Genomic DNA, 144,179 nt, shown 5'->3' on the forward strand with positions numbered 1-144,179 from the left:
AAGTTGTTATTCAACATGAGGCACGATCCAATTGACATTTTGAATCATTTTAGGTACAGTCCAAAAAACTCAATTTTCTCCCGAAAAACGATGACCGCGGAGCTGTCGAACGTTCCCAAAATGGTCAATTTCGATGAAATTTTAACATTGAATCTTTTGGCTGTGAATTAATGTTGGATGTGAATTATTACTTTTTCAACTAAAATAAATGTGTTTAAAGTCATTTCTGTGCCTGAAATTGGTCTAAATTGAAGCTTCTGAGTAAGCAAAACTCTGTAAAAATAGCAATTTTGGTCATTGTGAGAGTTTAAAAAGTGGTTATTCAACATGAGGCACGATCCAATTGACATTTTGAATCATTTCAGGTACAGTCCAAAAAATCAATTTTCTGCCGAAAAACGATGACCGCGGAGCTGTCGAACGTTTCCAAAATGGTCAATTTCTATGAAATTTTAACATTGAATCTTTTGGCTGTGAATTAATGTTGGATGTGAATTATTACTTTTTCAACTAAAATAAATGTGTTTAAAGTCATTTCTGTGCCTGAAATTGGTCTAAATTGAAGCTTCTGAGTAAGCAAAACTCTGTAAAAATAGCAATTTTGGTCATTGTGAGGGTTTAAAAAGTGGTTATTCAACATGAGGCACGATCCAATTGACATTTTGAATCATTTTAAGTACAGTCCAAAAAATCAATTTTCTGCCGAAAATCAATGACCACGGAGATGTCGAACGTTCCCAAAAGGGTCAATTTCGATGAAATTTTAACATTGAATCTTTTGGATGTAAATTAATGTTGGATGAGAATTATTACTTTTTCAACTAAAATAAATGTGTTTAAAGTCATTTCTGTGCCTGAAATTGGTCTAAATTGAAGCTTCTGAGTAAGCAAAACTCTGTAAAAATAGCAATTTTGGTCATTGTGAGAGTTTAAAAAGTGGTTATTCAACATGAGGCACGATCCAATTGACATTTTGAATCATTTCAGGTACAGTCCAAAAAATCAATTTTCTGCCGAAAAACGATGACCGCGGAGCTGTCGAACGTTTCCAAAATGGTCAATTTCTATGAAATTTTAACATTGAATCTTTTGGCTGTGAATTAATGTTGGATGTGAATTATTACTTTTTCAACTAAAATAAATGTGTTTAAAGTCATTTCTGTGCCTGAAATTGGTCAAAATTGAAGCTTCTGAGCAAGCAAAACTCTGTAAAAAATGGCAATTTTGGTCCCTGTGAGGGTTTAAAAAGTGGTTATTCAACATGAGGCGCGATCCAATTGACATTTTGAATAATTTTAGGTACAGTCCAAAAAACTCAATTTTCTGCCGAAAACGATTACCGCGGAGCTGTTGAACGTTCCCAAAATGGTCAATTTCGATGAAATTTTAACATTGAATCTTTTGGCTGTAAATTAATGTTGGATGTGAATTATTACTTTTTCAACTAAAATAAATGTGTTTAAAGTCATTTCTGTGCCTGAAATTGGTCAAAATTGAACCTTCTGAGTAAGCAAAACTCTGTAAAAATGGCAATTTTGGTCCCTGTGAGGGTTTAAAAAGTGGTTATTCAACATGAGGCACGATCCAATTGACATTTTGAATCATTTCAGGCACAGTCCAAAAAATCAATTTTCTGCCGAAAAACGATGACCGCGGAGCTGTCGAACGTTCCCAAAATGGTCAATTTCTGTGAAATTTTAACATTGAATCTTTTGGCTGTAAATTAATGTTGGATGTGAATTATTACTTTTTCAACTAAAATAAATGTTTTTAAAGTCATTTCTGTGCCTGAAATTGGTCAAAATTGAAGCTTCTGAGTAAGCAAAACTCTTCAAAAATGGCAATTTTGGTCCATGTGAGGGTTTAAAAAGTGGTTATTCAACATGAGGCATGATCCAATTGACATTTTGAATCATTTTAGGTACATTCCAAAAAATCAAATTTCTGCCGAAAAACGATGACCGCGGAGCTGTCGAACGTTCCCAAAATGGTCAATTTCGATGAAATTTTAACATTGAATCTTTTGGCTGTAAATTGATGTTGGATGTGAATTATTACTTTTTCAACTAAAATAAATGTATTTGAAGTAATGTCTGTGCGTGAAATTGGTCAAAATTAAAGCTTCTGAGTAAGCAAAACTCTGTAAAAATGGCAATTTTGGTCACTGTGAGGGTTTAAAAAGTGGTTATTCAACATGAGGCACAATCCAATTGACATTTTGAATCATTTTAGGTACAATCCAAAAAACTCAATTTTCTCCCGAAAAACGATGACCGCGGAGCTGTCGAACGTTCCCAAAATGGTAAATTTCGATGAAATTTTAACATTGAATCTTTTGGATGTAAATTAATATTGGATGTGAATTATTACTTTTTCAACTAAAATAAATGTGTTTAAAGTCATTTCTGTGCCTGAAATTGGTCAAAATTGAAGCTTCTGAGTAAGCAAAACTCTGTAAAAATGGCAATTTTGGTCCCTGTGAGGGTTTAAAAAGTGGTTATTCAACATGAGGCACGATCCAATTGACATTTTGAATCATTTCAGGCACAGTCCAAAAAATCAATTTTCTGCCGAAAAACGATGACCGCGGAGCTGTCGAACATTCCCAAAATGGTCAATTTCTATGAAATTTTAACATTGAATCTTTTGGCTGTAAATTAATGTTGGATGTGAATTATTACTTTTTCAACTAAAATAAATGTTTTTAAAGTCATTTCTGTGCCTGAAATTGGTCAAAATTGAAGCTTCTGAGTAAGCAAAACTCTGTAAAAATGGCAATTTTGGTCCAAGCGAGGGTTTAAAAAGTGGTTATTCAACATGATTCACGATCCAATTGACATTTTGAATCATTGTAGGTACAGCCCAAAAAATCAATTTCCTGCCGAAAAACGATGACCGCGGAGCTGTCGGACGTTCCCAAAATGGTCAATTTCGATGAAATTTTAACATTTAATCTTTTGGCTGTAAATTGCGGTTGGGTGTGAATTATCACTTTTTCAACTAAAATAAATGTGTTTAAAGTCATTTCTGTGCCTGAAATTGGTCAAAATTGAAGCTTCTGAGTAAGCAAAACTCTTCAAAAATGGCAATGTTGGTCCCTGTGAGGGTTTAAAAAGTGAATATTCAACATGAGGCACGATCCAATTGACATTTTGAATCATTTTAGGTACATTCCAAAAAATTAATTTTCTGCCGAAAAACGATGACCGCGGAGCTGTCGAACGTCCCAAAATGGTCAATTTCGATGAAATTTTAACATTGAATCTTTTGGCTGTAAATTAATGTTGGATGTGAATTATTACTTTTTCAACTAAAATAAATGTGTTTAAAGTCATTTCTGTGCCTGAAATTGGTCAAAATTGAACCTTCTGAGTAAGCAAAACTCTGTAAAAATGGCAATTTTGGTCACGTGAGAGTTTAAAAAGTGGTTATTCAACATGAGGCACGATCCAATCGACATTTTGAATCATTTTAGGTACAGTCCAAAAGATCAATTTTCTGCCGAAAAACGATTACCGCGGAGCTGTTGAACGTTCCCAAAATGGTCAATTTCGATGACATTTTAACATTTAATCTTTTGGCTGTAAATTAATGTTGGATGTGAATTATTACTTTTTTAACTACAATAAATGTGTTTAAAGTCATTTCTGTGCCTGAAATTGGTCAAAATTGAAGCCTCTGAGTAAGCAAAACTCTAAAAATGGCAATTTTGGTCACTGTGAGAGTTTAAAAAGTGGTTATTCAACATAAGGCACAATCCAATTGACATTTTGAATCATTTTAGGTACAGTCCAAAAAATCAATTTTCTGCCGAAAAACGATTACCGTGGAGCTGTTGAACGTTCCCAAAATGGTCAATTTCGATGAAATTTTAACATTGAATCTTTTGGCTGTAAATTAATGTTGGATGTGAATTATTACTTTTTCAACTAAAATAAATGTATTTGAAGTAATGTCTGTGCGTGAAATTGGTCAAAATTAAAGCTTCTGAGTAAGCAAAACTCTGTAAAAATGGCAATTTTGGTCACTGTGAGGGTTTAAAAAGTGATTATTCAACATGAGGCACAATCCAATTGACATTTTGAATCATTTTAGGTACAGTCCAAAAAATCAATTTTCTCCCGAAAAACGATAACCGCGGAGCTGTCGAACGTTCCCAAAATGGTCAATTTCAATGAAATTTTAACATTGAATCTTTTGGCTGTAAATTAATGTTGGATGTGAATTATTACTTTTTCAACTAAAATAAATGTTTTTAAAGTCATTTCTGTGCCTGAAATTGGTCAAAATTGAAGCTTCTGAGTAAGCAAAACTCTGTAAAAATGGCAATTTTGGTCCAAGCGAGGGTTTAAAAAGTTGTTATTCAACATGAGGCATGATCCAATTGACATTTTGAATCATTTTAGGTACAGTCCAAAAAACTCAATTTTCTCCCGAAAAACGATGACCGCGGAGCTGTCGAACGTTCCCAAAATGGTCAATTTCGATGAAATTTTAACATTGAATCTTTTGGATGTAAATTAATATTGGATGTGAATTATTACTTTTTCAACTAAAATAAATGTGTTTAAAGTCATTTCTGTGCCTGAAATTGGTCAAAATTGAAGCTTCTGAGTAAGCAAAACTCTGTAAAAATGGCAATTTGGGTCCCTGTGAGGGTTTAAAAAGTGGTTATTCAACATGAGGCATTTGACATTTTGAATCATTTCAGGCACAGTCCAAAAAATCAATTTTCTGCCGAAAAACGATGACCGCGGAGCTGTCGAACGTTCCCAAAATGGTCAATTTCTATGAAATTTTAACATTGAATCTTTTGGCTGTAAATTAATGTTGGATGTGAATTATTACTTTTTCAACTAAAATAAATGTTTTTAAAGTCATTTCTGTGCCTGAAATTGGTCAAAATTGAAGCTTCTGAGTAAGCAAAACTCTTCAAAAATGGCAATTTTGGTCCCTGTGAGGGTTTAAAAAGTGGTTATTCAACATGAGGCATGATCCAATTGACATTTTGAATCATTTTAGGTACATTCCAAAAAATCAAATTTCTGCCGAAAAACGATGACCGCGGAGCTGTCGAACGTTCCCAAAATGGTCAATCTCGATGAAATTTTAACATTGAATCTTTTGGATGTAAATTAATGTTGGATGTGAATTATTACTTTTTCAACTAAAATAAATGTGTTTAAAGTCATTTCTGTGCCTGAAATTGGTCAAAATTGAAGCTTCTGAGTAAGCAAAACTCTGTAAAAATGGCAATTTTGGTCACTGTGAGGGTTTAAAAAGTGGTTATTCAACATGAGGCACAATCCAATTGACATTTTGAATCATTTTAGGTACAATCCAAAAAACTCAATTTTCTCCCGAAAAACGATGACCGCGGAGCTGTCGAACGTTCCCAAAATGGTCAATTTCGATGAAATTTTAACATTGAATCTTTTGGATGTAAATTAATATTGGATGTGAATTATTACTTTTTCAACTAAAATAAATGTGTTTAAAGTCATTTCTGTGCCTGAAATTGGTCAAAATTGAAGCTTCTGAGTAAGCAAAACTCTGTAAAAATGGCAATTTTGGTCCAAGCGAGGGTTTAAAAAGTGGTTATTCAACATGATTCACGATCCAATTGACATTTTGAATCATTGTAGGTACAGCCCAAAAAATCAATTTCCTGCCGAAAAACGATGACCGCGGAGCTGTCGAACGTTCCCAAAATGGTCAATTTCGATGAAATTTTAACATTTAATCTTTTGGCTGTAAATTGCGGTTGGGTGTGAATTATCACTTTTTCAACTAAAATAAATGTGTTTAAAGTCATTTCTGTGCCTGAAATTGGTCAAAATTGAAGCTTCTGAGTAAGCAAAACTCTTCAAAAATGGCAATGTTGGTCCCTGTGAGGGTTTAAAAAGTGAATATTCAACATGAGGCACGATCCAATTGACATTTTGAATCATTTTAGGTACATTCCAAAAAATTAATTTTCTGCCGAAAAACGATGACCGCGGAGCTGTCGAACGTCCCAAAATGGTCAATTTCGATGAAATTTTAACATTGAATCTTTTGGCTGTAAATTAATGTTGGATGTGAATTATTACTTTTTCAACTAAAATAAATGTGTTTAAAGTCATTTCTGTGCCTGAAATTGGTCAAAATTGAACCTTCTGAGTAAGCAAAACTCTGTAAAAATGGCAATTTTGGTCACGTGAGAGTTTAAAAAGTGGTTATTCAACATGAGGCACGATCCAATCGACATTTTGAATCATTTTAGGTACAGTCCAAAAGATCAATTTTCTGCCGAAAAACGATTACCGCGGAGCTGTTGAACGTTCCCAAAATGGTCAATTTCGATGAAATTTTAACATTTAATCTTTTGGCTGTAAATTAATGTTGGATGTGAATTATTACTTTTTCAACTACAATAAATGTGTTTAAAGTCATTTCTGTGCCTGAAATTGGTCAAAATTGAAGCCTCTGAGTAAGCAAAACTCTAAAAATGGCAATTTTGGTCACTGTGAGAGTTTAAAATGTGGTTATTCAACATAAGGCACGATCCAAGTGACATTTTGAATCATTTTAGGTACAGTCCAAAAAATCAATTTTCTGCCGAAAAACGATTACCGTGGAGCTGTTGAACGTTCCCAAAATGGTCAATTTCGATGAAATCACTTAGCATAGTACACAGCGGATCGCCTACAACCCCACGGGCCGGCCGCTATATCGTGTAAGTTAGACATGATTCAAATTTGCAATGTAGAAAAGAAAGCAACATTGTTGTCAAGTGTCCAGTAGAACATATTACACATTAAAAGTGCATTCGATACAGCTTTATCAACGTTAGAAGTGGTTTTGGTGGCATTTTGTCTTTTTATGAAAAACAACAAACTACAAACCGAAAACAGTAGGAATGATAGTGCGGTCTGACTTAGGTCAATGCAATTTCTCTCGGGAGATGTATATTCCCTCCCCCAGTTTCAGTGTGCTAATGCCCCAGTTCTCCCCCCAGTTCCGTCCACCCTCCTCCCCATTCAGCACGTCGAAAGAGGGGATGCATGCAATAGCCCCGTTCGCTCTCCTGCCCATCCACTGCAACCCAGGTCATCCCCCCTCTTCCTCATCTCCAGAGTCCTCTGGTTCGTCCTCATCTAAAGGATCACAAATGTCCCCCCTGTAACCATTCCATTTCAGCCACACTTTGTTCCATTTCCTCGGGCAGGCTCGACTGGAGTATACCGCCCTCTCAGTCACCATCACCGCATCCATGTGTAGACACCATTGGGATTTGGACGGGAGGTCCGCCACCCCCCATCGCTGTGCTATGTCTCGCTTTGCCATCATCAATCCCACCGTGACCCAGATTTGTTCATACCTAGACAGGTCCGTGGGTTCCCAAATGTTAAGTAAGCACCTCCGCGGGTCGGGCAGCAGGGACCGATTCAGAGTTTGGGAGATCGTACGTAGTATTTGTTTCCAGTATTCCTGTATCCTGGGACATTCCCATATAGTGTGGAAAAAGGTGCCCTCCTCCCCACACCCACGGAGGCAGTATTGATGTGGCGCCCTATGTATGCGGTGTAGCATGTACCTCGTGTAGTATACTCTGTGCAGCACCTTGAATTGTACCAGGCGCATACGCGCTGAGATGCCCACCTCTTTGGGGGAGCCCAGTGCTGCATTCCACTCATGTTCATCCATGTCCCCTACGTCCTCTTCCCATTTACCTTTGAGTTGGAGTGTTGGATCCGGGGAGTTATTAAGCAATTTACGGTACGTGAGCGACGTCGCCCTCTCCAACATGTATTCAGTGAGGAGGCGATCCTCCAGAGGCGAGGAGTCGGGCAGAGATGCGTCGGGGGGTAGGGCCGCGAGCAACGCATGTCGTATTTGAATGTATCTATAAAGCTCCCTGTCACCCAAGCCATACAAGTCTTTTAAGCGGGTGAAGGGTATCACAGCATTCCTCTCCCATAAGTCACCCACCGTGGAGATGCCTATCGCGTCCCAGTGTTCAAAGCCCTTAGTGTTCCTCATATTACCTAGTGCCCGCGATTCCCATAGCGGAGTCAACCTGGTGAGCCTCCCCTTCCAACCCAATGCCGCCGTCGCCGTGTGCCACAATTGAACGGTTAATTTAGTGGGGCCCACTAAAGCCCGTACCTTACGACGGTCGTATAACGGACCCAGCATGGTATCTATGCCCAACTGATCCCTATCCAACTGGAAGGCAGGTTCGGTATGCGGGGCGTGAATCCATTGGTTTATTGGTTTCAGGTGTACAGCCCAATAGTACAACTTGAGATTTGGCAGCGCAATACCTCCATCATACCAATCCCTATGTAGCTTTGATTGTGCCACGCGTGCAGGGAGGTTACCCCACAGAAGGGTCGATACTAGAGCAGCGACTTTCTGGAAGAATCGCGGTGCCACGGGATAGGGTGTATTTTCGAGGACGTACAAGAAACGCGGCAGTGCCATCATCTTATAGAGCGCTGCCCTGCCCAAGAGTGTCAGTGGCAGGTCAGACCAGAATCTGACATCTCGTTTCAGCCTATCCAGGTGGGGTTTCAAGTTTTTATCGACAAATTCAACCGGATCCCTGGTGACGTGGATCCCTAGGTATTTAAAGGAAGAACCCGCCCGCTTCAGCGGGCACGTGTCGGACAGAATCGGGGCCGGGCCTCGCAGAACGTACAGCTCCGATTTGGTCCAATTCAGCGCATAGCCAGAAACGCTGCCATACGCATCGCAGATATTTAGCAACGCCGGCACCCCATCCACAGGGTCTGTCAGGTAAAGCAACATATCATCTGCGTACAGTGACAGACGGTCTTCCCAACCCCCCCTCCACCTTATGCCCTTGAGAAGCGGTGTGGTTCTCAGAAGGGTCGCAAGAGGTTCCAAAGAGATTGCAAACAGCAGGGGCGAAAGAGGGCACCCCTGTCGTGTGCCCCTTCCCAACGGAAATGTACGTGATAGATGGCCGTTAGCCACCACCTGCGCCACTGGGTCGGTGTACAGTAGTTTGACCCATGCAATGAAGCGAGGGCCGAACCCCAGACGGCTCAATGTTTCAAACAGGTATTCCCACTCCACCAGATCAAAAGCCATTTTGGCGTCCAGGGCCAAAATCACTGCTGGAGTGTCGATATCGTCCGCCCTAGCCAAGATCCCGTGTAACCGCCGTAGATTTAAAGAGGTGTTTCTATGTGGCATAAACCCGGACTGGTCCGGATGTATAATGGACGACAGATGGGGCAGGAGCCTTTGTGCCAGGAGTTTAGCCAAAATCTTCGCTTCGGCGTTAAGTAAGGAAATAGGCCGATAGGAGGAACATTCATCCGGCGGTTTGCCGGGTTTGGGGATGGCCACGATGGTCGCCGTCCGTTGGTCCGGCGGGAGGAGACCCCCTTCCAGACAATCCGCATACATCCCCAACAGATGCACACTGAGGGCCTCAGGCATTGCTTGGTACCATTCAATGGGTATGCCATTTGGGCCCATTGCCTTTCCCGGATGTAGAGCCTTAATTGCCATCTGGACTTCATCGACAGTAATGTCTGCCTCCAGCTCAACTGAGGCCTCCTGTGACAACGTCTGGACCTCTATCGGAGCCAAGAGGGCCCTGGCCCTTTCAGCGGTAACCATACATTCCGGGGTGTATACTCGCTCAAAATGGGTCGCCAGCAACTCTGTAATTTGTCGCGGATCTGTGTGTATCACATCTTTCAGACTTTGGATTCTCCTAAAGCTGCCCTCTCGCCTATCAAGCCACGCCAGCATTTTTCCAGCTTTGTCTCCTACCTCATAAATTCTATTACGAGTGTCGGCTAAGTGACCCTTCACCAGCTGACGCAAGTGATCAGCATATAATTGTTGCTGGAGGGTGAGGGCGTGAAGGCCGGCGGGAGAGGGGTTAGTCTCATGGGCTTCGGTTTGGGCCAGCAGCGCCACCTCCAGCTCATCCAGTTCCCGCGACAGCTGCCTTCTATGCCCCGTGATGGAGTTGATTGCTTGCCCCCTTAGAACCGTTTTGTAGGCTTCCCAGAGTACTGCCGGGGAGCGCACCGAATGTATGTTTTCAAGGAAATACTGCTTCGTCGTATTTGTAAGAGCCTTACGGACCTGTGGGACCTTGAGGTATGTAGCACTAATGGGGTAAATGCGTTTTCGTGCACTAGCCTGCGAGGAGAGTGACAACGTGAGTGGTGAGTGGTCGGAAATCCCCCTCGGGTGAATCCCCACTGCATCAACATAGCGGAGGCCCTCCCCCAGTGATAGGAAGTAGTCAATGCGCGACAGACTGCCATGCACCGTAGAGTGGAAAGTGTATTGTTGCGCGCTGGGGTGTAAGCGCCTCCAGATGTCAGTCAAGCCCATGGACGCCGCGAAGCGTCGGAAGTAGGATTCCCCCCCCTGTGATGCAGGCGCGGGGTGTTTGTCCAATTGTGCGTCCATGACAGCATTAAAATCTCCCCCTAGAATGATCTCACCTTCAGGGAGGGTCAACAGGAATTCCCCCAGTTTCGGGAGGTGGACCGACTGCAAAGCTGGTGGAATATATACAGACACCACATTGAAGAGCCTCCCCTCCCATTGCCCATGCAAGGCTGCGAAGCACCCCTGGTCATCGGTCTTAGTCGACAAGGGAAGGAATCGGGAGTTCTTTCGTACCAATATACCAGAACCCCTGGATCCCGACGTAAATTCAGAGTGAACCCACATTTTATAGCCACGCCTATCCAGGGCTTTCGCTGCCCCCCCTACCAAATGTGTTTCTTGCAGCAGGGCCAAGGTTGGTCGCTGGCGCTTAATTGCAGTCAGAACCAACCCCCGTTTAACCTTGTCACCCAAGCCTCTCACATTCCAGGACAATAAACATAAGGGAGGGCAGTGCGAGTCAGTGGACCCCACGTCCATTACCGGGCCAGTACCATCAGCCATCAGTGCTTAGAGTGGTCGGGGTGTACCGTTTGAACGGCTGAGTCGCAAACATGGCCGTGCCCCTGCACAGCAAAGAGGAAGGGAACATTACGGGGGCATAGTATCGCTGTCATTTCCCAGCAACATACACTGGCGCACACAAGGGTTAAAGGAGTGACCCCGACCGCTCACACACATTCCTAACAGAAACAAGAACAGTTCTGAACAATCCCCCCTCCCTGCCCCCCTGCCAAACGGACTTCGAACTGCCCGCCACCCCAACCAAGCAGAGTGCTTTACCCTTCCCATAACTAGAGTACTTGCGTGTAGGGGGGAGAGTGTCTCCCCGGGCTGGCGGCCTCCCTGTATGCCGTCGGGGCGGCCATGCCAGAGTCTACGTGCAGCAGTCCAAACAGCAATTCACAACGGGAGCCAGTAATCTCTAGCGATGCAGAGTTCGGGGTAGGAGTCATTCGGTCCCACCTCCTCCTTCAAAGCCATGGGACGGAGACCGCTCCAGTCTCTCTCCTCGACCAGATGTCTGGGAGCCTGTTCTACTGCCACCCCTACGATCGTGATCCGGCCTATGCGTCTTGCGTTGTCTCCCAACAGTGTGCCAGCCCTCCAGCCAGTCCCGGGCCGTTTCAGGGTTATCAAAAAACCACACCTTTTTGTCCGCTACCACTCGAAGTTTAGCCGGGAATAACATGGAGTACGGCAGTTCCTTTTCTCTCAGGGTCTTTTTCACTTCTAGGAACGTTCTCCTCCGCCTGGCCACTTCTGCCGTGTAATCCGGAAAGAAAGCAATCTTTGAGTTTTGTACTTGTATGGCTGGCGCAATCCTTGCGGCCTGCAGAATGGCGTCCCGGTCGCGGAAATTGAACAACCTGGCCAGTATTGGACGCGGCGTGCCTCCCGTCTTGGGTTTTCCTCCCGGAACACGATGGGCCCTTTCAACCGAAAAGAAGTTCGAGAGCCCCTTAGGTTGCAGCCGGGTCTTGATTAAGTCCTCCACATAGAGGTCTAGTGTCCCCGTGTCTTCCGATTCCGGCACTCCTAAAATACGGACATTGTTACGTCTGGAACGGCCTTCCTGGTCATCCAACTTGTCTTTAAGCAGCTTGTTGTCCGTCTGCAGTCGTTCCACCGCCGTCTGTAATTCGGACACATCCTCGACCAGCGACTTGGTGACCACTTCAACCTGTTTGACCCTTTCGTTCATCTTTTGGAGATCTGCCCGTATCAGGGTGACTTCAGTCGCCGTGGCACCCACCGTCGCTTGCACCTGGGCCAGCGCCGCCAGGACGTCATCAAGCGTGGCTTTCTTCGCCCCCTCCGCCTCCGCCACTTTACCAGCCGATATTCGTTGCTCCTGGGGTGGTGATTGTCTGTTGTACGCAAACTTGTCCAGTTTGGCTTGGGCGGAGGCATTTTTTGGGCCCCTGTGCGACATGACTTAGATTGGTCCCGCCAAAGAAGGGGTGGGGGAGGGGTGCCTTCGGTCGCACCGGTCCGCGCAGGTGGACCCACAAGGAAGTCGAGGAGTGCCCCTCGCAAGTACACACCAGGGGGGGGGGAATGCCGCCCCTGCCAACGCCACTCCTCGGCTATTTGCCGGTTGCGCCCTGAATCTGCCCCCCAGCTGCACTCCGGATCATGGCCTCATGGTAGGCCTCGTGGATCGCCCCTTCTCAGTGTCACTGCTGTGCAGTAGTGTCCAATCTCCCGCCTCGTCAATAGAACCGGCAGCAGGGGCCCCACCGGCGCCCTCGGTGAAGTGGCTGTATCTGACACACTTGGGCCCCTCACTGCCGGCTCCGTGAAGATTAACTGGCCGGCCCCCGGCCCTGTCGCAACTTGTTGGGGGCAGCGGGAGAGCGAGTGCTCCGAGGCGCTGTCTTCTCCTCCGGTTGAAGCGTGTGAGACGGGGGCTACATTCGAGCGTCCCCAGGGCCCGACGGTACTGGATAGGGCTCCGTGGGTGTGTAGATCGACTCACCCGGCGCACCGGCACTTCCGGCCTCCCCTCCTCCGGCTCCAGGCCACTTCCGGTCGGCAGCCTGCGTTCTGTGGCTCCGCGGCTGCAGCGCTGCAGGCAGGCCCGGCTCCTCCTCTACGAGCAGTCGGCGATTCCGCTCCCGGCGAAGCCTCTGTCGCTCCCAAAATTTCAGCAGCGGTAGCCGCACGGTCTCTGGGTCCGGTCCGCCCCACCCAGCTGGTGAGGGAAGGATATGAGATACGGATTGATGCGGGAAGCCGCTTCTTCCCGGGAGCCTCCCTAAGCAGCGGCCGCCATCATCGGCTGCTAGCCACGCCCCTTCATTTCGATGAAATTTTAACATTGAATCTTTTGGCTGTAAATTAATGTTGGATGTGAATTATTACTTTTTCAACTAAAATAAATGTATTTGAAGTAATGTCTGTGCGTGAAATTGGTCAAAATTAAAGCTTCTGAGTAAGCAAAACTCTGTAAAAATGGCAATTTTGGTCACTGTGAGGGTTTAAAAAGTGGTTATTCAACATAAGGCACAATCCAATTGACATTTTGAATCATTTTAGGTACAGTCCAAAAAATCAATTTTCTCCCGAAAAACGATAACCGCGGAGCTGTCGAACGTTCCCAAAATGGTCAATTTCGATGAAATTTTAACATTGAATCTTTTGGCTGTAAATTAATGTTGGATGTGAATTATTACTTTTTCAACTAAAATAAATGTGTTTAAAGTAATTTCTGTGCCTGGGATGGGTCAAAATTAAAGCTTCTGAGTAAGCAAAACTCTGTAAAAATGGCAATTTTGGTCCCTGTGAGGGTTTAAAAAGTGGTTATTCAACATGAGGCACGATCCAATTGACATTTTGAATCATTTCAGGCACAGTCCAAAAAATCAATTTTCTGCCGAAAAACGATGACCGCGGAGCTGTCGAACATTCCCAAAATGGTCAATTTCTATGAAATTTTAACATTGAATCTTTTGGCTGTAAATTAATGTTGGATGTGAATTATTACTTTTTCAACTAAAATAAATGTTTTTAAAGTCATTTCTGTGCCTGAAATTGGTCAAAATTGAAGCTTCTGAGTAAGCAAAACTCTGTAAAAATGGCAATTTTGGTCCAAGCGAGGGTTTAAAAAGTTGTTATTCAACATGAGGCATGATCAATTGACATTTTGAATCATTTTAGGTACAGTCCAAAAAATTCAATTTTCTCCCGAAAAACGATAACCGCGGAGCTGTCGAACGTTCCCAAAATGGTCAATTTCGATGAAATTTTAACATTGAATCTTTTGGCTGTAAATTAATGTTGGATGTGAATTATTACTTTTTCAACTAAAATAAATGTGTTTAAAGTAATTTCTGTGCCTGGGATGGGTCAAAATTAAAGCTTCTGAGAAAGCAAAACTCTGTAAAAATGGCAATTTTGGTCCCTGTTAGGGTTTAAAAAGTGGTTATTCAACATGAGGCATGATCCAATTGACATTTTGAATCATTTTAGGTACATTCCAAAAAATCAAATTTCTGCCGAAAAACGATGACCGCGGAGCTGTCGAACGTTCCCAAAATGGTCAATCTCGATGAAATTTTAACATTGAATCTTTTGGATGTAAATTAATGTTGGATGTGAATTATTACTTTTTCAACTAAAATAAATGTGTTTAAAGTCATTTCTGTGCCTGAAATTGGTCAAAATTGAAGCTTCTGAGTAAGCAAAACTCTGTAAAAATGGCAATTTTGGTCACTGTGAGGGTTTAAAAAGTGGTTATTCAACATGAGGCACAATCCAATTGACATTTTGAATCATTTTAGGTACAATCCAAAAAACTCAATTTTCTCCCGAAAAACGATGACCGCGGAGCTGTCGAACGTTCCCAAAATGGTCAATTTCGATGAAATTTTAACATTGAATCTTTTGGATGTAAATTAATATTGGATGTGAATTATTACTTTTTCAACTAAAATAAATGTGTTTAAAGTCATTTCTGTGCCTGAAATTGGTCAAAATTGAAGCTTCTGAGTAAGCAAAACTCTGTAAAAATGGCAATTTTGGTCCAAGCGAGGGTTTAAAAAGTGGTTATTCAACATGATTCACGATCCAATTGACATTTTGAATCATTGTAGGTACAGCCCAAAAAATCAATTTCCTGCCGAAAAACGATGACCGCGGAGCTGTCGAACGTTCCCAAAATGGTCAATTTCGATGAAATTTTAACATTTAATCTTTTGGCTGTAAATTGCGGTTGGGTGTGAATTATCACTTTTTCAACTAAAATAAATGTGTTTAAAGTCATTTCTGTGCCTGAAATTGGTCAAAATTGAAGCTTCTGAGTAAGCAAAACTCTTCAAAAATGGCAATGTTGGTCCCTGTGAGGGTTTAAAAAGTGAATATTCAACATGAGGCACGATCCAATTGACATTTTGAATCATTTTAGGTACATTCCAAAAAATTAATTTTCTGCCGAAAAACGATGACCGCGGAGCTGTCGAACGTCCCAAAATGGTCAATTTCGATGAAATTTTAACATTGAATCTTTTGGCTGTAAATTAATGTTGGATGTGAATTATTACTTTTTCAACTAAAATAAATGTGTTTAAAGTCATTTCTGTGCCTGAAATTGGTCAAAATTGAACCTTCTGAGTAAGCAAAACTCTGTAAAAATGGCAATTTTGGTCACGTGAGAGTTTAAAAAGTGGTTATTCAACATGAGGCACGATCCAATCGACATTTTGAATCATTTTAGGTACAGTCCAAAAGATCAATTTTCTGCCGAAAAACGATTACCGCGGAGCTGTTGAACGTTCCCAAAATGGTCAATTTCGATGAAATTTTAACATTTAATCTTTTGGCTGTAAATTAATGTTGGATGTGAATTATTACTTTTTCAACTACAATAAATGTGTTTAAAGTCATTTCTGTGCCTGAAATTGGTCAAAATTGAAGCCTCTGAGTAAGCAAAACTCTAAAAATGGCAATTTTGGTCACTGTGAGAGTTTAAAATGTGGTTATTCAACATAAGGCACGATCCAAGTGACATTTTGAATCATTTTAGGTACAGTCCAAAAAATCAATTTTCTGCCGAAAAACGATTACCGTGGAGCTGTTGAACGTTCCCAAAATGGTCAATTTCGATGACATTTTTTTTTTTTTTTTTTTTTTTTTTTTTTCCAAAACCTTTATTGCACTTAGCATAGTACACAGCGGATCGCCTACAACCCCACGGGCCGGCCGCTATATCGTGTAAGTTAGACATGATTCAAATTTGCAATGTAGAAAAGAAAGCAACATTGTTGTCAAGTGTCCAGTAGAACATATTACACATTAAAAGTGCATTCGATACAGCTTTATCAACGTTAGAAGTGGTTTTGGTGGCATTTTGTCTTTTTATGAAAAACAACAAACTACAAACCGAAAACAGTAGGAATGATAGTGCGGTCTGACTTAGGTCAATGCAATTTCTCTCGGGAGATGTATATTCCCTCCCCCAGTTTCAGTGTGCTAATGCCCCAGTTCTCCCCCCAGTTCCGTCCACCCTCCTCCCCATTCAGCATGTCGAAAGAGGGGATGCATGCAATAGCCCCGTTCGCTCTCCTGCCCATCCACTGCAACCCAGGTCATCCCCCCTCTTCCTCATCTCCAGAGTCCTCTGGTTCGTCCTCATCTAAAGGATCACAAATGTCCCCCCTGTAACCATTCCATTTCAGCCACACTTTGTTCCATTTCCTCGGGCAGGCTCGACTGGAGTATACCGCCCTCTCAGTCACCATCACCGCATCCATGTGTAGACACCATTGGGATTTGGACGGGAGGTCCGCCACCCCCCATCGCTGTGCTATGTCTCGCTTTGCCATCATCAATCCCACCGTGACCCAGATTTGTTCATACCTAGACAGGTCCGTGGGTTCCCAAATGTTAAGTAAGCACCTCCGCGGGTCGGGCAGCAGGGACCGATTCAGAGTTTGGGAGATCGTACGTAGTATTTGTTTCCAGTATTCCTGTATCCTGGGACATTCCCATATAGTGTGGAAAAAGGTGCCCTCCTCCCCACACCCACGGAGGCAGTATTGATGTGGCGCCCTATGTATGCGGTGTAGCATGTACCTCATGTAGTATACTCTGTGCAGCACCTTGAATTGTACCAGGCGCATACGCGCTGAGATGCCCACCTCTTTGGGGGAGCCCAGTGCTGCATTCCACTCATGTTCATCCATGTCCCCTACGTCCTCTTCCCATTTACCTTTGAGTTGGAGTGTTGGATCCGGGGAGTTATTAAGCAATTTACGGTACGTGAGCGACGTCGCCCTCTCCAACATGTATTCAGTGAGGAGGCGATCCTCCAGAGGCGAGGAGTCGGGCAGAGATGCGTCGGGGGGTAGGGCCGCGAGCAACGCATGTCGTATTTGAATGTATCTATAAAGCTCCCTGTCACCCAAGCCATACAAGTCTTTTAAGCGGGTGAAGGGTATCACAGCATTCCTCTCCCATAAGTCACCCACCGTGGAGATGCCTATCGCGTCCCAGTGTTCAAAGCCCTTAGTGTTCCTCATATTACCTAGTGCCCGCGATTCCCATAGCGGAGTCAACCTGGTGAGCCTCCCCTTCCAACCCAATGCCGCCGTCGCCGTGTGCCACAATTGAACGGTTAATTTAGTGGGGCCCACTAAAGCCCGTACCTTACGACGGTCGTATAACGGACCCAGCATGGTATCTATGCCCAACTGATCCCTATCCAACTGGAAGGCAGGTTCGGTATGCGGGGCGTGAATCCATTGGTTTATTGGTTTCAGGTGTACAGCCCAATAGTACAACTTGAGATTTGGCAGCGCAATACCTCCATCATACCAATCCCTATGTAGCTTTGATTGTGCCACGCGTGCAGGGAGGTTACCCCACAGAAGGGTCGATACTAGAGCAGCGACTTTCTGGAAGAATCGCGGTGCCACGGGATAGGGTGTATTTTCGAGGACGTACAAGAAACGCGGCAGTGCCATCATCTTATAGAGCGCTGCCCTGCCCAAGAGTGTCAGTGGCAGGTCAGACCAGAATCTGACATCTCGTTTCAGCCTATCCAGGTGGGGTTTCAAGTTTTTATCGACAAATTCAACCGGATCCCTGGTGACGTGGATCCCTAGGTATTTAAAGGAAGAACCCGCCCGCTTCAGCGGGCACGTGTCGGACAGAATCGGGGCCGGGCCTCGCAGAACGTACAGCTCCGATTTGGTCCAATTCAGCGCATAGCCAGAAACGCTGCCATACGCATCGCAGATATTTAGCAACGCCGGCACCCCATCCACAGGGTCTGTCAGGTAAAGCAACATATCATCTGCGTACAGTGACAGACGGTCTTCCCAACCCCCCCTCCACCTTATGCCCTTGAGAAGCGGTGTGGTTCTCAGAAGGGTCGCAAGAGGTTCCAAAGAGATTGCAAACAGCAGGGGCGAAAGAGGGCACCCCTGTCGTGTGCCCCTTCCCAACGGAAATGTACGTGATAGATGGCCGTTAGCCACCACCTGCGCCACTGGGTCGGTGTACAGTAGTTTGACCCATGCAATGAAGCGAGGGCCGAACCCCAGACGGCTCAATGTTTCAAACAGGTATTCCCACTCCACCAGATCAAAAGCCATTTTGGCGTCCAGGGCCAAAATCACTGCTGGAGTGTCGATATCGTCCGCCCTAGCCAAGATCCCGTGTAACCGCCGTAGATTTAAAGAGGTGTTTCTATGTGGCATAAACCCGGACTGGTCCGGATGTATAATGGACGACAGATGGGGCAGGAGCCTTTGTGCCAGGAGTTTAGCCAAAATCTTCGCTTCGGCGTTAAGTAAGGAAATAGGCCGATAGGAGGAACATTCATCCGGCGGTTTGCCGGGTTTGGGGATGGCCACGATGGTCGCCGTCCGTTGGTCCGGCGGGAGGAGACCCCCTTCCAGACAATCCGCATACATCCCCAACAGATGCACACTGAGGGCCTCAGGCATTGCTTGGTACCATTCAATGGGTATGCCATTTGGGCCCATTGCCTTTCCCGGATGTAGAGCCTTAATTGCCATCTGGACTTCATCGACAGTAATGTCTGCCTCCAGCTCAACTGAGGCCTCCTGTGACAACGTCTGGACCTCTATCGGAGCCAAGAGGGCCCTGGCCCTTTCAGCGGTAACCATACATTCCGGGGTGTATACTCGCTCAAAATGGGTCGCCAGCAACTCTGTAATTTGTCGCGGATCTGTGTGTATCACCCCTCTCACATCTTTCAGACTTTGGATTCCCCTAAAGCTGCCCTCTCGCCTATCAAGCCACGCCAGCATTTTTCCAGCTTTGTCTCCTACCTCATAAATTCTATTACGAGTGTCGGCTAAGTGACCCTTCACCAGCTGACGCAAGTGATCAGCATATAATTGTTGCTGGAGGGTGAGGGCGTGAAGGCCGGCGGGAGAGGGGTTAGTCTCATGGGCTTCGGTTTGGGCCAGCAGCGCCACCTCCAGCTCATCCAGTTCCCGCGACAGCTGCCTTCTATGCCCCGTGATGGAGTTGATTGCTTGCCCCCTTAGAACCGTTTTGTAGGCTTCCCAGAGTACTGCCGGGGAGCGCACCGAATGTATGTTTTCAAGGAAATACTGCTTCGTCGTATTTGTAAGAGCCTTACGGACCTGTGGGACCTTGAGGTATGTAGCACTAATGGGGTAAATGCGTTTTCGTGCACTAGCCTGCGAGGAGAGTGACAACGTGAGTGGTGAGTGGTCGGAAATCCCCCTCGGGTGAATCCCCACTGCATCAACATAGCGGAGGCCCTCCCCCAGTGATAGGAAGTAGTCAATGCGCGACAGACTGCCATGCACCGTAGAGTGGAAAGTGTATTGTTGCGCGCTGGGGTGTAAGCGCCTCCAGATGTCAGTCAAGCCCATGGACGCCGCGAAGCGTCGGAAGTAGGATTCCCCCCCCTGTGATGCAGGCGCGGGGTGTTTGTCCAATTGTGCGTCCATGACAGCATTAAAATCTCCCCCTAGAATGATCTCACCTTCAGGGAGGGTCAACAGGAATTCCCCCAGTTTCGGGAGGTGGACCGACTGCAAAGCTGGTGGAATATATACAGACACCACATTGAAGAGCCTCCCCTCCCATTGCCCATGCAAGGCTGCGAAGCACCCCTGGTCATCGGTCTTAGTCGACAAGGGAAGGAATCGGGAGTTCTTTCGTACCAATATACCAGAACCCCTGGATCCCGACGTAAATTCAGAGTGAACCCACATTTTATAGCCACGCCTATCCAGGGCTTTCGCTGCCCCCCCTACCAAATGTGTTTCTTGCAGCAGGGCCAAGGTTGGTCGCTGGCGCTTAATTGCAGTCAGAACCAACCCCCGTTTAACCTTGTCACCCAAGCCTCTCACATTCCAGGACAATAAACATAAGGGAGGGCAGTGCGAGTCAGTGGACCCCACGTCCATTACCGGGCCAGTACCATCAGCCATCAGTGCTTAGAGTGGTCGGGGTGTACCGTTTGAACGGCTGAGTCGCAAACATGGCCGTGCCCCTGCACAGCAAAGAGGAAGGGAACATTACGGGGGCATAGTATCGCTGTCATTTCCCAGCAACATACACTGGCGCACACAAGGGTTAAAGGAGTGACCCCGACCGCTCACACACATTCCTAACAGAAACAAGAACAGTTCTGAACAATCCCCCCTCCCTGCCCCCCTGCCAAACGGACTTCGAACTGCCCGCCACCCCAACCAAGCAGAGTGCTTTACCCTTCCCATAACTAGAGTACTTGCGTGTAGGGGGGAGAGTGTCTCCCCGGGCTGGCGGCCTCCCTGTATGCCGTCGGGGCGGCCATGCCAGAGTCTACGTGCAGCAGTCCAAACAGCAATTCACAACGGGAGCCAGTAATCTCTAGCGATGCAGAGTTCGGGGTAGGAGTCATTCGGTCCCACCTCCTCCTTCAAAGCCATGGGACGGAGACCGCTCCAGTCTCTCTCCTCGACCAGATGTCTGGGAGCCTGTTCTACTGCCACCCCTACGATCGTGATCCGGCCTATGCGTCTTGCGTTGTCTCCCAACAGTGTGCCAGCCCTCCAGCCAGTCCCGGGCCGTTTCAGGGTTATCAAAAAACCACACCTTTTTGTCCGCTACCACTCGAAGTTTAGCCGGGAATAACATGGAGTACGGCAGTTCCTTTTCTCTCAGGGTCTTTTTCACTTCTAGGAACGTTCTCCTCCGCCTGGCCACTTCTGCCGTGTAATCCGGAAAGAAAGCAATCTTTGAGTTTTGTACTTGTATGGCTGGCGCAATCCTTGCGGCCTGCAGAATGGCGTCCCGGTCGCGGAAATTGAACAACCTGGCCAGTATTGGACGCGGCGTGCCTCCCGTCTTGGGTTTTCCTCCCGGAACACGATGGGCCCTTTCAACCGAAAAGAAGTTCGAGAGCCCCTTAGGTTGCAGCCGGGTCTTGATTAAGTCCTCCACATAGAGGTCTAGTGTCCCCGTGTCTTCCGATTCCGGCACTCCTAAAATACGGACATTGTTACGTCTGGAACGGCCTTCCTGGTCATCCAACTTGTCTTTAAGCAGCTTGTTGTCCGTCTGCAGTCGTTCCACCGCCGTCTGTAATTCGGACACATCCTCGACCAGCGACTTGGTGACCACTTCAACCTGTTTGACCCTTTCGTTCATCTTTTGGAGATCTGCCCGTATCAGGGTGACTTCAGTCGCCGTGGCACCCACCGTCGCTTGCACCTGGGCCAGCGCCGCCAGGACGTCATCAAGCGTGGCTTTCTTCGCCCCCTCCGCCTCCGCCACTTTACCAGCCGATATTCGTTGCTCCTGGGGTGGTGATTGTCTGTTGTACGCAAACTTGTCCAGTTTGGCTTGGGCGGAGGCATTTTTTGGGCCCCTGTGCGACATGACTTAGATTGGTCCCGCCAAAGAAGGGGTGGGGGAGGGGTGCCTTCGGTCGCACCGGTCCGCGCAGGTGGACCCACAAGGAAGTCGAGGATGGCCCCTCGCAAGTACACACCAGGGGGGGGGGAATGCCGCCCCTGCCAACGCCACTCCTCGGCTATTTGCCGGTTGCGCCCTGAATCTGCCCCCCAGCTGCACTCCGGATCATGGCCTCATGGTAGGCCTCGTGGATCGCCCCTTCTCAGTGTCACTGCTGTGCAGTAGTGTCCAATCTCCCGCCTCGTCAATAGAACCGGCAGCAGGGGCCCCACCGGCGCCCTCGGTGAAGTGGCTGTATCTGACACACTTGGGCCCCTCACTGCCGGCTCCGTGAAGATTAACTGGCCGGCCCCCGGCCCTGTCGCAACTTGTTGGGGGCAGCGGGAGAGCGAGTGCTCCGAGGCGCTGTCTGCTCCTCCGGTTGAAGCGTGTGAGACGGGGGCTACATTCGAGCGTCCCCAGGGCCCGACGGTACTGGATAGGGCTCCGTGGGTGTGTAGATCGACTCACCCGGCGCACCGGCACTTCCGGCCTCCCCTCCTCCGGCTCCAGGCCACTTCCGGTCGGCAGCCTGCGTTCTGTGGCTCCGCGGCTGCAGCGCTGCAGGCAGGCCCGGCTCCTCCTCTACGAGCAGTCGGCGATTCCGCTCCCGGCGAAGCCTCTGTCGCTCCCAAAATTTCAGCAGCGGTAGCCGCACGGTCTCTGGGTCCGGTCCGCCCCACCCAGCTGGTGAGGGAAGGATATGAGATACGGATTGATGCGGGAAGCCGCTTCTTCCCGGGAGCCTCCCTAAGCAGCGGCCGCCATCATCGGCTGCTAGCCACGCCCCTTCATTTCGATGAAATTTTAACATTGAATCTTTTGGCTGTAAATTAATGTTGGATGTGAATTATTACTTTTTCAACTAAAATAAATGTATTTGAAGTAATGTCTGTGCGTGAAATTGGTCAAAATTAAAGCTTCTGAGTAAGCAAAACTCTGTAAAAATGGCAATTTTGGTCACTGTGAGGGTTTAAAAAGTGGTTATTCAACATAAGGCACAATCCAATTGACATTTTGAATCATTTTAGGTACAGTCCAAAAAATCAATTTTCTCCCGAAAAACGATAACCGCGGAGCTGTCGAACGTTCCCAAAATGGTCAATTTTGATGAAATTTTAACATTGAATCTTTTGGCTGTAAATTAATGTTGGATGTGAATTATTACTTTTTCAACTAAAATAAATGTGTTTAAAGTAATTTCTGTGCCTGGGATGGGTCAAAATTAAAGCTTCTGAGTAAGCAAAACTCTGTAAAAATGGCAATTTTGGTCCCTGTGAGGGTTTAAAAAGTGGTTATTCAACATGAGGCACGATCCAATTGACATTTTGAATCATTTCAGGCACAGTCCAAAAAATCAATTTTCTGCCGAAAAACGATGACCGCGGAGCTGTCGAACATTCCCAAAATGGTCAATTTCTATGAAATTTTAACATTGAATCTTTTGGCTGTAATTTAATGTTGGATGTGAATTATTACTTTTTCAACTAAAATAAATGTTTTTAAAGTCATTTCTGTGCCTGAAATTGGTCAAAATTGAAGCTTCTGAGTAAGCAAAACTCTGTAAAAATGGCAATTTTGGTCCAAGCGAGGGTTTAAAAAGTTGTTATTCAACATGAGGCATGATCAATTGACATTTTGAATCATTTTAGGTACAGTCCAAAAAATTCAATTTTCTCCCGAAAAACGATAACCGCGGAGCTGTCGAACGTTCCCAAAATGGTCAATTTCGATGAAATTTTAACATTGAATCTTTTGGCTGTAAATTAATGTTGGATGTGAATTATTACTTTTTCAACTAAAATAAATGTGTTTAAAGTAATTTCTGTGCCTGGGATGGGTCAAAATTAAAGCTTCTGAGAAAGCAAAACTCTGTAAAAATGGCAATTTTGGTCCCTGTTAGGGTTTAAAAAGTGGTTATTCAACATGAGGCATGATCCAATTGACATTTTGAATCATTTTAGGTACATTCCAAAAAATCAAATTTCTGCCGAAAAACGATGACCGCGGAGCTGTCGAACGTTCCCAAAATGGTCAATCTCGATGAAATTTTAACATTGAATCTTTTGGATGTAAATTAATGTTGGATGTGAATTATTACTTTTTCAACTAAAATAAATGTGTTTAAAGTCATTTCTGTGCCTGAAATTGGTCAAAATTGAAGCTTCTGAGTAAGCAAAACTCTGTAAAAATGGCAATTTTGGTCACTGTGAGGGTTTAAAAAGTGGTTATTCAACATGAGGCACAATCCAATTGACATTTTGAATCATTTTAGGTACAATCCAAAAAACTCAATTTTCTCCCGAAAAACGATGACCGCGGAGCTGTCGAACGTTCCCAAAATGGTCAATTTCGATGAAATTTTAACATTGAATCTTTTGGATGTAAATTAATATTGGATGTGAATTATTACTTTTTCAACTAAAATAAATGTGTTTAAAGTCATTTCTGTGCCTGAAATTGGTCAAAATTGAAGCTTCTGAGTAAGCAAAACTCTGTAAAAATGGCAATTTTGGTCCAAGCGAGGGTTTAAAAAGTGGTTATTCAACATGATTCACGATCCAATTGACATTTTGAATCATTGTAGGTACAGCCCAAAAAATCAATTTCCTGCCGAAAAACGATGACCGCGGAGCTGTCGAACGTTCCCAAAATGGTCAATTTCGATGAAATTTTAACATTTAATCTTTTGGCTGTAAATTGCGGTTGGGTGTGAATTATCACTTTTTCAACTAAAATAAATGTGTTTAAAGTCATTTCTGTGCCTGAAATTGGTCAAAATTGAAGCTTCTGAGTAAGCAAAACTCTTAAAAAATGGCAATGTTGGTCCCTGTGAGGGTTTAAAAAGTGAATATTCAACATGAGGCACGATCCAATTGACATTTTGAATCATTTTAGGTACATTCCAAAAAATTAATTTTCTGCCGAAAAACGATGACCGCGGAGCTGTCGAACGTCCCAAAATGGTCAATTTCGATGAAATTTTAACATTGAATCTTTTGGCTGTAAATTAATGTTGGATGTGAATTATTACTTTTTCAACTAAAATAAATGTGTTTAAAGTCATTTCTGTGCCTGAAATTGGTCAAAATTGAACCTTCTGAGTAAGCAAAACTCTGTAAAAATGGCAATTTTGGTCACGTGAGAGTTTAAAAAGTGGTTATTCAACATGAGGCACGATCCAATCGACATTTTGAATCATTTTAGGTACAGTCCAAAAGATCAATTTTCTGCCGAAAAACGATTACCGCGGAGCTGTTGAACGTTCCCAAAATGGTCAATTTCGATGAAATTTTAACATTGAATCTTTTGGCTGTAAATTAATGTTGGATGTGAATTATTACTTTTTCAACTAAAATAAATGTATTTGAAGTAATGTCTGTGCGTGAAATTGGTCAAAATTAAAGCTTCTGAGTAAGCAAAACTCTGTAAAAATGGCAATTTTGGTCACTGTGAGGGTTTAAAAAGTGGTTATTCAACATAAGGCACAATCCAATTGACATTTTGAATCATTTTAGGTACAGTCCAAAAAATCAATTTTCTCCCGAAAAACGATAACCGCGGAGCTGTCGAACGTTCCCAAAATGGTCAATTTCGATGAAATTTTAACATTGAATCTTTTGGCTGTAAATTAATGTTGGATGTGAATTATTACTTTTTCAACTAAAATAAATGTGTTTAAAGTAATTTCTGTGCCTGGGATGGGTCAAAATTAAAGCTTCTGAGTAAGCAAAACTCTGTAAAAATGGCAATTTTGGTCCCTGTGAGGGTTTAAAAAGTGGTTATTCAACATGAGGCACGATCCAATTGACATTTTGAATCATTTCAGGCACAGTCCAAAAAATCAATTTTCTGCCGAAAAACGATGACCGCGGAGCTGTCGAACATTCCCAAAATGGTCATATTCTATGAAATTTTAACATTGAATCTTTTGGCTGTAAATTAATGTTGGATGTGAATTATTACTTTTTCAACTAAAATAAATGTTTTTAAAGTCATTTCTGTGCCTGAAATTGGTCAAAATTGAAGCTTCTGAGTAAGCAAAACTCTGTAAAAATGGCAATTTTGGTCCAAGCGAGGGTTTAAAAAGTTGTTATTCAACATGAGGCATGATCAATTGACATTTTGAATCATTTTAGGTACAGTCCAAAAAATTCAATTTTCTCCCGAAAAACGATAACCGCGGAGCTGTCGAACGTTCCCAAAATGGTCAATTTCGATGAAATTTTAACATTGAATCTTTTGGCTGTAAATTAATGTTGGATGTGAATTATTACTTTTTCAACTAAAATAAATGTGTTTAAAGTAATTTCTGTGCCTGGGATGGGTCAAAATTAAAGCTTCTGAGAAAGCAAAACTCTGTAAAAATGGCAATTTTGGTCCCTGTTAGGGTTTAAAAAGTGGTTATTCAACATGAGGCACGATCCAATTGACATGTTGAATCATTTTAGGTACAGTCCAAAAAAATCAATTTTCTGTAGAAAAACGATGACCGCGGAGCTGTCGAACGTTCCCAAAATGGTCAATTTCGATGAAATTTTAACATTGAATCTTTTGGCTGTAAATTAATGTTGGATGTGAATTATTACTTTTTTAACTAAAATAAATGTGTTTAAAGTCATTTCTGTGCCTGAAATTGGTCAAAATTGAAGCTTCTGAGTAAGCAAAACTCTTCAAAAATGGCAATTTTGGTCCCAGTGAGGGTTTAAAAAGTGGTTATTCAACATGAGGCATGATCCAATTGACATTTTGAATCATTTTAGGTACATTCCAAAAAATCAATTTTCTGCCGAAAAACGATGACCGCGGAGCTGTCGAACGTTCCCAAAATGGTCAATTTCGATGAAATTTTAACATTGAATCTTTTGGCTGTAAATTAATGTTGGATGTGAATTATTACTTTTTCAACTAAAATAAATGTGTTTAAAGTAATTTCTGTGCCTGGGATGGGTCAAAATTAAAGCTTCTGAGTAGCAAAACTCTGTAAAAATGGCAATTTTGGTCCCTGTGAGGGTTTAAAAAGTGGTTATTCAACATGAGGCACGATCCAATTGACATTTTGAATCATTTTAGGTACCATCCAAAAAACTCAATTTTCTCCCGAAAAACGATGACCGCGGAGCTGTCAACGTTCCCAAAATGGTCAATTTCGATGAAATTTTAACATTGAATCTTTTGGATGTAAATTAATGTTGGATGTGAATTATTACTTTTTCAACTAAAATAAATGTGTTTAAAGTCATTTCTGTGCCTGAAATTGGTCAAAATTGAAGCTTCTGAGTAAGCAAAACTCTGTAAAAATGGCAATTTTGGTCCCTGTGAGGTTTTAAAAAGTGGTTATTCAACATGAGGCACGATCCAATTGACATTTTGAATCATTTTAAGTACAGTCCAAAAAATCAATTTTCTCCCGAAAAACGATAACCGCGGAGCTGTCGAACGTTCCCAAAATGGTCAATTTCGATGAAATTTTAACATTGAATCTTTTGGCTGTAAATTAATGTTGGATGTGAATTATTACTTTTTCAACGAAAATAAATGTGTTTAAAGTCCTTTCTGTGCCTGAAATTGGTCAAAATTGAAGCTTCTGAGTAAGCAAAACTCTGTAAAAATGGCAATTTTGGTCACTGTGAGAGTTTAAAAAGTGGTTATTCAACATGAGGCACGATCCAATTGACATTTTGAATAATTTTAGGTACAGTCCAAAAAATCAATTTTCTGCCGAAAAACCATTACCGCGGAGCTGTTGAACGTTCCCAAAATGGTCAATTTCGATGAAATTTTAACATTGAATCTTTTGGCTGTAAATTAATGTTGGATGAGAATTATTACTTTTTCAACTAAAATAAATGTGTTTAAAGTCATTTCTGTGCCTGAAATTGGTCAAAATTGAAGCTTCTGAGTAAGCAAAACTCTGTAAAAATAGCAATTTTGGTCACTGAGAGAGTTTAAAAAGTGGTTATTCAACATGAGGCACGATCCAATTGACATTTTGAATCATTTCAGGTACAGTCAAAAAAATCCATTTTCTGCCGAAAAACGATGACCGCGGCGCTGTCGAAGGTTCCCAAAATGGTCAATTGCTATGAAATTTTAACATTGAATCTTTTGGCTGCAAATTAATGTTGGATGTGAATTATTACTTTTTCAACTAAAATAAATGTATTTGAAGTCATTTCTGTGCCTGAAATTGGTCAAAATTGAAGCTTCTGAGTAAGCAAAACTCTGTAAAAATGGCAATTTTGGTCACTGTGACAGTTTAAAAAGTGGTTATTCAACATAAGGCACGATCCAATTGACATTTTGAATCATTTTAGGTACAGTCCAAAAAATCAATTTTCTGCCGAAAAACGATTACCGCGGAGCTGTTGAACGTTCCCAAAATGGTCAATTTCGATGAAATTTTAACATTGAATCTTTTGGCTGTAAATTAATGTTGGATGTGAATTATTACTTTTTCAACTAAAATAAATGTGTTTAAAGTCATTTCTGTACCTGAAATTGGTCAAAATTGAAGCTTCTGAGTAAGCAAAACTCTGTAAAAATGGCAATTTTGGTCCCTGTGAGGGTTTAAAAAGTTGTTATTCAACATGAGGCACGATCCAATTGACATTTTGAATCATTTTAGGTACAGTCCAAAAAACTCAATTTTCTCCCGAAAAACGATGACCGCGGAGCTGTCGAACGTTCCCAAAATGGTCAATTTCGATGAAATTTTAACATTGAATCTTTTGGCTGTGAATTAATGTTGGATGTGAATTATTACTTTTTCAACTAAAATAAATGTGTTTAAAGTCATTTCTGTGCCTGAAATTGGTCTAAATTGAAGCTTCTGAGTAAGCAAAACTCTGTAAAAATAGCAATTTTGGTCATTGTGAGAGTTTAAAAAGTGGTTATTCAACATGAGGCACGATCCAATTGACATTTTGAATCATTTCAGGTACAGTCCAAAAAATCAATTTTCTGCCGAAAAACGATGACCGCGGAGCTGTCGAACGTTTCCAAAATGGTCAATTTCTATGAAATTTTAACATTGAATCTTTTGGCTGTGAATTAATGTTGGATGTGAATTATTACTTTTTCAACTAAAATAAATGTGTTTAAAGTCATTTCTGTGCCTGAAATTGGTCAAAATTGAAGCTTCTGAGCAAGCAAAACTCTGTAAAAAATGGCAATTTTCGTCCCTGTGAGGGTTTAAAAAGTGGTTATTCAACATGAGGCGCGATCCAATTGACATTTTGAATAATTTTAGGTACAGTCCAAAAAACTCAATTTTCTGCCGAAAACGATTACCGCGGAGCTGTCGAACGTTCCCAAAATGGTCAATCTCGATGAAATTTTAACATTGAATCTTTTGGATGTAAATTAATGTTGGATGTGAATTATTACTTTTTCAACTAAAATAAATGTGTTTAAAGTCATTTCTGTGCCTGAAATTGGTCAAAATTGAAGCTTCTGAGTAAGCAAAACTCTGTAAAAATGGCAATTTTGGTCCCTGTGAGGTTTTAAAAAGTGGTTATTCAACATGAGGCACGATCCAATTGACATTTTGAATAATTTTAAGTACAGTCCAAAAAATCAATTTTCTCCCGAAAAACGATAACCGCGGAGCTGTCGAACGTTCCCAAAATGGTCAATTTCGATGAAATTTTAACATTGAATCTTTTGGCTGTAAATTAATGTTGGATGTGAATTATTACTTTTTCAACTAAAATAAATGTGTTTAAAGTCATTTCTGTGCCTGAAATTGGTCAAAATTGAACCTTCTGAGTAAGCAAAACTCTGTAAAAATGGCAATTTTGGTCACGTGAGAGTTTAAAAAGTGGTTATTCAACATGAGGCACGATCCAATCGACATTTTGAATCATTTTAGGTACAGTCCAAAAGATCAATTTTCTGCCGAAAAACGATTACCGCGGAGCTGTTGAACGTTCCCAAAATGGTCAATTTCGATGAAATTTTAACATTGAATCTTTTGGCTGTAAATTAATGTTGGATGTGAATTATTACTTTTTCAACTAAAATAAATGTATTTGAAGTAATGTCTGTGCGTGAAATTGGTCAAAATTAAAGCTTCTGAGTAAGCAAAACTCTGTAAAAATGGCAATTTTGGTCACTGTGAGGGTTTAAAAAGTGGTTATTCAACATAAGGCACAATCCAATTGACATTTTGAATCATTTCAGGCACAGTCCAAAAAATCAATTTTCTGCCGAAAAACGATGACCGCGGAGCTGTCGAACATTCCCAAAATGGTCATATTCTATGAAATTTTAACATTGAATCTTTTGGCTGTAAATTAATGTTGGATGTGAATTATTACTTTTTCAACTAAAATAAATGTTTTTAAAGTCATTTCTGTGCCTGAAATTGGTCAAAATTGAAGCTTCTGAGTAAGCAAAACTCTGTAAAAATGGCAATTTTGGTCCAAGCGAGGGTTTAAAAAGTTGTTATTCAACATGAGGCATGATCAATTGACATTTTGAATCATTTTAGGTACAGTCCAAAAAATTCAATTTTCTCCCGAAAAACGATAACCGCGGAGCTGTCGAACGTTCCCAAAATGGTCAATTTCGATGAAATTTTAACATTGAATCTTTTGGCTGTAAATTAATGTTGGATGTGAATTATTACTTTTTCAACTAAAATAAATGTGTTTAAAGTAATTTCTGTGCCTGGGATGGGTCAAAATTAAAGCTTCTGAGAAAGCAAAACTCTGTAAAAATGGCAATTTTGGTCCCTGTTAGGGTTTAAAAAGTGGTTATTCAACATGAGGCACGATCCAATTGACATGTTGAATCATTTTAGGTACAGTCCAAAAAAATCAATTTTCTGTAGAAAAACGATGACCGCGGAGCTGTCGAACGTTCCCAAAATGGTCAATTTCGATGAAATTTTAACATTGAATCTTTTGGCTGTAAATTAATGTTGGATGTGAATTATTACTTTTTTAACTAAAATAAATGTGTTTAAAGTCATTTCTGTGCCTGAAATTGGTCAAAATTGAAGCTTCTGAGTAAGCAAAACTCTTCAAAAATGGCAATTTTGGTCCCAGTGAGGGTTTAAAAAGTGGTTATTCAACATGAGGCATGATCCAATTGACATTTTGAATCATTTTAGGTACATTCCAAAAAATCAATTTTCTGCCGAAAAACGATGACCGCGGAGCTGTCGAACGTTCCCAAAATGGTCAATTTCGATGAAATTTTAACATTGAATCTTTTGGCTGTAAATTAATGTTGGATGTGAATTATTACTTTTTCAACTAAAATAAATGTGTTTAAAGTAATTTCTGTGCCTGGGATGGGTCAAAATTAAAGCTTCTGAGTAGCAAAACTCTGTAAAAATGGCAATTTTGGTCCCTGTGAGGGTTTAAAAAGTGGTTATTCAACATGAGGCACGATCCAATTGACATTTTGAATCATTTTAGGTACCATCCAAAAAACTCAATTTTCTCCCGAAAAACGATGACCGCGGAGCTGTCAACGTTCCCAAAATGGTCAATTTCGATGAAATTTTAACATTGAATCTTTTGGATGTAAATTAATGTTGGATGTGAATTATTACTTTTTCAACTAAAATAAATGTGTTTAAAGTCATTTCTGTGCCTGAAATTGGTCAAAATTGAAGCTTCTGAGTAAGCAAAACTCTGTAAAAATGGCAATTTTGGTCCCTGTGAGGTTTTAAAAAGTGGTTATTCAACATGAGGCACGATCCAATTGACATTTTGAATCATTTTAAGTACAGTCCAAAAAATCAATTTTCTCCCGAAAAACGATAACCGCGGAGCTGTCGAACGTTCCCAAAATGGTCAATTTCGATGAAATTTTAACATTGAATCTTTTGGCTGTAAATTAATGTTGGATGTGAATTATTACTTTTTCAACGAAAATAAATGTGTTTAAAGTCCTTTCTGTGCCTGAAATTGGTCAAAATTGAAGCTTCTGAGTAAGCAAAACTCTGTAAAAATGGCAATTTTGGTCACTGTGAGAGTTTAAAAAGTGGTTATTCAACATGAGGCACGATCCAATTGACATTTTGAATAATTTTAGGTACAGTCCAAAAAATCAATTTTCTGCCGAAAAACCATTACCGCGGAGCTGTTGAACGTTCCCAAAATGGTCAATTTCGATGAAATTTTAACATTGAATCTTTTGGCTGTAAATTAATGTTGGATGAGAATTATTACTTTTTCAACTAAAATAAATGTGTTTAAAGTCATTTCTGTGCCTGAAATTGGTCAAAATTGAAGCTTCTGAGTAAGCAAAACTCTGTAAAAATAGCAATTTTGGTCACTGAGAGAGTTTAAAAAGTGGTTATTCAACATGAGGCACGATCCAATTGACATTTTGAATCATTTTAGGTACAGTCCAAAAAACTCAATTTTCTCCCGAAAAACGATGACCGCGGAGCTGTCGAACGTTCCCAAAATGGTCAATTTCGATGAAATTTTAACATTGAATCTTTTGGCTGTGAATTAATGTTGGATGTGAATTATTACTTTTTCAACTAAAATAAATGTGTTTAAAGTCATTTCTGTGCCTGAAATTGGTCTAAATTGAAGCTTCTGAGTAAGCAAAACTCTGTAAAAATAGCAATTTTGGTCATTGTGAGAGTTTAAAAAGTGGTTATTCAACATGAGGCACGAACCAATTGACATTTTGAATCATTTCAGGTACAGTCCAAAAAATCAATTTTCTGCCGAAAAACGATGACCGCGGAGCTGTCGAACGTTTCCAAAATGGTCAATTTCTATGAAATTTTAACATTGAATCTTTTGGCTGTGAATTAATGTTGGATGTGAATTATTACTTTTTCAACTAAAATAAATGTGTTTAAAGTCATTTCTGTGCCTGAAATTGGTCTAAATTGAAGCTTCTGAGTAAGCAAAACTCTGTAAAAATAGCAATTTTGGTCATTGTGAGAGTTTAAAAAGTGGTTATTCAACATGAGGCACGATCCAATTGACATTTTGAATCATTTCAGGTACAGTCCAAAAAATCAATTTTCTGCCGAAAAACGATGACCGCGGAGCTGTCGAACGTTTCCAAAATGGTCAATTTCTATGAAATTTTAACATTGAATCTTTTGGCTGTGAATTAATGTTGGATGTGAATTATTACTTTTTCAACTAAAATAAATGTGTTTAAAGTCATTTCTGTGCCTGAAATTGGTCAAAATTGAAGCTTCTGAGCAGGCAAAACTCTGTAAAAAATGGCAATTTTCGTCCCTGTGAGGGTTTAAAAAGTGGTTATTCAACATGAGGCGCGATCCAATTGACATTTTGAATAATTTTAGGTACAGTCCAAAAAACTCAATTTTCTGCCGAAAACGATTACCGCGGAGCTGTCGAACGTTCCCAAAATGGTCAATCTCGATGAAATTTTAACATTGAATCTTTTGGATGTAAATTAATGTTGGATGTGAATTATTACTTTTTCAACTAAAATAAATGTGTTTAAAGTCATTTCTGTGCCTGAAATTGGTCAAAATTGAAGCTTCTGAGTAAGCAAAACTCTGTAAAAATGGCAATTTTGGTCCCTGTGAGGTTTTAAAAAGTGGTTATTCAACATGAGGCACGATCCAATTGACATTTTGAATAATTTTAAGTACAGTCCAAAAAATCAATTTTCTCCCGAAAAACGATAACCGCGGAGCTGTCGAACGTTCCCAAAATGGTCAATTTCGATGAAATTTTAACATTGAATCTTTTGGCTGTAAATTAATGTTGGATGTGAATTATTACTTTTTCAACGAAAATAAATGTGTTTAAAGTCCTTTCTGTGCCTGAAATTGGTCAAAATTGAAGCTTCTGAGTAAGCAAAACTCTGTAAAAATGGCAATTTTGGTCACTGTGAGAGTTTAAAAAGTGGTTATTCAACATGAGGCACGATCCAATTGACATTTTGAATAATTTTAGGTACAGTCCAAAAAATCAATTTTCTGCCGAAAAACCATTACCGCGGAGCTGTTGAACGTTCCCAAAATGGTCAATTTCGATGAAATTTTAACATTGAATCTTTTGGCTGTAAATTAATGTTGGATGTGAATTATTACTTTTTCAACTAAAATAAATGTGTTTAAAGTCATTTCTGTACCTGAAATTGGTCAAAATTGAAGCTTCTGAGTAAGCAAAACTCTGTAAAAATGGCAATTTTGGTCCCTGTGAGGGTTTAAAAAGTTGTTATTCAACATGAGGCACGATCCAATTGACATTTTGAATCATTTTAGGTACAGTCCAAAAAACTCAATTTTCTCCCGAAAAACGATGACCGCGGAGCTGTCGAACGTTCCCAAAATGGTCAATTTCGATGAAATTTTAACATTGAATCTTTTGGCTGTGAATTAATGTTGGATGTGAATTATTACTTTTTCAACTAAAATAAATGTGTTTAAAGTCATTTCTGTGCCTGAAATTGGTCTAAATTGAAGCTTCTGAGTAAGCAAAACTCTGTAAAAATAGCAATTTTGGTCATTGTGAGAGTTTAAAAAGTGGTTATTCAACATGAGGCACGATCCAATTGACATTTTGAATCATTTCAGGTACAGTCCAAAAAATCAATTTTCTGCCGAAAAACGATGACCGCGGAGCTGTCGAACGTTTCCAAAATGGTCAATTTCTATGAAATTTTAACATTGAATCTTTTGGCTGTGAATTAATGTTGGATGTGAATTATTACTTTTTCAACTAAAATAAATGTGTTTAAAGTCATTTCTGTGCCTGAAATTGGTCAAAATTGAAGCTTCTGAGCAAGCAAAACTCTGTAAAAAATGGCAATTTTGGTCCCTGTGAGGGTTTAAAAAGTGGTTATTCAACATGAGGCACGATCCAATTGACATTTTGAATCATTTTAAGTACAGTCCAAAAAATCAATTTTCTGCCGAAAATCAATGACCACGGAGATGTCGAACGTTCCCAAAAGGGTCAATTTCGATGAAATTTTAACATTGAATCTTTTGGATGTAAATTAATGTTGGATGAGAATTATTACTTTTTCAACTAAAATAAATGTGTTTAAGGTCATTTCTGTGCCTGAAATTGGTCAAAATTGAACCTTCTGAGTAAGCAAAACTCTGTAAAAATGGCAATTTTGGTCCCTGTGAGGGTTTAAAAAGTGGTTATTCAACATGAGGCACGATCCAATCGACATTTTGAATCATTTTAGGTACAGTCCAAAAGATCAATTTTCTGCCGAAAAACGATTACCGCGGAGCTGTTGAACGTTCCCAAAATGGTCAATTTCGATGAAATTTTAACATTGAATCTTTTGGCTGTAAATTAATGTTGGATGTGAATTATTACTTTTTCAACTAAAATAAATGTGTTTAAAGTAATTTCTGTGCCTGGGATGGGTCAAAATTAAAGCTTCTGAGTAAGCAAAACTCTGTAAAAATGGCAATTTTGGTCCCTGTTAGGGTTTAAAAAGTGGTTATTCAACATGAGACACGATCCAATTGACATGTTGAATCATTTTAGGTACAGTCCAAAAAAATCAATTTTCTGTAGAAAAACGATGACCGCGGAGCTGTCGAACGTTCCCAAAATGGTCAATTTCGATGAAATTTTAACATTGAATCTTTTGGCTGTAAATTAATGTTGGATGTGAATTATTACTTTTTCAACTAAAATAAATGTGTTTAAAGTCATTTCTGTACCTGAAATTGGTCAAAATTGAAGCTTCTGAGTAAGCAAAACTCTGTAAAAAATGGCAATTTTGGTCCCTGTGAGGGTTTAAAAAGTGGTTATTCAACATGAGGCACGATCCAATTGACATTTTGAATCATTTTAGGTACAGTCCAAAAAATCAATTTTCTGCCGAAAACGATTACCGCGGAGCTGTTGAACGTTCCCAAAATGGTCAATTTCGATGAAATTTTGACATTGAATCTTTTGGCTGTAAATTAATGTTGGATGTGAATTATTACTTTTTCAACTAAAATAAATGTATTTGAAGTAATTTCTGTGCGTGAAATTGGTCAAAATTAAAGCTTCTGAGTAAGCAAAACTCTGTAAAAATGGCAATTTTGGTCCCTGTTAGGGTTTAAAAAGTGGTTATTCAACATGAGGCACGATCCAATTGACATGTTGAATCATTTTAGGTACAGTCCAAAAAAATCAATTTTCTGTAGAAAAACGATGACCGCGGAGCTGTCGAACGTTCCCAAAATGGTCAATTTCGATGAAATTTTAACATTGAATCTTTTGGCTGTAAATTAATGTTGGATGTGAATTATTACTTTTTTAACTAAAATAAATGTGTTTAAAGTCATTTCTGTGCCTGAAATTGGTCAAAATTGAAGCTTCTGAGTAAGCAAAACTCTTCAAAAATGGCAATTTTGGTCCCTGTGAGGATTTAAAAAGTGGTTATTCAACATGAGGCACGATCCAATTGACATTTTGAATCATTTTAGGTACAGTCCAAAAAACTCAATTTTCTCCCTAAAAACGATGACCGCGGAGCTGTCGAACGTTCCCAAAATGGTCAATCTCGATGAAATTTTAACATTGAATCTTTTGGATGTAAATTAATGTTGGATGTGAATTATTACTTTTTCAACTAAAATAAATGTGTTTAAAGTCATTTCTGTGCCTGAAATTGGTCAAAATTGAAGCTTCTGAGTAAGCAAAACTCTGTAAAAATGGCAATTTTGGTCCCTGTGAGGTTTTAAAAAGTGGTTATTCAACATGAGGCACGATCCAATTGACATTTTGAATCATTTCAGGCACAGTCCAAAAAATCAATTTTCTGCCGAAAAACGATGACCGCGGAGCTGTCGAACGTTCCCAAAATGGTCAATTTCGATGAAATTTTAACATTTAATCTTTTGGCTGTAAATTGCGGTTGGGTGTGAATTATCACTTTTTCAACTAAAATAAATGTGTTTAAAGTCATTTCTGTGCCTGAAATTGGTCAAAATTGAAGCTTCTGAGTAAGCAAAACTCTTCAAAAATGGCAATGTTGGTCCCTGTGAGGGTTTAAAAAGTGAATATTCAACATGAGGCACGATCCAATTGACATTTTGAATCATTTTAGGTACATTCCAAAAAATTAATTTTCTGCCGAAAAACGATGACCGCGGAGCTGTCGAACGTTCCCAAAATGGTCAATTTCGATGAAATTTTAACATTTAATCTTTTGGCTGTAAATTAATGTTGGATGTGAATTATTACTTTTTCAACTACAATAAATGTGTTTAAAGTCATTTCTGTGCCTGAAATTGGTCAAAATTGAAGCTTCTGAGGAAGCAAAAAAAAATGGCAATTTTGGTCACTGTGAGGGTTTAAAAAGTGGTTATTCAACATGAGGCACAATCCAATTGACATTTTGAATCATTTTAGGTACAGTCCAAAAAATCAATTTTCTCCCGAAAAACGATAACCGCGGAGCTGTCGAACGTTCCCAAAATGGTCAATTTCGATGAAATTTTAACATTGAATCTTTTGGCTGTGAATTAATGTTGGATGTGAATTATTACTTTTTCAACTAAAATAAATGTGTTTAAAGTCATTTCTGTGCCTGAAATTGGTCTAAATTGAAGCTTCTGAGTAAGCAAAACTCTGTAAAAATAGCAATTTTGGTCATTGTGAGAGTTTAAAAAGTGGTTATTCAACATGAGGCACGAACCAATTGACATTTTGAATCATTTCAGGTACAGTCCAAAAAATCAATTTTCTGCCGAAAAACGATGACCGCGGAGCTGTCGAACGTTTCCAAAATGGTCAATTTCTATGAAATTTTAACATTGAATCTTTTGGCTGTGAATTAATGTTGGATGTGAATTATTACTTTTTCAACTAAAATAAATGTGTTTAAAGTCATTTCTGTGCCTGAAATTGGTCTAAATTGAAGCTTCTGAGTAAGCAAAACTCTGTAAAAATAGCAATTTTGGTCATTGTGAGAGTTTAAAAAGTGGTTATTCAACATGAGGCACGATCCAATTGACATTTTGAATCATTTCAGGTACAGTCCAAAAAATCAATTTTCTGCCGAAAAACGATGACCGCGGAGCTGTCGAACGTTTCCAAAATGGTCAATTTCTATGAAATTTTAACATTGAATCTTTTGGCTGTGAATTAATGTTGGATGTGAATTATTACTTTTTCAACTAAAATAAATGTGTTTAAAGTCATTTCTGTGCCTGAAATTGGTCAAAATTGAAGCTTCTGAGCAGGCAAAACTCTGTAAAAAATGGCAATTTTCGTCCCTGTGAGGGTTTAAAAAGTGGTTATTCAACATGAGGCGCGATCCAATTGACATTTTGAATAATTTTAGGTACAGTCCAAAAAACTCAATTTTCTGCCGAAAACGATTACCGCGGAGCTGTCGAACGTTCCCAAAATGGTCAATCTCGATGAAATTTTAACATTGAATCTTTTGGATGTAAATTAATGTTGGATGTGAATTATTACTTTTTCAACTAAAATAAATGTGTTTAAAGTCATTTCTGTGCCTGAAATTGGTCAAAATTGAAGCTTCTGAGTAAGCAAAACTCTGTAAAAATGGCAATTTTGGTCCCTGTGAGGTTTTAAAAAGTGGTTATTCAACATGAGGCACGATCCAATTGACATTTTGAATAATTTTAAGTACAGTCCAAAAAATCAATTTTCTCCCGAAAAACGATAACCGCGGAGCTGTCGAACGTTCCCAAAATGGTCAATTTCGATGAAATTTTAACATTGAATCTTTTGGCTGTAAATTAATGTTGGATGTGAATTATTACTTTTTCAACGAAAATAAATGTGTTTAAAGTCCTTTCTGTGCCTGAAATTGGTCAAAATTGAAGCTTCTGAGTAAGCAAAACTCTGTAAAAATGGCAATTTTGGTCACTGTGAGAGTTTAAAAAGTGGTTATTCAACATGAGGCACGATCCAATTGACATTTTGAATAATTTTAGGTACAGTCCAAAAAATCAATTTTCTGCCGAAAAACCATTACCGCGGAGCTGTTGAACGTTCCCAAAATGGTCAATTTCGATGAAATTTTAACATTGAATCTTTTGGCTGTAAATTAATGTTGGATGTGAATTATTACTTTTTCAACTAAAATAAATGTGTTTAAAGTCATTTCTGTACCTGAAATTGGTCAAAATTGAAGCTTCTGAGTAAGCAAAACTCTGTAAAAATGGCAATTTTGGTCCCTGTGAGGGTTTAAAAAGTTGTTATTCAACATGAGGCACGATCCAATTGACATTTTGAATCATTTTAGGTACAGTCCAAAAAACTCAATTTTCTCCCGAAAAACGATGACCGCGGAGCTGTCGAACGTTCCCAAAATGGTCAATTTCGATGAAATTTTAACATTGAATCTTTTGGCTGTGAATTAATGTTGGATGTGAATTATTACTTTTTCAACTAAAATAAATGTGTTTAAAGTCATTTCTGTGCCTGAAATTGGTCTAAATTGAAGCTTCTGAGTAAGCAAAACTCTGTAAAAATAGCAATTTTGGTCATTGTGAGAGTTTAAAAAGTGGTTATTCAACATGAGGCACGATCCAATTGACATTTTGAATCATTTCAGGTACAGTCCAAAAAATCAATTTTCTGCCGAAAAACGATGACCGCGGAGCTGTCGAACGTTTCCAAAATGGTCAATTTCTATGAAATTTTAACATTGAATCTTTTGGCTGTGAATTAATGTTGGATGTGAATTATTACTTTTTCAACTAAAATAAATGTGTTTAAAGTCATTTCTGTGCCTGAAATTGGTCAAAATTGAAGCTTCTGAGCAAGCAAAACTCTGTAAAAAATGGCAATTTTGGTCCCTGTGAGGGTTTAAAAAGTGGTTATTCAACATGAGGCACGATCCAATTGACATTTTGAATCATTTTAAGTACAGTCCAAAAAATCAATTTTCTGCCGAAAATCAATGACCACGGAGATGTCGAACGTTCCCAAAAGGGTCAATTTCGATGAAATTTTAACATTGAATCTTTTGGATGTAAATTAATGTTGGATGAGAATTATTACTTTTTCAACTAAAATAAATGTGTTTAAGGTCATTTCTGTGCCTGAAATTGGTCAAAATTGAACCTTCTGAGTAAGCAAAACTCTGTAAAAATGGCAATTTTGGTCCCTGTGAGGGTTTAAAAAGTGGTTATTCAACATGAGGCACGATCCAATCGACATTTTGAATCATTTTAGGTACAGTCCAAAAGATCAATTTTCTGCCGAAAAACGATTACCGCGGAGCTGTTGAACGTTCCCAAAATGGTCAATTTCGATGAAATTTTAACATTGAATCTTTTGGCTGTAAATTAATGTTGGATGTGAATTATTACTTTTTCAACTAAAATAAATGTGTTTAAAGTAATTTCTGTGCCTGGGATGGGTCAAAATTAAAGCTTCTGAGTAAGCAAAACTCTGTAAAAATGGCAATTTTGGTCCCTGTTAGGGTTTAAAAAGTGGTTATTCAACATGAGACACGATCCAATTGACATGTTGAATCATTTTAGGTACAGTCCAAAAAAATCAATTTTCTGTAGAAAAACGATGACCGCGGAGCTGTCGAACGTTCCCAAAATGGTCAATTTCGATGAAATTTTAACATTGAATCTTTTGGCTGTAAATTAATGTTGGATGTGAATTATTACTTTTTCAACTAAAATAAATGTGTTTAAAGTCATTTCTGTACCTGAAATTGGTCAAAATTGAAGCTTCTGAGTAAGCAAAACTCTGTAAAAAATGGCAATTTTGGTCCCTGTGAGGGTTTAAAAAGTGGTTATTCAACATGAGGCACGATCCAATTGACATTTTGAATCATTTTAGGTACAGTCCAAAAAATCAATTTTCTGCCGAAAACGATTACCGCGGAGCTGTTGAACGTTCCCAAAATGGTCAATTTCGATGAAATTTTGACATTGAATCTTTTGGCTGTAAATTAATGTTGGATGTGAATTATTACTTTTTCAACTAAAATAAATGTATTTGAAGTAATTTCTGTGCGTGAAATTGGTCAAAATTAAAGCTTCTGAGTAAGCAAAACTCTGTAAAAATGGCAATTTTGGTCCCTGTTAGGGTTTAAAAAGTGGTTATTCAACATGAGGCACGATCCAATTGACATGTTGAATCATTTTAGGTACAGTCCAAAAAAATCAATTTTCTGTAGAAAAACGATGACCGCGGAGCTGTCGAACGTTCCCAAAATGGTCAATTTCGATGAAATTTTAACATTGAATCTTTTGGCTGTAAATTAATGTTGGATGTGAATTATTACTTTTTTAACTAAAATAAATGTGTTTAAAGTCATTTCTGTGCCTGAAATTGGTCAAAATTGAAGCTTCTGAGTAAGCAAAACTCTTCAAAAATGGCAATTTTGGTCCCTGTGAGGATTTAAAAAGTGGTTATTCAACATGAGGCACGATCCAATTGACATTTTGAATCATTTTAGGTACAGTCCAAAAAACTCAATTTTCTCCCTAAAAACGATGACCGCGGAGCTGTCGAACGTTCCCAAAATGGTCAATCTCGATGAAATTTTAACATTGAATCTTTTGGATGTAAATTAATGTTGGATGTGAATTATTACTTTTTCAACTAAAATAAATGTGTTTAAAGTCATTTCTGTGCCTGAAATTGGTCAAAATTGAAGCTTCTGAGTAAGCAAAACTCTGTAAAAATGGCAATTTTGGTCCCTGTGAGGTTTTAAAAAGTGGTTATTCAACATGAGGCACGATCCAATTGACATTTTGAATCATTTCAGGCACAGTCCAAAAAATCAATTTTCTGCCGAAAAACGATGACCGCGGAGCTGTCGAACGTTCCCAAAATGGTCAATTTCGATGAAATTTTAACATTTAATCTTTTGGCTGTAAATTGCGGTTGGGTGTGAATTATCACTTTTTCAACTAAAATAAATGTGTTTAAAGTCATTTCTGTGCCTGAAATTGGTCAAAATTGAAGCTTCTGAGTAAGCAAAACTCTTCAAAAATGGCAATGTTGGTCCCTGTGAGGGTTTAAAAAGTGAATATTCAACATGAGGCACGATCCAATTGACATTTTGAATCATTTTAGGTACATTCCAAAAAATTAATTTTCTGCCGAAAAACGATGACCGCGGAGCTGTCGAACGTTCCCAAAATGGTCAATTTCGATGAAATTTTAACATTTAATCTTTTGGCTGTAAATTAATGTTGGATGTGAATTATTACTTTTTCAACTACAATAAATGTGTTTAAAGTCATTTCTGTGCCTGAAATTGGTCAAAATTGAAGCTTCTGAGGAAGCAAAAAAAAATGGCAATTTTGGTCACTGTGAGGGTTTAAAAAGTGGTTATTCAACATGAGGCACAATCCAATTGACATTTTGAATCATTTTAGGTACAGTCCAAAAAATCAATTTTCTCCCGAAAAACGATAACCGCGGAGCTGTCGAACGTTCCCAAAATGGTCAATTTCGATGAAATTTTAACATTGAATCTTTTGGCTGTAAATTAATGTTGGATGTGAATTATTACTTTTTCAACTAAAATAAATGTGTTTAAAGTCATTTCTGTACCTGAAATTGGTCAAAATTGAAGCTTCTGAGTAAGCAAAACTCTGTAAAAATGGCAATTTTGGTCCCTGTGAGGGTTTAAAAAGTTGTTATTCAACATGAGGCACGATCCAATTGACATTTTGAATCATTTTAGGTACAGTCCAAAAAACTCAATTTTCTCCCGAAAAACGATGACCGCGGAGCTGTCGAACGTTCCCAAAATTGTCAATTTCGATGAAATTTTAACATTGAATCTTTTGGATGTAAATTAATGTTGGATGTGAATTATTACTTTTTCAACTAAAATAAATGTGTTTAAAGTAATTTCTGTGCCTGGGATGGGTCAAAATTAAAGCTTCTGAGTAAGCAAAACTCTGTAAAAATGGCAATTTTGGTCCCTGTTAGGGTTTAAAAAGTGGTTATTCAACATGAGGCACGATCCAATTGACATGTTGAATCATTTTAGGTACAGTCCAAAAAATCAATTTTCTGTAGAAAAACGATGACCGCGGAGCTGTCGAACGTTCCCAAAATGGTCAATTTCGATGAAATTTTAACATTGAATCTTTTGGCTGTAAATTAATGTTGGATGTGAATTATTACTTTTTCAACTAAAATAAATGTGTTTAAAGTCATTTCTGTGCCTGAAATTGGTCAAAATTGAAGCTTCTGAGTAAGCAAAACTCTGTAAAAATGGCAATTTTGGTCCCTGTGAGGGTTTAAAAAGTTGTTATTCAACATGAGGCATGATCCAATTGACATTTTGAATCATTTTAGGTACAGTCCAAAAAACTCAATTTTCTCCCGAAAAACGATGACCGCGGAGCTGTCGAACGTTCCCAAAATGGTCAATTTCGATGAAATTTTAACATTTAATCTTTTGGCTGTAAATTAATGTTGGATGTGAATTATTACTTTTTCAACTAAAATAAATGTATTTAAAGTCATTTCTGTGCCTGAAATTGGTCAAAATTGAAGCTTCTGAGTAAGCAAAACTCTTCAAAAATGGCAATTTAGGTCCCTGTGAGGTTTTAAAAAGTGGTTATTCAACATGAGGCACGATCCAATTGACATTTTGAATCATTTTAAGTACAGTCCAAAAAATCAATTTTCTGTAGAAAAACGATGACCGCGGAGCTGTCGAACGTTCCCAAAATGGTCAATTTCGATGAAATTTTAACATTGAATCTTTTGGCTGTAAATTAATGTTGGATGTGAATTATTACTTTTTCAACTAAAATAAATGTGTTTAAAGTCATTTCTGTACCTGAAATTGGTCAAAATTGAAGCTTCTGAGTAAGCAAAACTCTGTAAAAATGGCAATTTTGGTCCCTGTGAGGGTTTAAAAAGTTGTTATTCAACATGAGGCACGATCCAATTGACATTTTGAATCATTTTAGGTACAGTCCAAAAAACTCAATTTTCTCCCGAAAAACGATGACCGCGGAGCTGTCGAACGTTCCCAAAATTGTCAATTTCGATGAAATTTTAACATTGAATCTTTTGGATGTAAATTAATGTTGGATGTGAATTATTACTTTTTCAACTAAAATAAATGTGTTTAAAGTAATTTCTGTGCCTGGGATGGGTCAAAATTAAAGCTTCTGAGTAAGCAAAACTCTGTAAAAATGGCAATTTTGGTCCCTGTTAGGGTTTAAAGTGGTTATTCAACATGAGGCACGATCCAATTGACATGTTGAATCATTTTAGGTACAGTCCAAAAAATCAATTTTCTGTAGAAAAACGATGACCGCGGAGCTGTCGAACGTTCCCAAAATGGTCAATTTCGATGAAATTTTAACATTGAATCTTTTGGCTGTAAATTAATGTTGGATGTGAATTATTACTTTTTCAACTAAAATAAATGTGTTTAAAGTCATTTCTGTGCCTGAAATTGGTCAAAATTGAAGCTTCTGAGTAAGCAAAACTCTGTAAAAATGGCAATTTTGGTCCCTGTGAGGGTTTAAAAAGTTGTTATTCAACATGAGGCATGATCCAATTGACATTTTGAATCATTTTAGGTACAGTCCAAAAAACTCAGTTTTCTCCCGAAAAACGATGACCGCGGAGCTGTCGAACGTTCCCAAAATGGTCAATTTCGATGAAATTTTAACATTTAATCTTTTGGCTGTAAATTAATGTTGGATGTGAATTATTACTTTTTCAACTACAATAAATGTGTTTAAAGTCATTTCTGTGCCTGAAATTGGTCAAAATTGAAGCTTCTGAGTAAGCAAAACTCTGTAAAAATTGCAATTTTGGTCCCTGTGAGGGTTTAAAAAGTGGTTATTCAACATGAGGCACGATCCAATGCACATTTTGAATCATTTCAGGCACAGTCCAAAAAATCAATTTTCTGCCGAAAAACGATGACCGCGGAGCTGTCGAACGTTCCCAAAATGGTCAATTTCTATGAAATTTTAACATTGAATCTTTTGGCTGTAAATTAATGTTGGATGTGAATTATTACTTTTTCAACTAAAATAAATGTTTTTAAAGTCATTTCTGTGCCTGAAATTGGTCAAAATTGAAGCTTCTGAGTAAGCAAAACTCTGTAAAAATGGCAATTTTGGTCCAAGCGAGGGTTTAAAAAGTGGTTATTCAACATGATTCACGATCCAATTGACATTTTGAATCATTGTAGGTACAGACCAAAAAATCAATTTCCTGCCGAAAAACGATGACCGCGGAGCTGTCGAACGTTCCCAAAATGGTCAATTTCGATGAAATTTTAACATTTAATCTTTTGGCTGTAAATTGCGGTTGGGTGTGAATTATCACTTTTTCAACTAAAATAAATGTATTTAAAGTCATTTCTGTGCCTGAAATTGGTCAAAATTGAAGCTTCTGAGTAAGCAAAACTCTTCAAACATGGCAATGTTGGTCCCTGTGAGGGTTTAAAAAGTGAATATTCAACATGAGGCACGATCCAATTGACATTTTGAATCATTTTAGGTACATTCCAAAAAATTAATTTTCTGCCGAAAAACGATGACCGCGGAGCTGTCGAACGTTCCCAAAATGGTCAATTTCGATGAAATTTTAACATTGAATCTTTTGGCTGTAAATTAATGTTGGATGTGAATTATTACTTTTTCAACTAAAATAAATGTGTTTAAAGTCATTTCTGTGCCTGAAATTGGTCAAAATTGAACCTTCTGAGTAAGCAAAACTCTGTAAAAATGGCAATTTTGGTCACGTGAGAGTTTAAAAAGTGGTTATTCAACATGAGGCACGATCCAATCGACATTTTGAATCTAGGTACAGTCCAAAAGATCAATTTTCTGCCTAAAAACGATTACCGCGGAGCTGTTGAACGTTCCCAAAATGGTCAATTTCGATGAAATTTTAACATTTAATCTTTTGGCTGTAAATTAATGTTGGATGGTAATTATTACTTTTTCAACTACAATAAATGTGTTTAAAGTCATTTCTGTGCCTGAAATTGGTCAAAATTGAAGCTTCTGAGTAAGCAAAACTCTGTAAAAATGGCAATTTTGGTCACTGTGAGAGTTTAAAAAGTGGTTATTCAACATAAGGCACGATCCAATTGACATTTTGAATCATTTTAGGTACAGTCCAAAAAATCAATTTTCTGCCGAAAAACGATTACCGCGGAGCTGTTGAACGTTCCCAAAATGGTCAATTTCGATGAAATTTTAACATTGAATCTTTTGGCTGTAAATTAATGTTGGATGTGAATTATTACTTTTTCAACTAAAATAAATGTATTTGAAGTAATGTCTGTGCGTGAAATTGGTCAAAATTAAAGCTTCTGAGTAAGCAAAACTCTGTAAAAATGGCAATTTTGGTCACTGTGAGGGTTTAAAAAGTGGTTATTCAACATGAGGCACAATCCAATTGACATTTTGAATCATTTTAGGTACAGTCCAAAAAATCAATTTTCTCCCGAAAAACGATAACCGCGGAGCTGTCGAACGTTCCCAAAATGGTCAATTTCGATGAAATTTTAACATTGAATCTTTTGGCTGTAAATTAATGTTGGATGTGAATTATTACTTTTTCAACTAAAATAAATGTGTTTAAAGTAATTTCTGTGCCCGGGATGGGTCAAAATTAAAGCTTCTGAGTAAGCAAAACTCTGTAAAAATGGCAATTTTGGTCCCTGTTAGGGTTTAAAAAGTGGTTATTCAACATGAGGCACGATCCAATTGACATGTTGAATCATTTTAGGTGCAGTCCAAAAAATCAATTTTCTGTAGAAAAACGATGACCGCGGAGCTGTCGAACGTTCCCAAAATGGTCAATTTCGATGAAATTTTAACATTGAATCTTTTGGCTGTAAATTAATGTTGGATGTGAATTATTACTTTTTCAACTAAAATAAATGTGTTTAAAGTCATTTCTGTGCCTGAAATTGGTCAAAATTGAAGCTTCTGAGTAAGCAAAACTCTTCAAAAATGGCAATTTTGGTCCCTGTGAGGGTTTAAAAAGTGGTTATTCAACATGAGGCATGATCCAATTGACATTTTGAATCATTTTAGGTACATTCCAAAAAATCAAATTTCTGCCGAAAAACGATGACCGCGGAGCTGTCGAACGTTCCCAAAATGGTCAATTTCGATGAAATTTTAACATTGAATCTTTTGGCTGTAAATTAATGTTGGATGTGAATTATTACTTTTTCAACTAAAATAAATGTGTTTAAAGTCATTTCTGTACCTGAAATTGGTCAAAATTGAAGCTTCTGAGTAAGCAAAACTCTGTAAAAATGGCAATTTTGGTCCCTGTGAGGGTTTAAAAAGTTGTTATTCAACATGAGGCACGATCCAATTGACATTTTGAATCATTTTAGGTACAGTCCAAAAAATCAATTTTCTGCTGAAAAACGATGACCGCGGAGCTGTCGAACGTTCCCAAAATGGTCAATTTCGATGAAATTTTAACATTGAATCTTTTGGATGTAAATTAATGTTGGATGTGAATTATTACTTTTTCAACTAAAATAAATGTGTTAAAGTCCTTTCTGTGCCTGAAATTGGTCAAAATTGAAGCTTCTGAGTAAGCAAAACTCTGTAAAAATGGCAATTTTGGTCACTGTGAGAGTTTAAAAAGTGGTTATTCAACATGAGGCACGATCCAATTGACATTTTGAATCATTTCAGGCACAGTCCAAAAAATCAATTTTCTGCCGAAAAACGATGACCGCGGAGCTGTCGAACGTTCCCAAAATGGTCAATTTCTATGAAATTTTAACATTGAATCTTTTGGCTGTAAATTAATGTTGGATGTGAATTATTACTTTTTCAACTAAAATAAATGTTTTTAAAGTCATTTCTGTGCCTGAAATTGGTCAAAATTGAAGCTTCTGAGTAAGCAAAACTCTGTAAAAATGGCAATTTTGGTCACGTGAGAGTTTAAAAAGTGGTTATTCAACATGAGGCACGATCCAATCGACATTTTGAATCATTTTAGGTACAGTCCAAAAGATCAATTTTCTGCCAAAAAACGATTACCGCGGAGCTGTTGAACGTTCCCAAAATGGTCAATTTCGATGAAATTTTAACATTTAATCTTTTGGCTGTAAATTAATGTTGGATGTGAATTATTACTTTTTCAACTACAATAAATGTGTTTAAAGTCATTTCTGTGCCTGAAATTGGTCAAAATTGAAGCTTCTGAGTAAGCAAAACTCTGTAAAAATGGCAATTTTGGTCACTGTGAGGGTTTAAAAAGTGGTTATTCAACATGAGGCACAATCCAATTGACATTTTGAATCATTTTAGGTACAGTCCAAAAAATCAATTTTCTCCCGAAAAACGATAACCGCGGAGCTGTCGAACGTTCCCAAAATGGTCAATTTTGATGAAATTTTAACATTGAATCTTTTGGCTGTAAATTAATGTTGGATGTGAATTATTACTTTTTCAACTAAAATAAATGTGTTTAAAGTAATTTCTGTGCCCGGGATGGGTCAAAATTAAAGCTCCTGAGTAAGCAAAACTCTGTAAAAATGGCAATTTTGGTCCCTGTTAGGGTTTAAAAAGTGGTTATTCAACATGAGGCACGATCCAATTGACATGTTGAATCATTTTAGGTGCAGTCCAAAAAATCAATTTTCTGTAGAAAAACGATGACCGCGGAGCTGTCGAACGTTCCCAAAATGGTCAATTTCGATGAAATTTTAACATTGAATCTTTTGGCTGTAAATTAATGTTGGATGTGAATTATTACTTTTTCAACTAAAATAAATGTGTTTAAAGTCATTTCTGTACCTGAAATTGGTCAAAATTGAAGCTTCTGAGTAAGCAAAACTCTGTAAAAATGGCAATTTTGGTCCCTGTGAGGGTTTAAAAAGTTGTTATTCAACATGAGGCACGATCTAATTGACATTTTGAATCATTTTAGGTACAGTCCAAAAAACTCAATTTTCTCCCGAAAAACGATGACCGCGGAGCTGTCGAACGTTCCCAAAATTGTCAATTTCGATGAAATTTTAACATTGAATCTTTTGGATGTAAATTAATGTTGGATGAGAATTATTACTTTTTCAACTAAAATAAATGTGCTTAAATTCATTTCTGTGCCTGAAATTGGTCAAAATTGAAGCTTCTGAGTAAGCAAAACTCAGTAAAAATGGCAATTTTGGTCACTGTGAGGGTTTAAAAAGTGGTTATTCAACATGAGGCACGATCCAATTGACATTTTGAATCATTTTAGGTACAGTCCAAAAAATCAATTTTCTGCTGAAAAACGATGACCGCGGAGCTGTCGAACGTTCCCAAAATGGTCAATTTCGATGAAATTTTAACATTGAATCTTTTGGATGTAAATTAATGTTGGATGTGAATTATTACTTTTTCAACTAAAATAAATGTGTTTAAAGTCATACCTGTGCCTGAAATTGGTCAAAATTGAAGCTTCTGAGTAAGCAAAACTCTGTAAAAATGGCAATTTTGGTCCCTGTGAGGTTTTAAAAAGTGGTTATTCAACATGAGGCACGATCCAATTGACATTTTGAATCATTTTAAGTACAGTCCAAAAAATCAATTTTCTACCGAAAATCAATGACCACGGAGATGTCGAACGTTCCCAAAATGGTCAATTTCGATGAAATTTTAACATTGAATCTTTTGGCTGTAAATTAATGTTGGATGTGAATTATTACCCTTTCAACTAAAATAAATGTGTTTAAAGTCCTTTCTGTGCCTGAAATTGGTCAAAATTGAAGCTTCTGAGTAAGCAAAACTCTGTAAAAATGGCAATTTTGGTCACTGTGAGAGTTTAAAAAGTGGTTATTCAACATGAGGCACGATCCAATTGACATTTTGAATCATTTCAGGCACAGTCCAAAAAATCAATTTTCTGCCGAAAAACGATGACCGCGGAGCTGTCGAACGTTCCCAAAATGGTCAATTTCTATGAAATTTTAACATTGAATCTTTTGGCTGTAAATTAATGTTGGATGTGAATTATTACTTTTTCAACTAAAATAAATGTTTTTAAAGTCATTTCTGTGCCTGAAATTGGTCAAAATTGAAGCTTCTGAGTAAGCAAAACTCTGTAAAAATGGCAATTTTGGTCACGTGAGAGTTTAAAAAGTGGTTATTCAACATGAGGCACGATCCAATTGACATTTTGAATCATTGTAGGTACAGACCAAAAAATCAATTTCCTGCCGAAAAACGATGACCGCGGAGCTGTCGAACGTTCCCAAAATGGTCAATTTCGATGAAATTTTAACATTTAATCTTTTGGCTGTAAATTGCGGTTGGGTGTGAATTATCACTTTTTCAACTAAAATAAATGTATTTAAAGTCATTTCTGTGCCTGAAATTGGTCAAAATTGAAGCTTCTGAGTAAGCAAAACTCTTCAAAAATGGCAATGTTGGTCCCTGTGAGGGTTTAAAAAGTGAATATTCAACATGAGGCACGATCCAATTGACATTTTGAATCATTTTAGGTACAGTCCAAAAGATCAATTTTCTGCCTAAAAACGATTACCGCGGAGCTGTTGAACGTTCCCAAAATGGTCAATTTCGATGAAATTTTAACATTTAATCTTTTGGCTGTAAATTAATGTTGGATGTGAATTATTACTTTTTCAACTACAATAAATGTGTTTAAAGTCATTTCTGTGCCTGAAATTGGTCAAAATTGAAGCTTCTGAGTAAGCAAAACTCTGTAAAAATGGCAATTTTGGTCACTGTGAGAGTTTAAAAAGTGGTTATTCAACATAAGGCATGATCCAATTGACATTTTGAATTATTTTAGGTACAGTCCAAAAAATCAATTTTCTGCCGAAAAACGATTACCGCGGAGCTGTTGAACGTTCCCAAAATGGTCAATTTCGATGAAATTTTAACATTGAATCTTTTGGCTGTAAATTAATGTTGGATGTGAATTATTACTTTTTCAACTAAAATAAATGTATTTGAAGTAATGTCTGTGCGTGAAATTGGTCAAAATTAAAGCTTCTGAGTAAGCAAAACTCTGTAAAAATGGCAATTTTGGTCACTGTGAGGGTTTAAAAAGTGGTTATTCAACATGAGGCACAATCCAATTGACATTTTGAATCATTTTAGGTACAGTCCAAAAAATCAATTTTCTCCCGAAAAACGATAACCGCGGAGCTGTCGAACGTTCCCAAAATGGTCAATTTCGATGAAATTTTAACATTGAATCTTTTGGCTGTAAATTAATGTTGGATGTGAAATATTACTTTTTCAACTAAAATAAATGTGTTTAAAGTAATTTCTGTGCCCGGGATGGGTCAAAATTAAAGCTTCTGAGTAAGCAAAACTCTGTAAAAATGGCAATTTTGGTCCCTGTTAGGGTTTAAAAAGTGGTTATTCAACATGAGGCACGATCCAATTGACATGTTGAATCATTTTAGGTGCAGTCCAAAAAATCAATTTTCTGTAGAGAAACGATGACCGCGGAGCTGTCGAACGTTCCCAAAATGGTCAATTTCGATGAAATTTTAACATTGAATCTTTTGGCTGTAAATTAATGTTGGATGTGAATTATTACTTTTTCAACTAAAATAAATGTGTTTAAAGTCATTTCTGTGCCTGAAATTGGTCAAAATTGAAGCTTCTGAGTAAGCAAAACTCTGTAAAAATGGCAATTTTGGTCACGTGAGAGTTTAAAAAGTGGTTATTCAACATGAGGCACGATCCAATCGACATTTTGAATCATTTTAGGTACAGTCCAAAAGATCAATTTTCTGCCTAAAAACGATTACCGCGGAGCTGTTGAACGTTCCCAAAATGGTCAATTTCGATGAAATTTTAACATTTAATCTTTTGGCTGTAAATTAATGTTGGATGTGAATTATTACTTTTTCAACTACAATAAATGTGTTTAAAGTCATTTCTGTGCCTGAAATTGGTCAAAATTGAAGCTTCTGAGTAAGCAAAACTCTGTAAAAATGGCAATTTTGGTCACTGTGAGAGTTTAAAAAGTGGTTATTCAACATAAGGCACGATCCAATTGACATTTTGAATCATTTTAGGTACAGTCCAAAAAATCCATTTTCTGCCGAAAAACGATTACCGCGGAGCTGTTGAACGTCCCAAAATGGTCAATTTCGATGAAATTTTAACATTGAATCTTTTGGCTGTAAATTAATGTTGGATGTGAATTATTACTTTTTCAACTAAAATAAATGTATTTGAAGTAATGTCTGTGCGTGAAATTGGTCAAAATTAAAGCTTCTGAGTAAGCAAAACTCTGTAAAAATGGCAATTTTGGTCACTGTGAGGGTTTAAAAAGTGGTTATTCAACATGAGGCACAATCCAATTGACATTTTGAATCATTTTAGGTACAGTCCAAAAAAATCAATTTTCTCCCGAAAAACGATAACCGCGGAGCTGTCGAACGTTCCCAAAATGGTCAATTTCGATGAAATTTTAACATTGAATCTTTTGGCTGTAAATTAATGTTGGATGTGAATTATTACTTTTTCAACTAAAATAAATGTGTTTAAAGTAATTTCTGTGCCCGGGATGGGTCAAAATTAAAGCTTCTGAGTAAGCAAAACTCTGTAAAAATGGCAATTTTGGTCCCTGTTAGGGTTTAAAAAGTGGTTATTCAACATGAGGCACGATCCAATTGACATGTTGAATCATTTTAGGTGCAGTCCAAAAAATCAATTTTCTGTAGAAAAACGATGACCGCGGAGCTGTCGAACGTTCCCAAAATGGTCAATTTCGATGAAATTTTAACATTGAATCTTTTGGCTGTAAATTAATGTTGGATGTGAATTATTACTTTTTCAACTAAAATAAATGTGTTTAAAGTCATTTCTGTACCTGAAATTGGTCAAAATTGAAGCTTCTGAGTAAGCAAAACTCTGTAAAAATGGCAATTTTGGTCCCTGTGAGGGTTTAAAAAGTTGTTATTCAATATGAGGCACGATCCAATTGACATTTTGAATCATTTTAGGTACAGTCCAAAAAACTCAATTTTCTCCCGAAAAACGATGACCGCGGAGCTTTCGAACGTTCCCATAATGGTCAATTTCGATGAAATTTTAACATTGAATCTTTTGGCTGTAAATTAATGTTGGATGTGAATTATTACTTTTTCAACTAAAATAAATGTGTTTAAAGTCATTTCTGTGCCTGAAATTGGTCAAAATTGAACCTTCTGAGTAAGCAAAACTCTGTAAAAATGGCAATTTTGGTCACGTGAGAGTTTAAAAAGTGGTTATTCAACATGAGGCACGATCCAATCGACATTTTGAATCATTTTAGGTACAGTCCAAAAGATCAATTTTCTGCCTAAAAACGATTACCGCGGAGCTGTTGAACGTTCCCAAAATGGTCAATTTCGATGAAATTTTAACATTGAATCTTTTGGCTGTAAATTAATGTTGGATGTGAATTATTACTTTTTCAACTAAAATAAATGTATTTGAAGTAATGTCTGTGCGTGAAATTGGTCAAAATTAAAGCTTCTGAGTAAGCAAAACTCTTCAAAAATGGCAATTTAGGTCCCTGTGAGGTTTTAAAAAGTGGTTATTCAACATGAGGCACGATCCAATTGACATTTTGAATCATTTTAAGTACAGTCCAAAAAATCAATTTTCTACCGAAAATCAATGACCACGGAGATATCGAACGTTCCCAAAATGGTCAATTTCGATGAAATTTTAACATTGAATCTTTTGGCTGTAAATTAATGTTGGATGTGAATTATTACCCTTTCAACTAAAATAAATGTGTTTAAAGTCCTTTCTGTGCCTGAAATTGGTCAAAATTGAAGCTTCTGAGTAAGCAAAACTCTGTAAAAATGGCAATTTTGGTCACTGTGAGAGTTTAAAAAGTGGTTATTCAACATGAGGCACGATCCAATTGACATTTTGAATCATTTCAGGTACAGTCCAAAAGATCAATTTTCTGCCGAAAAACGATTACCGCGGAGCTGTTGAACGTTCCCAAAATGGTCAATTTCGATGAAATTTTAACATTTAATCTTTTGGCTGTAAATTAATGTTGGATGTGAATTATTACTTTTTCAACTACAATAAATGTGTTTAAAGTCATTTCTGTGCCTGAAATTGGTCAAAATTGAAGCTTCTGAGTAAGCAAAACTCTGTAAAAATGGCAATTTTGGTCACTGTGAGAGTTTAAAAAGTGGTTATTCAACATAAGGCACGATCCAATTGACATTTTGAATCATTTTAGGTACAGTCCAAAAAATCAATTTTCTGCCGAAAAACGATTACCGTGGAGCTGTTGAACGTTCCCAAAATGGTCAATTTCGATGAAATTTTTTTTTTTTTTTTTTTTTTTTTTTTTTTCCAAAACCTTTATTGCACTTAGCATAGTACACAGCGGATCGCCTACAACCCCACGGGCCGGCCGCTATATCGTGTAAGTTAGACATGATTCAAATTTGCAATGTAGAAAAGAAAGCAACATTGTTGTCAAGTGTCCAGTAGAACATATTACACATTAAAAGTGCATTCGATACAGCTTTATCAACGTTAGAAGTGGTTTTGGTGGCATTTTGTCTTTTTATGAAAAACAACAAACTACAAACCGAAAACAGTAGGAATGATAGTGCGGTCTGACTTAGGTCAATGCAATTTCTCTCGGGAGATGTATATTCCCTCCCCCAGTTTCAGTGTGCTAATGCCCCAGTTCTCCCCCCAGTTCCGTCCACCCTCCTCCCCATTCAGCATGTCGAAAGAGGGGATGCATGCAATAGCCCCGTTCGCTCTCCTGCCCATCCACTGCAACCCAGGTCATCCCCCCTCTTCCTCATCTCCAGAGTCCTCTGGTTCGTCCTCATCTAAAGGATCACAAATGTCCCCCCTGTAACCATTCCATTTCAGCCACACTTTGTTCCATTTCCTCGGGCAGGCTCGACTGGAGTATACCGCCCTCTCAGTCACCATCACCGCATCCATGTGTAGACACCATTGGGATTTGGACGGGAGGTCCGCCACCCCCCATCGCTGTGCTATGTCTCGCTTTGCCATCATCAATCCCACCGTGACCCAGATTTGTTCATACCTAGACAGGTCCGTGGGTTCCCAAATGTTAAGTAAGCACCTCCGCGGGTCGGGCAGCAGGGACCGATTCAGAGTTTGGGAGATCGTACGTAGTATTTGTTTCCAGTATTCCTGTATCCTGGGACATTCCCATATAGTGTGGAAAAAGGTGCCCTCCTCCCCACACCCACGGAGGCAGTATTGATGTGGCGCCCTATGTATGCGGTGTAGCATGTACCTCATGTAGTATACTCTGTGCAGCACCTTGAATTGTACCAGGCGCATACGCGCTGAGATGCCCACCTCTTTGGGGGAGCCCAGTGCTGCATTCCACTCATGTTCATCCATGTCCCCTACGTCCTCTTCCCATTTACCTTTGAGTTGGAGTGTTGGATCCGGGGAGTTATTAAGCAATTTACGGTACGTGAGCGACGTCGCCCTCTCCAACATGTATTCAGTGAGGAGGCGATCCTCCAGAGGCGAGGAGTCGGGCAGAGATGCGTCGGGGGGTAGGGCCGCGAGCAACGCATGTCGTATTTGAATGTATCTATAAAGCTCCCTGTCACCCAAGCCATACAAGTCTTTTAAGCGGGTGAAGGGTATCACAGCATTCCTCTCCCATAAGTCACCCACCGTGGAGATGCCTATCGCGTCCCAGTGTTCAAAGCCCTTAGTGTTCCTCATATTACCTAGTGCCCGCGATTCCCATAGCGGAGTCAACCTGGTGAGCCTCCCCTTCCAACCCAATGCCGCCGTCGCCGTGTGCCACAATTGAACGGTTAATTTAGTGGGGCCCACTAAAGCCCGTACCTTACGACGGTCGTATAACGGACCCAGCATGGTATCTATGCCCAACTGATCCCTATCCAACTGGAAGGCAGGTTCGGTATGCGGGGCGTGAATCCATTGGTTTATTGGTTTCAGGTGTACAGCCCAATAGTACAACTTGAGATTTGGCAGCGCAATACCTCCATCATACCAATCCCTATGTAGCTTTGATTGTGCCACGCGTGCAGGGAGGTTACCCCACAGAAGGGTCGATACTAGAGCAGCGACTTTCTGGAAGAATCGCGGTGCCACGGGATAGGGTGTATTTTCGAGGACGTACAAGAAACGCGGCAGTGCCATCATCTTATAGAGCGCTGCCCTGCCCAAGAGTGTCAGTGGCAGGTCAGACCAGAATCTGACATCTCGTTTCAGCCTATCCAGGTGGGGTTTCAAGTTTTTATCGACAAATTCAACCGGATCCCTGGTGACGTGGATCCCTAGGTATTTAAAGGAAGAACCCGCCCGCTTCAGCGGGCACGTGTCGGACAGAATCGGGGCCGGGCCTCGCAGAACGTACAGCTCCGATTTGGTCCAATTCAGCGCATAGCCAGAAACGCTGCCATACGCATCGCAGATATTTAGCAACGCCGGCACCCCATCCACAGGGTCTGTCAGGTAAAGCAACATATCATCTGCGTACAGTGACAGACGGTCTTCCCAACCCCCCCTCCACCTTATGCCCTTGAGAAGCGGTGTGGTTCTCAGAAGGGTCGCAAGAGGTTCCAAAGAGATTGCAAACAGCAGGGGCGAAAGAGGGCACCCCTGTCGTGTGCCCCTTCCCAACGGAAATGTACGTGATAGATGGCCGTTAGCCACCACCTGCGCCACTGGGTCGGTGTACAGTAGTTTGACCCATGCAATGAAGCGAGGGCCGAACCCCAGACGGCTCAATGTTTCAAACAGGTATTCCCACTCCACCAGATCAAAAGCCATTTTGGCGTCCAGGGCCAAAATCACTGCTGGAGTGTCGATATCGTCCGCCCTAGCCAAGATCCCGTGTAACCGCCGTAGATTTAAAGAGGTGTTTCTATGTGGCATAAACCCGGACTGGTCCGGATGTATAATGGACGACAGATGGGGCAGGAGCCTTTGTGCCAGGAGTTTAGCCAAAATCTTCGCTTCGGCGTTAAGTAAGGAAATAGGCCGATAGGAGGAACATTCATCCGGCGGTTTGCCGGGTTTGGGGATGGCCACGATGGTCGCCGTCCGTTGGTCCGGCGGGAGGAGACCCCCTTCCAGACAATCCGCATACATCCCCAACAGATGCACACTGAGGGCCTCAGGCATTGCTTGGTACCATTCAATGGGTATGCCATTTGGGCCCATTGCCTTTCCCGGATGTAGAGCCTTAATTGCCATCTGGACTTCATCGACAGTAATGTCTGCCTCCAGCTCAACTGAGGCCTCCTGTGACAACGTCTGGACCTCTATCGGAGCCAAGAGGGCCCTGGCCCTTTCAGCGGTAACCATACATTCCGGGGTGTATACTCGCTCAAAATGGGTCGCCAGCAACTCTGTAATTTGTCGCGGATCTGTGTGTATCACCCCTCTCACATCTTTCAGACTTTGGATTCCCCTAAAGCTGCCCTCTCGCCTATCAAGCCACGCCAGCATTTTTCCAGCTTTGTCTCCTACCTCATAAATTCTATTACGAGTGTCGGCTAAGTGACCCTTCACCAGCTGACGCAAGTGATCAGCATATAATTGTTGCTGGAGGGTGAGGGCGTGAAGGCCGGCGGGAGAGGGGTTAGTCTCATGGGCTTCGGTTTGGGCCAGCAGCGCCACCTCCAGCTCATCCAGTTCCCGCGACAGCTGCCTTCTATGCCCCGTGATGGAGTTGATTGCTTGCCCCCTTAGAACCGTTTTGTAGGCTTCCCAGAGTACTGCCGGGGAGCGCACCGAATGTATGTTTTCAAGGAAATACTGCTTCGTCGTATTTGTAAGAGCCTTACGGACCTGTGGGACCTTGAGGTATGTAGCACTAATGGGGTAAATGCGTTTTCGTGCACTAGCCTGCGAGGAGAGTGACAACGTGAGTGGTGAGTGGTCGGAAATCCCCCTCGGGTGAATCCCCACTGCATCAACATAGCGGAGGCCCTCCCCCAGTGATAGGAAGTAGTCAATGCGCGACAGACTGCCATGCACCGTAGAGTGGAAAGTGTATTGTTGCGCGCTGGGGTGTAAGCGCCTCCAGATGTCAGTCAAGCCCATGGACGCCGCGAAGCGTCGGAAGTAGGATTCCCCCCCCTGTGATGCAGGCGCGGGGTGTTTGTCCAATTGTGCGTCCATGACAGCATTAAAATCTCCCCCTAGAATGATCTCACCTTCAGGGAGGGTCAACAGGAATTCCCCCAGTTTCGGGAGGTGGACCGACTGCAAAGCTGGTGGAATATATACAGACACCACATTGAAGAGCCTCCCCTCCCATTGCCCATGCAAGGCTGCGAAGCACCCCTGGTCATCGGTCTTAGTCGACAAGGGAAGGAATCGGGAGTTCTTTCGTACCAATATACCAGAACCCCTGGATCCCGACGTAAATTCAGAGTGAACCCACATTTTATAGCCACGCCTATCCAGGGCTTTCGCTGCCCCCCTACCAAATGTGTTTCTTGCAGCAGGGCCAAGGTTGGTCGCTGGCGCTTAATTGCAGTCAGAACCAACCCCCGTTTAACCTTGTCACCCAAGCCTCTCACATTCCAGGACAATAAACATAAGGGAGGGCAGTGCGAGTCAGTGGACCCCACGTCCATTACCGGGCCAGTACCATCAGCCATCAGTGCTTAGAGTGGTCGGGGTGTACCGTTTGAACGGCTGAGTCGCAAACATGGCCGTGCCCCTGCACAGCAAAGAGGAAGGGAACATTACGGGGGCATAGTATCGCTGTCATTTCCCAGCAACATACACTGGCGCACACAAGGGTTAAAGGAGTGACCCCGACCGCTCACACACATTCCTAACAGAAACAAGAACAGTTCTGAACAATCCCCCCTCCCTGCCCCCCTGCCAAACGGACTTCGAACTGCCCGCCACCCCAACCAAGCAGAGTGCTTTACCCTTCCCATAACTAGAGTACTTGCGTGTAGGGGGGAGAGTGTCTCCCCGGGCTGGCGGCCTCCCTGTATGCCGTCGGGGCGGCCATGCCAGAGTCTACGTGCAGCAGTCCAAACAGCAATTCACAACGGGAGCCAGTAATCTCTAGCGATGCAGAGTTCGGGGTAGGAGTCATTCGGTCCCACCTCCTCCTTCAAAGCCATGGGACGGAGACCGCTCCAGTCTCTCTCCTCGACCAGATGTCTGGGAGCCTGTTCTACTGCCACCCCTACGATCGTGATCCGGCCTATGCGTCTTGCGTTGTCTCCCAACAGTGTGCCAGCCCTCCAGCCAGTCCCGGGCCGTTTCAGGGTTATCAAAAAACCACACCTTTTTGTCCGCTACCACTCGAAGTTTAGCCGGGAATAACATGGAGTACGGCAGTTCCTTTTCTCTCAGGGTCTTTTTCACTTCTAGGAACGTTCTCCTCCGCCTGGCCACTTCTGCCGTGTAATCCGGAAAGAAAGCAATCTTTGAGTTTTGTACTTGTATGGCTGGCGCAATCCTTGCGGCCTGCAGAATGGCGTCCCGGTCGCGGAAATTGAACAACCTGGCCAGTATTGGACGCGGCGTGCCTCCCGTCTTGGGTTTTCCTCCCGGAACACGATGGGCCCTTTCAACCGAAAAGAAGTTCGAGAGCCCCTTAGGTTGCAGCCGGGTCTTGATTAAGTCCTCCACATAGAGGTCTAGTGTCCCCGTGTCTTCCGATTCCGGCACTCCTAAAATACGGACATTGTTACGTCTGGAACGGCCTTCCTGGTCATCCAACTTGTCTTTAAGCAGCTTGTTGTCCGTCTGCAGTCGTTCCACCGCCGTCTGTAATTCGGACACATCCTCGACCAGCGACTTGGTGACCACTTCAACCTGTTTGACCCTTTCGTTCATCTTTTGGAGATCTGCCCGTATCAGGGTGACTTCAGTCGCCGTGGCACCCACCGTCGCTTGCACCTGGGCCAGCGCCGCCAGGACGTCATCAAGCGTGGCTTTCTTCGCCCCCTCCGCCTCCGCCACTTTACCAGCCGATATTCGTTGCTCCTGGGGTGGTGATTGTCTGTTGTACGCAAACTTGTCCAGTTTGGCTTGGGCGGAGGCATTTTTTGGGCCCCTGTGCGACATGACTTAGATTGGTCCCGCCAAAGAAGGGGTGGGGGAGGGGTGCCTTCGGTCGCACCGGTCCGCGCAGGTGGACCCACAAGGAAGTCGAGGATGGCCCCTCGCAAGTACACACCAGGGGGGGGGGGAATGCCGCCCCTGCCAACGCCACTCCTCGGCTATTTGCCGGTTGCGCCCTGAATCTGCCCCCCAGCTGCACTCCGGATCATGGCCTCATGGTAGGCCTCGTGGATCGCCCCTTCTCAGTGTCACTGCTGTGCAGTAGTGTCCAATCTCCCGCCTCGTCAATAGAACCGGCAGCAGGGGCCCCACCGGCGCCCTCGGTGAAGTGGCTGTATCTGACACACTTGGGCCCCTCACTGCCGGCTCCGTGAAGATTAACTGGCCGGCCCCCGGCCCTGTCGCAACTTGTTGGGGGCAGCGGGAGAGCGAGTGCTCCGAGGCGCTGTCTGCTCCTCCGGTTGAAGCGTGTGAGACGGGGGCTACATTCGAGCGTCCCCAGGGCCCGACGGTACTGGATAGGGCTCCGTGGGTGTGTAGATCGACTCACCCGGCGCACCGGCACTTCCGGCCTCCCCTCCTCCGGCTCCAGGCCACTTCCGGTCGGCAGCCTGCGTTCTGTGGCTCCGCGGCTGCAGCGCTGCAGGCAGGCCCGGCTCCTCCTCTACGAGCAGTCGGCGATTCCGCTCCCGGCGAAGCCTCTGTCGCTCCCAAAATTTCAGCAGCGGTAGCCGCACGGTCTCTGGGTCCGGTCCGCCCCACCCAGCTGGTGAGGGAAGGATATGAGATACGGATTGATGCGGGAAGCCGCTTCTTCCCGGGAGCCTCCCTAAGCAGCGGCCGCCATCATCGGCTGCTAGCCACGCCCCTTCATTTCGATGAAATTTTAACATTGAATCTTTTGGCTGTAAATTAATGTTGGATGTGAATTATTACTTTTTCAACTAAAATAAATGTATTTGAAGTAATGTCTGTGCGTGAAATTGGTCAAAATTAAAGCTTCTGAGTAAGCAAAACTCTGTAAAAATGGCAATTTTGGTCACTGTGAGGGTTTAAAAAGTGGTTATTCAACATAAGGCACAATCCAATTGACATTTTGAATCATTTTAGGTACAGTCCAAAAAATCAATTTTCTCCCGAAAAACGATAACCGCGGAGCTGTCGAACGTTCCCAAAATGGTCAATTTTGATGAAATTTTAACATTGAATCTTTTGGCTGTAAATTAATGTTGGATGTGAATTATTACTTTTTCAACTAAAATAAATGTGTTTAAAGTAATTTCTGTGCCTGGGATGGGTCAAAATTAAAGCTTCTGAGTAAGCAAAACTCTGTAAAAATGGCAATTTTGGTCCCTGTGAGGGTTTAAAAAGTGGTTATTCAACATGAGGCACGATCCAATTGACATTTTGAATCATTTCAGGCACAGTCCAAAAAATCAATTTTCTGCCGAAAAACGATGACCGCGGAGCTGTCGAACATTCCCAAAATGGTCAATTTCTATGAAATTTTAACATTGAATCTTTTGGCTGTAAATTAATGTTGGATGTGAATTATTACTTTTTCAACTAAAATAAATGTTTTTAAAGTCATTTCTGTGCCTGAAATTGGTCAAAATTGAAGCTTCTGAGTAAGCAAAACTCTGTAAAAATGGCAATTTTGGTCCAAGCGAGGGTTTAAAAAGTTGTTATTCAACATGAGGCATGATCAATTGACATTTTGAATCATTTTAGGTACAGTCCAAAAAATTCAATTTTCTCCCGAAAAACGATAACCGCGGAGCTGTCGAACGTTCCCAAAATGGTCAATTTCGATGAAATTTTAACATTGAATCTTTTGGCTGTAAATTAATGTTGGATGTGAATTATTACTTTTTCAACTAAAATAAATGTGTTTAAAGTAATTTCTGTGCCTGGGATGGGTCAAAATTAAAGCTTCTGAGAAAGCAAAACTCTGTAAAAATGGCAATTTTGGTCCCTGTTAGGGTTTAAAAAGTGGTTATTCAACATGAGGCATGATCCAATTGACATTTTGAATCATTTTAGGTACATTCCAAAAAATCAAATTTCTGCCGAAAAACGATGACCGCGGAGCTGTCGAACGTTCCCAAAATGGTCAATCTCGATGAAATTTTAACATTGAATCTTTTGGATGTAAATTAATGTTGGATGTGAATTATTACTTTTTCAACTAAAATAAATGTGTTTAAAGTCATTTCTGTGCCTGAAATTGGTCAAAATTGAAGCTTCTGAGTAAGCAAAACTCTGTAAAAATGGCAATTTTGGTCACTGTGAGGGTTTAAAAAGTGGTTATTCAACATGAGGCACAATCCAATTGACATTTTGAATCATTTTAGGTACAATCCAAAAAACTCAATTTTCTCCCGAAAAACGATGACCGCGGAGCTGTCGAACGTTCCCAAAATGGTCAATTTCGATGAAATTTTAACATTGAATCTTTTGGATGTAAATTAATATTGGATGTGAATTATTACTTTTTCAACTAAAATAAATGTGTTTAAAGTCATTTCTGTGCCTGAAATTGGTCAAAATTGAAGCTTCTGAGTAAGCAAAACTCTGTAAAAATGGCAATTTTGGTCCAAGCGAGGGTTTAAAAAGTGGTTATTCAACATGATTCACGATCCAATTGACATTTTGAATCATTGTAGGTACAGCCCAAAAAATCAATTTCCTGCCGAAAAACGATGACCGCGGAGCTGTCGAACGTTCCCAAAATGGTCAATTTCGATGAAATTTTAACATTTAATCTTTTGGCTGTAAATTGCGGTTGGGTGTGAATTATCACTTTTTCAACTAAAATAAATGTGTTTAAAGTCATTTCTGTGCCTGAAATTGGTCAAAATTGAAGCTTCTGAGTAAGCAAAACTCTTAAAAAATGGCAATGTTGGTCCCTGTGAGGGTTTAAAAAGTGAATATTCAACATGAGGCACGATCCAATTGACATTTTGAATCATTTTAGGTACATTCCAAAAAATTAATTTTCTGCCGAAAAACGATGACCGCGGAGCTGTCGAACGTCCCAAAATGGTCAATTTCGATGAAATTTTAACATTGAATCTTTTGGCTGTAAATTAATGTTGGATGTGAATTATTACTTTTTCAACTAAAATAAATGTGTTTAAAGTCATTTCTGTGCCTGAAATTGGTCAAAATTGAACCTTCTGAGTAAGCAAAACTCTGTAAAAATGGCAATTTTGGTCACGTGAGAGTTTAAAAAGTGGTTATTCAACATGAGGCACGATCCAATCGACATTTTGAATCATTTTAGGTACAGTCCAAAAGATCAATTTTCTGCCGAAAAACGATTACCGCGGAGCTGTTGAACGTTCCCAAAATGGTCAATTTCGATGAAATTTTAACATTGAATCTTTTGGCTGTAAATTAATGTTGGATGTGAATTATTACTTTTTCAACTAAAATAAATGTATTTGAAGTAATGTCTGTGCGTGAAATTGGTCAAAATTAAAGCTTCTGAGTAAGCAAAACTCTGTAAAAATGGCAATTTTGGTCACTGTGAGGGTTTAAAAAGTGGTTATTCAACATAAGGCACAATCCAATTGACATTTTGAATCATTTTAGGTACAGTCCAAAAAATCAATTTTCTCCCGAAAAACGATAACCGCGGAGCTGTCGAACGTTCCCAAAATGGTCAATTTCGATGAAATTTTAACATTGAATCTTTTGGCTGTAAATTAATGTTGGATGTGAATTATTACTTTTTCAACTAAAATAAATGTGTTTAAAGTAATTTCTGTGCCTGGGATGGGTCAAAATTAAAGCTTCTGAGTAAGCAAAACTCTGTAAAAATGGCAATTTTGGTCCCTGTGAGGGTTTAAAAAGTGGTTATTCAACATGAGGCACGATCCAATTGACATTTTGAATCATTTCAGGCACAGTCCAAAAAATCAATTTTCTGCCGAAAAACGATGACCGCGGAGCTGTCGAACATTCCCAAAATGGTCATATTCTATGAAATTTTAACATTGAATCTTTTGGCTGTAAATTAATGTTGGATGTGAATTATTACTTTTTCAACTAAAATAAATGTTTTTAAAGTCATTTCTGTGCCTGAAATTGGTCAAAATTGAAGCTTCTGAGTAAGCAAAACTCTGTAAAAATGGCAATTTTGGTCCAAGCGAGGGTTTAAAAAGTTGTTATTCAACATGAGGCATGATCAATTGACATTTTGAATCATTTTAGGTACAGTCCAAAAAATTCAATTTTCTCCCGAAAAACGATAACCGCGGAGCTGTCGAACGTTCCCAAAATGGTCAATTTCGATGAAATTTTAACATTGAATCTTTTGGCTGTAAATTAATGTTGGATGTGAATTATTACTTTTTCAACTAAAATAAATGTGTTTAAAGTAATTTCTGTGCCTGGGATGGGTCAAAATTAAAGCTTCTGAGAAAGCAAAACTCTGTAAAAATGGCAATTTTGGTCCCTGTTAGGGTTTAAAAAGTGGTTATTCAACATGAGGCACGATCCAATTGACATGTTGAATCATTTTAGGTACAGTCCAAAAAAATCAATTTTCTGTAGAAAAACGATGACCGCGGAGCTGTCGAACGTTCCCAAAATGGTCAATTTCGATGAAATTTTAACATTGAATCTTTTGGCTGTAAATTAATGTTGGATGTGAATTATTACTTTTTTAACTAAAATAAATGTGTTTAAAGTCATTTCTGTGCCTGAAATTGGTCAAAATTGAAGCTTCTGAGTAAGCAAAACTCTTCAAAAATGGCAATTTTGGTCCCAGTGAGGGTTTAAAAAGTGGTTATTCAACATGAGGCATGATCCAATTGACATTTTGAATCATTTTAGGTACATTCCAAAAAATCAATTTTCTGCCGAAAAACGATGACCGCGGAGCTGTCGAACGTTCCCAAAATGGTCAATTTCGATGAAATTTTAACATTGAATCTTTTGGCTGTAAATTAATGTTGGATGTGAATTATTACTTTTTCAACTAAAATAAATGTGTTTAAAGTAATTTCTGTGCCTGGGATGGGTCAAAATTAAAGCTTCTGAGTAGCAAAACTCTGTAAAAATGGCAATTTTGGTCCCTGTGAGGGTTTAAAAAGTGGTTATTCAACATGAGGCACGATCCAATTGACATTTTGAATCATTTTAGGTACCATCCAAAAAACTCAATTTTCTCCCGAAAAACGATGACCGCGGAGCTGTCAACGTTCCCAAAATGGTCAATTTCGATGAAATTTTAACATTGAATCTTTTGGATGTAAATTAATGTTGGATGTGAATTATTACTTTTTCAACTAAAATAAATGTGTTTAAAGTCATTTCTGTGCCTGAAATTGGTCAAAATTGAAGCTTCTGAGTAAGCAAAACTCTGTAAAAATGGCAATTTTGGTCCCTGTGAGGTTTTAAAAAGTGGTTATTCAACATGAGGCACGATCCAATTGACATTTTGAATCATTTTAAGTACAGTCCAAAAAATCAATTTTCTCCCGAAAAACGATAACCGCGGAGCTGTCGAACGTTCCCAAAATGGTCAATTTCGATGAAATTTTAACATTGAATCTTTTGGCTGTAAATTAATGTTGGATGTGAATTATTACTTTTTCAACGAAAATAAATGTGTTTAAAGTCCTTTCTGTGCCTGAAATTGGTCAAAATTGAAGCTTCTGAGTAAGCAAAACTCTGTAAAAATGGCAATTTTGGTCACTGTGAGAGTTTAAAAAGTGGTTTTTCAACATGAGGCACGATCCAATTGACATTTTGAATAATTTTAGGTACAGTCCAAAAAATCAATTTTCTGCCGAAAAACCATTACCGCGGAGCTGTTGAACGTTCCCAAAATGGTCAATTTCGATGAAATTTTAACATTGAATCTTTTGGCTGTAAATTAATGTTGGATGAGAATTATTACTTTTTCAACTAAAATAAATGTGTTTAAAGTCATTTCTGTGCCTGAAATTGGTCAAAATTGAAGCTTCTGAGTAAGCAAAACTCTGTAAAAATAGCAATTTTGGTCACTGAGAGAGTTTAAAAAGTGGTTATTCAACATGAGGCACGATCCAATTGACATTTTGAATCATTTCAGGTACAGTCAAAAAAATCCATTTTCTGCCGAAAAACGATGACCGCGGCGCTGTCGAAGGTTCCCAAAATGGTCAATTGCTATGAAATTTTAACATTGAATCTTTTGGCTGCAAATTAATGTTGGATGTGAATTATTACTTTTTCAACTAAAATAAATGTATTTGAAGTCATTTCTGTGCCTGAAATTGGTCAAAATTGAAGCTTCTGAGTAAGCAAAACTCTGTAAAAATGGCAATTTTGGTCACTGTGACAGTTTAAAAAGTGGTTATTCAACATAAGGCACGATCCAATTGACATTTTGAATCATTTTAGGTACAGTCCAAAAAATCAATTTTCTGCCGAAAAACGATTACCGCGGAGCTGTTGAACGTTCCCAAAATGGTCAATTTCGATGAAATTTTAACATTGAATCTTTTGGCTGTAAATTAATGTTGGATGTGAATTATTACTTTTTCAACTAAAATAAATGTGTTTAAAGTCATTTCTGTACCTGAAATTGGTCAAAATTGAAGCTTCTGAGTAAGCAAAACTCTGTAAAAATGGCAATTTTGGTCCCTGTGAGGGTTTAAAAAGTTGTTATTCAACATGAGGCACGATCCAATTGACATTTTGAATCATTTTAGGTACAGTCCAAAAAACTCAATTTTCTCCCGAAAAACGATGACCGCGGAGCTGTCGAACGTTCCCAAAATGGTCAATTTCGATGAAATTTTAACATTGAATCTTTTGGCTGTGAATTAATGTTGGATGTGAATTATTACTTTTTCAACTAAAATAAATGTGTTTAAAGTCATTTCTGTGCCTGAAATTGGTCTAAATTGAAGCTTCTGAGTAAGCAAAACTCTGTAAAAATAGCAATTTTGGTCATTGTGAGAGTTTAAAAAGTGGTTATTCAACATGAGGCACGATCCAATTGACATTTTGAATCATTTCAGGTACAGTCCAAAAAATCAATTTTCTGCCGAAAAACGATGACCGCGGAGCTGTCGAACGTTTCCAAAATGGTCAATTTCTATGAAATTTTAACATTGAATCTTTTGGCTGTGAATTAATGTTGGATGTGAATTATTACTTTTTCAACTAAAATAAATGTGTTTAAAGTCATTTCTGTGCCTGAAATTGGTCAAAATTGAAGCTTCTGAGCAAGCAAAACTCTGTAAAAAATGGCAATTTTCGTCCCTGTGAGGGTTTAAAAAGTGGTTATTCAACATGAGGCGCGATCCAATTGACATTTTGAATAATTTTAGGTACAGTCCAAAAAACTCAATTTTCTGCCGAAAACGATTACCGCGGAGCTGTCGAACGTTCCCAAAATGGTCAATCTCGATGAAATTTTAACATTGAATCTTTTGGATGTAAATTAATGTTGGATGTGAATTATTACTTTTTCAACTAAAATAAATGTGTTTAAAGTCATTTCTGTGCCTGAAATTGGTCAAAATTGAAGCTTCTGAGTAAGCAAAACTCTGTAAAAATGGCAATTTTGGTCCCTGTGAGGTTTTAAAAAGTGGTTATTCAACATGAGGCACGATCCAATTGACATTTTGAATAATTTTAAGTACAGTCCAAAAAATCAATTTTCTCCCGAAAAACGATAACCGCGGAGCTGTCGAACGTTCCCAAAATGGTCAATTTCGATGAAATTTTAACATTGAATCTTTTGGCTGTAAATTAATGTTGGATGTGAATTATTACTTTTTCAACTAAAATAAATGTGTTTAAAGTCATTTCTGTGCCTGAAATTGGTCAAAATTGAACCTTCTGAGTAAGCAAAACTCTGTAAAAATGGCAATTTTGGTCACGTGAGAGTTTAAAAAGTGGTTATTCAACATGAGGCACGATCCAATCGACATTTTGAATCATTTTAGGTACAGTCCAAAAGATCAATTTTCTGCCGAAAAACGATTACCGCGGAGCTGTTGAACGTTCCCAAAATGGTCAATTTCGATGAAATTTTAACATTGAATCTTTTGGCTGTAAATTAATGTTGGATGTGAATTATTACTTTTTCAACTAAAATAAATGTATTTGAAGTAATGTCTGTGCGTGAAATTGGTCAAAATTAAAGCTTCTGAGTAAGCAAAACTCTGTAAAAATGGCAATTTTGGTCACTGTGAGGGTTTAAAAAGTGGTTATTCAACATAAGGCACAATCCAATTGACATTTTGAATCATTTCAGGCACAGTCCAAAAAATCAATTTTCTGCCGAAAAACGATGACCGCGGAGCTGTCGAACATTCCCAAAATGGTCATATTCTATGAAATTTTAACATTGAATCTTTTGGCTGTAAATTAATGTTGGATGTGAATTATTACTTTTTCAACTAAAATAAATGTTTTTAAAGTCATTTCTGTGCCTGAAATTGGTCAAAATTGAAGCTTCTGAGTAAGCAAAACTCTGTAAAAATGGCAATTTTGGTCCAAGCGAGGGTTTAAAAAGTTGTTATTCAACATGAGGCATGATCAATTGACATTTTGAATCATTTTAGGTACAGTCCAAAAAATTCAATTTTCTCCCGAAAAACGATAACCGCGGAGCTGTCGAACGTTCCCAAAATGGTCAATTTCGATGAAATTTTAACATTGAATCTTTTGGCTGTAAATTAATGTTGGATGTGAATTATTACTTTTTCAACTAAAATAAATGTGTTTAAAGTAATTTCTGTGCCTGGGATGGGTCAAAATTAAAGCTTCTGAGAAAGCAAAACTCTGTAAAAATGGCAATTTTGGTCCCTGTTAGGGTTTAAAAAGTGGTTATTCAACATGAGGCACGATCCAATTGACATGTTGAATCATTTTAGGTACAGTCCAAAAAAATCAATTTTCTGTAGAAAAACGATGACCGCGGAGCTGTCGAACGTTCCCAAAATGGTCAATTTCGATGAAATTTTAACATTGAATCTTTTGGCTGTAAATTAATGTTGGATGTGAATTATTACTTTTTTAACTAAAATAAATGTGTTTAAAGTCATTTCTGTGCCTGAAATTGGTCAAAATTGAAGCTTCTGAGTAAGCAAAACTCTTCAAAAATGGCAATTTTGGTCCCAGTGAGGGTTTAAAAAGTGGTTATTCAACATGAGGCATGATCCAATTGACATTTTGAATCATTTTAGGTACATTCCAAAAAATCAATTTTCTGCCGAAAAACGATGACCGCGGAGCTGTCGAACGTTCCCAAAATGGTCAATTTCGATGAAATTTTAACATTGAATCTTTTGGCTGTAAATTAATGTTGGATGTGAATTATTACTTTTTCAACTAAAATAAATGTGTTTAAAGTAATTTCTGTGCCTGGGATGGGTCAAAATTAAAGCTTCTGAGTAGCAAAACTCTGTAAAAATGGCAATTTTGGTCCCTGTGAGGGTTTAAAAAGTGGTTATTCAACATGAGGCACGATCCAATTGACATTTTGAATCATTTTAGGTACCATCCAAAAAACTCAATTTTCTCCCGAAAAACGATGACCGCGGAGCTGTCAACGTTCCCAAAATGGTCAATTTCGATGAAATTTTAACATTGAATCTTTTGGATGTAAATTAATGTTGGATGTGAATTATTACTTTTTCAACTAAAATAAATGTGTTTAAAGTCATTTCTGTGCCTGAAATTGGTCAAAATTGAAGCTTCTGAGTAAGCAAAACTCTGTAAAAATGGCAATTTTGGTCCCTGTGAGGTTTTAAAAAGTGGTTATTCAACATGAGGCACGATCCAATTGACATTTTGAATCATTTTAAGTACAGTCCAAAAAATCAATTTTCTCCCGAAAAACGATAACCGCGGAGCTGTTGAACGTTCCCAAAATGGTCAATTTCGATGAAATTTTAACATTGAATCTTTTGGCTGTAAATTAATGTTGGATGAGAATTATTACTTTTTCAACTAAAATAAATGTGTTTAAAGTCATTTCTGTGCCTGAAATTGGTCAAAATTGAAGCTTCTGAGTAAGCAAAACTCTGTAAAAATAGCAATTTTGGTCACTGAGAGAGTTTAAAAAGTGGTTATTCAACATGAGGCACGATCCAATTGACATTTTGAATCATTTTAGGTACAGTCCAAAAAACTCAATTTTCTCCCGAAAAACGATGACCGCGGAGCTGTCGAACGTTCCCAAAATGGTCAATTTCGATGAAATTTTAACATTGAATCTTTTGGCTGTGAATTAATGTTGGATGTGAATTATTACTTTTTCAACTAAAATAAATGTGTTTAAAGTCATTTCTGTGCCTGAAATTGGTCTAAATTGAAGCTTCTGAGTAAGCAAAACTCTGTAAAAATAGCAATTTTGGTCATTGTGAGAGTTTAAAAAGTGGTTATTCAACATGAGGCACGATCCAATTGACATTTTGAATCATTTCAGGTACAGTCCAAAAAATCAATTTTCTGCCGAAAAACGATGACCGCGGAGCTGTCGAACGTTTCCAAAATGGTCAATTTCTATGAAATTTTAACATTGAATCTTTTGGCTGTGAATTAATGTTGGATGTGAATTATTACTTTTTCAACTAAAATAAATGTGTTTAAAGTCATTTCTGTGCCTGAAATTGGTCTAAATTGAAGCTTCTGAGTAAGCAAAACTCTGTAAAAATAGCAATTTTGGTCATTGTGAGAGTTTAAAAAGTGGTTATTCAACATGAGGCACGATCCAATTGACATTTTGAATCATTTCAGGTACAGTCCAAAAAATCAATTTTCTGCCGAAAAACGATGACCGCGGAGCTGTCGAACGTTTCCAAAATGGTCAATTTCTATGAAATTTTAACATTGAATCTTTTGGCTGTGAATTAATGTTGGATGTGAATTATTACTTTTTCAACTAAAATAAATGTGTTTAAAGTCATTTCTGTGCCTGAAATTGGTCAAAATTGAAGCTTCTGAGCAGGCAAAACTCTGTAAAAAATGGCAATTTTCGTCCCTGTGAGGGTTTAAAAAGTGGTTATTCAACATGAGGCGCGATCCAATTGACATTTTGAATAATTTTAGGTACAGTCCAAAAAACTCAATTTTCTGCCGAAAACGATTACCGCGGAGCTGTCGAACGTTCCCAAAATGGTCAATCTCGATGAAATTTTAACATTGAATCTTTTGGATGTAAATTAATGTTGGATGTGAATTATTACTTTTTCAACTAAAATAAATGTGTTTAAAGTCATTTCTGTGCCTGAAATTGGTCAAAATTGAAGCTTCTGAGTAAGCAAAACTCTGTAAAAATGGCAATTTTGGTCCCTGTGAGGTTTTAAAAAGTGGTTATTCAACATGAGGCACGATCCAATTGACATTTTGAATAATTTTAAGTACAGTCCAAAAAATCAATTTTCTCCCGAAAAACGATAACCGCGGAGCTGTCGAACGTTCCCAAAATGGTCAATTTCGATGAAATTTTAACATTGAATCTTTTGGCTGTAAATTAATGTTGGATGTGAATTATTTCTTTTTCAACGAAAATAAATGTGTTTAAAGTCCTTTCTGTGCCTGAAATTGGTCAAAATTGAAGCTTCTGAGTAAGCAAAACTCTGTAAAAATGGCAATTTTGGTCACTGTGAGAGTTTAAAAAGTGGTTATTCAACATGAGGCACGATCCAATTGACATTTTGAATAATTTTAGGTACAGTCCAAAAAATCAATTTTCTGCCGAAAAACCATTACCGCGGAGCTGTTGAACGTTCCCAAAATGGTCAATTTCGATGAAATTTTAACATTGAATCTTTTGGCTGTAAATTAATGTTGGATGTGAATTATTACTTTTTCAACTAAAATAAATGTGTTTAAAGTCATTTCTGTACCTGAAATTGGTCAAAATTGAAGCTTCTGAGTAAGCAAAACTCTGTAAAAATGGCAATTTTGGTCCCTGTGAGGGTTTAAAAAGTTGTTATTCAACATGAGGCACGATCCAATTGACATTTTGAATCATTTTAGGTACAGTCCAAAAAACTCAATTTTCTCCCGAAAAACGATGACCGCGGAGCTGTCGAACGTTCCCAAAATGGTCAATTTCGATGAAATTTTAACATTGAATCTTTTGGCTGTGAATTAATGTTGGATGTGAATTATTACTTTTTCAACTAAAATAAATGTGTTTAAAGTCATTTCTGTGCCTGAAATTGGTCTAAATTGAAGCTTCTGAGTAAGCAAAACTCTGTAAAAAATGGCAATTTTGGTCCCTGTGAGGGTTTAAAAAGTGGTTATTCAACATGAGGCACGATCCAATTGACATTTTGAATCATTTTAAGTACAGTCCAAAAAATCAATTTTCTGCCGAAAATCAATGACCACGGAGATGTCGAACGTTCCCAAAAGGGTCAATTTCGATGAAATTTTAACATTGAATCTTTTGGATGTAAATTAATGTTGGATGAGAATTATTACTTTTTCAACTAAAATAAATGTGTTTAAGGTCATTTCTGTGCCTGAAATTGGTCAAAATTGAACCTTCTGAGTAAGCAAAACTCTGTAAAAATGGCAATTTTGGTCCCTGTGAGGGTTTAAAAAGTGGTTATTCAACATGAGGCACGATCCAATCGACATTTTGAATCATTTTAGGTACAGTCCAAAAGATCAATTTTCTGCCGAAAAACGATTACCGCGGAGCTGTTGAACGTTCCCAAAATGGTCAATTTCGATGAAATTTTAACATTGAATCTTTTGGCTGTAAATTAATGTTGGATGTGAATTATTACTTTTTCAACTAAAATAAATGTGTTTAAAGTAATTTCTGTGCCTGGGATGGGTCAAAATTAAAGCTTCTGAGTAAGCAAAACTCTGTAAAAATGGCAATTTTGGTCCCTGTTAGGGTTTAAAAAGTGGTTATTCAACATGAGACACGATCCAATTGACATGTTGAATCATTTTAGGTACAGTCCAAAAAAATCAATTTTCTGTAGAAAAACGATGACCGCGGAGCTGTCGAACGTTCCCAAAATGGTCAATTTCGATGAAATTTTAACATTGAATCTTTTGGCTGTAAATTAATGTTGGATGTGAATTATTACTTTTTCAACTAAAATAAATGTGTTTAAAGTCATTTCTGTACCTGAAATTGGTCAAAATTGAAGCTTCTGAGTAAGCAAAACTCTGTAAAAAATGGCAATTTTGGTCCCTGTGAGGGTTTAAAAAGTGGTTATTCAACATGAGGCACGATCCAATTGACATTTTGAATCATTTTAGGTACAGTCCAAAAAATCAATTTTCTGCCGAAAACGATTACCGCGGAGCTGTTGAACGTTCCCAAAATGGTCAATTTCGATGAAATTTTGACATTGAATCTTTTGGCTGTAAATTAATGTTGGATGTGAATTATTACTTTTTCAACTAAAATAAATGTATTTGAAGTAATTTCTGTGCGTGAAATTGGTCAAAATTAAAGCTTCTGAGTAAGCAAAACTCTGTAAAAATGGCAATTTTGGTCCCTGTTAGGGTTTAAAAAGTGGTTATTCAACATGAGGCACGATCCAATTGACATGTTGAATCATTTTAGGTACAGTCCAAAAAAATCAATTTTCTGTAGAAAAACGATGACCGCGGAGCTGTCGAACGTTCCCAAAATGGTCAATTTCGATGAAATTTTAACATTGAATCTTTTGGCTGTAAATTAATGTTGGATGTGAATTATTACTTTTTTAACTAAAATAAATGTGTTTAAAGTCATTTCTGTGCCTGAAATTGGTCAAAATTGAAGCTTCTGAGTAAGCAAAACTCTTCAAAAATGGCAATTTTGGTCCCTGTGAGGATTTAAAAAGTGGTTATTCAACATGAGGCACGATCCAATTGACATTTTGAATCATTTTAGGTACAGTCCAAAAAACTCAATTTTCTCCCTAAAAACGATGACCGCGGAGCTGTCGAACGTTCCCAAAATGGTCAATCTCGATGAAATTTTAACATTGAATCTTTTGGATGTAAATTAATGTTGGATGTGAATTATTACTTTTTCAACTAAAATAAATGTGTTTAAAGTCATTTCTGTACCTGAAATTGGTCAAAATTGAAGCTTCTGAGTAAGCAAAACTCTGTAAAAATGGCAATTTTGGTCCCTGTGAGGGTTTAAAAAGTTGTTATTCAACATGAGGCACGATCCAATTGACATTTTGAATCATTTTAGGTACAGTCCAAAAAACTCAATTTTCTCCCGAAAAACGATGACCGCGGAGCTGTCGAACGTTCCCAAAATTGTCAATTTCGATGAAATTTTAACATTGAATCTTTTGGATGTAAATTAATGTTGGATGTGAATTATTACTTTTTCAACTAAAATAAATGTGTTTAAAGTAATTTCTGTGCCTGGGATGGGTCAAAATTAAAGCTTCTGAGTAAGCAAAACTCTGTAAAAATGGCAATTTTGGTCCCTGTTAGGGTTTAAAAAGTGGTTATTCAACATGAGGCACGATCCAATTGACATGTTGAATCATTTTAGGTACAGTCCAAAAAATCAATTTTCTGTAGAAAAACGATGACCGCGGAGCTGTCGAACGTTCCCAAAATGGTCAATTTCGATGAAATTTTAACATTGAATCTTTTGGCTGTAAATTAATGTTGGATGTGAATTATTACTTTTTCAACTAAAATAAATGTGTTTAAAGTCATTTCTGTGCCTGAAATTGGTCAAAATTGAAGCTTCTGAGTAAGCAAAACTCTGTAAAAATGGCAATTTTGGTCCCTGTGAGGGTTTAAAAAGTTGTTATTCAACATGAGGCATGATCCAATTGACATTTTGAATCATTTTAGGTACAGTCCAAAAAACTCAATTTTCTCCCGAAAAACGATGACCGCGGAGCTGTCGAACGTTCCCAAAATGGTCAATTTCGATGAAATTTTAACATTTAATCTTTTGGCTGTAAATTAATGTTGGATGTGAATTATTACTTTTTCAACTAAAATAAATGTATTTAAAGTCATTTCTGTGCCTGAAATTGGTCAAAATTGAAGCTTCTGAGTAAGCAAAACTCTTCAAAAATGGCAATTTAGGTCCCTGTGAGGTTTTAAAAAGTGGTTATTCAACATGAGGCACGATCCAATTGACATTTTGAATCATTTTAAGTACAGTCCAAAAACTCAATTTTCTCCCTAAAAACGATGACCGCGGAGCTGTCGAACGTTCCCAAAATGGTCAATTTCGATGAAATTTTAACATTTAATCTTTTGGCTGTAAATTGCGGTTGGGTGTGAATTATCACTTTTTCAACTAAAATAAATGTGTTTAAAGTCATTTCTGTGCCTGAAATTGGTCAAAATTGAAGCTTCTGAGTAAGCAAAACTCTTCAAAAATGGCAATGTTGGTCCCTGTGAGGGTTTAAAAAGTGAATATTCAACATGAGGCACGATCCAATTGACATTTTGAATCATTTTAGGTACATTCCAAAAAATTAATTTTCTGCCGAAAAACGATGACCGCGGAGCTGTCGAACGTTCCCAAAATGGTCAATTTCGATGAAATTTTAACATTTAATCTTTTGGCTGTAAATTAATGTTGGATGTGAATTATTACTTTTTCAACTACAATAAATGTGTTTAAAGTCATTTCTGTGCCTGAAATTGGTCAAAATTGAAGCTTCTGAGGAAGCAAAAAAAAATGGCAATTTTGGTCACTGTGAGGGTTTAAAAAGTGGTTATTCAACATGAGGCACAATCCAATTGACATTTTGAATCATTTTAGGTACAGTCCAAAAAATCAATTTTCTCCCGAAAAACGATAACCGCGGAGCTGTCGAACGTTCCCAAAATGGTCAATTTCGATGAAATTTTAACATTGAATCTTTTGGCTGTAAATTAATGTTGGATGTGAATTATTACTTTTTCAACTAAAATAAATGTGTTTAAAGTAATTTCTGTGCCTGAAATTGGTCAAAATTGAAGCTTCTGAGTAAGCAAAACTCTTCAAAAATGGCAATTTTGGTCCCTGTGAGGGTTTAAAAAGTGGTTATTCAACATGAGGCATGATCCAATTGACATTTTGAATCATTTTAGGTACATTCCAAAAAATCAAATTTCTGCCGAAAAACGATGACCGCGGAGCTGTCGAACGTTCCCAAAATGGTCAATTTCGATGAAATTTTAACATTGAATCTTTTGGCTGTAAATTAATGTTGGATGTGAATTATTACTTTTTCAACTAAAATAAATGTGTTTAAAGTCATTTCTGTACCTGAAATTGGTCAAAATTGAAGCTTCTGAGTAAGCAAAACTCTGTAAAAATGGCAATTTTGGTCCCTGTGAGGGTTTAAAAAGTTGTTATTCAACATGAGGCACGATCCAATTGACATTTTGAATCATTTTAGGTACAGTCCAAAAAACTCAATTTTCTCCCGAAAAACGATGACCGCGGAGCTGTCGAACGTTCCCAAAATTGTCAATTTCGATGAAATTTTAACATTGAATCTTTTGGATGTAAATTAATGTTGGATGTGAATTATTACTTTTTCAACTAAAATAAATGTGTTTAAAGTAATTTCTGTGCCTGGGATGGGTCAAAATTAAAGCTTCTGAGTAAGCAAAACTCTGTAAAAATGGCAATTTTGGTCCCTGTTAGGGTTTAAAAAGTGGTTATTCAACATGAGGCACGATCCAATTGACATGTTGAATCATTTTAGGTACAGTCCAAAAAATCAATTTTCTGTAGAAAAACGATGACCGCGGAGCTGTCGAACGTTCCCAAAATGGTCAATTTCGATGAAATTTTAACATTGAATCTTTTGGCTGTAAATTAATGTTGGATGTGAATTATTACTTTTTCAACTAAAATAAATGTGTTTAAAGTCATTTCTGTGCCTGAAATTGGTCAAAATTGAAGCTTCTGAGTAAGCAAAACTCTGTAAAAATGGCAATTTTGGTCCCTGTGAGGGTTTAAAAAGTTGTTATTCAACATGAGGCATGATCCAATTGACATTTTGAATCATTTTAGGTACAGTCCAAAAAACTCAATTTTCTCCCGAAAAACGATGACCGCGGAGCTGTCGAACGTTCCCAAAATGGTCAATTTCGATGAAATTTTAACATTTAATCTTTTGGCTGTAAATTAATGTTGGATGTGAATTATTACTTTTTCAACTAAAATAAATGTATTTAAAGTCATTTCTGTGCCTGAAATTGGTCAAAATTGAAGCTTCTGAGTAAGCAAAACTCTTCAAAAATGGCAATTTAGGTCCCTGTGAGGTTTTAAAAAGTGGTTATTCAACATGAGGCACGATCCAATTGACATTTTGAATCATTTTAAGTACAGTCCAAAAAATCAATTTTCTGTAGAAAAACGATGACCGCGGAGCTGTCGAACGTTCCCAAAATGGTCAATTTCGATGAAATTTTAACATTGAATCTTTTGGCTGTAAATTAATGTTGGATGTGAATTATTACTTTTTCAACTAAAATAAATGTGTTTAAAGTCATTTCTGTACCTGAAATTGGTCAAAATTGAAGCTTCTGAGTAAGCAAAACTCTGTAAAAATGGCAATTTTGGTCCCTGTGAGGGTTTAAAAAGTTGTTATTCAACATGAGGCACGATCCAATTGACATTTTGAATCATTTTAGGTACAGTCCAAAAAACTCAATTTTCTCCCGAAAAACGATGACCGCGGAGCTGTCGAACGTTCCCAAAATTGTCAATTTCGATGAAATTTTAACATTGAATCTTTTGGATGTAAATTAATGTTGGATGTGAATTATTACTTTTTCAACTAAAATAAATGTGTTTAAAGTAATTTCTGTGCCTGGGATGGGTCAAAATTAAAGCTTCTGAGTAAGCAAAACTCTGTAAAAATGGCAATTTTGGTCCCTGTTAGGGTTTAAAGTGGTTATTCAACATGAGGCACGATCCAATTGACATGTTGAATCATTTTAGGTACAGTCCAAAAAATCAATTTTCTGTAGAAAAACGATGACCGCGGAGCTGTCGAACGTTCCCAAAATGGTCAATTTCGATGAAATTTTAACATTGAATCTTTTGGCTGTAAATTAATGTTGGATGTGAATTATTACTTTTTCAACTAAAATAAATGTGTTTAAAGTCATTTCTGTGCCTGAAAATGGTCAAAATTGAAGCTTCTGAGTAAGCAAAACTCTGTAAAAATGGCAATTTTGGTCCCTGTGAGGGTTTAAAAAGTTGTTATTCAACTGAGGCATGATCCAATTGACATTTTGAATCATTTTAGGTACAGTCCAAAAAACTCAGTTTTCTCCCGAAAAACGATGACCGCGGAGCTGTCGAACGTTCCCAAAATGGTCAATTTCGATGAAATTTTAACATTTAATCTTTTGGCTGTAAATTAATGTTGGATGTGAATTATTACTTTTTCAACTACAATAAATGTGTTTAAAGTCATTTCTGTGCCTGAAATTGGTCAAAATTGAAGCTTCTGAGTAAGCAAAACTCTGTAAAAATTGCAATTTTGGTCCCTGTGAGGGTTTAAAAAGTGGTTATTCAACATGAGGCACGATCCAATGCACATTTTGAATCATTTCAGGCACAGTCCAAAAAATCAATTTTCTGCCGAAAAACGATGACCGCGGAGCTGTCGAACGTTCCCAAAATGGTCAATTTCTATGAAATTTTAACATTGAATCTTTTGGCTGTAAATTAATGTTGGATGTGAATTATTACTTTTTCAACTAAAATAAATGTTTTTAAAGTCATTTCTGTGCCTGAAATTGGTCAAAATTGAAGCTTCTGAGTAAGCAAAACTCTGTAAAAATGGCAATTTTGGTCCAAGCGAGGGTTTAAAAAGTGGTTATTCAACATGATTCACGATCCAATTGACATTTTGAATCATTGTAGGTACAGACCAAAAAATCAATTTCCTGCCGAAAAACGATGACCGCGGAGCTGTCGAACGTTCCCAAAATGGTCAATTTCGATGAAATTTTAACATTTAATCTTTTGGCTGTAAATTGCGGTTGGGTGTGAATTATCACTTTTTCAACTAAAATAAATGTATTTAAAGTCATTTCTGTGCCTGAAATTGGTCAAAATTGAAGCTTCTGAGTAAGCAAAACTCTTCAAACATGGCAATGTTGGTCCCTGTGAGGGTTTAAAAAGTGAATATTCAACATGAGGCACGATCCAATTGACATTTTGAATCATTTTAGGTACATTCCAAAAAATTAATTTTCTGCCGAAAAACGATGACCGCGGAGCTGTCGAACGTTCCCAAAATGGTCAATTTCGATGAAATTTTAACATTGAATCTTTTGGCTGTAAATTAATGTTGGATGTGAATTATTACTTTTTCAACTAAAATAAATGTGTTTAAAGTCATTTCTGTGCCTGAAATTGGTCAAAATTGAACCTTCTGAGTAAGCAAAACTCTGTAAAAATGGCAATTTTGGTCACGTGAGAGTTTAAAAAGTGGTTATTCAACATGAGGCACGATCCAATCGACATTTTGAATCTAGGTACAGTCCAAAAGATCAATTTTCTGCCTAAAAACGATTACCGCGGAGCTGTTGAACGTTCCCAAAATGGTCAATTTCGATGAAATTTTAACATTTAATCTTTTGGCTGTAAATTAATGTTGGATGGTAATTATTACTTTTTCAACTACAATAAATGTGTTTAAAGTCATTTCTGTGCCTGAAATTGGTCAAAATTGAAGCTTCTGAGTAAGCAAAACTCTGTAAAAATGGCAATTTTGGTCACTGTGAGAGTTTAAAAAGTGGTTATTCAACATAAGGCACGATCCAATTGACATTTTGAATCATTTTAGGTACAGTCCAAAAAATCAATTTTCTGCCGAAAAACGATTACCGCGGAGCTGTTGAACGTTCCCAAAATGGTCAATTTCGATGAAATTTTAACATTGAATCTTTTGGCTGTAAATTAATGTTGGATGTGAATTATTACTTTTTCAACTAAAATAAATGTATTTGAAGTAATGTCTGTGCGTGAAATTGGTCAAAATTAAAGCTTCTGAGTAAGCAAAACTCTGTAAAAATGGCAATTTTGGTCACTGTGAGGGTTTAAAAAGTGGTTATTCAACATGAGGCACAATCCAATTGACATTTTGAATCATTTTAGGTACAGTCCAAAAAATCAATTTTCTCCCGAAAAACGATAACCGCGGAGCTGTCGAACGTTCCCAAAATGGTCAATTTCGATGAAATTTTAACATTGAATCTTTTGGCTGTAAATTAATGTTGGATGTGAATTATTACTTTTTCAACTAAAATAAATGTGTTTAAAGTAATTTCTGTGCCCGGGATGGGTCAAAATTAAAGCTTCTGAGTAAGCAAAACTCTGTAAAAATGGCAATTTTGGTCCCTGTTAGGGTTTAAAAAGTGGTTATTCAACATGAGGCACGATCCAATTGACATGTTGAATCATTTTAGGTGCAGTCCAAAAAATCAATTTTCTGTAGAAAAACGATGACCGCGGAGCTGTCGAACGTTCCCAAAATGGTCAATTTCGATGAAATTTTAACATTGAATCTTTTGGCTGTAAATTAATGTTGGATGTGAATTATTACTTTTTCAACTAAAATAAATGTGTTTAAAGTCATTTCTGTGCCTGAAATTGGTCAAAATTGAAGCTTCTGAGTAAGCAAAACTCTTCAAAAATGGCAATTTTGGTCCCTGTGAGGGTTTAAAAAGTGGTTATTCAACATGAGGCATGATCCAATTGACATTTTGAATCATTTTAGGTACATTCCAAAAAATCAAATTTCTGCCGAAAAACGATGACCGCGGAGCTGTCGAACGTTCCCAAAATGGTCAATTTCGATGAAATTTTAACATTGAATCTTTTGGCTGTAAATTAATGTTGGATGTGAATTATTACTTTTTCAACTAAAATAAATGTGTTTAAAGTCATTTCTGTACCTGAAATTGGTCAAAATTGAAGCTTCTGAGTAAGCAAAACTCTGTAAAAATGGCAATTTTGGTCCCTGTGAGGGTTTAAAAAGTTGTTATTCAACATGAGGCACGATCCAATTGACATTTTGAATCATTTTAGGTACAGTCCAAAAAATCAATTTTCTGCTGAAAAACGATGACCGCGGAGCTGTCGAACGTTCCCAAAATGGTCAATTTCGATGAAATTTTAACATTGAATCTTTTGGATGTAAATTAATGTTGGATGTGAATTATTACTTTTTCAACTAAAATAAATGTGTTAAAGTCCTTTCTGTGCCTGAAATTGGTCAAAATTGAAGCTTCTGAGTAAGCAAAACTCTGTAAAAATGGCAATTTTGGTCACTGTGAGAGTTTAAAAAGTGGTTATTCAACATGAGGCACGATCCAATTGACATTTTGAATCATTTCAGGCACAGTCCAAAAAATCAATTTTCTGCCGAAAAACGATGGCCGCGGAGCTGTCGAACGTTCCCAAAATGGTCAATTTCTATGAAATTTTAACATTGAATCTTTTGGCTGTAAATTAATGTTGGATGTGAATTATTACTTTTTCAACTAAAATAAATGTTTTTAAAGTCATTTCTGTGCCTGAAATTGGTCAAAATTGAAGCTTCTGAGTAAGCAAAACTCTGTAAAAATGGCAATTTTGGTCACGTGAGAGTTTAAAAAGTGGTTATTCAACATGAGGCACGATCCAATCGACATTTTGAATCATTTTAGGTACAGTCCAAAAGATCAATTTTCTGCCAAAAAACGATTACCGCGGAGCTGTTGAACGTTCCCAAAATGGTCAATTTCGATGAAATTTTAACATTTAATCTTTTGGCTGTAAATTAATGTTGGATGTGAATTATTACTTTTTCAACTACAATAAATGTGTTTAAAGTCATTTCTGTGCCTGAAATTGGTCAAAATTGAAGCTTCTGAGTAAGCAAAACTCTGTAAAAATGGCAATTTTGGTCACTGTGAGGGTTTAAAAAGTGGTTATTCAACATGAGGCACAATCCAATTGACATTTTGAATCATTTTAGGTACAGTCCAAAAAATCAATTTTCTCCCGAAAAACGATAACCGCGGAGCTGTCGAACGTTCCCAAAATGGTCAATTTTGATGAAATTTTAACATTGAATCTTTTGGCTGTAAATTAATGTTGGATGTGAATTATTACTTTTTCAACTAAAATAAATGTGTTTAAAGTAATTTCTGTGCCCGGGATGGGTCAAAATTAAAGCTCCTGAGTAAGCAAAACTCTGTAAAAATGGCAATTTTGGTCCCTGTTAGGGTTTAAAAAGTGGTTATTCAACATGAGGCACGATCCAATTGACATGTTGAATCATTTTAGGTGCAGTCCAAAAAATCAATTTTCTGTAGAAAAACGATGACCGCGGAGCTGTCGAACGTTCCCAAAATGGTCAATTTCGATGAAATTTTAACATTGAATCTTTTGGCTGTAAATTAATGTTGGATGTGAATTATTACTTTTTCAACTAAAATAAATGTGTTTAAAGTCATTTCTGTACCTGAAATTGGTCAAAATTGAAGCTTCTGAGTAAGCAAAACTCTGTAAAAATGGCAATTTTGGTCCCTGTGAGGGTTTAAAAAGTTGTTATTCAACATGAGGCACGATCTAATTGACATTTTGAATCATTTTAGGTACAGTCCAAAAAACTCAATTTTCTCCCGAAAAACGATGACCGCGGAGCTGTCGAACGTTCCCAAAATTGTCAATTTCGATGAAATTTTAACATTGAATCTTTTGGATGTAAATTAATGTTGGATGAGAATTATTACTTTTTCAACTAAAATAAATGTGCTTAAATTCATTTCTGTGCCTGAAATTGGTCAAAATTGAAGCTTCTGAGTAAGCAAAACTCAGTAAAAATGGCAATTTTGGTCACTGTGAGGGTTTAAAAAGTGGTTATTCAACATGAGGCACAATCCAATTGACATTTTGAATCATTTTAGGTACAGTCCAAAAAATCAATTTTCTGCTGAAAAACGATGACCGCGGAGCTGTCGAACGTTCCCAAAATGGTCAATTTCGATGAAATTTTAACATTGAATCTTTTGGATGTAAATTAATGTTGGATGTGAATTATTACTTTTTCAACTAAAATAAATGTGTTTAAAGTCATACCTGTGCCTGAAATTGGTCAAAATTGAAGCTTCTGAGTAAGCAAAACTCTGTAAAAATGGCAATTTTGGTCCCTGTGAGGTTTTAAAAAGTGGTTATTCAACATGAGGCACGATCCAATTGACATTTTGAATCATTTTAAGTACAGTCCAAAAAATCAATTTTCTACCGAAAATCAATGACCACGGAGATGTCGAACGTTCCCAAAATGGTCAATTTCGATGAAATTTTAACATTGAATCTTTTGGCTGTAAATTAATGTTGGATGTGAATTATTACCCTTTCAACTAAAATAAATGTGTTTAAAGTCCTTTCTGTGCCTGAAATTGGTCAAAATTGAAGCTTCTGAGTAAGCAAAACTCTGTAAAAATGGCAATTTTGGTCACTGTGAGAGTTTAAAAAGTGGTTATTCAACATGAGGCACGATCCAATTGACATTTTGAATCATTTCAGGCACAGTCCAAAAAATCAATTTTCTGCCGAAAAACGATGACCGCGGAGCTGGCGAACGTTCCCAAAATGGTCAATTTCTATGAAATTTTAACATTGAATCTTTTGGCTGTAAATTAATGTTGGATGTGAATTATTACTTTTTCAACTAAAATAAATGTTTTTAAAGTCATTTCTGTGCCTGAAATTGGTCAAAATTGAAGCTTCTGAGTAAGCAAAACTCTGTAAAAATGGCAATTTTGGTCACGTGAGAGTTTAAAAAGTGGTTATTCAACATGAGGCACGATCCAATTGACATTTTGAATCATTGTAGGTACAGACCAAAAAATCAATTTCCTGCCGAAAAACGATGACCGCGGAGCTGTCGAACGTTCCCAAAATGGTCAATTTCGATGAAATTTTAACATTTAATCTTTTGGCTGTAAATTGCGGTTGGGTGTGAATTATCACTTTTTCAACTAAAATAAATGTATTTAAAGTCATTTCTGTGCCTGAAATTGGTCAAAATTGAAGCTTCTGAGTAAGCAAAACTCTTCAAAAATGGCAATGTTGGTCCCTGTGAGGGTTTAAAAAGTGAATATTCAACATGAGGCACGATCCAATTGACATTTTGAATCATTTTAGGTACAGTCCAAAAGATCAATTTTCTGCCTAAAAACGATTACCGCGGAGCTGTTGAACGTTCCCAAAATGGTCAATTTCGATGAAATTTTAACATTTAATCTTTTGGCTGTAAATTAATGTTGGATGTGAATTATTACTTTTTCAACTACAATAAATGTGTTTAAAGTCATTTCTGTGCCTGAAATTGGTCAAAATTGAAGCTTCTGAGTAAGCAAAACTCTGTAAAAATGGCAATTTTGGTCACTGTGAGAGTTTAAAAAGTGGTTATTCAACATAAGGCATGATCCAATTGACATTTTGAATTATTTTAGGTACAGTCCAAAAAATCAATTTTCTGCCGAAAAACGATTACCGCGGAGCTGTTGAACGTTCCCAAAATGGTCAATTTCGATGAAATTTTAACATTGAATCTTTTGGCTGTAAATTAATGTTGGATGTGAATTATTACTTTTTCAACTAAAATAAATGTATTTGAAGTAATGTCTGTGCGTGAAATTGGTCAAAATTAAAGCTTCTGAGTAAGCAAAACTCTGTAAAAATGGCAATTTTGGTCCAAGCGAGGGTTTAAAAAGTGGTTATTCAACATGATTCACGATCCAATTGACATTTTGAATCATTGTAGGTACAGACCAAAAAATCAATTTCCTGCCGAAAAACGATGACCGCGGAGCTGTCGAACGTTCCCAAAATGGTCAATTTCGATGAAATTTTAACATTTAATCTTTTGGCTGTAAATTGCGGTTGGGTGTGAATTATCACTTTTTCAACTAAAATAAATGTATTTAAAGTCATTTCTGTGCCTGAAATTGGTCAAAATTGAAGCTTCTGAGTAAGCAAAACTCTTCAAACATGGCAATGTTGGTCCCTGTGAGGGTTTAAAAAGTGAATATTCAACATGAGGCACGATCCAATTGACATTTTGAATCATTTTAGGTACATTCCAAAAAATTAATTTTCTGCCGAAAAACGATGACCGCGGAGCTGTCGAACGTTCCCAAAATGGTCAATTTCGATGAAATTTTAACATTGAATCTTTTGGCTGTAAATTAATGTTGGATGTGAATTATTACTTTTTCAACTAAAATAAATGTGTTTAAAGTCATTTCTGTGCCTGAAATTGGTCAAAATTGAACCTTCTGAGTAAGCAAAACTCTGTAAAAATGGCAATTTTGGTCACGTGAGAGTTTAAAAAGTGGTTATTCAACATGAGGCACGATCCAATCGACATTTTGAATCTAGGTACAGTCCAAAAGATCAATTTTCTGCCTAAAAACGATTACCGCGGAGCTGTTGAACGTTCCCAAAATGGTCAATTTCGATGAAATTTTAACATTTAATCTTTTGGCTGTAAATTAATGTTGGATGGTAATTATTACTTTTTCAACTACAATAAATGTGTTTAAAGTCATTTCTGTGCCTGAAATTGGTCAAAATTGAAGCTTCTGAGTAAGCAAAACTCTGTAAAAATGGCAATTTTGGTCACTGTGAGAGTTTAAAAAGTGGTTATTCAACATAAGGCACGATCCAATTGACATTTTGAATCATTTTAGGTACAGTCCAAAAAATCAATTTTCTGCCGAAAAACGATTACCGCGGAGCTGTTGAACGTTCCCAAAATGGTCAATTTCGATGAAATTTTAACATTGAATCTTTTGGCTGTAAATTAATGTTGGATGTGAATTATTACTTTTTCAACTAAAATAAATGTATTTGAAGTAATGTCTGTGCGTGAAATTGGTCAAAATTAAAGCTTCTGAGTAAGCAAAACTCTGTAAAAATGGCAATTTTGGTCACTGTGAGGGTTTAAAAAGTGGTTATTCAACATGAGGCACAATCCAATTGACATTTTGAATCATTTTAGGTACAGTCCAAAAAATCAATTTTCTCCCGAAAAACGATAACCGCGGAGCTGTCGAACGTTCCCAAAATGGTCAATTTCGATGAAATTTTAACATTGAATCTTTTGGCTGTAAATTAATGTTGGATGTGAATTATTACTTTTTCAACTAAAATAAATGTGTTTAAAGTAATTTCTGTGCCCGGGATGGGTCAAAATTAAAGCTTCTGAGTAAGCAAAACTCTGTAAAAATGGCAATTTTGGTCCCTGTTAGGGTTTAAAAAGTGGTTATTCAACATGAGGCACGATCCAATTGACATGTTGAATCATTTTAGGTGCAGTCCAAAAAATCAATTTTCTGTAGAAAAACGATGACCGCGGAGCTGTCGAACGTTCCCAAAATGGTCAATTTCGATGAAATTTTAACATTGAATCTTTTGGCTGTAAATTAATGTTGGATGTGAATTATTACTTTTTCAACTAAAATAAATGTGTTTAAAGTCATTTCTGTGCCTGAAATTGGTCAAAATTGAAGCTTCTGAGTAAGCAAAACTCTTCAAAAATGGCAATTTTGGTCCCTGTGAGGGTTTAAAAAGTGGTTATTCAACATGAGGCATGATCCAATTGACATTTTGAATCATTTTAGGTACATTCCAAAAAATCAAATTTCTGCCGAAAAACGATGACCGCGGAGCTGTCGAACGTTCCCAAAATGGTCAATTTCGATGAAATTTTAACATTGAATCTTTTGGCTGTAAATTAATGTTGGATGTGAATTATTACTTTTTCAACTAAAATAAATGTGTTTAAAGTCATTTCTGTACCTGAAATTGGTCAAAATTGAAGCTTCTGAGTAAGCAAAACTCTGTAAAAATGGCAATTTTGGTCCCTGTGAGGGTTTAAAAAGTTGTTATTCAACATGAGGCACGATCCAATTGACATTTTGAATCATTTTAGGTACAGTCCAAAAAATCAATTTTCTGCTGAAAAACGATGACCGCGGAGCTGTCGAACGTTCCCAAAATGGTCAATTTCGATGAAATTTTAACATTGAATCTTTTGGATGTAAATTAATGTTGGATGTGAATTATTACTTTTTCAACTAAAATAAATGTGTTAAAGTCCTTTCTGTGCCTGAAATTGGTCAAAATTGAAGCTTCTGAGTAAGCAAAACTCTGTAAAAATGGCAATTTTGGTCACTGTGAGAGTTTAAAAAGTGGTTATTCAACATGAGGCACGATCCAATTGACATTTTGAATCATTTCAGGCACAGTCCAAAAAATCAATTTTCTGCCGAAAAACGATGGCCGCGGAGCTGTCGAACGTTCCCAAAATGGTCAATTTCTATGAAATTTTAACATTGAATCTTTTGGCTGTAAATTAATGTTGGATGTGAATTATTACTTTTTCAACTAAAATAAATGTTTTTAAAGTCATTTCTGTGCCTGAAATTGGTCAAAATTGAAGCTTCTGAGTAAGCAAAACTCTGTAAAAATGGCAATTTTGGTCACGTGAGAGTTTAAAAAGTGGTTATTCAACATGAGGCACGATCCAATCGACATTTTGAATCATTTTAGGTACAGTCCAAAAGATCAATTTTCTGCCAAAAAACGATTACCGCGGAGCTGTTGAACGTTCCCAAAATGGTCAATTTCGATGAAATTTTAACATTTAATCTTTTGGCTGTAAATTAATGTTGGATGTGAATTATTACTTTTTCAACTACAATAAATGTGTTTAAAGTCATTTCTGTGCCTGAAATTGGTCAAAATTGAAGCTCTGAGTAAGCAAAACTCTGTAAAAATGGCAATTTTGGTCACTGTGAGGGTTTAAAAAGTGGTTATTCAACATGAGGCACAATCCAATTGACATTTTGAATCATTTTAGGTACAGTCCAAAAAATCAATTTTCTCCCGAAAAACGATAACCGCGGAGCTGTCGAACGTTCCCAAAATGGTCAATTTTGATGAAATTTTAACATTGAATCTTTTGGCTGTAAATTAATGTTGGATGTGAATTATTACTTTTTCAACTAAAATAAATGTGTTTAAAGTAATTTCTGTGCCCGGGATGGGTCAAAATTAAAGCTCCTGAGTAAGCAAAACTCTGTAAAAATGGCAATTTTGGTCCCTGTTAGGGTTTAAAAAGTGGTTATTCAACATGAGGCACGATCCAATTGACATGTTGAATCATTTTAGGTGCAGTCCAAAAAATCAATTTTCTGTAGAAAAACGATGACCGCGGAGCTGTCGAACGTTCCCAAAATGGTCAATTTCGATGAAATTTTAACATTGAATCTTTTGGCTGTAAATTAATGTTGGATGTGAATTATTACTTTTTCAACTAAAATAAATGTGTTTAAAGTCATTTCTGTACCTGAAATTGGTCAAAATTGAAGCTTCTGAGTAAGCAAAACTCTGTAAAAATGGCAATTTTGGTCCCTGTGAGGGTTTAAAAAGTTGTTATTCAACATGAGGCACGATCTAATTGACATTTTGAATCATTTTAGGTACAGTCCAAAAAACTCAATTTTCTCCCGAAAAACGATGACCGCGGAGCTGTCGAACGTTCCCAAAATGGTCAATTTCGATGAAATTTTAACATTGAATCTTTTGGATGTAAATTAATGTTGGATGTGAATTATTACTTTTTCAACTAAAATAAATGTGTTTAAAGTCATACCTGTGCCTGAAATTGGTCAAAATTGAAGCTTCTGAGTAAGCAAAACTCTGTAAAAATGGCAATTTTGGTCCCTGTGAGGTTTTAAAAAGTGGTTATTCAACATGAGGCACGATCCAATTGACATTTTGAATCATTTCAGGCACAGTCCAAAAAATCAATTTTCTGCCGAAAAACGATGACCGCGGAGCTGGCGAACGTTCCCAAAATGGTCAATTTCTATGAAATTTTAACATTGAATCTTTTGGCTGTAAATTAATGTTGGATGTGAATTATTACTTTTTCAACTAAAATAAATGTTTTTAAAGTCATTTCTGTGCCTGAAATTGGTCAAAATTGAAGCTTCTGAGTAAGCAAAACTCTGTAAAAATGGCAATTTTGGTCACGTGAGAGTTTAAAAAGTGGTTATTCAACATGAGGCACGATCCAATTGACATTTTGAATCATTGTAGGTACAGACCAAAAAATCAATTTCCTGCCGAAAAACGATGACCGCGGAGCTGTCGAACGTTCCCAAAATGGTCAATTTCGATGAAATTTTAACATTTAATCTTTTGGCTGTAAATTGCGGTTGGGTGTGAATTATCACTTTTTCAACTAAAATAAATGTATTTAAAGTCATTTCTGTGCCTGAAATTGGTCAAAATTGAAGCTTCTGAGTAAGCAAAACTCTTCAAAAATGGCAATGTTGGTCCCTGTGAGGGTTTAAAAAGTGAATATTCAACATGAGGCACGATCCAATTGACATTTTGAATCATTTTAGGTACAGTCCAAAAGATCAATTTTCTGCCTAAAAACGATTACCGCGGAGCTGTTGAACGTTCCCAAAATGGTCAATTTCGATGAAATTTTAACATTTAATCTTTTGGCTGTAAATTAATGTTGGATGTGAATTATTACTTTTTCAACTACAATAAATGTGTTTAAAGTCATTTCTGTGCCTGAAATTGGTCAAAATTGAAGCTTCTGAGTAAGCAAAACTCTGTAAAAATGGCAATTTTGGTCACTGTGAGAGTTTAAAAAGTGGTTATTCAACATAAGGCATGATCCAATTGACATTTTGAATTATTTTAGGTACAGTCCAAAAAATCAATTTTCTGCCGAAAAACGATTACCGCGGAGCTGTTGAACGTTCCCAAAATGGTCAATTTCGATGAAATTTTAACATTGAATCTTTTGGCTGTAAATTAATGTTGGATGTGAATTATTACTTTTTCAACTAAAATAAATGTATTTGAAGTAATGTCTGTGCGTGAAATTGGTCAAAATTAAAGCTTCTGAGTAAGCAAAACTCTGTAAAAATGGCAATTTTGGTCACTGTGAGGGTTTAAAAAGTGGTTATTCAACATGAGGCACAATCCAATTGACATTTTGAATCATTTTAGGTACAGTCCAAAAAATCAATTTTCTCCCGAAAAACGATAACCGCGGAGCTGTCGAACGTTCCCAAAATGGTCAATTTCGATGAAATTTTAACATTGAATCTTTTGGCTGTAAATTAATGTTGGATGTGAAATATTACTTTTTCAACTAAAATAAATGTGTTTAAAGTAATTTCTGTGCCCGGGATGGGTCAAAATTAAAGCTTCTGAGTAAGCAAAACTCTGTAAAAATGGCAATTTTGGTCCCTGTTAGGGTTTAAAAAGTGGTTATTCAACATGAGGCACGATCCAATTGACATTTTGAATTATTTTAGGTACAGTCCAAAAAATCAATTTTCTGCCGAAAAACGATTACCGCGGAGCTGTTGAACGTTCCCAAAATGGTCAATTTCGATGAAATTTTAACATTGAATCTTTTGGCTGTAAATTAATGTTGGATGTGAATTATTACTTTTTCAACTAAAATAAATGTATTTGAAGTAATGTCTGTGCGTGAAATTGGTCAAAATTAAAGCTTCTGAGTAAGCAAAACTCTGTAAAAATGGCAATTTTGGTCACTGTGAGGGTTTAAAAAGTGGTTATTCAACATGAGGCACAATCCAATTGACATTTTGAATCATTTTAGGTACAGTCCAAAAAATCAATTTTCTCCCGAAAAACGATGACCGCGGAGCTGTCGAACGTTCCCAAAATGGTCAATTTCGATGAAATTTTAACATTGAATCTTTTGGCTGTAAATTAATGTTGGATGTGAATTATTACTTTTTCAACTAAAATAAATGTGTTTAAAGTCATTTCTGTGCCTGAAATTGGTCAAAATTGAAGCTTCTGAGTAAGCAAAACTCTGTAAAAATGGCAATTTTGGTCACGTGAGAGTTTAAAAAGTGGTTATTCAACATGAGGCACGATCCAATCGACATTTTGAATCATTTTAGGTACAGTCCAAAAGATCAATTTTCTGCCTAAAAACGATTACCGCGGAGCTGTTGAACGTTCCCAAAATGGTCAATTTCGATGAAATTTTAACATTTAATCTTTTGGCTGTAAATTAATGTTGGATGTGAATTATTACTTTTTCAACTACAATAAATGTGTTTAAAGTCATTTCTGTGCCTGAAATTGGTCAAAATTGAAGCTTCTGAGTAAGCAAAACTCTGTAAAAATGGCAATTTTGGTCACTGTGAGAGTTTAAAAAGTGGTTATTCAACATAAGGCACGATCCAATTGACATTTTGAATCATTTTAGGTACAGTCCAAAAAATCAATTTTCTGCCGAAAAACGATTACCGCGGAGCTGTTGAACGTCCCAAAATGGTCAATTTCGATGAAATTTTAACATTGAATCTTTTGGCTGTAAATTAATGTTGGATGTGAATTATTACTTTTTCAACTAAAATAAATGTATTTGAAGTAATGTCTGTGCGTGAAATTGGTCAAAATTAAAGCTTCTGAGTAAGCAAAACTCTGTAAAAATGGCAATTTTGGTCACTGTGAGGGTTTAAAAAGTGGTTATTCAACATGAGGCACAATCCAATTGACATTTTGAATCATTTTAGGTACAGTCCAAAAAAATCAATTTTCTCCCGAAAAACGATAACCGCGGAGCTGTCGAACGTTCCCAAAATGGTCAATTTCGATGAAATTTTAACATTGAATCTTTTGGCTGTAAATTAATGTTGGATGTGAATTATTACTTTTTCAACTAAAATAAATGTGTTTAAAGTAATTTCTGTGCCCGGGATGGGTCAAAATTAAAGCTTCTGAGTAAGCAAAACTCTGTAAAAATGGCAATTTTGGTCCCTGTTAGGGTTTAAAAAGTGGTTATTCAACATGAGGCACGATCCAATTGACATGTTGAATCATTTTAGGTGCAGTCCAAAAAATCAATTTTCTGTAGAAAAACGATGACCGCGGAGCTGTCGAACGTTCCCAAAATGGTCAATTTCGATGAAATTTTAACATTGAATCTTTTGGCTGTAAATTAATGTTGGATGTGAATTATTACTTTTTCAACTAAAATAAATGTGTTTAAAGTCATTTCTGTACCTGAAATTGGTCAAAATTGAAGCTTCTGAGTAAGCAAAACTCTGTAAAAATGGCAATTTTGGTCCCTGTGAGGGTTTAAAAAGTTGTTATTCAATATGAGGCACGATCCAATTGACATTTTGAATCATTTTAGGTACAGTCCAAAAAACTCAATTTTCTCCCGAAAAACGATGACCGCGGAGCTGTCGAACGTTCCCATAATGGTCAATTTCGATGAAATTTTAACATTGAATCTTTTGGCTGTAAATTAATGTTGGATGTGAATTATTACTTTTTCAACTAAAATAAATGTGTTTAAAGTCATTTCTGTGCCTGAAATTGGTCAAAATTGAACCTTCTGAGTAAGCAAAACTCTGTAAAAATGGCAATTTTGGTCACGTGAGAGTTTAAAAAGTGGTTATTCAACATGAGGCACGATCCAATCGACATTTTGAATCATTTTAGGTACAGTCCAAAAGATCAATTTTCTGCCTAAAAACGATTACCGCGGAGCTGTTGAACGTTCCCAAAATGGTCAATTTCGATGAAATTTTAACATTGAATCTTTTGGCTGTAAATTAATGTTGGATGTGAATTATTACTTTTTCAACTAAAATAAATGTATTTGAAGTAATGTCTGTGCGTGAAATTGGTCAAAATTAAAGCTTCTGAGTAAGCAAAACTCTTCAAAAATGGCAATTTAGGTCCCTGTGAGGTTTTAAAAAGTGGTTATTCAACATGAGGCACGATCCAATTGACATTTTGAATCATTTTAAGTACAGTCCAAAAAATCAATTTTCTACCGAAAATCAATGACCACGGAGATATCGAACGTTCCCAAAATGGTCAATTTCGATGAAATTTTAACATTTAATCTTTTGGCTGTAAATTAATGTTGGATGTGAATTATTACTTTTTCAACTACAATAAATGTGTTTAAAGTCATTTCTGTGCCTGAAATTGGTCAAAATTGAAGCTTCTGAGTAAGCAAAACTCTGTAAAAATGGCAATTTTGGTCACTGTGAGAGTTTAAAAAGTGGTTATTCAACATAAGGCACGAGCCAATTGACATTTTGAATCATTTTAGGTACAGTCCAAAAAATCAATTTTCTGCCGAAAAACGATTACCGCGGAGCTGTTGAACGTTCCCAAAATGGTCAATTTCGATGAAATTTTAACATTGAATCTTTTGGCTGTAAATTAATGTTGGATGTGAATTATTACTTTTTCAACTAAAATAAATGTATTTGAAGTAATGTCTGTGCGTGAAATTGGTCAAAATTAAAGCTTCTGAGTAAGCAAAACTCTGTAAAAATGGCAATTTTGCTCACGTGAGAGTTTAAAAAGTGGTTATTCAACATGAGGCACGATCCAATCGACATTTTGAATCATTTTAGGTACAGTCCAAAAGATCAATTTTCTGCCGAAAAACGATTAACGCGGAGCTGTTGAACGTTCCCAAAATGGTCAATTTCGATGAAATTTTAACATTTAATCTTTTGGCTGTAATAATGTTGGATGTGAATTATTACTTTTTCAACTACAATAAATGTGTTTAAAGTCATTTCTGTGCCTGAAATTGGTCAAAATTGAAGCTTCTGAGTAAGCAAAACTCTGTAAAAATGGCAATTTTGGTCACGTGAGAGTTTAAAAAGTGGTTATTCAACATGAGGCACGATCCAATCGACATTTTGAATCATTTTAGGTACAGTCCAAAAGATCAATTTTCTGCCTAAAAACGATTACCGCGGAGCTGTTGAACGTTCCCAAAATGTTCAATTTCGATGAAATTTTAACATTTAATCTTTTGGCTGTAAATTAATGTTGGATGTGAATTATTACTTTTTCAACTACAATAAATGTGTTTAAAGTCATTTCTGTGCCTGAAATTGGTCAAAATTGAAGCTTCTGAGTAAGCAAAACTCTGTAAAAATGGCAATTTTGGTCACTGTGAGAGTTTAAAAAGTGGTTATTCAACATGAGGCACGATCCAATCGACATTTTGAATCATTTTAGGTACAGTCCAAAAGATCAATTTTCTGCCGAAAAACGATTCCTGCGGAGCTGTTGAACGTTCCCAAAATGGTCAATTTCGATGAAATTTTAACATTTAATCTTTTGGCTGTAAATTAATGTTGGATGTGAATTATTACTTTTTCAACTACAATAAATGTGTTTAAAGTCATTTCTGTGCCTGAAATTGGTCAAAATTGAAGCTTCTGAGTAAGCAAAACTCTGTAAAAATGGCAATTTTGGTCACTGTGAGAGTTTAAAAAGTGGTTATTCAACATAAGGCACGATCCAATTGACATTTTGAATCATTTTAGGTACAGTCCAAAAAATCAATTTTCTGCCGAAAAACGATTACCGCGGAGCTGTTGAACGTTCCCAAAATGGTCAATTTCGATGAAATTTTAACATTGAATCTTTTGGCTGTAAATTAATGTTGGATGTGAATTATTACTTTTTCAACTAAAATAAATGTATTTGAAGTAATGTCTGTGCGTGAAATTGGTCAAAATTAAAGCTTCTGAGTAAGCAAAACTCTGTAAAAATGGCAATTTTGCTCACGTGAGAGTTTAAAAAGTGGTTATTCAACATGAGGCACGATCCAATCGACATTTTGAATCATTTTAGGTACAGTCCAAAAGATCAATTTTCTGCCGAAAAACGATTACCGCGGAGCTGTTGAACGTTCCCAAAATGGTCAATTTCGATGAAATTTTAACATTGAATCTTTTGGCTGTAAATTAATGTTGGATGTGAATTATTACTTTTTCAACTAAAATAAATGTGTTTAAAGTCATTTCTGTGCCTGAAATTGGTCAAAATTGAAGCTTCTGAGTAAGCAAAACTCTGTAAAAATGGCAATTTTGGTCACGTGAGAGTTTAAAAAGTGGTTATTCAACATGAGGCACGATCCAATCGACATTTTGAATCATTTTAGGTACAGTCCAAAAGATCAATTTTCTGCCCAAAAACGATTACCGCGGAGCTGTTGAACGTTCCCAAAATGGTCAATTTCGATGAAATTTTAACATTTAATCTTTTGGCTGTAAATTAATGTTGGATGTGAATTATTACTTTTTCAACTACAATAAATGTGTTTAAAGTCATTTCTGTGCCTGAAATTGGTCAAAATTGAAGCTTCTGAGTAAGCAAAACTCTGTAAAAATGGCAATTTTGGTCACTGTGAGAGTTTAAAAAGTGGTTATTCAACATAAGGCACGATCCAATTGACATTTTGAATCATTTTAGGTACAGTCCAAAAGATCAATTTTCTGCCGAAAAACGATTACCGCGGAGCTGTTGAACGTTCCCAAAATGGTCAATTTCGATGAAATTTTAACATTGAATCTTTTGGCTGTAAATTAATGTTGGATGTGAATTATTACTTTTTCAACTAAAATAAATGTATTTGAAGTAATGTCTGTGCGTGAAATTGGTCAAAATTAAAGCTTCTGAGTAAGCAAAACTCAGTAAAAATGGCAATTTTGGTCACTGTGAGGGTTTAAAAAGTGGTTATTCAACATGAGGCACAATCCAATTGACATTTTGAATCATTTTAGGTACAGTCCAAAAAATCAATTTTCTCCCGAAAAACGATAACCGCGGAGCTGTCGAACGTTCCCAAAATGGTCAATTTCGATGAAATTTTAACATTTAATCTTTTGGCTGTAAATTAATGTTGGATGTGAATTATTACTTTTTCAACTAAAATAAATGTGTTTAAAGTAATTTCTGTGCCCGGGATGGGTCAAAATTAAAGCTTCTGAGTAAGCAAAACTCTGTAAAAATGGCAATTTTGGTCCCTGTTAGGGTTTAAAAAGTGGTTATTCAACATGAGGCACGATCCAATTGACATGTTGAATCATTTTAGGTGCAGTCCAAAAAATCAATTTTCTGTAGAAAAACGATGACCGCGGAGCTGTCGAACGTTCCCAAAATTGTCAATTTCGATGAAATTTTAACATTGAATCTTTTGGATGTAAATTAATGTTGGATGAGAATTATTACTTTTTCAACTAAAATAAATGTGCTTAAATTCATTTCTGTGCCTGAAATTGGTCAAAATTGAAGCTTCTGAGTAAGCAAAACTCAGTAAAAATGGCAATTTTGGTCACTGTGAGGGTTTAAAAAGTGGTTATTCAACATGAGGCACGATCCAATTGACATTTTGAATCATTTTAGGTACAGTCCAAAAAATCAATTTTCTGCTGAAAAACGATGACCGCGGAGCTGTCGAACGTTCCCAAAATGGTCAATTTCGATGAAATTTTAACATTGAATCTTTTGGATGTAAATTAATGTTGGATGTGAATTATTACTTTTTCAACTAAAATAAATGTGTTTAAAGTCATATCTGTGCCTGAAATTGGTCAAAATTGAAGCTTCTGAGTAAGCAAAACTCTGTAAAAATGGCAATTTTGGTCCCTGTGAGGTTTTAAAAAGTGGTTATTCAACATGAGGCACGATCCAATTGACATTTTGAATCATTTTAAGTACAGTCCAAAAAATCAACTTTCTACCGAAAATCAATGACCACGGAGATGTCGAACGTTCCCAAAATGGTCAATTTCGATGAAATTTTAACATTGAATCTTTTGGCTGTAAATTAATGTTGGATGTGAATTATTACCCTTTCAACTAAAATAAATGTGTTTAAAGTCCTTTCTGTGCCTGAAATTGGTCAAAATTGAAGCTTCTGAGTAAGCAAAACTCTGTAAAAATGGCAATTTTGGTCACTGTGAGAGTTTAAAAAGTGGTTATTCAACATGAGGCACGATCCAATTGACATTTTGAATCATTTCAGGCACAGTCCAAAAAATCAATTTTCTGCCGAAAAACGATGACCGCGGAGCTGTCGAACGTTCCCAAAATGGTCAATTTCTATGAAATTTTAACATTGAATCTTTTGGCTGTAAATTAATGTTGGATGTGAATTATTACTTTTTCAACTAAAATAAATGTTTTTAAAGTCATTTCTGTGCCTGAAATTGGTCAAAATTGAAGCTTCTGAGTAAGCAAAACTCTGTAAAAATGGCAATTTTGGTCACGTGAGAGTTTAAAAAGTGGTTATTCAACATGAGGCACGATCCAATCGACATTTTGAATCATTTTAGGTACAGTCCAAAAGATCAATTTTCTGCCGAAAAACGATTACCGCGGAGCTGTTGAACGTTCCCAAAATGGTCAATTTCGATGAAATTTTAACATTTAATCTTTTGGCTGTAAATTAATGTTGGATGTGAATTATTACTTTTTCAACTACAATAAATGTGTTTAAAGTCATTTCTGTGCCTGAAATTGGTCAAAATTGAAGCTTCTGAGTAAGCAAAACTCTGTAAAAATGGCAATTTTGGTCACTGTGAGAGTTTAAAAAGTGGTTATTCAACATAAGGCACGATCCAATTGACATTTTGAATCATTTTAGGTACAGTCCAAAAAATCAATTTTCTGCCGAAAAACGATTACCGCGGAGCTGTTGAACGTTCCCAAAATGGTCAATTTCGATGAAATTTTAACATTGAATCTTTTGGCTGTAAATTAATGTTGGATGTGAATTATTACTTTTTCAACTAAAATAAATGTATTTGAAGTAATGTCTGTGCGTGAAATTGGTCAAAATTAAAGCTTCTGAGTAAGCAAAACTCTGTAAAAACGGCAATTTTGGTCACTGTGAGGGTTTAAAAAGTGGTTATTCAACATGAGGCACAATCCAATTGACATTTTGAATCATTTTAGGTACAGTCCAAAAAATCAATTTTCTCCCAAAAAACGATAACCGCGGAGCTGTTGAACGTTCCCAAAATGGTCAATTTCGATGAAATTTTAACATTGAATCTTTTGGCTGTAAATTAATGTTGGATGTGAATTATTACTTTTTCAACTAAAATAAATGTGTTTAAAGTAATTTCTGTGCCCGGGATGGGTCAAAATTAAAGCTTCTGAGTAAGCAAAACTCTGTAAAAATGGCAATTTTGGTCCCTGTTAGGGTTTAAAAAGTGGTTATTCAACATGAGGCACGATCCAATTGACATGTTGAATCATTTTAGGTACAGTCGAAAAAAATCAATTTTCTGTAGAAAAACGATGACCGCGGAGCTGTCGAACGTTCCCAAAATGGTCAATTTCGATGAAATTTTAACATTGAATCTTTTGGCTGTAAATTAATGTTGGATGTGAATTATTACTTTTTCAACTAAAATAAATGTTTTTAAAGTCATTTCTGTGCCTGAAATTGGTCAAAATTGAAGCTTCTGAGTAAGCAAAACTCTGTAAAAATGGCAATTTTGGTCACGTGAGAGTTTAAAAAGTGGTTATTCAACATGAGGCACGATCCAATTGACATTTTGAATCATTGTAGGTACAGACCAAAAAATCAATTTCCTGCCGAAAAACGATGACCGCGGAGCTGTCGAACGTTCCCAAAATGGTCAATTTCGATGAAATTTTAACATTTAATCTTTTGGCTGTAAATTGCGGTTGGGTGTGAATTATCACTTTTTCAACTAAAATAAATGTATTTAAAGTCATTTCTGTGCCTGAAATTGGTCAAAATTGAAGCTTCTGAGTAAGCAAAACTCTTCAAAAATGGCAATGTTGGTCCCTGTGAGGGTTTAAAAAGTGAATATTCAACATGAGGCACGATCCAATTGACATTTTGAATCTTTTAGGTACAGTCCAAAAGATCAATTTTCTGCCTAAAAACGATTACCGCGGAGCTGTTGAACGTTCCCAAAATGGTCAATTTCGATGAAATTTTAACATTTAATCTTTTGGCTGTAAATTAATGTTGGATGTGAATTATTACTTTTTCAACTAAAATAAATGTATTTGAAGTAATGTCTGTGCGTGAAATTGGTCAAAATTAAAGCTTCTGAGTAAGCAAAACTCTGTAAAAATGGCAATTTTGGTCACTGTGAGGGTTTAAAAAGTGGTTATTCAACATGAGGCACAATCCAATTGACATTTTGAATCATTTTAGGTACAGTCCAAAAAATCAATTTTCTCCCGAAAAACGATAACCGCGGAGCTGTCGAACGTTCCCAAAATGGTCAATTTCGATGAAATTTTAACATTGAATCTTTTGGCTGTAAATTAATGTTGGATGTGAATTATTACTTTTTCAACTAAAATAAATGTGTTTAAAGTAATTTCTGTGCCCGGGATGGGTCAAAATTAAAGCTTCTGAGTAAGCAAAACTCTGTAAAAATGGCAATTTTGGTCCCTGTTAGGGTTTAAAAAGTGGTTATTCAACATGAGGCACGATCCAATTGACATGTTGAATCATTTTAGGTGCAGTCCAAAAAATCTATTTTCTGTAGAGAAACGATGACCGCGGAGCTGTCGAACGTTCCCAAAATGGTCAATTTCGATGAAATTTTAACATTGAATCTTTTGGCTGTAAATTAATGTTGGATGTGAATTATTACTTTTTCAACTAAAATAAATGTGTTTAAAGTCATTTCTGTGCCTGAAATTGGTCAAAATTGAAGCTTCTGAGTAAGCAAAACTCTGTAAAAATGGCAATTTTGGTCACGTGAGAGTTTAAAAAGTGGTTATTCAACATGAGGCACGATCCAATCGACATTTTGAATCATTTTAGGTACAGTCCAAAAGATCAATTTTCTGCCTAAAAACGATTACCGCGGAGCTGTTGAACGTTCCCAAAATGGTCAATTTCGATGAAATTTTAACATTTAATCTTTTGGCTGTAAATTAATGTTGGATGTGAATTATTACTTTTTCAACTACAATAAATGTGTTTAAAGTCATTTCTGTGCCTGAAATTGGTCAAAATTGAAGCTTCTGAGTAAGCAAAACTCTGTAAAAATGGCAATTTTGGTCACTGTGAGAGTTTAAAAAGTGGTTATTCAACATAAGGCACGATCCAATTGACATTTTGAATCATTTTAGGTACAGTCCAAAAAATCAATTTTCTGCCGAAAAACGATTACCGCGGAGCTGTTGAACGTCCCAAAATGGTCAATTTCGATGAAATTTTAACATTGAATCTTTTGGCTGTAAATTAATGTTGGATGTGAATTATTACTTTTTCAACTAAAATAAATGTATTTGAAGTAATGTCTGTGCGTGAAATTGGTCAAAATTAAAGCTTCTGAGTAAGCAAAACTCTGTAAAAATGGCAATTTTGGTCACTGTGAGGGTTTAAAAAGTGGTTATTCAACATGAGGCACAATCCAATTGACATTTTGAATCATTTTAGGTACAGTCCAAAAAATCAATTTTCTCCCGAAAAACGATAACCGCGGAGCTGTCGAACGTTCCCAAAATGGTCAATTTCGATGAAATTTTAACATTGAATCTTTTGGCTGTAAATTAATGTTGGATGTGAATTATTACTTTTTCAACTAAAATAAATGTGTTTAAAGTAATTTCTGTGCCCGGGATGGGTCAAAATTAAAGCTTCTGAGTAAGCAAAACTCTGTAAAAATGGCAATTTTGGTCCCTGTTAGGGTTTAAAAAGTGGTTATTCAACATGAGGCACGATCCAATTGACATGTTGAATCATTTTAGGTGCAGTCCAAAAAATCAATTTTCTGTAGAAAAACGATGACCGCGGAGCTGTCGAACGTTCCCAAAATGGTCAATTTCGATGAAATTTTAACATTGAATCTTTTGGCTGTAAATTAATGTTGGATGTGAATTATTACTTTTTCAACTAAAATAAATGTTTTTAAAGTCATTTCTGTGCCTGAAATTGGTCAAAATTGAAGCTTCTGAGTAAGCAAAACTCTGTAAAAATGGCAATTTTGGTCACGTGAGAGTTTAAAAAGTGGTTATTCAACATGAGGCACGATCCAATCGACATTTTGAATCATTTTAGGTACAGTCCAAAAGATCAATTTTCTGCCGAAAAACGATTACCGCGGAGCTGTTGAACGTTCCCAAAATGGTCAATTTCGATGAAATTTTAACATTTAATCTTTTGGCTGTAAATTAATGTTGGATGTGAATTATTACTTTTTCAACTACAATAAATGTGTTTAAAGTCATTTCTGTGCCTGAAATTGGTCAAAATTGAAGCTTCTGAGTAAGCAAAACTCTGTAAAAATGGCAATTTTGGTCACTGTGAGAGTTTAAAAAGTGGTTATTCAACATAAGGCACGATCCAATTGACATTTTGAATCATTTTAGGTACAGTCCAAAAAATCAATTTTCTGCCGAAAAACGATTACCGCGGAGCTGTTGAACGTTCCCAAAATGGTCAATTTCGATGAAATTTTAACATTGAATCTTTTGGCTGTAAATTAATGTTGGATGTGAATTATTACTTTTTCAACTAAAATAAATGTATTTGAAGTAATGTCTGTGCGTGAAATTGGTCAAAATTAAAGCTTCTGAGTAAGCAAAACTCTGTAAAAACGGCAATTTTGGTCACTGTGAGGGTTTAAAAAGTGGTTATTCAACATGAGGCACAATCCAATTGACATTTTGAATCATTTTAGGTACAGTCCAAAAAATCAATTTTCTCCCAAAAAACGATAACCGCGGAGCTGTTGAACGTTCCCAAAATGGTCAATTTCGATGAAATTTTAACCTTGAATCTTTTGGCTGTAAATTAATGTTGGATGTGAATTATTACTTTTTCAACTAAAATAAATGTGTTTAAAGTAATTTCTGTGCCCGGGATGGGTCAAAATTAAAGCTTCTGAGTAAGCAAAACTCTGTAAAAATGGCAATTTTGGTCCCTGTTAGGGTTTAAAAAGTGGTTATTCAACATGAGGCACGATCCAATTGACATGTTGAATCATTTTAGGTACAGTCCAAAAAATCAATTTTCTGTAGAAAAACGATGACCGCGGAGCTGTCGAACGTTCCCAAAATGGTCAATTTCGATGAAATTTTAACATTGAATCTTTTGGCTGTAAATTAATGTTGGATGTGAATTATTACTTTTTCAACTAAAATAAATGTGTTTAAAGTCATTTCTGTGCCTGAAATTGGTCAAAATTGAAGCTTCTGAGTAAGCAAAACTCTTCAAAAATGGCAATTTTGGTCCCTGTGAGGGTTTAAAAAGTGGTTATTCAACATGAGGCATGATCCAATTGACATTTTGAATCATTTTAGGTACATTCCAAAAAATCAAATTTCTGCCGAAAAACGATGACCGCGGAGCTGTCGAACGTTCCCAAAATGGTCAATTTCGATGAAATTTTAACATTGAATCTTTTGGCTGTAAATTAATGTTGGATGTGAATTATTACTTTTTCAACTAAAATAAATGTTTTTAAAGTCATTTCTGTGCCTGAAATTGGTCAAAATTGAAGCTTCTGAGTAAGCAAAACTCTGTAAAAATGGCAATTTTGGTCACGTGAGAGTTTAAAAAGTGGTTATTCAACATGAGGCACGATCCAATTGACATTTTGAATCATTGTAGGTACAGACCAAAAAATCAATTTCCTGCCGAAAAACGATGACCGCGGAGCTGTCGAACGTTCCCAAAATGGTCAATTTCGATGAAATTTTAACATTTAATCTTTTGGCTGTAAATTGCGGTTGGGTGTGAATTATCACTTTTTCAACTAAAATAAATGTATTTAAAGTCATTTCTGTGCCTGAAATTGGTCAAAATTGAAGCTTCTGAGTAAGCAAAACTCTTCAAAAATGGCAATGTTGGTCCCTGTGAGGGTTTAAAAAGTGAATATTCAACATGAGGCACGATCCAATTGACATTTTGAATCATTTTAGGTACAGTCCAAAAGATCAATTTTCTGCCTAAAAACGATTACCGCGGAGCTGTTGAACGTTCCCAAAATGGTCAATTTCGATGAAATTTTAACATTTAATCTTTTGGCTGTAAATTAATGTTGGATGTGAATTATTACTTTTTCAACTACAATAAATGTGTTTAAAGTCATTTCTGTGCCTGAAATTGGTCAAAATTGAAGCTTCTGAGTAAGCAAAACTCTGTAAAAATGGCAATTTTGGTCACTGTGAGAGTTTAAAAAGTGGTTATTCAACATAAGGCATGATCCAATTGACATTTTGAATCATTTTAGGTACAGTCCAAAAAATCAATTTTCTGCCGAAAAACGATTACCGCAGAGCTGTTGAACGTTCCCAAAATGGTCAATTTCGATGAAATTTTAACATTGAATCTTTTGGCTGTAAATTAATGTTGGATGTGAATTATTACTTTTTCAACTAAAATAAATGTATTTGAAGTAATGTCTGTGCGTGAAATTGGTCAAAATTAAAGCTTCTGAGTAAGCAAAACTCTGTAAAAATGGCAATTTTGGTCACTGTGAGGGTTTAAAAAGTGGTTATTCAACATGAGGCACAATCCAATTGACATTTTGAATCATTTTAGGTACAGTCCAAAAAATCAATTTTCTCCCGAAAAACGATAACCGCGGAGCTGTCGAACGTTCCCAAAATGGTCAATTTCGATGAAATTTTAACATTGAATCATTTGGCTGTAAATTAATGTTGGATGTGAATTATTACTTTTTCAACTAAAATAAATGTGTTTAAAGTAATTTCTGTGCCCGGGATGGGTCAAAATTAAAGCTTCTGAGTAAGCAAAACTCTGTAAAAATGGCAATTTTGGTCCCTGTTAGGGTTTAAAAAGTGGTTATTCAACATGAGGCACGATCCAATTGACATGTTGAATCATTTTAGGTGCAGTCCAAAAAATCTATTTTCTGTAGAGAAACGATGACCGCGGAGCTGTCGAACGTTCCCAAAATGGTCAATTTCGATGAAATTTTAACATTGAATCTTTTGGCTGTAAATTAATGTTGGATGTGAATTATTACTTTTTCAACTAAAATAAATGTGTTTAAAGTCATTTCTGTGCCTGAAATTGGTCAAAATTGAAGCTTCTGAGTAAGCAAAACTCTGTAAAAATGGCAATTTTGGTCACGTGAGAGTTTAAAAAGTGGTTATTCAACATGAGGCACGATCCAATCGACATTTTGAATCATTTTAGGTACAGTCCAAAAGATCAATTTTCTGCCTAAAAACGATTACCGCGGAGCTGTTGAACGTTCCCAAAATGGTCAATTTCGATGAAATTTTAACATTTAATCTTTTGGCTGTAAATTAATGTTGGATGTGAATTATTACTTTTTCAACTACAATAAATGTGTTTAAAGTCATTTCTGTGCCTGAAATTGGTCAAAATTGAAGCTTCTGAGTAAGCAAAACTCTGTAAAAATGGCAATTTTGGTCACTGTGAGAGTTTAAAAAGTGGTTATTCAACATAAGGCACGATCCAATTGACATTTTGAATCATTTTAGGTACAGTCCAAAAAATCAATTTTCTGCCGAAAAACGATTACCGCGGAGCTGTTGAACGTCCCAAAATGGTCAATTTCGATGAAATTTTAACATTGAATCTTTTGGCTGTAAATTAATGTTGGATGTGAATTATTACTTTTTCAACTAAAATAAATGTATTTGAAGTAATGTCTGTGCGTGAAATTGGTCAAAATTAAAGCTTCTGAGTAAGCAAAACTCTGTAAAAATGGCAATTTTGGTCACTGTGAGGGTTTAAAAAGTGGTTATTCAACATGAGGCACAATCCAATTGACATTTTGAATCATTTTAGGTACAGTCCAAAAAATCAATTTTCTCCCGAAAAACGATAACCGCGGAGCTGTCGAACGTTCCCAAAATGGTCAATTTCGATGAAATTTTAACATTGAATCTTTTGGCTGTAATTAATGTTGGATGTGAATTATTACTTTTTCAACTAAAATAAATGTGTTTAAAGTAATTTCTGTGCCAGGGATGGGTCAAAATTAAAGCTTCTGAGTAAGCAAAACTCTGTAAAAATGGCAATTTTGGTCCCTGTTAGGGTTTAAAAAGTGGTTATTCAACATGAGGCACGATCCAATTGACATGTTGAATCATTTTAGGTGCAGTCCAAAAAATCAATTTTCTGTAGAAAAACGATGACCGCGGAGCTGTCGAACGTTCCCAAAATGGTCAATTTCGATGAAATTTTAACATTGAATCTTTTGGCTGTAAATTAATGTTGGATGTGAATTATTACTTTTTCAACTAAAATAAATGTGTTTAAAGTCATTTCTGTACCTGAAATTGGTCAAAATTGAAGCTTCTGAGTAAGCAAAACTCTGTAAAAATGGCAATTTTGGTCCCTGTGAGGGTTTAAAAAGTTGTTATTCAATATGAGGCACGATCCAATTGACATTTTGAATCATTTTAGGTACAGTCCAAAAAACTCAATTTTCTCCCGAAAAACGATGACCGCGGAGCTGTCGAACGTTCCCATAATGGTCAATTTCGATGAAATTTTAACATTGAATCTTTTGGCTGTAAATTAATGTTGGATGTGAATTATTACTTTTTCAACTAAAATAAATGTGTTTAAAGTCATTTCTGTGCCTGAAATTGGTCAAAATTGAACCTTCTGAGTAAGCAAAACTCTGTAAAAATGGCAATTTTGGTCACGTGAGAGTTTAAAAAGTGGTTATTCAACATGAGGCACGATCCAATCGACATTTTGAATCATTTTAGGTACAGTCCAAAAGATCAATTTTCTGCCTAAAAACGATTACCGCGGAGCTGTTGAACGTTCCCAAAATGGTCAATTTCGATGAAATTTTAACATTGAATCTTTTGGCTGTAAATTAATGTTGGATGTGAATTATTACTTTTTCAACTAAAATAAATGTATTTGAAGTAATGTCTGTGCGTGAAATTGGTCAAAATTAAAGCTTCTGAGTAAGCAAAACTCTTCAAAAATGGCAATTTTGGTCCCTGTGAGGGTTTAAAAAGTGGTTATTCAACATGAGGCACGATCCAATTGACATGTTGAATCATTTTAGGTGCAGTCCAAAAAATCAATTTTCTGTAGAAAAACGATGACCGCGGAGCTGTCGAACGTTCCCAAAATTGTCAATTTCGATGAAATTTTAACATTGAATCTTTTGGATGTAAATTAATGTTGGATGAGAATTATTACTTTTTCAACTAAAATAAATGTGCTTAAATTCATTTCTGTGCCTGAAATTGGTCAAAATTGAAGCTTCTGAGTAAGCAAAACTCAGTAAAAATGGCAATTTTGGTCACTGTGAGGGTTTAAAAAGTGGTTATTCAACATGAGGCACGATCCAATTGACATTTTGAATCATTTTAGGTACAGTCCAAAAAATCAATTTTCTGCCGAAAAACGATTACCGCGGAGCTGTTGAACGTCCCAAAATGGTCAATTTCGATGAAATTTTAACATTGAATCTTTTGGCTGTAAATTAATGTTGGATGTGAATTATTACTTTTTCAACTAAAATAAATGTATTTGAAGTAATGTCTGTGCGTGAAATTGGTCAAAATTAAAGCTTCTGAGTAAGCAAAACTCTGTAAAAATGGCAATTTTGGTCACTGTGAGGGTTTAAAAAGTGGTTATTCAACATGAGGCACAATCCAATTGACATTTTGAATCATTTTAGGTACAGTCCAAAAAATCAATTTTCTCCCGAAAAACGATAACCGCGGAGCTGTCGAACGTTCCCAAAATGGTCAATTTCGATGAAATTTTAACATTGAATCTTTTGGCTGTAAATTAATGTTGGATGTGAATTATTACTTTTTCAACTAAAATAAATGTGTTTAAAGTAATTTCTGTGCCCGGGATGGGTCAAAATTAAAGCTTCTGAGTAAGCAAAACTCTGTAAAAATGGCAATTTTGGTCCCTGTTAGGGTTTAAAAAGTGGTTATTCAACATGAGGCACGATCCAATTGACATGTTGAATCATTTTAGGTGCAGTCCAAAAAATCAATTTTCTGTAGAAAAACGATGACCGCGGAGCTGTCGAACGTTCCCAAAATGGTCAATTTCGATGAAATTTTAACATTGAATCTTTTGGCTGTAAATTAATGTTGGATGTGAATTATTACTTTTTCAACTAAAATAAATGTGTTTAAAGTCATTTCTGTACCTGAAATTGGTCAAAATTGAAGCTTCTGAGTAAGCAAAACTCTGTAAAAATGGAAATTTTGGTCCCTGTGAGGGTTTAAAAAGTTGTTATTCAATATGAGGCACGATCCAATTGACATTTTGAATCATTTTAGGTACAGTCCAAAAAACTCAATTTTCTCCCGAAAAACGATGACCGCGGAGCTGTCGAACGTTCCCATAATGGTCAATTTCGATGAAATTTTAACATTGAATCTTTTGGCTGTAAATTAATGTTGGATGTGAATTATTACTTTTTCAACTAAAATAAATGTGTTTAAAGTCATTTCTGTGCCTGAAATTGGTCAAAATTGAACCTTCTGAGTAAGCAAAACTCTGTAAAAATGGCAATTTTGGTCACGTGAGAGTTTAAAAAGTGGTTATTCAACATGAGGCACGATCCAATCGACATTTTGAATCATTTTAGGTACAGTCCAAAAGATCAATTTTCTGCCTAAAAACGATTACCGCGGAGCTGTTGAACGTTCCCAAAATGGTCAATTTCGATGAAATTTTAACATTGAATCTTTTGGCTGTAAATTAATGTTGGATGTGAATTATTACTTTTTCAACTAAAATAAATGTATTTGAAGTAATGTCTGTGCGTGAAATTGGTCAAAATTAAAGCTTCTGAGTAAGCAAAACTCTGTAAAAATGGCAATTTTGGTCACTGTGAGGGTTTAAAAAGTGGTTATTCAACATGAGGCACAATCCAATTGACATTTTGAATCATTTTAGGTACAGTCCAAAAAATCAATTTTCTCCCGAAAAAACGATAACCGCGGAGCTGTCGAACGTTCCCAAAATGGTCAATTTCGATGAAATTTTAACATTGAATCTTTTGGCTGTAAATTAATGTTGGATGTGAATTATTACTTTTTCAACTAAAATAAATGTGTTTAAAGTAATTTCTGTGCCCGGGATGTGTCAAAATTAAAGCTTCTGAGTAAGCAAAACTCTGTAAAAATGGCAATTTTGGTCCCTGTTAGGGTTTAAAAAGTGGTTATTCAACATGAGGCACGATCCAATTGACATGTTGAATCATTTTAGGTGCAGTCCAAAAAATCAATTTTCTGTAGAAAAACGATGACCGCGGAGCTGTCGAACGTTCCCAAAATGGTCAATTTCGATGAAATTTTAACATTGAATCTTTTGGCTGTAAATTAATGTTGGATGTGAATTATTACTTTTTCAACTAAAATAAATGTGTTTAAAGTCATTTCTGTGCCTGAAATTGGTCAAAATTGAAGCTTCTGAGTAAGCAAAACTCTTCAAAAATGGCAATTTTGGTCCCTGTGAGGGTTTAAAAAGTGGTTATTCAACATGAGGCACGATCCAATTGACATGTTGAATCATTTTAGGTGCAGTCCAAAAAATCAATTTTCTGTAGAAAAACGATGACCGCGGAGCTGTCGAACGTTCCCAAAATTGTCAATTTCGATGAAATTTTAACATTGAATCTTTTGGATGTAAATTAATGTTGGATGAGAATTATTACTTTTTCAACTAAAATAAATGTGCTTAAATTCATTTCTGTGCCTGAAATTGGTCAAAATTGAAGCTTCTGAGTAAGCAAAACTCAGTAAAAATGGCAATTTTGGTCACTGTGAGGGTTTAAAAAGTGGTTATTCAACATGAGGCACGATCCAATTGACATTTTGAATCATTTTAGGTACAGTCCAAAAAATCAATTTTCTGCTGAAAAACGATGACCGCGGAGCTGTCGAACGTTCCCAAAATGGTCAATTTCGATGAAATTTTAACATTGAATCTTTTGGATGTAAATTAATGTTGGATGTGAATTATTACTTTTTCAACTAAAATAAATGTGTTTAAAGTCATATCTGTGCCTGAAATTGGTCAAAATTGAAGCTTCTGAGTAAGCAAAACTCTGTAAAAATGGCAATTTTGGTCCCTGTGAGGTTTTAAAAAGTGGTTATTCAACATGAGGCACGATCCAATTGACATTTTGAATCATTTTAAGTACAGTCCAAAAAATCAACTTTCTACCGAAAATCAATGACCACGGAGATGTCGAACGTTCCCAAAATGGTCAATTTCGATGAAATTTTAACATTGAATCTTTTGGCTGTAAATTAATGTTGGATGTGAATTATTACCCTTTCAACTAAAATAAATGTGTTTAAAGTCCTTTCTGTGCCTGAAATTGGTCAAAATTGAAGCTTCTGAGTAAGCAAAACTCTGTAAAAATGGCAATTTTGGTCACTGTGAGAGTTTAAAAAGTGGTTATTCAACATGAGGCACGATCCAATTGACATTTTGAATCATTTCAGGCACAGTCCAAAAAATCAATTTTCTGCCGAAAAACGATGACCGCGGAGCTGTCGAACGTTCCCAAAATGGTCAATTTCTATGAAATTTTAACATTGAATCTTTTGGCTGTAAATTAATGTTGGATGTGAATTATTACTTTTTCAACTAAAATAAATGTTTTTAAAGTCATTTCTGTGCCTGAAATTGGTCAAAATTGAAGCTTCTGAGTAAGCAAAACTCTGTAAAAATGGCAATTTTGGTCACGTGAGAGTTTAAAAAGTGGTTATTCAACATGAGGCACGATCCAATCGACATTTTGAATCATTTTAGGTACAGTCCAAAAGATCAATTTTCTGCCGAAAAACGATTACCGCGGAGCTGTTGAACGTTCCCAAAATGGTCAATTTCGATGAAATTTTAACATTTAATCTTTTGGCTGTAAATTAATGTTGGATGTGAATTATTACTTTTTCAACTACAATAAATGTGTTTAAAGTCATTTCTGTGCCTGAAATTGGTCAAAATTGAAGCTTCTGAGTAAGCAAAACTCTGTAAAAATGGCAATTTTGGTCACTGTGAGAGTTTAAAAAGTGGTTATTCAACATAAGGCACGATCCAATTGACATTTTGAATCATTTTAGGTACAGTCCAAAAAATCAATTTTCTGCCGAAAAACGATTACCGCGGAGCTGTTGAACGTTCCCAAAATGGTCAATTTCGATGAAATTTTAACATTGAATCTTTTGGCTGTAAATTAATGTTGGATGTGAATTATTACTTTTTCAACTAAAATAAATGTATTTGAAGTAATGTCTGTGCGTGAAATTGGTCAAAATTAAAGCTTCTGAGTAAGCAAAACTCTGTAAAAACGGCAATTTTGGTCACTGTGAGGGTTTAAAAAGTGGTTATTCAACATGAGGCACAATCCAATTGACATTTTGAATCATTTTAGGTACAGTCCAAAAAATCAATTTTCTCCCAAAAAACGATAACCGCGGAGCTGTTGAACGTTCCCAAAATGGTCAATTTCGATGAAATTTTAACCTTGAATCTTTTGGCTGTAAATTAATGTTGGATGTGAATTATTACTTTTTCAACTAAAATAAATGTGTTTAAAGTAATTTCTGTGCCCGGGATGGGTCAAAATTAAAGCTTCTGAGTAAGCAAAACTCTGTAAAAATGGCAATTTTGGTCCCTGTTAGGGTTTAAAAAGTGGTTATTCAACATGAGGCACGATCCAATTGACATGTTGAATCATTTTAGGTACAGTCCAAAAAATCAATTTTCTGTAGAAAAACGATGACCGCGGAGCTGTCGAACGTTCCCAAAATGGTCAATTTCGATGAAATTTTAACATTGAATCTTTTGGCTGTAAATTAATGTTGGATGTGAATTATTACTTTTTCAACTAAAATAAATGTGTTTAAAGTCATTTCTGTGCCTGAAATTGGTCAAAATTGAAGCTTCTGAGTAAGCAAAACTCTTCAAAAATGGCAATTTTGGTCCCTGTGAGGGTTTAAAAAGTGGTTATTCAACATGAGGCATGATCCAATTGACATTTTGAATCATTTTAGGTACATTCCAAAAAATCAAATTTCTGCCGAAAAACGATGACCGCGGAGCTGTCGAACGTTCCCAAAATGGTCAATTTCGATGAAATTTTAACATTGAATCTTTTGGCTGTAAATTAATGTTGGATGTGAATTATTACTTTTTCAACTAAAATAAATGTTTTTAAAGTCATTTCTGTGCCTGAAATTGGTCAAAATTGAAGCTTCTGAGTAAGCAAAACTCTGTAAAAATGGCAATTTTGGTCACGTGAGAGTTTAAAAAGTGGTTATTCAACATGAGGCACGATCCAATTGACATTTTGAATCATTGTAGGTACAGACCAAAAAATCAATTTCCTGCCGAAAAACGATGACCGCGGAGCTGTCGAACGTTCCCAAAATGGTCAATTTCGATGAAATTTTAACATTTAATCTTTTGGCTGTAAATTGCGGTTGGGTGTGAATTATCACTTTTTCAACTAAAATAAATGTATTTAAAGTCATTTCTGTGCCTGAAATTGGTCAAAATTGAAGCTTCTGAGTAAGCAAAACTCTTCAAAAATGGCAATGTTGGTCCCTGTGAGGGTTTAAAAAGTGAATATTCAACATGAGGCACGATCCAATTGACATTTTGAATCATTTTAGGTACAGTCCAAAAGATCAATTTTCTGCCGAAAAACGATTACCGCAGAGCTGTTGAACGTTCCCAAAATGGTCAATTTCGATGAAATTTTAACATTGAATCTTTTGGCTGTAAATTAATGTTGGATGTGAATTATTACTTTTTCAACTAAAATAAATGTATTTGAAGTAATGTCTGTGCGTGAAATTGGTCAAAATTAAAGCTTCTGAGTAAGCAAAACTCTGTAAAAATGGCAATTTTGGTCACTGTGAGGGTTTAAAAAGTGGTTATTCAACATGAGGCACAATCCAATTGACATTTTGAATCATTTTAGGTACAGTCCAAAAAATCAATTTTCTCCCGAAAAACGATAACCGCGGAGCTGTCGAACGTTCCCAAAATGGTCAATTTCGATGAAATTTTAACATTGAATCTTTTGGCTGTAAATTAATGTTGGATGTGAATTATTACTTTTTCAACTAAAATAAATGTGTTTAAAGTAATTTCTGTGCCCGGGATGGGTCAAAATTAAAGCTTCTGAGTAAGCAAAACTCTGTAAAAATGGCAATTTTGGTCCCTGTTAGGGATTAAAAAGTGGTTATTCAACATGAGGCACGATCCAATTGACATGTTGAATCATTTTAGGTGCAGTCCAAAAAATCTATTTTCTGTAGAGAAACGATGACCGCGGAGCTGTCGAACGTTCCCAAAATGGTCAATTTCGATGAAATTTTAACATTGAATCTTTTGGCTGTAAATTAATGTTGGATGTGAATTATTACTTTTTCAACTAAAATAAATGTGTTTAAAGTCATTTCTGTGCCTGAAATTGGTCAAAATTGAAGCTTCTGAGTAAGCAAAACTCTGTAAAAATGGCAATTTTGGTCACGTGAGAGTTTAAAAAGTGGTTATTCAACATGAGGCACGATCCAATCGACATTTTGAATCATTTTAGGTACAGTCCAAAAGATCAATTTTCTGCCTAAAAACGATTACCGCGGAGCTGTTGAACGTTCCCAAAATGGTCAATTTCGATGAAATTTTAACATTTAATCTTTTGGCTGTAAATTAATGTTGGATGTGAATTATTACTTTTTCAACTACAATAAATGTGTTTAAAGTCATTTCTGTGCCTGAAATTGGTCAAAATTGAAGCTTCTGAGTAAGCAAAACTCTGTAAAAATGGCAATTTTGGTCACTGTGAGAGTTTAAAAAGTGGTTATTCAACATGAGGCACGATCCAATTGACATTTTGAATCATTTTAGGTACAGTCCAAAAAATCAATTTTCTGCCGAAAAACGATTACCGCGGAGCTGTTGAACGTTCCCAAAATGGTCAATTTCGATGAAATTTTAACATTGAATCTTTTGGCTGTAAATTAATGTTGGATGTGAATTATTACTTTTTCAACTAAAATAAATGTATTTGAAGTAATGTCTGTGCGTGAAATTGGTCAAAATTAAAGCTTCTGAGTAAGCAAAACTCTGTAAAAATGGCAATTTTGGTCACTGTGAGGGTTTAAAAAGTGGTTATTCAACATGAGGCACAATCCAATTGACATTTTGAATCATTTTAGGTACAGTCCAAAAAATCAATTTTCTCCCGAAAAACGATAACCGCGGAGCTGTCGAACGTTCCCAAAATGGTCAATTTCGATGAAATTTTAACATTGAATCTTTTGGCTGTAAATTAATGTTGGATGTGAATTATTACTTTTTCAACTAAAATAAATGTGTTTAAAGTAATTTCTGTGCCCGGGATGTGTCAAAATTAAAGCTTCTGAGTAAGCAAAACTCTGTAAAAATGGCAATTTTGGTCCCTGTTAGGGTTTAAAAAGTGGTTATTCAACATGAGGCACGATCCAATTGACATGTTGAATCATTTTAGGTGCAGTCCAAAAAATCAATTTTCTGTAGAAAAACGATGACCGCGGAGCTGTCGAACGTTCCCAAAATGGTCAATTTCGATGAAATTTTAACATTGAATCTTTTGGCTGTAAATTAATGTTGGATGTGAATTATTACTTTTTCAACTAAAATAAATGTGTTTAAGTCATTTCTGTGCCTGAAATTGGTCAAAATTGAAGCTTCTGAGTAAGCAAAACTCTTCAAAAATGGCAATTTTGGTCCCTGTGAGGGTTTAAAAAGTGGTTATTCAACATGAGGCACGATCCAATTGACATGTTGAATCATTTTAGGTGCAGTCCAAAAAATCAATTTTCTGTAGAAAAACGATGACCGCGGAGCTGTCGAACGTTCCCAAAATGGTCAATTTCGATGAAATTTTAACATTGAATCTTTTGGCTGTAAATTAATGTTGGATGTGAATTATTACCCTTTCAACTAAAATAAATGTGTTTAAAGTCCTTTCTGTGCCTGAAATTGGTCAAAATTGAAGCTTCTGAGTAAGCAAAACTCTGTAAAAATGGCAATTTTGGTCACTGTGAGGTTTTAAAAAGTGGTTATTCAACATGAGGCACGATCCAATTGACATTTTGAATCATTTTAAGTACAGTCCAAAAAATCAACTTTCTACCGAAAATCAATGACCACGGAGATGTCGAACGTTCCCAAAATGGTCAATTTCGATGAAATTTTAACATTGAATCTTTTGGCTGTAAATTAATGTTGGATGTGAATTATTACCCTTTCAACTAAAATAAATGTGTTTAAAGTCCTTTCTGTGCCTGAAATTGGTCAAAATTGAAGCTTCTGAGTAAGCAAAACTCTGTAAAAATGGCAATTTTGGTCACTGTGAGAGTTTAAAAAGTGGTTATTCAACATGAGGCACGATCCAATTGACATTTTGAATCATTTCAGGCACAGTCCAAAAAATCAATTTTCTGCCGAAAAACGATGACCGCGGAGCTGTCGAACGTTCCCAAAATGGTCAATTTCTATGAAATTTTAACATTGAATCTTTTGGCTGTAAATTAATGTTGGATGTGAATTTACTTTTTCAACTAAAATAAATGTTTTTAAAGTCATTTCTGTGCCTGAAATTGGTCAAAATTGAAGCTTCTGAGTAAGCAAAACTCTGTAAAAATGGCAATTTTGGTCACGTGAGAGTTTAAAAAGTGGTTATTCAACATGAGGCACGATCCAATCGACATTTTGAATCATTTTAGGTACAGTCCAAAAGATCAATTTTCTGCCGAAAAACGATTACCGCGGAGCTGTTGAACGTTCCCAAAATGGTCAATTTCGATGAAATTTTAACATTTAATCTTTTGGCTGTAAATTAATGTTGGATGTGAATTATTACTTTTTCAACTACAATAAATGTGTTTAAAGTCATTTCTGTGCCTGAAATTGGTCAAAATTGAAGCTTCTGAGTAAGCAAAACTCTGTAAAAATGGCAATTTTGGTCACTGTGAGAGTTTAAAAAGTGGTTATTCAACATAAGGCACGATCCAATTGACATTTTGAATCATTTTAGGTACAGTCCAAAAAATCAATTTTCTGCCGAAAAACGATTACCGCGGAGCTGTTGAACGTTCCCAAAATGGTCAATTTCGATGAAATTTTAACATTGAATCTTTTGGCTGTAAATTAATGTTGGATGTGAATTATTACTTTTTCAACTAAAATAAATGTATTTGAAGTAATGTCTGTGCGTGAAATTGGTCAAAATTAAAGCTTCTGAGTAAGCAAAACTCTGTAAAAACGGCAATTTTGGTCACTGTGAGGGTTTAAAAAGTGGTTATTCAACATGAGGCACAATCCAATTGACATTTTGAATCATTTTAGGTACAGTCCAAAAAATCAATTTTCTCCCAAAAAACGATAACCGCGGAGCTGTTGAACGTTCCCAAAATGGTCAATTTCGATGAAATTTTAACATTGAATCTTTTGGCTGTAAATTAATGTTGGATGTGAATTATTACTTTTTCAACTAAAATAAATGTGTTTAAAGTAATTTCTGTGCCCGGGATGGGTCAAAATTAAAGCTTCTGAGTAAGCAAAACTCTGTAAAAATGGCAATTTTGGTCCCTGTTAGGGTTTAAAAAGTGGTTATTCAACATGAGGCACGATCCAATTGACATGTTGAATCATTTTAGGTACAGTCCAAAAAATCAATTTTCTGTAGAAAAACGATGACCGCGGAGCTGTCGAACGTTCCCAAAATGGTCAATTTCGATGAAATTTTAACATTGAATCTTTTGGCTGTAAATTAATGTTGGATGTGAATTATTACTTTTTCAACTAAAATAAATGTGTTTAAAGTCATTTCTGTGCCTGAAATTGGTCAAAATTGAAGCTTCTGAGTAAGCAAAACTCTTCAAAAATGGCAATTTTGGTCCCTGTGAGGGTTTAAAAAGTGGTTATTCAACATGAGGCATGATCCAATTGACATTTTGAATCATTTTAGGTACATTCCAAAAAATCAAATTTCTGCCGAAAAACGATGACCGCGGAGCTGTCGAACGTTCCCAAAATGGTCAATTTCGATGAAATTTTAACATTGAATCTTTTGGCTGTAAATTAATGTTGGATGTGAATTATCACTTTTTCAACTAAAATAAATGTTTTTAAAGTCATTTCTGTGCCTGAAATTGGTCAAAATTGAAGCTTCTGAGTAAGCAAAACTCTTCAAAAATGGCAATGTTGGTCCCTGTGAGGGTTTAAAAAGTGAATATTCAACATGAGGCACGATCCAATTGACATTTTGAATCATTTTAGGTACAGTCCAAAAGATCAATTTTCTGCCTAAAAACGATTACCGCGGAGCTGTTGAACGTTCCCAAAATGGTCAATTTCGATGAAATTTTAACATTTAATCTTTTGGCTGTAAATTAATGTTGGATGTGAATTATTACTTTTTCAACTACAATAAATGTGTTTAAAGTCATTTCTGTGCCTGAAATTGGTCAAAATTGAAGCTTCTGAGTAAGCAAAACTCTGTAAAAATGGCAATTTTGGTCACTGTGAGAGTTTAAAAAGTGGTTATTCAACATAAGGCATGATCCAATTGACATTTTGAATCATTTTAGGTACAGTCCAAAAAATCAATTTTCTGCCGAAAAACGATTACCGCAGAGCTGTTGAACGTTCCCAAAATGGTCAATTTCGATGAAATTTTAACATTGAATCTTTTGGCTGTAAATTAATGTTGGATGTGAATTATTACTTTTTCAACTAAAATAAATGTATTTGAAGTAATGTCTGTGCGTGAAATTGGTCAAAATTAAAGCTTCTGAGTAAGCAAAACTCTGTAAAAATGGCAATTTTGGTCACTGTGAGGGTTTAAAAAGTGGTTATTCAACATGAGGCACAATCCAATTGACATTTTGAATCATTTTAGGTACAGTCCAAAAAATCAATTTTCTCCCGAAAAACGATAACCGCGGAGCTGTCGAACGTTCCCAAAATGGTCAATTTCGATGAAATTTTAACATTGAATCTTTTGGCTGTAAATTAATGTTGGATGTGAATTATTACTTTTTCAACTAAAATAAATGTGTTTAAAGTAATTTCTGTGCCCGGGATGGGTCAAAATTAAAGCTTCTGAGTAAGCAAAACTCTGTAAAAATGGCAATTTTGGTCCCTGTTAGGGTTTAAAAAGTGGTTATTCAACATGAGGCACGATCCAATTGACATGTTGAATCATTTTAGGTGCAGTCCAAAAAATCTATTTTCTGTAGAGAAACGATGACCGCGGAGCTGTCGAACGTTCCCAAAATGGTCAATTTCGATGAAATTTTAACATTGAATCTTTTGGCTGTAAATTAATGTTGGATGTGAATTATTACTTTTTCAACTAAAATAAATGTGTTTAAAGTCATTTCTGTGCCTGAAATTGGTCAAAATTGAAGCTTCTGAGTAAGCAAAACTCTGTAAAAATGGCAATTTTGGTCACGTGAGAGTTTAAAAAGTGGTTATTCAACATGAGGCACGATCCAATCGACATTTTGAATCATTTTAGGTACAGTCCAAAAGATCAATTTTCTGCCTAAAAACGATTACCGCGGAGCTGTTGAACGTTCCCAAAATGGTCAATTTCGATGAAATTTTAACATTTAATCTTTTGGCTGTAAATTAATGTTGGATGTGAATTATTACTTTTTCAACTACAATAAATGTGTTTAAAGTCATTTCTGTGCCTGAAATTGGTCAAAATTGAAGCTTCTGAGTAAGCAAAACTCTGTAAAAATGGCAATTTTGGTCACTGTGAGAGTTTAAAAAGTGGTTATTCAACATAAGGCACGATCCAATTGACATTTTGAATCATTTTAGGTACAGTCCAAAAAATCAATTTTCTGCCGAAAAACGATTACCGCGGAGCTGTTGAACGTCCCAAAATGGTCAATTTCGATGAAATTTTAACATTGAATCTTTTGGCTGTAAATTAATGTTGGATGTGAATTATTACTTTTTCAACTAAAATAAATGTATTTGAAGTAATGTCTGTGCGTGAAATTGGTCAAAATTAAAGCTTCTGAGTAAGCAAAACTCTGTAAAAATGGCAATTTTGGTCACTGTGAGGGTTTAAAAAGTGGTTATTCAACATGAGGCACAATCCAATTGACATTTTGAATCATTTTAGGTACAGTCCAAAAAATCAATTTTCTCCCGAAAAACGATAACCGCGGAACTGTCGAACGTTCCCAAAATGGTCAATTTCGATGAAATTTTAACATTGAATCTTTTGGCTGTAAATTAATGTTGGATGTGAATTATTACTTTTTCAACTAAAATAAATGTGTTTAAAGTAATTTCTGTGCCCGGGATGGGTCAAAATTAAAGCTTCTGAGTAAGCAAAACTCTGTAAAAATGGCAATTTTGGTCCCTGTTAGGGTTTAAAAAGTGGTTATTCAACATGAGGCACGATCCAATTGACATGTTGAATCATTTTAGGTGCAGTCCAAAAAATCAATTTTCTGTAGAAAAACGATGACCGCGGAGCTGTCGAACGTTCCCAAAATGGTCAATTTCGATGAAATTTTAACATTGAATCTTTTGGCTGTAAATTAATGTTGGATGTGAATTATTACTTTTTCAACTAAAATAAATGTGTTTAAAGTCATTTCTGTACCTGAAATTGGTCAAAATTGAAGCTTCTGAGTAAGCAAAACTCTGTAAAAATGGCAATTTTGGTCCCTGTGAGGGTTTAAAAAGTTGTTATTCAATATGAGGCACGATCCAATTGACATTTTGAATCATTTTAGGTACAGTCCAAAAAACTCAATTTTCTCCCGAAAAACGATGACCGCGGAGCTGTCGAACGTTCCCATAATGGTCAATTTCGATGAAATTTTAACATTGAATCTTTTGGCTGTAAATTAATGTTGGATGTGAATTATTACTTTTTCAACTAAAATAAATGTGTTTAAAGTCATTTCTGTGCCTGAAATTGGTCAAAATTGAACCTTCTGAGTAAGCAAAACTCTGTAAAAATGGCAATTTTGGTCACGTGAGAGTTTAAAAAGTGGTTATTCAACATGAGGCACGATCCAATCGACATTTTGAATCATTTTAGGTACAGTCCAAAAGATCAATTTTCTGCCTAAAAACGATTACCGCGGAGCTGTTGAACGTTCCCAAAATGGTCAATTTCGATGAAATTTTAACATTGAATCTTTTGGCTGTAAATTAATGTTGGATGTGAATTATTACTTTTTCAACTAAAATAAATGTATTTGAAGTAATGTCTGTGCGTGAAATTGGTCAAAATTAAAGCTTCTGAGTAAGCAAAACTCTGTAAAAATGGCAATTTTGGTCACTGTGAGGGTTTAAAAAGTGGTTATTCAACATGAGGCACAATCCAATTGACATTTTGAATCATTTTAGGTACAGTCCAAAAAATCAATTTTCTCCCGAAAAAACGATAACCGCGGAGCTGTCGAACGTTCCCAAAATGGTCAATTTCGATGAAATTTTAACATTGAATCTTTTGGCTGTAAATTAATGTTGGATGTGAATTATTACTTTTTCAACTAAAATAAATGTGTTTAAAGTAATTTCTGTGCCCGGGATGTGTCAAAATTAAAGCTTCTGAGTAAGCAAAACTCTGTAAAAATGGCAATTTTGGTCCCTGTTAGGGTTTAAAAAGTGGTTATTCAACATGAGGCACGATCCAATTGACATGTTGAATCATTTTAGGTGCAGTCCAAAAAATCAATTTTCTGTAGAAAAACGATGACCGCGGAGCTGTCGAACGTTCCCAAAATGGTCAATTTCGATGAAATTTTAACATTGAATCTTTTGGCTGTAAATTAATGTTGGATGTGAATTATTACTTTTTCAACTAAAATAAATGTGTTTAAAGTCATTTCTGTGCCTGAAATTGGTCAAAATTGAAGCTTCTGAGTAAGCAAAACTCTTCAAAAATGGCAATTTTGGTCCCTGTGAGGGTTTAAAAAGTGGTTATTCAACATGAGGCATGATCCAATTGACATTTTGAATCATTTTAGGTACATTCCAAAAAATCAAATTTCTGCCGAAAAACGATGACCGCGGAGCTGTCGAACGTTCCCAAAATGGTCAATTTCGATGAAATTTTAACATTGAATCTTTTGGCTGTAAATTAATGTTGGATGTGAATTATTACTTTTTCAACTAAAATAAATGTGTTTAAAGTCATTTCTGTACCTGAAATTGGTCAAAATTGAAGCTTCTGAGTAAGCAAAACTCTGTAAAAATGGCAATTTTGGTCCCTGTGAGGGTTTAAAAAGTTGTTATTCAATATGAGGCACGATCCAATTGACATTTTGAATCATTTTAGGTACAGTCCAAAAAACTCAATTTTCTCCCGAAAAACGATGACCGCGGAGCTGTCGAACGTTCCCAAAATTGTCAATTTCGATGAAATTTTAACATTGAATCTTTTGGATGTAAATTAATGTTGGATGAGAATTATTACTTTTTCAACTAAAATAAATGTGCTTAAATTCATTTCTGTGCCTGAAATTGGTCAAAATTGAAGCTTCTGAGTAAGCAAAACTCAGTAAAAATGGCAATTTTGGTCACTGTGAGGGTTTAAAAAGTGGTTATTCAACATGAGGCACGATCCAATTGACATTTTGAATCATTTTAGGTACAGTCCAAAAAATCAATTTTCTACTGAAAAACGATGACCGCGGAGCTGTCGAACGTTCCCAAAATGGTCAATTTCGATGAAATTTTAACATTGAATCTTTTGGATGTAAATTAATGTTGGATGTGAATTATTACTTTTTCAACTAAAATAAATGTGTTAAAGTCATATCTGTGCCTGAAATTGGTCAAAATTGAAGCTTCTGAGTAAGCAAAACTCTGTAAAAATGGCAATTTTGGTCCCTGTGAGGTTTTAAAAAGTGGTTATTCAACATGAGGCACGATCCAATTGACATTTTGAATCATTTTAAGTACAGTCCAAAAAATCAATTTTCTACCGAAAATCAATGACCACGGAGATGTCGAACGTTCCCAAAATGGTCAATTTCGATGAAATTTTAACATTGAATCTTTTGGCTGTAAATTAATGTTGGATGTGAATTATTACCCTTTCAACTAAAATAAATGTGTTTAAAGTCCTTTCTGTGCCTGAAATTGGTCAAAATTGAAGCTTCTGAGTAAGCAAAACTCTGTAAAAATGGCAATTTTGGTCACTGTGAGAGTTTAAAAAGTGGTTATTCAACATGAGGCACGATCCAATTGACATTTTGAATCATTTCAGGCACAGTCCAAAAAATCAATTTTCTGCCGAAAAACGATGACCGCGGAGCTGTCGAACGTTCCCAAAATGGTCAATTTCTATGAAATTTTAACATTGAATCTTTTGGCTGTAAATTAATGTTGGATGTGAATTATTACTTTTTCAACTAAAATAAATGTTTTTAAAGTCATTTCTGTGCCTGAAATTGGTCAAAATTGAAGCTTCTGAGTAAGCAAAACTCTGTAAAAATGGCAATTTTGGTCACGTGAGAGTTTAAAAAGTGGTTATTCAACATGAGGCACGATCCAATCGACATTTTGAATCATTTTAGGTACAGTCCAAAAGATCAATTTTCTGCCTAAAAACGATTACCGCGGAGCTGTTGAACGTTCCCAAAATGGTCAATTTCGATGAAATTTTAACATTTAATCTTTTGGCTGTAAATTAATGTTGGATGTGAATTATTACTTTTTCAACTACAATAAATGTGTTTAAAGTCATTTCTGTGCCTGAAATTGGTCAAAATTGAAGCTTCTGAGTAAGCAAAACTCTGTAAAAATGGCAATTTTGGTCACTGTGAGGGTTTAAAAAGTGGTTATTCAACATGAGGCACAATCCAATTGACATTTTGAATCATTTTAGGTACAGTCCAAAAAATCAATTTTCTCCCGAAAAACGATAACCGCGGAGCTGTCGAACGTTCCCAAAATGGTCAATTTCGATGAAATTTTAACATTGAATCTTTTGGCTGTAAATTAATGTTGGATGTGAATTATTACTTTTTCAACTAAAATAAATGTGTTTAAAGTAATTTCTGTGCCCGGGATGGGTCAAAATTAAAGCTTCTGAGTAAGCAAAACTCTGTAAAAATGGCAATTTTGGTCCCTGTTAGGGTTTAAAAAGTGGTTATTCAACATGAGGCACGATCCAATTGACATGTTGAATCATTTTAGGTGCAGTCCAAAAAATCAATTTTCTGTAGAAAAACGATGACCGCGGAGCTGTCGAACGTTCCCAAAATGGTCAATTTCGATGAAATTTTAACATTGAATCTTTTGGCTGTAAATTAATGTTGGATGTGAATTATTACTTTTTCAACTAAAATAAATGTGTTTAAAGTCATTTCTGTACCTGAAATTGGTCAAAATTGAAGCTTCTGAGTAAGCAAAACTCAGTAAAAATGGCAATTTTGGTCCCTGTGAGGGTTTAAAAAGTGGTTATTCAACATGAGGCACGATCCAATTGACATTTTGAATCATTTTAGGTACAGTCCAAAAAATCAATTTTCTGCTGAAAAACGATGACCGCGGAGCTGTCGAACGTTCCCAAAATGGTCAATTTCGATGAAATTTTAACATTGAATCTTTTGGATGTAAATTAATGTTGGATGTGAATTATTACTTTTTCAACTAAAATAAATGTGTTAAAGTCATATCTGTGCCTGAAATTGGTCAAAATTGAAGCTTCTGAGTAAGCAAAACTCTTCAAAAATGGCAATTTAGGTCCCTGTGAGGTTTTAAAAAGTGGTTATTCAACATGAGGCACGATCCAATTGACATTTTGAATCATTTTAAGTACAGTCCAAAAAATCAATTTTCTACCGAAAATCAATGACCACGGAGATGTCGAACGTTCCCAAAATGGTCAATTTCGATGAAATTTTAACATTGAATCTTTTGGCTGTAAATTAATGTTGGATGTGAATTATTACCCTTTCAACTAAAATAAATGTGTTTAAAGTCCTTTCTGTGCCTGAAATTGGTCAAAATTGAAGCTTCTGAGTAAGCAAAACTCTGTAAAAATGGCAATTTTGGTCACTGTGAGAGTTTAAAAAGTGGTTATTCAACATGAGGCACGATCCAATTGACATTTTGAATCATTTCAGGCACAGTCCAAAAAATCAATTTTCTGCCGAAAAACGATTACCGCGGAGCTGTTGAACGTTCCCAAAATGGTCAATTTCGATGAAATTTTAACATTGAATCTTTTGGCTGTAAATTAATGTTGGATGTGAATTATTACTTTTTCAACTAAAATAAATGTATTTGAAGTAATGTCTGTGCGTGAAATTGGTCAAAATTAAAGCTTCTGAGTAAGCAAAACTCTGTAAAAATGGCAATTTTGCTCACGTGAGAGTTTAAAAAGTGGTTATTCAACATGAGGCACGATCCAATCGACATTTTGAATCATTTTAGGTACAGTCCAAAAGATCAATTTTCTGCCGAAAAACAATTACCGCGGAGCTGTTGAACGTTCCCAAAATGGTCAATTTCGATGAAATTTTAACATTTAATCTTTTGGCTGTAAATTAATGTTGGATGTGAATTATTACTTTTTCAACTACAATAAATGTGTTTAAAGTCATTTCTGTGCCTGAAATTGGTCAAAATTGAAGCTTCTGAGTAAGCAAAACTCTGTAAAAATGGCAATTTTGGTCACTGTGAGAGTTTAAAAAGTGGTTATTCAACATGAGGCACGATCCAATCGACATTTTGAATCATTTTAGGTACAGTCCAAAAGATCAATTTTCTGCCGAAAAACGATTACCGCGGAGCTGTTGAACGTTCCCAAAATGGTCAATTTCGATGAAATTTTAACATTTAATCTTTTGGCTGTAAATTAATGTTGGATGTGAATTATTACTTTTTCAACTACAATAAATGTGTTTAAAGTCATTTCTGTGCCTGAAATTGGTCAAAATTGAAGCTTCTGAGTAAGCAAAACTCTGTAAAAATGGCAATTTTGGTCACTGTGAGAGTTTAAAAAGTGGTTATTCAACATAAGGCACGATCCAATTGACATTTTGAATCATTTTAGGTACAGTCCAAAAAATCAATTTTCTGCCGAAAAACGATTACCGCGGAGCTGTTGAACGTTCCCAAAATGGTCAATTTCGATGAAATTTTAACATTGAATCTTTTGGCTGTAAATTAATGTTGGATGTGAATTATTACTTTTTCAACTAAAATAAATGTATTTGAAGTAATGTCTGTGCGTGAAATTGGTCAAAATTAAAGCTTCTGAGTAAGCAAAACTCTGTAAAAATGGCAATTTTGCTCACGTGAGAGTTTAAAAAGTGGTTATTCAACATGAGGCACGATCCAATCGACATTTTGAATCATTTTAGGTACAGTCCAAAAGATCAATTTTCTGCCGAAAAACGATTACCGCGGAGCTGTTGAACGTTCCCAAAATGGTCAATTTCGATGAAATTTTAACATTTAATCTTTTGGCTGTAATAATGTTGGATGTGAATTATTACTTTTTCAACTACAATAAATGTGTTTAAAGTCATTTCTGTGCCTGAAATTGGTCAAAATTGAAGCTTCTGAGTAAGCAAAAATGGCAATTTTGGTCACGTGAGAGTTTAAAAAGTGGTTATTCAACATGAGGCACGATCCAATCGACATTTTGAATCATTTTAGGTACAGTCCAAAAGATCAATTTTCTGCCAAAAAACGATTACCGCGGAGCTGTTGAACGTTCCCAAAATGGTCAATTTCGATGAAATTTTAACATTTAATCTTTTGGCTGTAAATTAATGTTGGATGTGAATTATTACTTTTTCAACTACAATAAATGTGTTTAAAGTCATTTCTGTGCCTGAAATTGGTCAAAATTGAAGCTTCTGAGTAAGCAAAACTCTGTAAAAATGGCAATTTTGGTCACTGTGAGAGTTTAAAAAGTGGTTATTCAACATAAGGCACGATCCAATTGACATTTTGAATCATTTTAGGTACAGTCCAAAAAATCAATTTTCTGCCGAAAAACGATTACCGCGGAGCTGTTGAACGTTCCCAAAATGGTCAATTTCGATGAAATTTTAACATTGAATCTTTTGGCTGTAAATTAATGTTGGATGTGAATTATTACTTTTTCAACTAAAATAAATGTATTTGAAGTAATGTCTGTGCGTGAAATTGGTCAAAATTAAAGCTTCTGAGTAAGCAAAACTCTGTAAAAATGGCAATTTTGGTCACTGTGAGGTTTTAAAAAGTGGTTATTCAACATGAGGCACAATCCAATTGACATTTTGAATCATTTTAGGTACAGTCCAAAAAATCAATTTTCTCCCGAAAAACGATAACCGCGGAGCTGTCGAACGTTCCCAAAATGGTCAATTTCGATGAAATTTTAACATTTAATCTTTTGGCTGTAAATTAATGTTGGATGTGAATTATTACTTTTTCAACTAAAATAAATGTGTTTAAAGTAATTTCTGTGCCCGGGATGGGTCAAAATTAAAGCTTCTGAGTAAGCAAAACTCTGTAAAAATGGCAATTTTGGTCCCTGTTAGGGTTTAAAAAGTGGTTATTCAACATGAGGCACGATCCAATTGACATGTTGAATCATTTTAGGTGCAGTCCAAAAAATCAATTTTCTGTAGAAAAACGATGACCGCGGAGCTGTCGAACGTTCCCAAAATTGTCAATTTCGATGAAATTTTAACATTGAATCTTTTGGATGTAAATTAATGTTGGATGAGAATTATTACTTTTTCAACTAAAATAAATGTGCTTAAATTCATTTCTGTGCCTGAAATTGGTCAAAATTGAAGCTTCTGAGTAAGCAAAACTCAGTAAAAATGGCAATTTTGGTCACTGTGAGGGTTTAAAAAGTGGTTATTCAACATGAGGCACGATCCAATTGACATTTTGAATCATTTTAGGTACAGTCCAAAAAATCAATTTTCTGCTGAAAAACGATGACCGCGGAGCTGTCGAACGTTCCCAAAATGGTCAATTTCGATGAAATTTTAACATTGAATCTTTTGGATGTAAATTAATGTTGGATGTGAATTATTACTTTTTCAACTAAAATAAATGTGTTTAAAGTCATATCTGTGCCTGAAATTGGTCAAAATTGAAGCTTCTGAGTAAGCAAAACTCTGTAAAAATGGCAATTTTGGTCCCTGTGAGGTTTTAAAAAGTGGTTATTCAACATGAGGCACGATCCAATTGACATTTTGAATCATTTTAAGTACAGTCCAAAAAATCAACTTTCTACCGAAAATCAATGACCACGGAGATGTCGAACGTTCCCAAAATGGTCAATTTCGATGAAATTTTAACATTGAATCTTTTGGCTGTAAATTAATGTTGGATGTGAATTATTACCCTTTCAACTAAAATAAATGTGTTTAAAGTCCTTTCTGTGCCTGAAATTGGTCAAAATTGAAGCTTCTGAGTAAGCAAAACTCTGTAAAAATGGCAATTTTGGTCACTGTGAGAGTTTAAAAAGTGGTTATTCAACATGAGGCACGATCCAATTGACATTTTGAATCATTTCAGGCACAGTCCAAAAAATCAATTTTCTGCCGAAAAACGATGACCGCGGAGCTGTCGAACGTTCCCAAAATGGTCAATTTCTATGAAATTTTAACATTGAATCTTTTGGCTGTAAATTAATGTTGGATGTGAATTATTACTTTTTCAACTAAAATAAATGTTTTTAAAGTCATTTCTGTGCCTGAAATTGGTCAAAATTGAAGCTTCTGAGTAAGCAAAACTCTGTAAAAATGGCAATTTTGGTCACGTGAGAGTTTAAAAAGTGGTTATTCAACATGAGGCACGATCCAATCGACATTTTGAATCATTTTAGGTACAGTCCAAAAGATCAATTTTCTGCCGAAAAACGATTACCGCGGAGCTGTTGAACGTTCCCAAAATGGTCAATTTCGATGAAATTTTAACATTTAATCTTTTGGCTGTAAATTAATGTTGGATGTGAATTATTACTTTTTCAACTACAATAAATGTGTTTAAAGTCATTTCTGTGCCTGAAATTGGTCAAAATTGAAGCTTCTGAGTAAGCAAAACTCTGTAAAAATGGCAATTTTGGTCACTGTGAGAGTTTAAAAAGTGGTTATTCAACATAAGGCACGATCCAATTGACATTTTGAATCATTTTAGGTACAGTCCAAAAAATCAATTTTCTGCCGAAAAACGATTACCGCGGAGCTGTTGAACGTTCCCAAAATGGTCAATTTCGATGAAGTTTTAACATTGAATCTTTTGGCTGTAAATTAATGTTGGATGTGAATTATTACTTTTTCAACTAAAATAAATGTATTTGAAGTAATGTCTGTGCGTGAAATTGGTCAAAATTAAAGCTTCTGAGTAAGCAAAACTCTGTAAAAACGGCAATTTTGGTCACTGTGAGGGTTTAAAAAGTGGTTATTCAACATGAGGCACAATCCAATTGACATTTTGAATCATTTTAGGTACAGTCCAAAAAATCAATTTTCTCCCAAAAAACGATAACCGCGGAGCTGTTGAACGTTCCCAAAATGGTCAATTTCGATGAAATTTTAACATTGAATCTTTTGGCTGTAAATTAATGTTGGATGTGAATTATTACTTTTTCAACTAAAATAAATGTGTTTAAAGTAATTTCTGTGCCCGGGATGTGTCAAAATTAAAGCTTCTGAGTAAGCAAAACTCTGTAAAAATGGCAATTTTGGTCCCTGTTAGGGTTTAAAAAGTGGTTATTCAACATGAGGCACGATCCAATTGACATGTTGAATCATTTAAGGTGCAGTCCAAAAAATCAATTTTCTGTAGAAAAACGATGACCGCGGAGCTGTCGAACGTTCCCAAAATGGTCAATTTCGATGAAATTTTAACATTGAATCTTTTGGCTGTAAATTAATGTTGGATGTGAATTATTACTTTTTCAACTAAAATAAATGTGTTTAAAGTCATTTCTGTGCCTGAAATTGGTCAAAATTGAAGCTTCTGAGTAAGCAAAACTCTTCAAAAATGGCAATTTTGGTCCCTGTGAGGGTTTAAAAAGTGGTTATTCAACATGAGGCACGATCCAATTGACATGTTGAATCATTTTAGGTGCAGTCCAAAAAATCAATTTTCTGTAGAAAAACGATGACCGCGGAGCTGTCGAACGTTCCCAAAATTGTCAATTTCGATGAAATTTTAACATTGAATCTTTTGGATGTAAATTAATGTTGGATGAGAATTATTACTTTTTCAACTAAAATAAATGTGCTTAAATTCATTTCTGTGCCTGAAATTGGTCAAAATTGAAGCTTCTGAGTAAGCAAAACTCAGTAAAAATGGCAATTTTGGTCACTGTGAGGGTTTAAAAAGTGGTTATTCAACATGAGGCACGATCCAATTGACATTTTGAATCATTTTAGGTACAGTCCAAAAAATCAATTTTCTGCTGAAAAACGATGACCGCGGAGCTGTCGAACGTTCCCAAAATGGTCAATTTCGATGAAATTTTAACATTGAATCTTTTGGATGTAAATTAATGTTGGATGTGAATTATTACTTTTTCAACTAAAATAAATGTGTTTAAAGTCATATCTGTGCCTGAAATTGGTCAAAATTGAAGCTTCTGAGTAAGCAAAACTCTGTAAAAATGGCAATTTTGGTCCCTGTGAGGTTTTAAAAAGTGGTTATTCAACATGAGGCACGATCCAATTGACATTTTGAATCATTTTAAGTACAGTCCAAAAAATCAACTTTCTACCGAAAATCAATGACCACGGAGATGTCGAACGTTCCCAAAATGGTCAATTTCGATGAAATTTTAACATTGAATCTTTTGGCTGTAAATTAATGTTGGATGTGAATTATTACCCTTTCAACTAAAATAAATGTGTTTAAAGTCCTTTCTGTGCCTGAAATTGGTCAAAATTGAAGCTTCTGAGTAAGCAAAACTCTGTAAAAATGGCAATTTTGGTCACTGTGAGAGTTTAAAAAGTGGTTATTCAACATGAGGCACGATCCAATTGACATTTTGAATCATTTCAGGCACAGTCCAAAAAATCAATTTTCTGCCGAAAAACGATGACCGCGGAGCTGTCGAACGTTCCCAAAATGGTCAATTTCTATGAAATTTTAACATTGAATCTTTTGGCTGTAAATTAATGTTGGATGTGAATTATTACTTTTTCAACTAAAATAAATGTTTTTAAAGTCATTTCTGTGCCTGAAATTGGTCAAAATTGAAGCTTCTGAGTAAGCAAAACTCTGTAAAAATGGCAATTTTGGTCACGTGAGAGTTTAAAAAGTGGTTATTCAACATGAGGCACGATCCAATCGACATTTTGAATCATTTTAGGTACAGTCCAAAAGATCAATTTTCTGCCGAAAAACGATTACCGCGGAGCTGTTGAACGTTCCCAAAATGGTCAATTTCGATGAAATTTTAACATTTAATCTTTTGGCTGTAAATTAATGTTGGATGTGAATTATTACTTTTTCAACTACAATAAATGTGTTTAAAGTCATTTCTGTGCCTGAAATTGGTCAAAATTGAAGCTTCTGAGTAAGCAAAACTCTGTAAAAATGGCAATTTTGGTCACTGTGAGAGTTTAAAAAGTGGTTATTCAACATAAGGCACGATCCAATTGACATTTTGAATCATTTTAGGTACAGTCCAAAAAATCAATTTTCTGCCGAAAAACGATTACCGCGGAGCTGTTGAACGTTCCCAAAATGGTCAATTTCGATGAAATTTTAACATTGAATCTTTTGGCTGTAAATTAATGTTGGATGTGAATTATTACTTTTTCAACTAAAATAAATGTATTTGAAGTAATGTCTGTGCGTGAAATTGGTCAAAATTAAAGCTTCTGAGTAAGCAAAACTCTGTAAAAACGGCAATTTTGGTCACTGTGAGGGTTTAAAAAGTGGTTATTCAACATGAGGCACAATCCAATTGACATTTTGAATCATTTTAGGTACAGTCCAAAAAATCAATTTTCTCCCAAAAAACGATAACCGCGGAGCTGTTGAACGTTCCCAAAATGGTCAATTTCGATGAAATTTTAACATTGAATCTTTTGGCTGTAAATTAATGTTGGATGTGAATTATTACTTTTTCAACTAAAATAAATGTGTTTAAAGTAATTTCTGTGCCCGGGATGGGTCAAAATTAAAGCTTCTGAGTAAGCAAAACTCTGTAAAAATGGCAATTTTGGTCCCTGTTAGGGTTTAAAAAGTGGTTATTCAACATGAGGCACGATCCAATTGACATGTTGAATCATTTTAGGTACAGTCCAAAAAATCAATTTTCTGTAGAAAAACGATGACCGCGGAGCTGTCGAACGTTCCCAAAATGGTCAATTTCGATGAAATTTTAACATTGAATCTTTTGGCTGTAAATTAATGTTGGATGTGAATTATTACTTTTTCAACTAAAATAAATGTGTTTAAAGTCATTTCTGTGCCTGAAATTGGTCAAAATTGAAGCTTCTGAGTAAGCAAAACTCTTCAAAAATGGCAATTTTGGTCCCTGTGAGGGTTTAAAAAGTGGTTATTCAACATGAGGCATGATCCAATTGACATTTTGAATCATTTTAGGTACATTCCAAAAAATCAAATTTCTGCCGAAAAACGATGACCGCGGAGCTGTCGAACGTTCCCAAAATGGTCAATTTCGATGAAATTTTAACATTGAATCTTTTGGCTGTAAATTAATGTTGGATGTGAATTATTACTTTTTCAACTAAAATAAATGTTTTTATTCTGTGCCTGAAATTGGTCAAAATTGAAGCTTCTGAGTAAGCAAAACTCTGTAAAAATGGCAATTTTGGTCACGTGAGAGTTTAAAAAGTGGTTATTCAACATGAGGCACGATCCAATTGACATTTTGAATCATTGTAGGTACAGACCAAAAAATTCAATTTCCTGCCGAAAAATGATGACCGCGGAGCTGTCGAACGTTCCCAAAATGGTCAATTTCGATGAAATTTTAACATTTAATCTTTTGGCTGTAAATTGCGGTTGGGTGTGAATTATCACTTTTTCAACTAAAATAAATGTATTTAAAGTCATTTCTGTGCCTGAAATTGGTCAAAATTGAAGCTTCTGAGTAAGCAAAACTCTTCAAAAATGGCAATGTTGGTCCCTGTGAGGGTTTAAAAAGTGAATATTCAACATGAGGCACGATCCAATTGACATTTTGAATCATTTTAGGTACAGTCCAAAAGATCAATTTTCTGCCTAAAAACGATTACCGCGGAGCTGTTGAACGTTCCCAAAATGGTCAATTTCGATGAAATTTTAACATTTAATCTTTTGGCTGTAAATTAATGTTGGATGTGAATTATTACTTTTTCAACTACAATAAATGTGTTTAAAGTCATTTCTGTGCCTGAAATTGGTCAAAATTGAAGCTTCTGAGTAAGCAAAACTCTGTAAAAATGGCAATTTTGGTCACTGTGAGAGTTTAAAAAGTGGTTATTCAACATAAGGCATGATCCAATTGACATTTTGAATCATTTTAGGTACAGTCCAAAAAATCAATTTTCTGCCGAAAAACGATTACCGCAGAGCTGTTGAACGTTCCCAAAATGGTCAATTTCGATGAAATTTTAACATTGAATCTTTTGGCTGTAAATTAATGTTGGATGTGAATTATTACTTTTTCAACTAAAATAAATGTATTTGAAGTAATGTCTGTGCGTGAAATTGGTCAAAATTAAAGCTTCTGAGTAAGCAAAACTCTGTAAAAATGGCAATTTTGGTCACTGTGAGGGTTTAAAAAGTGGTTATTCAACATGAGGCACAATCCAATTGACATTTTGAATCATTTTAGGTACAGTCCAAAAAATCAATTTTCTCCCGAAAAACGATAACCGCGGAGCTGTCGAACGTTCCCAAAATGGTCAATTTCGATGAAATTTTAACATTGAATCTTTTGGCTGTAAATTAATGTTGGATGTGAATTATTACTTTTTCAACTAAAATAAATGTGTTTAAAGTAATTTCTGTGCCCGGGATGGGTCAAAATTGAAGCTTCTGAGTAAGCAAAACTCTGTAAAAATGGCAATTTTGGTCACGTGAGAGTTTAAAAAGTGGTTATTCAACATGAGGCACGATCCAATTGACATGTTGAATCATTTTAGGTGCAGTCCAAAAAATCTATTTTCTGTAGAGAAACGATGACCGCGGAGCTGTCGAACGTTCCCAAAATGGTCAATTTCGATGAAATTTTAACATTGAATCTTTTGGCTGTAAATTAATGTTGGATGTGAATTATTACTTTTTCAACTACAATAAATGTGTTTAAAGTCATTTCTGTGCCTGAAATTGGTCAAAATTGAAGCTTCTGAGTAAGCAAAACTCTGTAAAAATGGCAATTTTGGTCACTGTGAGAGTTTAAAAAGTGGTTATTCAACATAAGGCACGATCCAATTGACATTTTGAATCATTTTAGGTACAGTCCAAAAAATCAATTTTCTGCCGAAAAACGATTACCGCGGAGCTGTTGAACGTCCCAAAATGGTCAATTTCGATGAAATTTTAACATTGAATCTTTTGGCTGTAAATTAATGTTGGATGTGAATTATTACTTTTTCAACTAAAATAAATGTATTTGAAGTAATGTCTGTGCGTGAAATTGGTCAAAATTAAAGCTTCTGAGTAAGCAAAACTCTGTAAAAATGGCAATTTTGGTCACTGTGAGGGTTTAAAAAGTGGTTATTCAACATGAGGCACAATCCAATTGACATTTTGAATCATTTTAGGTACAGTCCAAAAAATCAATTTTCTCCCGAAAAACGATAACCGCGGAGCTGTCGAACGTTCCCAAAATGGTCAATTTCGATGAAATTTTAACATTGAATCTTTTGGCTGTAAATTAATGTTGGATGTGAATTATTACTTTTTCAACTAAAATAAATGTGTTTAAAGTAATTTCTGTGCCCGGGATGGGTCAAAATTAAAGCTTCTGAGTAAGCAAAACTCTGTAAAAATGGCAATTTTGGTCCCTGTTAGGGTTTAAAAAGTGGTTATTCAACATGAGGCACGATCCAATTGACATGTTGAATCATTTTAGGTGCAGTCCAAAAAATCAATTTTCTGTAGAAAAACGATGACCGCGGAGCTGTCGAACGTTCCCAAAATGGTCAATTTCGATGAAATTTTAACATTGAATCTTTTGGCTGTAAATTAATGTTGGATGTGAATTATTACTTTTTCAACTAAAATAAATGTGTTTAAAGTCATTTCTGTACCTGAAATTGGTCAAAATTGAAGCTTCTGAGTAAGCAAAACTCTGTAAAAATGGCAATTTTGGTCCCTGTGAGGGTTTAAAAAGTTGTTATTCAATATGAGGCACGATCCAATTGACATTTTGAATCATTTTAGGTACAGTCCAAAAAACTCAATTTTCTCCCGAAAAACGATGACCGCGGAGCTGTCGAACGTTCCCATAATGGTCAATTTCGATGAAATTTTAACATTGAATCTTTTGGCTGTAAATTAATGTTGGATGTGAATTATTACTTTTTCAACTAAAATAAATGTGTTTAAAGTCATTTCTGTGCCTGAAATTGGTCAAAATTGAACCTTCTGAGTAAGCAAAACTCTGTAAAAATGGCAATTTTGGTCACGTGAGAGTTTAAAAAGTGGTTATTCAACATGAGGCACGATCCAATCGACATTTTGAATCATTTTAGGTACAGTCCAAAAGATCAATTTTCTGCCTAAAAACGATTACCGCGGAGCTGTTGAACGTTCCCAAAATGGTCAATTTCGATGAAATTTTAACATTGAATCTTTTGGCTGTAAATTAATGTTGGATGTGAATTATTACTTTTTCAACTAAAATAAATGTATTTGAAGTAATGTCTGTGCGTGAAATTGGTCAAAATTAAAGCTTCTGAGTAAGCAAAACTCTGTAAAAATGGCAATTTTGGTCACTGTGAGGGTTTAAAAAGTGGTTATTCAACATGAGGCACAATCCAATTGACATTTTGAATCATTTTAGGTACAGTCCAAAAAATCAATTTTCTCCCGAAAAAACGATAACCGCGGAGCTGTCGAACGTTCCCAAAATGGTCAATTTCGATGAAATTTTAACATTGAATCTTTTGGCTGTAAATTAATGTTGGATGTGAATTATTACTTTTTCAACTAAAATAAATGTGTTTAAAGTAATTTCTGTGCCCGGGATGTGTCAAAATTAAAGCTTCTGAGTAAGCAAAACTCTGTAAAAATGGCAATTTTGGTCCCTGTTAGGGTTTAAAAAGTGGTTATTCAACATGAGGCACGATCCAATTGACATGTTGAATCATTTTAGGTGCAGTCCAAAAAATCAATTTTCTGTAGAAAAACGATGACCGCGGAGCTGTCGAACGTTCCCAAAATGGTCAATTTCGATGAAATTTTAACATTGAATCTTTTGGCTGTAAATTAATGTTGGATGTGAATTATTACTTTTTCAACTAAAATAAATGTGTTTAAAGTCATTTCTGTGCCTGAAATTGGTCAAAATTGAAGCTTCTGAGTAAGCAAAACTCTTCAAAAATGGCAATTTTGGTCCCTGTGAGGGTTTAAAAAGTGGTTATTCAACATGAGGCATGATCCAATTGACATTTTGAATCATTTTAGGTACATTCCAAAAAATCAAATTTCTGCCGAAAAACGATGACCGCGGAGCTGTCGAACGTTCCCAAAATGGTCAATTTCGATGAAATTTTAACATTGAATCTTTTGGCTGTAAATTAATGTTGGATGTGAATTATTACTTTTTCAACTAAAATAAATGTGTTTAAAGTCATTTCTGTACCTGAAATTGGTCAAAATTGAAGCTTCTGAGTAAGCAAAACTCTGTAAAAATGGCAATTTTGGTCCCTGTGAGGGTTTAAAAAGTTGTTATTCAATATGAGGCACGATCCAATTGACATTTTGAATCATTTTAGGTACAGTCCAAAAAACTCAATTTTCTCCCGAAAAACGATGACCGCGGAGCTGTCGAACGTTCCCAAAATTGTCAATTTCGATGAAATTTTAACATTGAATCTTTTGGATGTAAATTAATGTTGGATGAGAATTATTACTTTTTCAACTAAAATAAATGTGCTTAAATTCATTTCTGTGCCTGAAATTGGTCAAAATTGAAGCTTCTGAGTAAGCAAAACTCAGTAAAAATGGCAATTTTGGTCACTGTGAGGGTTTAAAAAGTGGTTATTCAACATGAGGCACGATCCAATTGACATTTTGAATCATTTTAGGTACAGTCCAAAAAATCAATTTTCTACTGAAAAACGATGACCGCGGAGCTGTCGAACGTTCCCAAAATGGTCCATTTCGATGAAATTTTAACATTGAATCTTTTGGATGTAAATTAATGTTGGATGTGAATTATTACTTTTTCAACTAAAATAAATGTGTTAAAGTCATATCTGTGCCTGAAATTGGTCAAAATTGAAGCTTCTGAGTAAGCAAAACTCTGTAAAAATGGCAATTTTGGTCCCTGTGAGGTTTTAAAAAGTGGTTATTCAACATGAGGCACGATCCAATTGACATTTTGAATCATTTTAAGTACAGTCCAAAAAATCAATTTTCTACCGAAAATCAATGACCACGGAGATGTCGAACGTTCCCAAAATGGTCAATTTCGATGAAATTTTAACATTGAATCTTTTGGCTGTAAATTAATGTTGGATGTGAATTATTACCCTTTCAACTAAAATAAATGTGTTTAAAGTCCTTTCTGTGCCTGAAATTGGTCAAAATTGAAGCTTCTGAGTAAGCAAAACTCTGTAAAAATGGCAATTTTGGTCACTGTGAGAGTTTAAAAAGTGGTTATTCAACATGAGGCACGATCCAATTGACATTTTGAATCATTTCAGGCACAGTCCAAAAAATCAATTTTCTGCCGAAAAACGATGACCGCGGAGCTGTCGAACGTTCCCAAAATGGTCAATTTCTATGAAATTTTAACATTGAATCTTTTGGCTGTAAATTAATGTTGGATGTGAATTATTACTTTTTCAACTAAAATAAATGTTTTTAAAGTCATTTCTGTGCCTGAAATTGGTCAAAATTGAAGCTTCTGAGTAAGCAAAACTCTGTAAAAATGGCAATTTTGGTCACGTGAGAGTTTAAAAAGTGGTTATTCAACATGAGGCACGATCCAATCGACATTTTGAATCATTTTAGGTACAGTCCAAAAGATCAATTTTCTGCCTAAAAACGATTACCGCGGAGCTGTTGAACGTTCCCAAAATGGTCAATTTCGATGAAATTTTAACATTTAATCTTTTGGCTGTAAATTAATGTTGGATGTGAATTATTACTTTTTCAACTACAATAAATGTGTTTAAAGTCATTTCTGTGCCTGAAATTGGTCAAAATTGAAGCTTCTGAGTAAGCAAAACTCTGTAAAAATGGCAATTTTGGTCACTGTGAGGGTTTAAAAAGTGGTTATTCAACATGAGGCACAATCCAATTGACATTTTGAATCATTTTAGGTACAGTCCAAAAAATCAATTTTCTCCCGAAAAACGATAACCGCGGAGCTGTCGAACGTTCCCAAAATGGTCAATTTCGATGAAATTTTAACATTGAATCTTTTGGCTGTAAATTAATGTTGGATGTGAATTATTACTTTTTCAACTAAAATAAATGTGTTTAAAGTAATTTCTGTGCCCGGGATGGGTCAAAATTAAAGCTTCTGAGTAAGCAAAACTCTGTAAAAATGGCAATTTTGGTCCCTGTTAGGGTTTAAAAAGTGGTTATTCAACATGAGGCACGATCCAATTGACATTTTGAATCATTTTAGGTACAGTCCAAAAAATCAATTTTCTGCTGAAAAACGATGACCGCGGAGCTGTCGAACGTTCCCAAAATGGTCAATTTCGATGAAATTTTAACATTGAATCTTTTGGATGTAAATTAATGTTGGATGTGAATTATTACTTTTTCAACTAAAATAAATGTGTTAAAGTCATATCTGTGCCTGAAATTGGTCAAAATTGAAGCTTCTGAGTAAGCAAAACTCTTCAAAAATGGCAATATAGGTCCCTGTGAGGTTTTAAAAAGTGGTTATTCAACATGAGGCACGATCCAATTGACATTTTGAATCATTTTAAGTACAGTCCAAAAAATCAATTTTCTACCGAAAATCAATGACCACGGAGATGTCGAACGTTCCCAAAATGGTCAATTTCGATGAAATTTTAACATTGAATCTTTTGGCTGTAAATTAATGTTGGATGTGAATTATTACCCTTTCAACTAAAATAAATGTGTTTAAAGTCCTTTCTGTGCCTGAAATTGGTCAAAATTGAAGCTTCTGAGTAAGCAAAACTCTGTAAAAATGGCAATTTTGGTCACTGTGAGAGTTTAAAAAGTGGTTATTCAACATGAGGCACGATCCAATTGACATTTTGAATCATTTCAGGCACAGTCCAAAAAATCAATTTTCTGCCGAAAAACGATGACCGCGGAGCTGTCGAACGTTCCCAAAATGGTCAATTTCTATGAAATTTTAACATTGAATCTTTTGGCTGTAAATTAATGTTGGATGTGAATTATTACTTTTTCAACTAAAATAAATGTTTTTAAAGTCATTTCTGTGCCTGAAATTGGTCAAAATTGAAGCTTCTGAGTAAGCAAAACTCTGTAAAAATGGCAATTTTGGTCACGTGAGAGTTTAAAAAGTGGTTATTCAACATGAGGCACGATCCAATTGACATTTTGAATCATTTCAGGCACAGTCCAAAAAATCAATTTTCTGCCGAAAAACGATGACCGCGGAGCTGTCGAACGTTCCCAAAATGGTCAATTTCTATGAAATTTTAACATTGAATCTTTTGGCTGTAAATTAATGTTGGATGTGAATTATTACTTTTTCAACTAAAATAAATGTTTTTAAAGTCATTTCTGTGCCTGAAATTGGTCAAAATTGAAGCTTCTGAGTAAGCAAAACTCTGTAAAAATGGCAATTTTGGTCACGTGAGAGTTTAAAAAGTGGTTATTCAACATGAGGCACGATCCAATCGACATTTTGAATCATTTTAGGTACAGTCCAAAAGATCAATTTTCTGCCGAAAAACGATTACCGCGGAGCTGTTGAACGTTCCCAAAATGGTCAATTTCGATGAAATTTTAACATTTAATCTTTTGGCTGTAAATTAATGTTGGATGTGAATTATTACTTTTTCAACTACAATAAATGTGTTTAAAGTCATTTCTGTGCCTGAAATTGGTCAAAATTGAAGCTTCTGAGTAAGCAAAACTCTGTAAAAATGGCAATTTTGGTCACTGTGAGAGTTTAAAAAGTGGTTATTCAACATAAGGCACGATCCAATTGACATTTTGAATCATTTTAGGTACAGTCCAAAAAATCAATTTTCTGCCGAAAAACGATTACCGCGGAGCTGTTGAACGTTCCCAAAATGGTCAATTTCGATGAAATTTTAACATTGAATCTTTTGGCTGTAAATTAATGTTGGATGTGAATTATTACTTTTTCAACTAAAATAAATGTATTTGAAGTAATGTCTGTGCGTGAAATTGGTCAAAATTAAAGCTTCTGAGTAAGCAAAACTCTGTAAAAATGGCAATTTTGCTCACGTGAGAGTTTAAAAAGTGGTTATTCAACATGAGGCACGATCCAATCGACATTTTGAATCATTTTAGGTACAGTCCAAAAGATCAATTTTCTGCCGAAAAACAATTACCGCGGAGCTGTTGAACGTTCCCAAAATGGTCAATTTCGATGAAATTTTAACATTTAATCTTTTGGCTGTAATAATGTTGGATGTGAATTATTACTTTTTCAACTACAATAAATGTGTTTAAAGTCATTTCTGTGCCTGAAATTGGTCAAAATTGAAGCTTCTGAGTAAGCAAAACTCTGTAAAAATGGCAATTTTGGTCACGTGAGAGTTTAAAAAGTGGTTATTCAACATGAGGCACGATCCAATCGACATTTTGAATCATTTTAGGTACAGTCCAAAAGATCAATTTTCTGCCTAAAAACGATTACCGCGGAGCTGTTGAACGTTCCCAAAATGTTCAATTTCGATGAAATTTTAACATTTAATCTTTTGGCTGTAAATTAATGTTGGATGTGAATTATTACTTTTTCAACTACAATAAATGTGTTTAAAGTCATTTCTGTGCCTGAAATTGGTCAAAATTGAAGCTTCTGAGTAAGCAAAACTCTGTAAAAATGGCAATTTTGGTCACTGTGAGAGTTTAAAAAGTGGTTATTCAACATGAGGCACGATCCAATCGACATTTTGAATCATTTTAGGTACAGTCCAAAAGATCAATTTTCTGCCGAAAAACGATTACCGCGGAGCTGTTGAACGTTCCCAAAATGGTCAATTTCGATGAAATTTTAACATTTAATCTTTTGGCTGTAAATTAATGTTGGATGTGAATTATTACTTTTTCAACTACAATAAATGTGTTTAAAGTCATTTCTGTGCCTGAAATTGGTCAAAATTGAAGCTTCTGAGTAAGCAAAACTCTGTAAAAATGGCAATTTTGGTCACTGTGAGAGTTTAAAAAGTGGTTATTCAACATAAGGCACGATCCAATTGACATTTTGAATCATTTTAGGTACAGTCCAAAAAATCAATTTTCTGCCGAAAAACGATTACCGCGGAGCTGTTGAACGTTCCCAAAATGGTCAATTTCGATGAAATTTTAACATTGAATCTTTTGGCTGTAAATTAATGTTGGATGTGAATTATTACTTTTTCAACTAAAATAAATGTATTTGAAGTAATGTCTGTGCGTGAAATTGGTCAAAATTAAAGCTTCTGAGTAAGCAAAACTCTGTAAAAATGGCAATTTTGCTCACGTGAGAGTTTAAAAAGTGGTTATTCAACATGAGGCACGATCCAATCGACATTTTGAATCATTTTAGGTACAGTCCAAAAGATCAATTTTCTGCCGAAAAACGATTACCGCGGAGCTGTTGAACGTTCCCAAAATGGTCAATTTCGATGAAATTTTAACATTTAATCTTTTGGCTGTAATAATGTTGGATGTGAATTATTACTTTTTCAACTACAATAAATGTGTTTAAAGTCATTTCTGTGCCTGAAATTGGTCAAAATTGAAGCTTCTGAGTAAGCAAAACTCTGTAAAAATGGCAATTTTGGTCACTGTGAGAGTTTAAAAAGTGGTTATTCAACATAAGGCACGATCCAATTGACATTTTGAATCATTTTAGGTACAGTCCAAAAAATCAATTTTCTGCCGAAAAACGATTACCGCGGAGCTGTTGAACGTTCCCAAAATGGTCAATTTCGATGAAATTTTAACATTGAATCTTTTGGCTGTAAATTAATGTTGGATGTGAATTATTACTTTTTCAACTAAAATAAATGTATTTGAAGTAATGTCTGTGCGTGAAATTGGTCAAAATTAAAGCTTCTGAGTAAGCAAAACTCTGTAAAAATGGCAATTTTGGTCACTGTGAGGGTTTAAAAAGTGGTTATTCAACATGAGGCACAATCCAATTGACATTTTGAATCATTTTAGGTACAGTCCAAAAAATCAATTTTCTCCCGAAAAACGATAACCGCGGAGCTGTCGAACGTTCCCAAAATGGTCAATTTCGATGAAATTTTAACATTTAATCTTTTGGCTGTAAATTAATGTTGGATGTGAATTATTACTTTTTCAACTAAAATAAATGTGTTTAAAGTAATTTCTGTGCCCGGGATGGGTCAAAATTAAAGCTTCTGAGTAAGCAAAACTCTGTAAAAATGGCAATTTTGGTCCCTGTTAGGGTTTAAAAAGTGGTTATTCAACATGAGGCACGATCCAATTGACATGTTGAATCATTTTAGGTGCAGTCCAAAAAATCAATTTTCTGTAGAAAAACGATGACCGCGGAGCTGTCGAACGTTCCCAAAATTGTCAATTTCGATGAAATTTTAACATTGAATCTTTTGGATGTAAATTAATGTTGGATGAGAATTATTACTTTTTCAACTAAAATAAATGTGCTTAAATTCATTTCTGTGCCTGAAATTGGTCAAAATTGAAGCTTCTGAGTAAGCAAAACTCAGTAAAAATGGCAATTTTGGTCACTGTGAGGGTTTAAAAAGTGGTTATTCAACATGAGACACGATCCAATTGACATTTTGAATCATTTTAGGTACAGTCCAAAAAATCAATTTTCTGCTGAAAAACGATGACCGCGGAGCTGTCGAACGTTCCCAAAATGGTCAATTTCGATGAAATTTTAACATTGAATCTTTTGGATGTAAATTAATGTTGGATGTGAATTATTACTTTTTCAACTAAAATAAATGTGTTTAAAGTCATATCTGTGCCTGAAATTGGTCAAAATTGAAGCTTCTGAGTAAGCAAAACTCTGTAAAAATGGCAATTTTGGTCCCTGTGAGGTTTTAAAAAGTGGTTATTCAACATGAGGCACGATCCAATTGACATTTTGAATCATTTTAAGTACAGTCCAAAAAATCAACTTTCTACCGAAAATCAATGACCACGGAGATGTCGAACGTTCCCAAAATGGTCAATTTCGATGAAATTTTAACATTGAATCTTTTGGCTGTAAATTAATGTTGGATGTGAATTATTACCCTTTCAACTAAAATAAATGTGTTTAAAGTCCTTTCTGTGCCTGAAATTGGTCAAAATTGAAGCTTCTGAGTAAGCAAAACTCTGTAAAAATGGCAATTTTGGTCACTGTGAGAGTTTAAAAAGTGGTTATTCAACATGAGGCACGATCCAATTGACATTTTGAATCATTTCAGGCACAGTCCAAAAAATCAATTTTCTGCCGAAAAACGATGACCGCGGAGCTGTCGAACGTTCCCAAAATGGTCAATTTCTATGAAATTTTAACATTGAATCTTTTGGCTGTAAATTAATGTTGGATGTGAATTATTACTTTTTCAACTAAAATAAATGTTTTTAAAGTCATTTCTGTGCCTGAAATTGGTCAAAATTGAAGCTTCTGAGTAAGCAAAACTCTGTAAAAATGGCAATTTTGGTCACGTGAGAGTTTAAAAAGTGGTTATTCAACATGAGGCACGATCCAATCGACATTTTGAATCATTTTAGGTACAGTCCAAAAGATCAATTTTCTGCCGAAAAACGATTACCGCGGAGCTGTTGAACGTTCCCAAAATGGTCAATTTCGATGAAATTTTAACATTTAATCTTTTGGCTGTAAATTAATGTTGGATGTGAATTATTACTTTTTCAACTACAATAAATGTGTTTAAAGTCATTTCTGTGCCTGAAATTGGTCAAAATTGAAGCTTCTGAGTAAGCAAAACTCTGTAAAAATGGCAATTTTGGTCACTGTGAGAGTTTAAAAAGTGGTTATTCAACATAAGGCACGATCCAATTGACATTTTGAATCATTTTAGGTACAGTCCAAAAAATCAATTTTCTGCCGAAAAACGATTACCGCGGAGCTGTTGAACGTTCCCAAAATGGTCAATTTCGATGAAATTTTAACATTGAATCTTTTGGCTGTAAATTAATGTTGGATGTGAATTATTACTTTTTCAACTAAAATAAATGTATGTGAAGTAATGTCTGTGCGTGAAATTGGTCAAAATTAAAGCTTCTGAGTAAGCAAAACTCTGTAAAAATGGCAATTTTGCTCACGTGAGAGTTTAAAAAGTGGTTATTCAACATGAGGCACGATCCAATCGACATTTTGAATCATTTTAGGTACAGTCCAAAAGATCAATTTTCTGCCGAAAAACAATTACCGCGGAGCTGTTGAACGTTCCCAAAATGGTCAATTTCGATGAAATTTTAACATTTAATCTTTTGGCTGTAATAATGTTGGATGTGAATTATTACTTTTTCAACTACAATAAATGTGTTTAAAGTCATTTCTGTGCCTGAAATTGGTCAAAATTGAAGCTTCTGAGTAAGCAAAACTCTGTAAAAATGGCAATTTTGGTCACGTGAGAGTTTAAAAAGTGGTTATTCAACATGAGGCACGATCCAATCGACATTTTGAATCATTTTAGGTACAGTCCAAAAGATCAATTTTCTGCCTAAAAACGATTACCGCGGAGCTGTTGAACGTTCCCAAAATGTTCAATTTCGATGAAATTTTAACATTTAATCTTTTGGCTGTAAATTAATGTTGGATGTGAATTATTACTTTTTCAACTACAATAAATGTGTTTAAAGTCATTTCTGTGCCTGAAATTGGTCAAAATTGAAGCTTCTGAGTAAGCAAAACTCTGTAAAAATGGCAATTTTGGTCACTGTGAGAGTTTAAAAAGTGGTTATTCAACATGAGGCACGATCCAATCGACATTTTGAATCATTTTAGGTACAGTCCAAAAGATCAATTTTCTGCCGAAAAACGATTACCGCGGAGCTGTTGAACGTTCCCAAAATGGTCAATTTCGATGAAATTTTAACATTTAATCTTTTGGCTGTAAATTAATGTTGGATGTGAATTATTACTTTTTCAACTACAATAAATGTGTTTAAAGTCATTTCTGTGCCTGAAATTGGTCAAAATTGAAGCTTCTGAGTAAGCAAAACTCTGTAAAAATGGCAATTTTGGTCACTGTGAGAGTTTAAAAAGTGGTTATTCAACATAAGGCACGATCCAATTGACATTTTGAATCATTTTAGGTACAGTCCAAAAAATCAATTTTCTGCCGAAAAACGATTACCGCGGAGCTGTTGAACGTTCCCAAAATGGTCAATTTCGATGAAATTTTAACATTGAATCTTTTGGCTGTAAATTAATGTTGGATGTGAATTATTACTTTTTCAACTAAAATAAATGTATTTGAAGTAATGTCTGTGCGTGAAATTGGTCAAAATTAAAGCTTCTGAGTAAGCAAAACTCTGTAAAAATGGCAATTTTGCTCACGTGAGAGTTTAAAAAGTGGTTATTCAACATGAGGCACGATCCAATCGACATTTTGAATCATTTTAGGTACAGTCCAAAAGATCAATTTTCTGCCGAAAAACGATTACCGCGGAGCTGTTGAACGTTCCCAAAATGGTCAATTTCGATGAAATTTTAACATTTAATCTTTTGGCTGTAATAATGTTGGATGTGAATTATTACTTTTTCAACTACAATAAATGTGTTTAAAGTCATTTCTGTGCCTGAAATTGGTCAAAATTGAAGCTTCTGAGTAAGCAAAACTCTGTAAAAATGGCAATTTTGGTCACTGTGAGAGTTTAAAAAGTGGTTATTCAACATAAGGCACGATCCAATTGACATTTTGAATCATTTTAGGTACAGTCCAAAAAATCAATTTTCTGCCGAAAAACGATTACCGCGGAGCTGTTGAACGTTCCCAAAATGGTCAATTTCGATGAAATTTTAACATTGAATCTTTTGGCTGTAAATTAATGTTGGATGTGAATTATTACTTTTTCAACTAAAATAAATGTATTTGAAGTAATGTCTGTGCGTGAAATTGGTCAAAATTAAAGCTTCTGAGTAAGCAAAACTCTGTAAAAATGGCAATTTTGGTCACTGTGAGGGTTTAAAAAGTGGT

This window comes from Lissotriton helveticus, chromosome 9, assembly GCF_964261635.1.
Source record: "Lissotriton helveticus chromosome 9, aLisHel1.1, whole genome shotgun sequence".
NCBI classification, from domain to species: Eukaryota; Metazoa; Chordata; class Amphibia; order Caudata; family Salamandridae; genus Lissotriton; species Lissotriton helveticus.